Source organism: Salmo salar, chromosome ssa29 (genome assembly GCF_905237065.1).
Source record: "Salmo salar chromosome ssa29, Ssal_v3.1, whole genome shotgun sequence".
NCBI lineage: Eukaryota > Metazoa > Chordata > Actinopteri > Salmoniformes > Salmonidae > Salmo > Salmo salar.
This window is the reverse complement of record NC_059470.1, coordinates 14,018,298-14,162,476: the sequence shown is the minus strand read 5'-3', so window position 1 is coordinate 14,162,476 and position 144,179 is coordinate 14,018,298. Positions and strand designations below refer to the sequence as shown.

General features: G+C 42.2%; 1 protein-coding gene and 2 long non-coding RNA genes across 4 annotated transcripts; 1 reads left to right on the top strand and 2 right to left on the bottom strand.

Moving 5' to 3' along the window:
- Positions 1–49,169: 49,169 nt before the first annotated feature.
- LOC106590079 (uncharacterized) lies at positions 49,170–67,435 on the bottom strand. Its single transcript, XR_001325007.1, has 3 exons — positions 67,239–67,435; positions 61,335–61,402; positions 49,170–49,486 (listed from the first exon to the last, which is right to left on the bottom strand). It is a non-coding gene; the product is annotated as an uncharacterized lncRNA (long non-coding RNA).
- Positions 67,436–79,949: 12,514 nt separating this feature from the next.
- On the bottom strand, positions 79,950–135,959 carry LOC106590193 (protein disulfide-isomerase TMX3). 2 transcript variants are annotated; one of them, XM_014180931.2, is made up of 16 exons: positions 135,865–135,959; positions 135,519–135,570; positions 130,219–130,258; positions 127,235–127,358; positions 124,900–124,945; positions 120,523–120,603; positions 119,768–119,867; positions 119,057–119,134; positions 118,547–118,613; positions 97,893–97,991; positions 97,129–97,186; positions 96,836–96,889; positions 94,293–94,349; positions 88,953–89,082; positions 87,762–87,830; positions 79,950–82,331 (listed from the first exon to the last, which is right to left on the bottom strand). In XM_014180931.2, exons 1-16 carry the CDS (start codon positions 135,896–135,898, stop codon positions 82,059–82,061), a joined length of 1,362 nt encoding a protein of 453 aa, XP_014036406.1. In that variant the 5' UTR covers positions 135,899–135,959; the 3' UTR covers positions 79,950–82,058. The 2 variants fall into 2 exon arrangements, with proteins under 2 accessions (XP_014036406.1, XP_045566983.1); XM_045711027.1 differs by lacking the exon at positions 135,865–135,959 and adding an exon at positions 135,679–135,712.
- Positions 114,936–121,555, top strand: LOC123731560 (uncharacterized). The gene is made up of 2 exons (XR_006762738.1): positions 114,936–116,948; positions 117,452–121,555. It is a non-coding gene; the product is annotated as an uncharacterized lncRNA (long non-coding RNA).
- Positions 135,960–144,179: the final 8,220 nt, after the last annotated feature.

The window sequence follows — 144,179 nt, the reverse complement described above, 5'->3', positions numbered from 1 at the left end:
GAAAGTAAAACAGTACAAATGTATTGCACAATAATCTTGCACTTTTCAGCTCGTCATGCAAACACTGCAATGGCAACTAGTCATTTGAATAACGTATTCAATGTTTATTTTTAATTAATATCATCCATGTTTAACTTCGTAATAAAAAAAGAAGATCCGAAGAGATAAATCGACAATCTTCATTCATTTTTTATCTCACTAAATGTGTTGTGGCAGGAGTTTAGTCAATATGCTTGGAGACCATTATGACCGAGCTAAAGAGAAAGAAAGAGCCTCCCTTTCAAAAGATCAAACAAGAGGCTACTGTCTATGCAACCCTGCCTTTTATTACAGAGGCAAGCCTGCCCTCCATGCAGCGTCTTTATCTTCCTCCTCAGCCCTCCAGTCAATGCAAAGCCTCGCTTGTTACTGATAACGCGGTCATGTAGGTAGGAATAGTGAGTGGGGCGATTCTGTAGCCGGCGCCGCTTCAAAAAGTAATTCCCTGATTCTTAACTTCACCACCACCTATGGATTGGCAAAAAAAAATGCTCTTGACCAATTATATTGAATGACCAAAAACACATGACAGAGGTACTGTAAACAGAGGACAGGCTACTTCGGTAGTTTGTGTCTAAAAGAGACAGTGACAGACAAGTCAGATTTTTTGCCATGGTAGAACTGATTCTGTTACAAAAACGTTTTCATTGATCTGTGTCAGGTCTTGTGGAAACTCCATTAGGTGTGCGCATGTAATTGTTAGTTAAAGTGGGTAAAGTAGCAAACCGATGTCAGGGAAGAGGGGAGGGCTAAACGTGCAGCAGTAGCTCAACGCAAGGTCATAAAAACGACATTCAAATGTGTTTTATAAAATAAAGTATTTCACATGTCATGGTATATCCTTGTAGATAACAATGTCACAAGGATAATCTAATTTCATTTTCAACAAAGCTTTTTCATTGTCAGAACGCCTAAAAAAAGAATTTACTAAATGAATCACTCAAGTAGCCCCATTCGGATATTCGGATAACCGTGCCCATCCCTAACCACAACCACCACCCAACAAGCAATCCTGCATTCGCAACCCATTCAACAGTGCATATTAAATCACATTTCCTATTTCCTCTCAGACCTTTCCTCCTCATCCTATTCCACAATTCATATGTTTCTAATTGAAGAAATATGCTGTCTCAGCGTTCCCTTTCACGTCCAAGTCGCCCCAGATGGCCTTGTCTCTCTCAGGCAGATATGCTGCATTGTTTCCCGTTTCCTGTCTGTTAGGCTGACATGTAATTACTAAAGGTGTTCACAATATTGCCTTTCATTGTCACCCCCATGGGCTGGCTGTGGTCAGAAGGGAGCAGACACTGACTGGTATGAGAGGAAAATGACCTGAGTAGAGCACTATCTCCTGGCTCCAGGTGATAGTGGTTGTGTGTGGTTGTGTGTGTGTTTGTATGTGTGTGTGTGTGTGTGTGTGTGCACGCACGTGCGTTGGTAGAATTTTAGCTGTGCAATGATGGCCACTCCAACCCATTAACCCTCATTAGTGGGCTGGCCCAGGATAGACAGAGTGTGCTGTAATTACTGCTGAGAGATCAGTGATTAATGGCGGGGTAAAGATAGCCAGGGGATGGTCATAATGTGTGGCATCTGTCATCCTTGCAGGCCTATCTGGGAATCAGCAGCAAATACTAATTTGAGCCCTGTTTGGATTCAAACTCCTGTTTGGGCATGGAAGTGACCAGTGAGGCACATGGTGGATGGTTTGACTTGAGCTCCCCTGCTGAGATGGCCAGTCTCATAAATTAATATAAATGAGTATTCTAAACAAAATCAGAATGAGTAATTAATTATGAAACAGTAGTACAATGCTGACTTCGATCTACTTACGTACATAAATTCAACTCGTCCTCCACAGAATGGCTTGCAGGCTAAATATGAAATAAATACGTCTTTCACTCTACCCACCTGTTAGCTATTCATATTAAATTTAACCTCAGCCTGTTACCAACATAGCCAGGCCATACACAAACAAACTTTGTGACACATTGTGGGCAGTACAGCTATTTTTCTACTATGCAATTAAAATGCAACATGGGGTACAGCATGGTGGCCTTGGTTGTTCGGGTGACAGTTATGTATATTCTGATGTATGGCTCCATTAAGAACAAATGCCGTGCACACAGCCAGATGAGGCGCGACAAGAGGCCTCGTCTGAGCTATGGCAGGAGCACACATCTTGTCAGTGTCATCGCTGACCTCTATATCTCTTCGCTCAAGATGGATGCGTTTTCATGGCTGGCTTCAAGCTCTAATAGTCCATTGATTCATTCTCAATCTGACCTAGAGTCAGCGGGGTATGAGTTTATTTATTTTCCCCTCGACAATGCTCACTCTCTCTCTCATCCGTCTTATTACAATGTAATGGCAAACAACACCCTCTCCTCTCATTCTATCTGATGGTGCAGAGAAAAACAATTTTGGGGGATTTCAGATGGTTTATAACCCATGGCACCAAAAAGGAGGAAAAACACACGTAACGGAGGCCTTGGGAGAGTTGGAGTGGGAAATCAATTACTAACACCAGTGCATCTCTCACGTGGATGTTTGGGATGATTACAGACTGAAATGTTCTCCAAACTCCCTTTCAGAGCTGCATCCTTGACCACCTGCTGTCTGTGCCATTCCAGACAAATTTCACAGTTAAGAATGGGTATACCCTGAGGAACAGCTAGTAGGAGGTTTGAACTGTTGGACCTCTCTCGATGTTTCATATTGGCTTTTTTGTGTAAATCGGTACATTGGTTTCATTGGGTTTTGTGTTGAATTTTGTATGTTTAACTTATTGGTCGGAGAGAATGTACAGTACCGGAACTGAAAACAACCTTAAATATAGCTTCCGTTAACATATTTCATACCAATCATTTATTTTTCTTGTTTACAAAACCATTAACAACCTAGATTTATAGATTTGTTTGATTTGCTTATGTTGATAAAAAAATAAAGAATATATAAGCAATTTTTCCAAGCTAACTTCAACATTGGTCAGCTATGCCGCCGAGTTCGTTTCGGCCCAGTTCTGGCCATGAAACAGGAACATGTGGGTTACTTATAGACTTGACTGGTGTGTGATCATTCAGAGCGGGCCCAGACATTCTCTTGCACATAGATGCATATTCCAGGCACTGCTTGTTAGAGCAAGTGAGCAGTGGTGAAGTTTGGTGGCCATGCATTCTAAGGGGGGACAGTTGACCACAGGGTATCGCGGGCACACCCTGGAACTCTGGGTAATGAGAGATGGAGGGATCTGTATCCTTGGTGCCAAGGACAGCCTCTACCCCATGGGGGGTAAACTGTGGAGGGGTAGGGTGGGGGAACGTAATTGAGGCCCTCAATGCAAAGGCTGGGAGAGAAGATGGACAGAGCAGACTTTTGGAGTTAGTTTATATAGGCCCTGGAAGAATTTGTAGGCACAAATGTAAGCTTACTTTTTGGTGGAGAAAAACTAGAATACGGTTCCTTTAAAAGGAAAATAAAGTAAATGTTTTGAATGATTCCGAATGAAAGGAAGTGGATAGATGCGTAAAGTCTGAGGAGTTTCAACAAACAATAATGTCAGTTTAATGCCAGACTGAAATAGGAACATTTTTAAATGGCGGCATCCATTGCAGATAGCTTTTATGTTTGCTCAAATCAAATCCATGAGAACAATCGAGACAGATAAGATGTTGTAGTCTCTCAGAGAAATGATTCAGTTGTCCTCTTATATAGACATGTTCAATATAGTCACACAAGTTCACTGAATGTGCCATGTTAGTGGTTGGTTTCAATAGGTTCTTAATTTGTTACCACCGACAGATTTGTTTGCCTTCTGTGGTTTTTATGGCGGGAGTAGTTCATGGCAGGCATGAAATGAGGGGAACCCTGAGCATGAGCACAGAGATCAACATGAAAATATCATGTTTGTAGAAGCTACAAAGACACCTCTGATGTTTCTGAAATGCAGATGGTTGCTATTGGTAGCGAAATCATGCCAACGGTGGGAAGTTGTTTTACAGATGGCTTGTTGAATCTTTCTAAAAACAGTTTTTGGTGCATTTTTAAAGAGGCCAGGTTGTATAAAAATATGTATTGTATGTGAAAAGAGCATGTTTGCAGGATATCTGTTACCGTCTTGGACTCCATAAAGATAAATTTGAGCCAATGGAAAGTAAAGGAAACAGATTTACTTTCGGCAGAACGTGGATGGTTTACCACTTTCTAAACCATCAAAGACAAATAGTTAGTCTTGCATGTAGCTTTAATGTTGAGGTCATTATTTTCTGTAATTAGCCAGCCTTGGAAGGCATTCCAGTTCTACATTACACCTTCCTGCAGGGAAACTGATGCGAGGCTCCAATCCTGCTGCTGGCAGCATCACTCACTGTGGTGGTCATCTCCTAACCTTTGCAGGCGATCTTGACAGTGTTTTTATTCGGTGATAACCCCTGGCGACCCCACTTAGAGGACAGGGCTCCAGTAATGAGAACATCCAAATAGGCCATGCTTCCTCTTGGTTATTTTGTCCCTGTGTTCGCCACCTGCCAGGGGAAAGGTTAATGGCTGTCCCTGAGACCCAGTCAGAGATGGTTAAGGTACCTAAACACGCCCATGACACCACCGTTTCATCATCCCTGGGAGGATATAGACCGACCAAGAAGAGAAGATAAAAAATATATTTCTTCCCAGGTTGCCCTTACAGGTTAAATAACTCTGATATGTAGTCATCTAAAGGTTGTTGGTCTGCCTGCTTGCATAGTTCCCTTTTTCAGTTTCTCTGCTCCCCCTCTCTGCTCCCCCATTCCTCTCGCTGTTCATATATCTCCCAAGGTCTCTCTTAGTTCGTCAGGATGGCATTTTTCTCCTCCAATCATTTCCCAGAGCGCTCGGGTGGCCAGCGGACCTGGGGGCATAATTCTTCAGCTTTTTGACTGAGTTAGTGTTAGCAAGTGGAGAAAAGGGGGCTGCAACACGGGGGATAATTTATTGTGTACAGTAAAAAGAGAGCAGTAAATTTAAAGGACAATTCCCCTGTCTCTTTATCAAAGGCACACCCGACTGCACCAACACGCACAGCACCATGCTCAGCCGCAGTTTAGCAAAGTATCCTGGAGTGTTTCTCCTGTCTAGGATCCTGTAGAATATTCCATCCTGAAATAATTTAGGCTTGGAGGTCCTGCCGAGGGTTATAATTACTGAAACATTAACTCCATAGGAGGCAAATAGGTGGAAGCAGAAGGTTATGTGTGTTTGCACATGGTCGTGCATCAACTACATTTAGAACGAGACCACCAAACATCCCCTTATTATTCAGTTGTTACAGATTCAGCTGTTTGAACGTGCAAAGCATCCCCAAACCTTCTCCCCCAGCACATTACAGTATTATTTAATTAATATCATATTAATTAAATAAAATACAATTTGTTGTTATGAATCTTTTTGTTGCCTTGCACAAAGGACAATAACGCATCTAAATTGCCATGCAATGGTTGTCGTACTGTTACCCTCAGCCGAGATTAATCACTGCTCAATTCTAAGCACAGAAGTGACAGGAAGGAGATATTCTCAGCTTGACAACAAAATGTGACTGCTGTGCAACCCATCTGAAAAGAGTTGACTCGAGTGACCATTTGGCCCTCAGAGATCTATATTGAGTTCATTTGACACATGGAATTGAAGTCAAGGGACTTGTCAAGTTGTTTAAAAAAAAAAAAAGTCTAAGAATTCAACCAAACGAAAATTCCGCATGTCTATTTCCTCCAAAGGAATGTAGCACATATGACCAGTGAGTCATTACGACAGTCATTTTGACAGTCAACCTTAATTAGCCAGCAAAAACTAATTTAGCAAAGTCTTATAACATTAGGCTGCTGGTCTATCTAACGTTTGAAAGGTTCCAAAAGGGTTATTCGGCTGTCCCCCTCTGTGGAAAGGGTTCTACATGGAACAGAAAAGGGTTTTAACTGGAACCAAAAAGGGTTCTTCAGAGGGTTCTCCTACAGGGACAGCCAAAGTACCCTTTTAGGTTCTAGATAGCACCTTTTTTTCTAAGAGTGTAGACCAGACCCATGGGTAAAGCAATCCCATTTCTCCAAAGGCATCTTACCAACTGCTATTGAGAATACTGTATGCATTACATCAAAACACGATGTGTGATGCAACAACCAGCGAGAGTTACCGTGGATACATAGTTTGTGGCGCCGCACCAGCCTCAACTCAAATAGCCTCCCTGGAGCCCCAGTCAGACTGCAGTCAGAGCTCCCGTCCTACTCTTCTCTTGCTTTGAAGTGGCACAATTGAAGGACCTCCTGTGTTATAGCGCATACTATTTAGGAGACCTAATTGCAAGGACCTGAAGATAAAACTCAGAAGACAGATCTGAAAGACGGATTTAACTGTGGCTGTATGGGAAAGTTGGACATATGCGTGTTAAGAGAAGTCTCTGGACTAATTGTATCATGTTGTAAGCCACAAAATGTACATGTTAGTATCTATAATACTTCTTGCATAAATATGATCAAAAGGAGTGCATGAGGACAATGGTTTCATTGTTCTGATGCAAATGAATCTATGGATCCCATCCTGTAGGCATACATACTGTTACTGATTCTTCTGTGTAATCTATGGTGATTAATCACTCTGAGTAATTTGATATGGACTAATTTGCATATTTTATATTAATACCGCATTTGTTTACAGTAATGAGCCACATACAATTGAAATTAATTTCACCAGAATGGGAAAATGGCTGCTGGGTGAGCAGACACTGGTATAAGCATGAGCTCTTACACCAAATCTGAACATACTGTATGTCTTGCATCAATTTATATCAACATTCAGATCTGGGAAAATTGGTTAAAGAAAAGGTGTGTCACGACTTCCGCTGAAGTCGGCTCCTCTCCTTGTTCGGGCGGCATTCGGCGGTCAATGTCACCGGCTTTCTAGCCATCGCCACTCCATATTTCATGTATCCATTTGTTTGGTCTTGTTCCCTGCACACCTGGTTTTCATTCCCCAATCAATTCATATGTATTTATTCCTCTGTTCCCCATCATGTCTTTGTGTAGGATTGTTTGTGTTATGTGTATTTTGATATCGTGGATATTGTTACGCGCATTACTTTTGTCTATGTTCCGTGTTTTGGGCACATTTTATGTTATTTTTGTGCTGTCATTTTGACCGGAATAAAAAGTGTGCCTGTTCACTACACTCTGCTCTCCTGCACCTGACTTCGCCTCTAATACACACTCCTACCAGAATCCTACACCAACCATGGAGTCAGCAGGAGCAGGTACCCTGGTCAGAAGAGTCGAGGAACGCGTCCAGGAACACGCGGCTATGCTACATCATCTCGGTGCCATGATGGATCGAGTTGTCCAGACCATGGACCGCTGGGAGAGACAGGAAGTCTCTCCAGCGCCTCGGCCAGCTCAACCGGGGTTATCTCTACCCGTCCTGTCCGGATCCAGCTCCAGTGGAATACGTCTCTCCCTTCCCAGGGAGTATGATGGGATGGCCGCACAGTGCCAGGGGTTCCTTTTACAACTGGACCTATACCTGGCCACTGTTCACCCTGCACCCTCAGGAAGGGAGAGAGTATCCATCCTCATCTCATGCCTCTCGGGGAGAGCTCTGGAGTGGGCAAACGCCGTGTGGGGAGAGGAGGACGCGGCGTGGACCACTTCGAGGAGTTTACCCGCCGTTTCCGGGCCATCTTTGACCATCCGCCCGATGGTAGAGCAGCCGGGTGAACGACTCTTCCATTTGAGGCAGGGGACAAGGAGCGCACAGGATTTCGCACTGGAGTTCCGGACCTTGGCCGCCGGAGCAGGATGGAACGACAGGGCCCTCATCGACCACTATCGATGCAGCTTATGTGAGGATGTCCAACGGGAGTTGGCCTGCAGGGATGCCACCACCACCTTTGACCAACTGGTGGATATGTCTATCCGGTTGGATAACCTGCTGGTCATCCGTGGACGTCCTGATGGGGCTCTGTCGGTTTCATCTCCCAGCACTCCTGCTCCGGTGCCCATGGAGTTGAGAGGGGCTGCGCGTAGGGAGGCTGGAGGAGGGGCCTTCACGTGCACCATCTGTGGCCGCAGAGGGCACACTGCCGGTCGGTGCCGGGTTGGTCCCTCTGGGAGTCAAGGCAGCAGGCAGGGCACTCTGACGTCACCTCAGGTGAGTATGCACCACTCTCATCCAGAGTCCTCTGTTGTCCACCTGTTTGTACCTGTTTGTTTCCCTGAGTTCTCCCCGCATTCCCAGCATAAGGCGCTCGTCGATTCAGGCACAGCTGGGAATTTTATTGACAGAGCGTTAGGACTTAGTTTAGGGATCCCCATTATTCCTATGGATAGACCTTTTCCGGTTCATGCTCTGGATAGTCGACCATTAGGGTCCAGGCTAATCAGGGAGGCCACCATTTCCCTGGCCATGGAGACGCAGAGGGTTCACGATGAGAGAATCAGTCTCTTTCTCATTGGCTCTCCTGCATTTCCCGTGGTACTAGGCCTTCCCTAGTTGGCTCGTCATAACCCCACCATTTCCTGGCAACAGAGGGCTATCACAGAGTGGTCGCAAGAGTGCTCGGGGAGGTATGTAGGGGTTTCCGTTGGTGCTACCACGGTGGAAAGTCCAGACCAGGTCTCCACCGTGCGCATTCCCCCAGAATATGCCGAATATGCCGACTCAATTACCACCCCATCGACGGGGGGATTGTGCAATAAATCTCCTGGTAGACGCTGCACTTCCCAGGAGTCACGTGTATCCCCTGTCGCAAGCGGAGACGGTGGCTATGGAGGCATATGTCTCCGAATCCCTGCATCAGGGGTACATTCGGTCCTCCACTTCACCCGCCTCCTCGAGTTTATTTTTTGTGAAGAAGAAGGATGGAGGTCTGCGCCCGTGCATTGATTATAGAGGTCTCAATCAAATCACGGTGAGATACAGTTACCCACTACCTCTTATCGCCACGGTGATTGAGTCAATGCACGGGACGCGCTTCTTCACTAAACTGGATCTCAGGAGTGCGTACAATCTGGTGCGTATCCAAGAGGGAGACGAGTGGAAGACGGCGTTTAGTACCACCTCAGGGCATTATGAGTACCTCGTCATGCCGTACGGGTTGATGAATGCTCCATCAGTCTTCCAATCCTTTGTAGACGAGATTTTCAGGGACCTGCACGGGCAGGGTGTAGTGGTGTATATCAATGACATTCTGATATACTCCGCTACACGCGCCGAGCATGTGTCCTTGGTGCGCAAGGTACTTGGATGACTGTTGGAGATTTATTGCACAATCCCCCCGTCGATGGGGTGGTAATTGAGTCGGCATATTCGGCATATTCTGGGGGAATGCGCACGGTGGAGACCTGGTCTGGACTTTCCACTGTGGTAGCACCAACGGAAACCCCTACACACCTCCCCGAGCACTCTTGCGACCACTCTGTGAGAGCCCTCTGTTGCCAGGAAATGGTGGGGTTACGTCAAGGCTGATGTCATGACGTTGGCCTCTTTTGGTACAGGGAGGACAGTTGACCCCTCCCTTTTGCACACAATCCACCCTGTGTGTAAAGGGTCGTAAAAACTCTAAAATTCCAGGAGAGTCTCTGGCCACATGGCCCATATAGAGACACAGGAAATTCTTCCAACTCATAGAATTGGAGAGCCAAGCGACATTTTGTGTTCTGGAGAAGGTATGGAAGATTGGTGAAGAATCCAGCTACGAACTGATCCGCTTGGTACCATTTTGTGATACTCAGAAGAGACAATATAGCCATATTACCATAAAACTGTTTATATAATAGACTCAGTTTAAGACTGCATCATATGGGTGTATGGAGTGTATTAATAAGGATAAAGCTTTTGTAAGACATTGAGATGCTATGTACTGATGTAATGTGATAGAATTGTATTTCTGTAACCAAATCTAACTCAGTCATAGGCACGCCCCCAGGGACCCATACAGGACCAGGCATCATTTGACAAGCTGTTCTATGGGCACTATAAAACACCCCCGGATTTACATTTCTTCAGACAAGGCCTACACTACGTTGGCTAATAGGTTTTACCTTCCAATTCCTCTACTGAAAGTGAACCATACCACGTGGTTAACTTTTAGACTATCGATACTGACAGAATAAGAACAAGTCTTTGATATTAATTATTAGTCTGCAGCTAAGTAAATTATATCATTGAACGCGAAGACCAACGAAGCAACCATTCGATGACGACATTAATGAATGTCGCTCTGAAAGATCCATTCTAACCGAGAGAGAGAGAGAGAGAGAACGCGGACAAAACTCCCCAACAGAACTACTCTCCAACAAGAATCAGAACGACACACTGAGCGTAAATATATATTGATTGCAATTGTTCCCGAATGAGTGAGCCTTCAATTGTTAATATTAATGAACCCTGTGTAACTTCTCAGCCGACCTTTTATGATCCATTGTTCAACAGGCCGACCTGCCTGTTTAGCCAGTAGGGCACATTCCGATACCAATCCTCTGTGACGATAATTACTGTTTGTATGTTTTTCTGTTAATTACTTAGGGTAGTAAATAAATGATTTTAAGACAATTGATGTATGGATGATTTTAGTAAAGACTGGGTTCGTGCAGATACAACAATTTACGACGTTTTGGAATGAGACTGGACTAGAGGTAAATACACCATTTAAACCACAAGATAATCGGCCTATACTATAATAGAATATAATATTATAGTACAGGAAAGTTATATTAGGAAAATTATAGCTTTGTAATCTGAATATTCTCCTTGGTGCCCCGATCTCCTAGTTAATTACAATTAAACGATTAATCAGTTTAATCGCGTGATAATAATTACAGGGAGCTAATTGATAAACATATCTTCAGTTTAATGGTAACCCCAAAGACACGACACTGAGAAATGCCTGTTCTTTCAACAGTCCGTCTTCCTTGGGTATCGCATTTCCACATCAGGGGTGGAGATGGAGAGTGACCGCATTAAAGCCGTGCGTAATTGGCCGACTGCCACCACGGTAAAGGAGGTGCAGCGATTTTTAGGTTTTGCCAATTACTACCAGAGATTTATCCGGGGTTTTGGCCAGGTGGCTGCTCCCATTACCTCACTGCTGAAGGGGGGTCCTGTACATCTGCAGTGGTCGGTTGAGGCGGACAGGGCTTTTGGGCAGCTGAGAGCTCTGTTTACCTCGGCTCCCGTGCTGGCCCATCCGGATCCCTCTTTGGCATTCATAGTGGAGGTGGACGCGTCAGAAGCTGGGATCGGAGCCATGCTCTCTCAGCGCTCGGGCACGCCACCAAAGCTCCGCCCCTGTGCTTTCTTCTCGAAGAAGCTCAGCCCGGCGGAGCGGAACTATGATGTGGGGGACCGGGAGCTGTTGGCTGTGGTTAAGGCTTTGAAGGCGTGGAGACATTGGCTTGAGGGGGCTAAACACCCTTTCCTCATCTGGACTGATCACCACAACCTGGAGTACATCCGGGCAGCTAGGAGACTGAATCCTCGTCAGGCAAGGTGGGCCATGTTCTTTACCTGTTTTGTGTTTACCCTGTCCTACAGACCAGGTTCCCAGAAGGTTAAGGCAGATGCACTGTCCCGGCTGTATGACACAGAGGAGCGGCCCATGGATCAGACTCCCATTCTCCCGGCCTCTTGCCTGGTAGCGCCGGTCGTGTGGGTGCTGGACGCGGACATTGAGCGGGCGTTGCGTACTGAACCCACTCCACTCCAGTGTCTCGTCGGACTTCAGTACGTTCCGTCTGCTGTCCGTAACCAGTTGATCTATTGGGCCCACACATCACCCTCCTCTGGTCATCCGGGGATCGGTCGGACGGTGCGCTGTCTGTCTGGGAAGTACTGGTGGCCCACCTTGGCTTGGGACGTGAGGGTTTATGTTTCCTCCTGCTCAGTGTGTGCCCAGTGTAAGGCTCCTATACACCTGCCCAGAGGTAAGCTACATCCCTTACCCGTTCCACAACGGCCTTGGTCACACCTGTCGGTTGATTTTCTAATGGATCTTCCTCCCTCACAGGGGAATCATTTCTCTAAGTCCTGTCGTCTCCTCCCTCTGCCCGGTCTCCCTATGGCCCTACAAACTGCAGAGGCCCTGTTTACACACGTCTTCCAGCTCTACGGGCTGCCTGAGGATATAGTGTCTGATCGGTGTCCCTAGTTCACTTCGAGAGTCTGGAGGGTGTTCATGGAACGTTTGGGGCCTCAATCAGCCTTACCTCGACGTCACCGGCTTTCTAGCCATCGCCGCTCCACTTTTCATGTATCCATTTGTTTTGTCTTGTTCCCTGCACACCTGGTTTTCATTCCCCAATCAATTCATATGTATTTACTCCTCTGTTCCTCATCATGTCTTTGTGTAGGATTATTTGTGTTACGTGTATTTTGATATTGTGGATATTGTTACACACATTACTTTTTGTCCGTGTTCCGTGTTTTGGGCACATTTTATGTTATTTTTGTGCTGTCATTTTGACCGGAATAAAAAGTGTGCCTGTTCACTACACTCTGCTCTCCTGCACCTGACTTCACCTCCAATACACACTCCTAACAAGGTGCTACTGATAATTCCCACGATGCTTCACTGTTCCCAAGAGACTATAAATCCAATTTATATCAGGATCAATACAATACCATTTCAAGATCATATCTGACTCTGGTCCAATCAATTAAGATTGTTCATCTCTTGATTTAGTAGGTACAGTGAGGGAAAAAAGTATTTGATCCCCTGCTGATTTTCTATGTTTGCCCACTGACAAATAAATGATCAGTCTATAATTTTAATGGTAGGTTTATTTGAACAATGAGAGACAGAATAACAACAACAAAAAATCCAGAAAAAAGCATGTCAAAAATGTTATAAATTGATTTGCATTTTAATGAGGGAAATAAGTATTTGACCCCCTCTCAATCAGAAAGATTTCTGGCTCACAGGTGTCTTTTATACAGGTAACGAGCTGAGATTAGGAGCACACTCTTAAAGGGAGTGCTCCTAATCTCAGCTTGTTATCTGTATAAAAGACACCTGTCCACAGAAGCAATTAATCAATCAGATTCCAATCTCCACCATGGCCAAGACCAAAGAGCTCTCCAAGGATGTCAGGGACAAGATTGTAGACCTACACAAGGCTGGAATGGGCTACAAGTCCATCACCAAGCAGCTTGGTGAGAAGGTGACAACAGTTGGTGTGATTATTCGCAAATGGAAGAAACGCAAAAGAACTGTCAATCTCCCTCGGCCTGGGGCTCCATGCAAGATCTCACCTCGTGGAGTTGCAATGATCATGAGAACGGTGAGGAATCAGCCCAGAACTACACGGGAGGATCTTGTCAATGATCTCAAGGCAGCTGGGACCATAGTCGCCAAGAAAACAATTGGTAACACACTATGCGGTGAAGGACTGAAATCCTGCAGCACCCGCAAGGTCCCCCTGCTCAAGAAAGCACATATACATGCCCGTCTGAAGTTTGCCAATGAACATCTGAAAGATTCAGAGGACAACTGGGTGAAAGTGTTGTGGTCAGATGAGACCAAAATGGAGCTCTTTGGCATCAACTCAACTCGTCGTGTTTGGAGGAGGAGGAATGCTGCCTATGACCCTAAGAACACCATCCCCACCGTCAAACATGGAGGTGGAAGCATTATGCTTTGGGGGTGTTTTTCTGCTAAGGGGACAGGACAACTTTACCGCATCAAAGGGATGATGGACCGGGCTATGTACTGTCAAATCTTGGGTGAGAACCTCCTTCCTTCAGCCAGGGCATTGAAAATGGGTCGTGGATGGGTATTCCAGCATGACAATGACCCAAAACACACGGCCAAGGCAACAAAGGAGTGGCTCAAGAAGAAGCACATTAAGGTCCTGGAGTGGCCTAGCCAGTCTCCAGACCTTAATCCCATAGAAAATCTGTGGAGGGAGCTGAAGGTTTGAGTTGCCAAACGTCAGCCTCGAAACCGTAATGACTTGGAGAAGATCTACAAAGAAGAGTGGGACAAAATCCATCCTGAGATGTGTGCAAACCTGATGGCCAACTACAAGAAACGTCTGACCTCTGTGATTGCCAACAAGGGTTTTGCCACCAAGTACTAAGTCATGTTTTGCAGAGGGGTCAAATACTTATTTCCCTCATTAAAATGCAAATCAATTTATAAAAATTTTGACATGCGTTTTTCAGGATTTTTTTGTTATTCTGTCTCTCACTGTTCAAATAAACCTACCATTAAAATTATAGACTGATCATTTCTTTGTCGGTGGGCAAATGTACAAAATCAGCAGGGGATCAAATACTTTTTTCCCTCACTGTAGGCCTATCCTCTCTCTTTCTCTCTTTCTCTCTTTCTCTCTAGCTCTCTGTGTGTTGGTACCATGAATATCATTTCTATGTACAATGATGAAACAGATATATCATCCAAACCCCACCCCCTGCGCTGTTCAATCGATGCAGCCACACAGCATCCAACTGTTGTTAGATGAATATCTTTTACCCCACCGTTTCTTTATCATAGGGGGGATGTCGGCAGCACGCCACTATGCAATACAAGTGTTCGTCAAAAGAACAATCTAGATGGCAATATAGAGGGGAGCATCGTGGTACTCCGTCAGAAAGGGGAGACCTGTTGGGGCAACCGAATCAATGTGCCAGCAACTGGCTGTAAATTACATAGAAAAGACATGTACCGTCACATAACTAGAAATCCCTTTCAGTCAGGACCAATGGACCATTCAAGCTACTCTTCACTGATGAGTTCCCTCCTTCAATAGTTATATTTGCTTTGAAACCCTCGTCTTTCCATGTAGAATGCCGTATGAGAAAACTTGGCCGCTCATTTGATATCATATCTCCTGCAGCCCTGCACATGGAGAGAAGCAATCCCCCCCCCCCCCCCCCCATTTTATTGAGAACACAATGGCCTGAACTCCACTCCAGTCGGCAAGAGAGAGCTAAGGCTCAGAGCGCAATACCAACCTGGCAGCTCATGCTCAGAGCCCATGTTGCCATGGCGATAATGATAGAATTCATAGTCTCCTGGTCCCCATGTCGGTAATTCAGTTATTTTAGCCTCAGTGATAGAGCCAGGCCTGGGAGACCACAATGAAACAATAAATTAAAATTCGAATGAAAAATGTGCTCACCCCTCTATATTCAACAGTATTGGAAGATACAGGGGGGCGGTAGAAGGGTAAATGGGCAGGCTTACTACAAGGAGCCAATCTTTAACTCTATAAATTTGATTCAATATCATTTATTTTGGAACGTTGGTTAGAACCACAACTTTCATATTCAAATGCCCTGACAAGCACAGTTATTTCCTGTCTTCTAACACATAGCACAAATGACCATTTATTTATGTGGTCAGCAAACTCATTCTCCATGTGAGAAATATATTGTTGTTTAACATGTTATTTACTCTTCTGTTCCACTGAGTCCAATTGATAAGGAAAAAGGAATAAATATTCATAAAGCACATACTGGTATTTTGTTGTGGTCTGCTTGCTTGATAAGATCCTGTATGTATGACCTTTTTATTTTGATTTATATTTGAACAAATAAGGCCCAAAGAGCGAAAGATAAAGGCATGGAAGTTAGAAGATCCCAATCCAAGAATTGCCCTTATATTTGACTTTCATTTGCAAACCTATTATTCAACTACCAGTATTACTACTTCCTTCAACATTCCATTCAAGGGTGGGTTAACTTCATATCGAAAACCACCAGAAAATCATCTGTCAGCCAAAATTGGGCAGAAATGTTTACTGATTTAATTATAAGTTTGCACATAAACGTAAACACTAACTATCATCTGGATGTCAAGACCGTGTTAACACACTAGCTAAAGCATAGGGCCTAGGCATTACAGCTGTGGGAACTTAATTTGATTACTCTTTTGGTGCTGAGAATGTTCCTGCACTGCAGGAAATGCAAACTTGTAGTGTATTCAAGGTTTAAAAAGGCTTCTAAAGTTTGTAATTTAGACTTTAAAATGTCAGACTTGATTTTCCCTAATAAAAAAGTTCCATTAATTATAATCCACATAATAATTCCCATTTTCTGTTGCTGCAGGATTATTTTCCTGCTGTTACAAACTGGCTCAAATTAAGATCCTACATCTGTAGCTATGGGAGCAAACACAGGTAATCAGGTCTCAGGCAAAGTTACTCATCATGGCAGCAAGGTTTACTGAACTACCTCAGCTACATCTGGTTTTGAAGTTTAATATTTGATCTAGCTTGTCCTAATTTGAGCTTGCAGAGTGAGATAGGCTTTTGTGGTTTTAACCCCCTAGAGTCAGTTTCTGCAGCCCTATGGAAATCTAATTAGCATAATGCAAAAATCCCTATCAGAATCCTTTAGTTTAAACTACAGATATCTGTTTCTTTGCATCAGATGCGTCTCAATCCACTGCATCCGCCAATGTCGCACTTCCGCATCTACTGTGAAAGGTGGCAGAGCCAGAGTGGTGTTTGTCATAACATGAGACATCTTGAAAATCGGTCTTCTCACAAAATCATCTGTAGCATCCTAACGGTTTGGTCTGCAACACTATTATGACCCTATGGAAAGATGAGACTCTCACAAACACCATGGTGTTCTGTTTTACTCTACCGCTCCCACAAGCTCTACCACTCCTACAAGTCAGTACAGCCAATCTGCCAACTTCTGTCTGTAGTGTCCGAACAGTTTGGGCTACACCGTAACCCCTCTGTGGAAAGGTGAATATCTCACGAACACATACATGTTGGTTGTTTTGCTCTATCACACCCACAAGCCTCACAAGACTTGTCTGAAGGTCCCCATACCTGTAAAAATTATATATTTTATTTAACATTTATTTAACTAGGCAAGTCAGTTAAGAACAAATTATTATTTGCAATGATGGCCTATATAAGGGGGTAAATACATGTATAGTTTCTTGATCTTTATTAAATCTCTCAGATATAGGACAAAGACCTCAGAATTGTTTTGTTTTTTTACTATCTGTTTATCCATGTATGAAGATTTTATTCAGCGCGTTTCTATGGGATCCTATAGCCAAATGAAACATTTATTCAAATACATTTTGTATATATTTTTTTAGACCATAAGGAGTGCTATAACTCAAATAGCTAAACGATCCTTAAAACCTGTTAGGGCTAGGGGGCAGTATTGACACGGCTGGATAAAAAACATACCCGATTTAATCTGGTTACCACTCCTACCCAGTAACTAGAATATGCATATACTTATTACATATGGATAGAAAACACCCTAAAGTTTCTAAAACTGTTTGAATGGTGTCTGTGAGTATAACAGAACTCAAATGGCAGGTCAAAACCTGAGAGATTCCTTTACAGGAAGTGGCCTGTCTGACCATTTCTTGAACTTCTTTTCCATCTCTATCTTTTACTAAGGATCTCTGCTCTAACGTGACACTTCCTACGTCGTCCATAGGCGCTCAGAGCCCGGGAAAAACCTGAATGTCGTCATCCCAGCCCCAGGCTGAAACACATTATCGCCTTTCTCAAGTGGCCGATCAAGGGACTCTGGGCTTAGGCGCGTGACCCGACCGCCCCCGCCTTTGTGATTTTTTCCTCTGTTTGCCGAAAAGGAGATTCCCTGTCGGAATATTATCGCTTTTCTACGAGAAAAATGGCGTAAAAATTGATTTTAAACAACGGTTGACATGCTTCGAAGTACGGTAATGGAATATTTAGAATTTTTTGTCACGAATTGCGCCATGCGCACGACCCTTCTTTACCATTTCGGATAGTGTCTGGAACGCATACGAACAAAACGCCGCTATTCGGATATAACGATGGATTATTTTGGACCAAACCAACATTTGTTATTGAAGTAGCAGTCCTGGGAGTGCATTCTGACGAAGACAACAAAAGGTAATCAAACTTTTATAATAGTAAATATGATTATGGTGAGTGCTAAACTTGCCGGGTGTCTAAATAGCTAGCCCGTGATGCCTGGGCTATGTACTTAGAATATTGCAAAATGTGCTTTCACCAAAAAGCTATTTTAAAATCGGACATATCGAGTGCATAGAGGAGGTCTGTATCTATAATTCTTAAAATAATTGTTATGCTTTTTGTGAACGTTTATCGTGAGTAACTTAGTAAAATGTTAGCGAATTCCCCGGAAGTTTGCGGGGGGTATGCTAGTTCTGAACGTCACATGCTAATGTAAAAAGCTGGTTTTTGATATAAATATGAACTTGATTGAACAAAACATGCATGTATTGTATAACATAATGTCCTAGGGTTGTCATCTGATGAAGATCATCAAAGGTGAGTGCTGCATTTAGCTGTCTTTTGGGTTTTTGTGACATTATATGCTAGCTTGAAAAATGGGTGTCTGATTATTTCTGGCTTGGTACTCTGCTGACATAATCTAATGTTTTGCTTTCGTTGTAAAGCCTTTTTGAAATCGGACAGTGTGGTTAGATTAACGAGAGTCTTGTCTTTAAATAGCTGTAAAATAGTCATATGTTTGAGAAATTGAAGTAATAGGATTTTTAAGGTTTGGAAAATCGCGCCACAGGCTTCAAGTGGCTGTTACGTAGGTGGGACGAATTCGTCCCGCCTAGCCCAGAGAGGATAAATCAAATGATCATCTTAATACAATTACATATATTTGCTTAGTAGCTTAGTGAAAGCTATCAGAAATAAACAACACAATGCGTAAGCCTCAATTAACACTTAGCAACGGCTATGGAGGAGAAAGTGGCACCCTCAGAACGCTCAGACAGAAATCGCATTGGCCCAACTCTCTCTGTATATGACTGATTCATATCAATGACATGAACGTGTCACGTCCTGACCAGTAAAGGGGTTATTTGTTATTATAGTTTGGTCAGGACGTGGCAGGGGGTATTTGTTTTATATGGTTTTGAGTGTGTGTTTATGTAGAGGGGCGTTTTATTTATGTTTCCGGGGTTTTTGGTTTAGTTCTATGTTGTACAGTTCTATGTCTGTTTCTAGGGTGTTTATTTATATGTTTAGTATTTGGGATTGGGGCCTTCAATTGGAGGCAGCTGGTTATCGTTGCCTCTGATTGAAGGTCCTATAATTAGGAGTTTGTTTGTTTTGGGGGATTGTGGGAGATTGTTCTTTGTATTGCTGTGTGAGCATACAAGACTGTTTGTCGTCCGGTCATTGTTTTCTTTAATAAAAATGAGCACATACTCGCTGCGCCTTGGTCCATCCATTACGACGACCGTGAAAGAACGACACTATCTCTGCTGATACACGTTATCCGTATCTAAGGCAGTAGAAAGCAGGTGACATCTCGAGAGAGATCGCCGTCCGACAAAATGCTATCAGGTATTTTTTATTTATTAGTAATCTAACTATTTAGTGATAGAAACCTGATACCATCAAAGCAAGCTGTAAAATGACTCCCAACTTAGAACACAGGAACCTTAGTAATGTACAGTAGCTAATTTGCTAGTTAGCTAGCTAGTTACAACTAGTAGATATGTTTCTAGCTAGCAGTAGCAGATACTGTAGCTTTATCCCTAGCTGGCATGTCATTCCAGGACATTCAGCATTTTAGCTTTCAGTTTATTGCAAGTACTACATTTAAGACTACAAAAATCTATAGGACAAGTAGTGTAAATCTAATACAGTCATCAAGGCAGGACCCACTAATTTCATTCATACTGACAAATAATACATACCACATTATCCCTGTCAATAGTTGGAGTAGAATGATTGCAGAGCACCATGCCTCATACTGTCAGAATGTTAATTTCCTAGCTCACTAACTACATTCCTTTGCTGTGATGATTTCCTTTTATTCATTCTTGTCTCTCAATTTTATTTCACCTTATCTATTCAGCTCTTCTGTGTCCTGCTCCCAGAGATCAACCAAGTGCAATTTACCAAGCATGGGCTGATTCACTCACCTGTGAGGAAAATCATCCTACTGCAATTTGAACTAGCCCTGCGGTCACTATTTAGACATTGGGAGCTCATATGCATTTTAATGTTCTATTTTTTTCTTTTCTGGATTGTCTTATACAGTCTAGTGCATTTTAGAGTGGAAGAACACCCACTACAGATACACGTGCTTGCACATCTTTATTCATTATTGTCTCTCACTTTTGTCTCCCATGATCTATTCACCAAGTCCTGCAGTTTGAACTAGCCCTGCCGTCACTATTTAGACTTTGAAGCCACATATGCATTTGCCTGTTGTCTTTTCTTTGTGGGTTTTGTCTTAAAACAGTCTTGTCAGGGCGGCAGGTTAAGAGCGTTGGGCCAGTAACCGAAAGGTTAATGGTTCGAATCTCTGACAAATCTGCCGATGTACCTATGAGCAGGGCACTTAACCCTAGTTCCTTCTGTAAGTCACTCTGGATAAGAGCGTCTACTAAATGATTAAAATGTAGATGTCTCTCTCTCTACATCAGTCAGCTACATTGGTGACCAGGGTGGGATCCTTTTGATACGCCTATGGGGCCTGGGTACATAAGAGAAGCATGTGTTGATGACAGTTGTACAGTCTCCTTCACAGGCCCAGGCTTTTGGCATAAATGGTAAAGCTCTCATTTCTGGACGGCAACATTGTAAGATTGTGCCCTTAAACAATTGATATACATTGATTGGTAGGTTAGACTATTTATATAGATGCATCAAATACTGCCTGAGACACCTTTACTATTTGTCTCCTTACTCAGTAAATGGTGAAACACCATTTGTCATGGTGTTATTTGTTTATATGTATATGCATAAAAGATACATTATGGAAAACGTCTCACTCAGTCATACTGTAGTTAGTAGAATAATGATTGGTTTGGCAAGATTTTGGTACTTGTATATGTTTTTTTGGAAAGTTAACCATTTAAACCACCTAAATATACTCACATAAACTGAATATTTAGTATTTGAAACTCAAACATTAATTTCCCAACTGCCTTTTATATAATCTCTTTATAATGCTCCATACCTTATATTCCAGTGCATCCAACATTATGCATGCCCAACATGGTATTGGGCAGCTGCTAATTGAGAACTCGTCTGGCAAAGAAATCAAACTCTTATCTTATTGCAGAGCACATTATACAGCTGTTTTTAGAGAAGACTTTTGCAAGGTATGCAATATGTGTAGGCTACGCAATATGTATTGGCTAATATGCAGATGCAGCTTTTGTTTTTAATCCTCCATTCTAGCATACATGACACACACAAACATATTTTTATCTACATGCTTTTATTTGGGCTTCTATTCAAAGTATATGATTGAATGTGTCTTTAAGACTGCAGCTAGTTACTTGAAATGCCAAAACATGATTTAACAACTGAACTCATGTATAATGAAACCCAAATTGACATTTACAGTAGTTGGCTAGTCTGTAACATTGGCTAGCTTTCAATAAATTGCCTAAATGGTCAACAGGTTTTTCGCAAGAGGCTGTTTACACTGTAGATAGAAGCAGTCCATTGGCTGCCTTCATCACAAGGGGTGTATACGGGAGTTTTGATTGGTTCCAAGTTTAGTCGTTTGTCAAATTTGACACAGCGGCCGAGTGTTGAAATATACTTTTTATGAGAAATTGTGCAATAATTGAAAATGCTAACAAATGTTAGTCATCATAAGAATGTTTTACTGTGATATACAAAACAATACGCTCCTTCCTTGACGGGGATTGTTTAAGGCAGGCGTCAAACTCATTCCATGGAGGGACGAATGTCTTCGGGTTTTCGCTCCATCCTTGTACTTGATTGTTGAATTAAGGTCAGTAATTAGTATGGAACTCCCCTCCCTTGCTTGTCTAGGTCTTAATTGAAAGACAACCAAAAATCTGCAGACACCCCAACTACCTCTTTTAGAATGTGCCTATGTTCCGTGTTAATAAAGTTATCTAATGAAATTACCCTTTCTCGGCCATTTAGCAGACTCTCTAATCCAGAGCGATTCGAGTTAAATTCCTTGCTCAAGGGCACATCAACAGGTTTTTCACCTAGTCAGCTCAGGGATTCAAACCAACCTTCAAACAACCTACCTGCAGCCCACAATTGCTTACTGTGTGGATTGCAAATGAGATTATTAAGAAAACATGAAATCCAGTTATCGAACATATCATCTCGGTTAATCCAGAACTAAAGTCTTACATAACTGGTCAGATGTTTGATTCAATTCTGGGTCCATACAGTGAGGGAAAAAAGTATTTGGTCCCCTGCTGATTTTGTACGTTTGCCCACTGACAAAGAAATGATCAGTCTATAATTTTAATGGTAGGTTTATTTGAAGAGTGGGAGACAGAATAACAACAAAAAAATCCAGAAAAACGCATGTCAAAAATGTTATAAATTGATTTGCATTTTAATGAGGGAAATAAGTATTTGACTCCCTCTCAATCAGAAAGATTTCTGGCTCCCAGGTGTCTTTTATACAGGTAACGAGCTGAGATTAGGAGCACACTCTTAAAGGGAGTGCTCCTAATCTCAGTTTGTTACCTGTATAAAAGACACCTGTCCACAGAAGCAATCAATCAATCAGATTCCAAACTCTCCACCATGGCCAAGACCAAAGAGCTCTCCAAGGATGTCAGGGACAAGATTGTAGACCTACACAAGGCTGGAATGGGCTACAAGACCATCGCCAAGCAGCTTGGTGAGAAGGTGACAACAGTTGGTGCGATTATTGGCAAATGGAAGAAACACAAAAGAGCTGTCAATCTCCCTCGGCCTGGGGCTCCATGCAAGATCTCACCTCGTGGAGTTGCAATGATCATGAGAACGGTGAGGAATCAGCCCAGAACTACACGGGAGGATCTTGTCAATGATCTCTAGGCAGCTGGGACAATAGTCACCAAGAAAACAATTGGTAACACACTACGCCGTGAAGGACTGAAATCCTGCAGCGCACGCAAGGTCCCCCTGCTCAAGAAAGCACATATACATGCCCGTCTGAAGTTTGCCAATGAACATCTGAATGATTCAGAGGACAACTGGGTGAAAGTGTTGTGGTCAGATGAGACCAAAATGGAGCTATTTGGCATCAACTCAACTCGCCGTGTTTGGAGGAGGAGGAATGCTGCCTATGGCCCCAAGAACACCATCCCCACCGTCAAACATGGAGGTGGAAACATTATGCTTTGGGGATGTTTTTCTGCTAAGGGGACAGGACAACTTCATCGCATCAAAGGGACGATGGACGGGGCCATGTACCGTCAAATCTTGGGTGAGAACCTCCTTCACTCAGACAGGGCATTGAAAATGGGTCGTGTATTGGTATTCCTGCATGACAATGACCCAAAACACACGGCCAAGGCAACAAAGGAGTGGCTCAAGAAGAAGCACATTAAGGTCCTGGAGTGGCCTAGCCAGTCTCCAGACCTTAATCCCATAGAAAATCTGTGGAGGGGGCTAAAGGTTTGAGTTGCCAAACGTCAGCCTCGAAACCTTAATGACTTTGAGAAGATCTACAAAGAAGAGTGGGACAAAATCCCTCCTGAGATGTGTGCAAACCTGGTGGCCAACTACAAGAAACGTCTGACCTCTGTGATTGCCAACACGGGTTTTGCCACCAAGTACTAAGTCATGTTTTGCAGAGGGATCAAGTACTTATTTCCCTCATTAAAATGCAAATCATTTCATAACATTTTTGACATGCATTTTTCTGGAGTATTTTGTTGTTATTCTGTCTCTCACTGTTCAAATAAACGTACCATTCAAATTATAGACTGTTCATTTCTTTGTCAGTGGGCAAACGTACAAAATCAGCAGGGGATCAAATACTTTTTTCCCTCACTGTACATGTTAAGAGAAGCGATAAACCGACGAGCCGAAGCGCTAAATCCTCTGTCTTTGCATTTTACGGGCAACTCTATGGGCCAAATGTCCCCTCCCCTTCCAAAATTCTAAAGATGCTAACACTTGTGAAATAGTGATTGGTCCAATTAACCAGTGATGGAAAAAACCAAGCACTGGAACAAATGCTGGTTGTACTTTGTAACTCTCTTGCGTTGTGTTTTTAAAGAAAGGACTGTCCAGCCAGCGATCCTAGTTGTTTGGTGTTTATTTTGACGATAGACACAAGGAAACACATTAGATGTGCAGGACAACAGTATGTTGACGGCTGTAGATTTGTGATTCGTTGCTTGCATGTCAATATCAGACAGAGAATGTTGTAATGAAATATACAGTGCATTCGGATAGTATTCAGTCCCCTTGACTTTTTCCACGTTTTGTTAAGTTACAGCCTTATTCTGAAATAAAAAATGTTTTAAGGAAAATAAATTGAACTTACTTACATACAGTACCAGTCAAAAGGTTGGACACACCTACTCATTCAAGGGTTATTCTTTATTTTTACTATTTTCTACATTGTAGAATAATAGTGAAGACATCAAAACTATGAAATAACACCTATGGAATCATGTACTAACCAAATAAGTGTTAAACAAATTAAAAAATATATTTTAGATTCTTCGAAATAGCCACCAGCCTTGATGACAGCTTTGTACACTCTTGGCATTCTCTCAACCAGCTTCAAGAGGAATGCTTTTCCAACAGTCTTGAAGGAGTTCCCAAATATGCTGAGCACTTGTTGGCTGCTTTTTCTTCACTCTGCAATCCAAGTCATCCTAAACCATCTCAATTGGGTTGAGGTCGGGTGATTGTGGAGGCCAGGTCATCTGATGCAGCACCATCACTCTCCTTCTTGGTCAAATAGCCCTTACACAGCCTGGAGGTGTGTTTTGGGTCATTGTCCTGTTGAAAAACAAATGATAGTCCCACTAAGCACAAACCAGATGGGAAGGCGTTTCACTGCAGAATGCTGTGGTAGCCATGCTGGTTATGTGTGCCTTGAATTCGAAATAACTCACAGACAGTGTCACCAGCAAAGCACCCCCACACCATCACACCTCCTCCATGCTTCATGGTGGGAACCACACGTGCAGAGTTCACCTACCCTGCGTCTCACAAAAACACAGTGGTTGGAACCAAAAATCGCAAATTTGGACTCATCAGACCAAAGGACAGATTTTCACTGGTCTAATGTCCATTGCTAGTGTTTCTTGGCCCAAGCTTGTCTCTTATTATTATTGGTGTCCTTTAGTAGTGGTTTCTTTGCAGCAATTCAACCATGAAGACCTGATTCACGCAGTCTCCTCTGAACAGTTGATGTTGAGATGTGTCTATTACTTGAACTCTGTGAAACATTTATTTGGGCTGCAATCTGTGGTGCAGTTAACTCTAATGAACTTATCCTCTGCAGCAGAGGTAACTCCTGTTCTTCCTTTCCTGTGGCGGTCCTCATAAGAGCCAGTTTCATCATAGCGCTTGATAGTTTTTGTGACGGCACTTGAAGAAACTTTCAAAGTTGTTGACATTTTCTGGATTGACTGACCTTCATGTCTTAAATTAATGATGGACTGTTGTTTCTCTTTGCTTATTTGAGCTGTTCTTGCCATTATATGGACTTGGTCTTTTACCAAATAGGGCTATCTTCTGTATACCACCCCTACCTTGTCACAACACAACTAATTGGCTCAAATGCATTAAGAAGGAAGAAAACTCCACAAGTTAACTTTTAACAAGGCACACCTGTTAATTGAAATGCAGTCCAGGTGATTACCTCATGAAGCTGGTTGAGAGAATGACAAAAGTGTGAAAAGCTGTCATCAAGGCAAAGGGTGGATATTTGAAGAATCTCAAATATAAAATATATTTTGATTTGTTTAGCACTTTTTTGGTTTCTACATGTGTTAATTCATAGTTTTTATGTCTTTGCTATTATTCTACAATGTAGAAAAAAGTGAAAATAAAGAAAAACCCTTAAATGAGTAGGCGACACAATACTGTCTCGGAGCTCTACGGACAATTCCTTTGACCGCATGGCTTGGTTTTTACTCTGACATGCACTGTCAACTGTGGGACCTTATATAAACAGGTGTGTGTCTTTCCAAATCATGTCCAATCAGTTGAATTTACCACAGGTGGACTCCAATCAAGTTGTAGAAATATCTCAAGGATGATCAATGAAAACAGGATGCACCTGAACTCAATTTCGAGTCTCATAGCAAATGGTCTGAATAGTTATATAAATAACGTGTTTCTGTTTTGTACTTTTTATACATTTGAAAAAATGTCTTAAACTGTTTTTTGCTTTTATTATGGGGTATTATGTGTAGATCAATGAGGAAAAAATATGATTTAATCAATTTTAGAATAAGGCTGTGAAGTAACAAAATTTGGAAAAAGGTAAAGGGTCTGAATACTTTCCGAATGCACTGTATACACTGATTGCACAAACATTAGGAACACTTGCTCTTTCCATGACATGGACTGACCAGGTAAATCCACTTCAATCAGTGTAGATGAAGGGGTGGAGACAGGTTAAATCATTTTTTATGCCTTGAGGAAATTGAGACATGGATTGTGTATGTGTGTCATACAGAGGGTGATTGGGTAAGACAAAAGATTTATGTGCCTTTGCTCAGGATATCGTAGTAGGTACCAATTTGAGTGTGTCAAGAACTACAACACTGCTGGGTTTTTCATGCTCAACAGTTTCCTGCGTGTATCAAGAATGGTCCACCACCCAAATGACATCCAGCTAACTTGACACAACTTTAGGAAGCATTGGAGTCAACATGGGCCAGCATCCCTGTGGAACGCTTTCAACACCTTGTAGAGTTCATGCCCCCACGAATTGAGTGCAAAAGAGGGTGCAACTAAATATTACGAAGGTGTTACTGATGTTTTGTAAGATCAGTTTATAGAGAGAGAGAGAGAATTCTGGCTCAATATCAGGAAATGTACATAGTGAACTTAAATAGAATGTGACCTACCTTGACCTACCGCTTGCATGTCAGTATCAGACTGGGAAGAACTGACGTTCACGATCTCCCCCTGTCTGTGTAGCCAATGACATTTGACATATTGACATCTGACTTGAACCAACCAATAGAAATACATAAATATTGAATACATATTTCTGACATGGCAAGTTGAAACCAACCCTGTTACACACGCATCCTGTTGTATCATGACAGATCTACGGTACCAATTATGTTTACGTTGTCTGTCCATGAGAGATTATCGCGCATCCCATGGCCAATAGGGTCTGAGCCATGGCCTTCGACTAAACCTAGCCAAAAATAAGTAGCCCATTCTCTATGCAGATTACCTTCAGGTTTTGTTAATCGGATATGCTCTAATTGTAGTGTTTTTTTTTTAAGGCATTTTGAAGCATAGAACCAGAAATCTCTCTCTCTTGATTAAATTAAATTATCCTAATAGGTAGAGGAACAGAAAGACATGAGAGAAATGTGTTCATTAAAAAATGGAATAATGAACTCGAATGAGCAACAGCCATTTAGCTACTGTAATATGAGTGGCTATAAACAAGCCTTTTTCAAAGCTCCAGACACTATGTCATACAAGCCATATGGGCAGAAGCAATAGAAGAACAAGGATGACTCCATAAATAAATGGATTAAGCGTGACCTTGCTTGGGTGACAGAGATACTGCATTTCCTCAAAGGCTGGTGGAAAGGCTTGAACATCAAGCGCAGCGCGTCTTTGAAGGCTAGGAAGCATGAGTTTTTACTCACCAAAGAAACAACACAGTGTGGTCAAAGACTTAAGCCTTGTTCACACTGCAGGCATTAATGCTCAAATCAGTTTTGTTTTTGAAATCCGTTTGAAATCCATACTGACTGTCCAAACAGCAAGTTACAAGTGACCAAATAGGATTTGAGTGTGTTCAGACAGCAGTCATTTGCTGACATGACGAAACGAATGATATAGTAACGACGGGTGTGTGCGCAGTGTTGTAGGCTGAATGGTGGTGATGCTCCTGCTTCCTATCACTTAGAAGTCACAGTGCCTTCAGAAAGTATTCATACCCCTAGACTTATTCCACATTTTGTTGTTACAGCTTGAATTCATAATGGATGAAAATGTTTTTTTTCTCATCCATCTACACATAATACCCTGGAAGTGATAACATGTTTTTAGAGATTATACCATATTTATTGGAAATTAAATACCTCATTTACAAAAGTATTCACACCCCTGAGTCAATACATGTTAGAATTACCTTTGACAGCGATTTCAGATGTGAGTCTTTCTGGGTAAGTCTCTAAGAGCTTTGCACACCTGGATTGTACAATATTTGCGCACATTATTCTTTAAAAGATTCTTCAAGCTCTGTCAAGTTGGTTGTTGATCATTGCTAGAAAACCATTTTCAAGTCTTCCCATAGATTTTCAAGCGGATTTAAGTTAAAACTGTAACTAGGCCATTCAGAAACATTCAATGTCGTCTTGGTAAGCAAATCCAGTGTATATTTGCATTTGTGTTTTATGGTTATTGTCCTGCTGAAAGGGGAACTTGTCTCCCAGTGTCTGTTGAAAAGCAGACTGAACCAGGTTTTTCCTTAGGATTTTGCCTGTGCTTAGCTCGATTCCGTTTCTTTTTATCCTAAAAAACTCCCTAGGCCTTGCTGATGACAAGGATATCAATAACATGATGCAGCCACCACCATGCTTGAATATATGAAGTGTTACTCTGTGATGTGTTGTGTTGGCCCCAAACATAACGTTCATAATGTTCATTTATTAGCCATTTTCTTTTGCTGTTTTACTTCAAATCAAAAAAACATTTTAATTGTCACATGCTTCGTAAACAACAGGTGAAATGCTTACTTATGGGCCCTTCCAATGCAATGACAGCTTACCAGTACCCAGTCGATGTGCAGAGGTATGAGGTAATTGAGGTAGATATGTACATATAGGTAAGGGTAAAGTGCCTAGGCAACAGGATAGATAATAGATAGTAGTAGCAGCAGCGTACAGTATGTGATGAGTGTGTACAGTGCATTCGGAAAGTCTTCAGACCCCTTGACTTTGTCCACATTTAGTTACATTACAGCCTTATTCTAAAATTGATGAAGTAGATTTTTTTCCTCATCAATATACATACAATAACCCATAATGACAAAGTGAAAACAGGTCTTAAGAAAAACATTTTTTTTGCAAATGTATAAAAAAAAATACAAAACAAAAATACCTTATTTACATAAATATTCAGACCCTTTGCTATGAGACTCGAAAATTGAGCTCAGGTGCATCCTGTTTCCATTGATCATCCTTGAGATGTTTCTACAACTTGATTGGACTTGATTTACCACACCTGTGGTAAATTCAATTGATTGGACATGATTTGGAAAGGCACACACCTGTCTCCATAAGGCCCCCCTGTTGACAGTTAATATCAGAGCAAAAACCAAGCCATCAGATCGAAGGAATTATCCATAGAGCTCCGAGAAAGGATTGTGTTGAGGCACAGCTCTGGGGAAGGGTACCAACAAAATTCTGCTTAATTGAAGGACCCCAGGAACACGGTGGCCTCCATCATTCTTAAATGGAAGAAGTTTGGAAACACCAAGACTCTTCCTAGAGACTCTTCCTAGAGCTGGCCATCCGGCTAAACTGAGCAATTGGGGGAGAAGGGCCTTCGTCAGGGAGGTGACCAAGAACCCAATGGTCACTTTGACAGAGCTGCAGACTTCTTCTGTGGAGATGGAAGAACCTTCCTGAAGGACAACCATCTCTGCAGCATTCCACCAATCAGGCCTTTATGGTAGAGTGGCCAGACGGAAGCCACTCCTCAGCAAAAGGCACATGACAGTCTGCTTGAAGTTTGCCAAAAGACACATAAAGACTCGGAGACCATGAGAAACAAGATTCTCTGGTCTGATGAAACCAAGATTGAACTCTTTGGCTTAAATGCCACGCGTCATATCTGGAGGAAACCTGGCATCATCCCTACGGTGAAGCATGGAGGTGGCAGCATCATGCTGTGGGGATGTTTTTTAGCAGCTGGTAGACTAGTCAGGATTGAGGGAAAGATGAACAGAGCAAAGTACAGACAGATCCTTGATGAAAACCTGTTCCAGAGCACTCAGGACCTCAGACTGTGGCAAAGGTTCACCTTCCAACAGGACAACAAACATATGCACACAGCCAAGACAATCCAGGAGTGGCTTCAGGACAAGTCTCTGAATGTCCTTGAGTGGCCCAGCCAAAGCCCGGACTTGAACCTGATCGAACATCTCCGGAGACACCTGAAAATAGCTGGGGGGGGTTTATTTTTAATTTGCACAAATTTCTACAAATCAGTTTTTTGTAAATGTTAACCTGTTTAAAAGTCTTACTCACATCGGCCATGGAGAGCATGATCACACAGTTGTCCGGAACAGCTGGTGCTCTCCCACGTGGTTCAGTGTTGCTTGCCTCGAAGTCATCATAGAAGTCATTTAGCTCATCTGGTAGGCTTGCATTGGTTGGCAGCTCGCGGCTGGGTTTCCCTTTGTAATCCGTGATAGTTTGCAAGCCTTGCCACATCCAACAAGCGTCAGAGCCAGTGTAGTAGGATTAGATTCTTAGTCTTGTATTGTTGCTTTGCCTGTTTGATGATTCATTGGAGGTCATAGCAAGATTTCTTATAAGCGTCCGGATTAGTGTCCCTCTCCTTGAAAGCGGCAGCTCTAGTTTATGGTTGGGATATGTACACACTGTCTCTGTGGGGACGACGTTGTCAATGCCCTTATTAATGAAGCTGGTGACTGATGTGGTAAGCTACTCAATGCCATTAGATGAATCCGGGAACATATTCCACTGTGCTAGCAAAACAGCCCTGTAGCTTAGCATCCGCTTCATCTGGACACTGGACACCGTACACTGCTACTTCCTGTTTGAGTTTTTGCTTGTAAACAGGAATCAGGAGGATAGAGTCAGATTTGTAAAATAGAGGTGAGGGAGAGCTTTGTATGTGTTTGTGTGTAGATTAAAGGGGATGTAGAGTTTTCTTCCCTCTAGTTGCACATGAGACTAGTGATGCTGGTCGAAATTAGGTCAAACGGATTTCAGATTTAATGCATTAAAATCACTGGCCACTAGGAGCGCTGCCTCTGGATAATCATTTTCTTGTTTGCTTATGGCCCTATGCAGCTTGTTGAGTGTGGTCTTAGTGCCAGTCTTTGTTGACAAAAAGACACACCCCACCCCCACAGATCTTACCGGATGCTACTGTTCTGTCCTGCTGATGCATGGAAAACCCAGCTAACTTTGTCTTTGTTCAGCCATGACTCCGAAAAGCATTGTATTTTACAGTTCTTAATGTCCTATTGAGAGGATAGTCTCGAATGGAGCTCGTCCACTTTGTTCTCCAGCGATTGCACATTCGCCAATAGAACAGAGGGTAGCGGCGGTTTATTCACTCGTCACCGTACTCTCATTAATGTGCCCGCACAGCGTCCTCTATAGCAAAGTTTTTTCCTCTTCCCAGTGTCAGGGATTAGGGCCTGGTAAGAGGTGAGCAGTATGTCCTGTGCCAAAGACTCAATGAAGTTTTGGTTGTAAAAAGAACGCACATTCTATATAAATTTGACTCCCAGTAATTTATTGGCTAAAACACCAAAGTTTCAGCATCACTGTGCCTTCTTCAGGGTCTTCAGTGTCACCCTGAAGAAGGCACAGTGATGCCGAAAAGTTGGTTTGTGTGCGACTCTCTTTAATTGTTCATAGTTTACAGTTTATTTTCTGTTAGTCAGCACCTCAACACTATATAATTTTATCTGGGTATGCGCCAGCTTATGCTTTTAATCAGAAGTTTTTTGGGGTCATAGGAAACAATGGCGGAAACATTATGTTAAAGAAAGTTAAGATCAGCGCCAAAAAAAATAGCAGAATTGGTCAGGAGCCCGTAAAACGACAGGTATGCATCCCAACGTCATCTTAAGTGCATTATTGCAAACAGGATTCCTTATTGCAAACAGGATGCATGTTTTGGAATATTTTTATTCTGTACAGGCTTCTTTCGTTTCACTCTGTAATTTTGATATTGGTATTTTTTAGCTGTTGCAAAAGCAGCAACTAATCTTCCTGGGGTCCACACAAAACATGAAACATAATACAGAATTACATAATACAGAACATCAATAGACAAGAACAGCTCAAGAACAGAACTACATACCTTTTTAAAAAGGCACACGTAGCCTACATATCAATGCACGCAAACAAACTACCTAGGTCAAATAGGGGAGAGGCGTTGTGCCGTAAGGTGTTGCTTTATCTGTTTTTTTAAAACCAGGTTTGCTGTTTATTTGAGCAAAATGAGATGGAAGGAAGTTCCATACAATAAGGGGTCTATATAATACTGTACGCTTTCTTGAATTTGTTCTAGATTTGGGGACTGTGAAAAGACCCCTGGTGGCATGTCTGGTGGGATAAGTGTGTGTCAAAGCTGTGTGTAAGTTGACTATGCAAACAGTTTGGGATTTTCAACACATTAATGTTTCTTATAAAAAGAAGAAGTGATGCAGTCAGTCTCTCCTCAACTCTTAGCCAAGAGAGACTGGTATGCATAGTATTTATATCAGCCCTCTGATTACAATGAAGAGCAGAATGTGCTGCTCTGTTCTGGGCCAGCTGCAGCCTAACTAGGTCTTTCCTTGCAGCACTGGACCACAACTGGACAATAATCAAGAATAGACAAAACTAGAGCCTGCAGAACTTGCTTTTTGGAGTGTGGTGTCAAAAAAGCAGAGCATCTCTTTATTACGGCCAGATCTCTCCCCATCTTTACAACCATTGAATCTATGTTTTGACCATGACAGTTTAAAATCTCAGGTAACGACAAGTAATTTAGTCTCCTCAACTTGTTCAACAACCACACCATTCATTACCAGATTCAGCTGAGGTCTAGAACTTAAGGAATGATTTGTACCAAATACAATGCTCTTAGTTTTAGAGATGTTCAGGACCAGTTTATTACTGGCTACCCATTCCAAAACAGACTGCAACTCTTTGTTAAGGGTTTTGGTGACTTCATTAGCTGTGATTGCTGATGTGTATATGGTTGAATCATCAGCATACATGGACACACATGCTGTGTTTAATGCCAGTGGCAGGTCATTGGTAAAAATAGAAAAGAGTAGAGGGCCTAGAGAGCTGCCCTGCGGTACACCACACTTTACATGTTTGACATTAGAGAAGCTTCCATTATTAAAACTGTTTGAGTTCTATGAGATAGATAGCTCTGAAACAATGATATGGCAGAGGTTGAAAAGCCATAACACATTCGTTTTTTTAAACAACAGGTTATGTCACTAATATCAAAGCCTGCACTGAAATCTAACAGTACAGCTCCCACAATCTTCTTATTATCAATTTCTTTCAACCAATCATCAGTCATTTGTGTCAGTGCAGTACATGTTGAGTGCCCTTCTCTATAAGCATGCTGAAAGTCTGTTGTTAATTTGTTTACAGAGAAATAGCATTATATTTGGTCAAACACAATTTTTTCCAACAGTTTGCTAAGAGCTGGCAGCAAGCTTATAGGTCTGCTGTTAGAACCAGTAAAGGCCGCTTTACCACTCTTGGGTAGCGGAATTACTTTGGCTTCCTGTCTCCCTGAAGCGCTGTCTTAGGCGTCTCACAGTACGGACATTGCAATTTCTTGCCCTGGCCACACTGCAGTCTTCATGCCTCCTTGCAGCATGCCTAAGGCACATACACGCAGATGAGCAGGGACCCTGGGCATCTTTCTTTTGGTGTTTTTCAGAGTCAGTAGAAAGGCCTCTTTAGTGTCCTAAGTTTTCATAACTGTAACCTTAATTGCCTACCGTCTGTAAGCTGTTAGTGTCTTAATGACCGTTCCACAGGTGCATGTTCATTAATTGTTTATGGTTCATTGAACAAGTATGGGAAACAGTGTTTAAACCCTTTACAATGAAGATCTGTGAAGTTATTTGGATTTTTACTAATTATCTTTGAAAGACAGGGTCCTGAAAAGGGGCATTTCTTTTTTTGCTGAGTTTATAATAGTGAATTATCGGATATCTATTGGTCCACCAGTGTCCTAGTTGCTATACTGTCCAGCATTATGTTTCTTCTGTGAGTCAGTGTTTTTAGAGCTGGACTCAAGGAAAATCGGCTTCCCCATGTGGTTACATTTCAACAATGAGCTTGAATACATTACCACAGCATGTGCTCACTAAGTATCAGCATGTGAACCACGAATGTAATGCCATGCTGATGAGAAATGTATTATGTAGAATTCGGGGCTGGAACAATTGAAGAGTTTCATTCCAAAACGCTAGTTGGTGTTGGTAAATTAGCTTTTATTTTTATGTGTAGCAAGGGTTGATTTACATGTTGTATAATTACACAAAATCTGAATAGTTCCCATGCCTGATATACTGTACATTCCTTTTGTTGTTGTAAGTGTCCTTTTTAATGTTGCACACTTCCTTCTCCTTCTGCATTCCCCCTCATAAACACCCACTGCCCCCCTTACCTTAGTGTATTTAGGGCAGAGCACAATTGGCCCAGCGTCGTCCGTGTTAGGGGAGGGTTTGGCCGGTGGGGGCTTTACAACTAGGCCGTCATTGTAAATAAGAATTCGTCCTTAACTTTTTTGGGATAGGGGGCAGCATTCGGAATTTTGGATGAAAAGCGTGCCCAAAGTAAACTGCCTGCTACTCAGGCCCAGAAGCTAGGCTATGCATGTAATTGGTGGATTTGGATAGAAAACACTCTAATAAAATTCATTAAAATAATGTCTGTGACTATAACAGAACTGAAATGGCAGGCAAAAACCTGAGGAAACTCCATCCAGGAAGTGCTATTATTTTGAAATGGGTGTTTTTCCATTGAAAGCCTATCCACCATTTAAAGGGATAGGACCCAGATTCCATTCCCTATGGCTTCCACTAGCTGTGAACAGTCTTTAGATATTGTTTCAGGCCTTTATTCTGAAAAATGAGGGAGAATGAGCCGTTTCAATGAGAGGCCAGTGGAAAGTCCCCAACCTGTTTGGTGCGCAATCCCGAGAGTGCGCCTTTCGTTGTTTTTCTTTTATATTGACGACACTTTTGTCCGGTTGAAATATTATTGATTATTTAGGCTAAAAACAGCCTGAGGATTGATTGTAAACATCGTTTGACATGTTTCTACGAACTTTACGGATACTATTTGGAATTTTTGTCTGCCTCTAGTGACCGCATTTGAGCCATTGGATTACTGAACAAAACGCGCCAACAAAATGGACGTTTTTGGATATAAAGAGGGACTTTATCGAAAAAACAAACATTTATTGTGTAACCGGGAGTCTTGTGACTGTAACCATACGAAGATCATCAAAGGTAAGTGATTCATTTTATTGCTATTTTTGACTTTTGTGACTAATCTACTTGGCTGCTAACTGTTTGTAATGTTTTGTGTGCTGAGCGCTGTCCTCAGATAATCGCATGGTTTGCTTTTGCCGTAAAGCCTTTTTGAAATCTGACACGGCGGCTGGATTAACAACAAGTTAAGCTTTATTTTGATGTATTGCACTTGTGATTTCATGAAAGTTAAATATTTCTCGTAATTTAATTTGAATTTGGCGCTCTGCAATTTCACCCGAAGTTTAACTTGCCTAGTTAAATAAAGGTTAAATAAAAATAACTCTTTCCTGTCCACCATGTGGAAGAGGTATGTTACTGAGAAATTGTCCCATGAAATCATAATTAATCCTATATGTTAAAACACTAATGAGTTTATATGGCCGCTGACAGGGTTTTTAAATAATGGTGTGCCACCAATATATTCTGTTATTCATGTATTTCAGTCATTTATGAACTCTTAATCTATTGATTTGTGAATGCTGTACATGCTAGCTAGCTAGCTACTGTACTTTCTACTGTAGGCTACATGTTGTCATTGGGCTACAATGGCTTATCGTGTCCCCTTTCTTTGTTAATTTGTACTTTGCAGAGGAGTTTGGCCTATTAGGGCAACACAGTATTTGTTCATGGACGTTTTTCCTGTCATTATCAGGTACAGTTTAAGTCGGAAGTTTACATACACTTAGGTTGGAGTCATTAAAACTAGTTTTTCAACCACTCCACAAATTTCTTGTTTACAAACTATAGTTTGGCAAGTCGGTTAGGACATCTACTTTGTGCATGACACAAGTAATTTTTCCAACAATTGTTTACAGACATATTATTTCACTTATAATTCACTGTACCACAGTTCCAGTGGGTTAGAAGTTTACATACACTAAGTTGACTGTGCCTTTAAACAGCTTGGAAAATTCCAGAAAATTATGTCATGGCTTTAGAAGCTTCTGATGGGCTAATTGACATAATTTGAGTCAATTGGAGGTGTACCTATGGATGTATTTCAAGGCCTACCTTCAAACTCAGTGCCTCTTTGCTTGACATCATGGGGAAATCAAAAGAAATCAGCCAAGACCTCAGAAAAAAAATTGCAAACCTCCACAAGTCTGGTTGATCCTTGGGAGCAATTTCCAAATGCCTGAAGGTACCATGTTCATCTGTACAAACAATAATATGCAAGTATAAACACCATGGGACCATGCAGCCGTCATATTCATCTTCTGCACATCTATCACACCAGTGTTTAAATGCTAAATTGTAATTATTTCGCCACTATGGCCTATTTATTGCCTTACCTCCCTTATCTTACCTCATTTGCACTCACTGTATATAGATTTTTCTATTGTGTTATTGACTGTATGTTTGCTTATTCCATGTGTAACTCTGTGCTGTTGTTTGTGTCGCACTGCTTTGCTTTATCTTGGCCAGGTCGCAGTTGTAAATGAGAACTTGTTCTCAACTGGCCTACCTGGTTAAATAAAGGTGAAATAAAAAAGTACAAAAATAAAAATACTGCTCAGGAAGGAGACGAGTTCTGTCTCCTAAAGATGAACGTACTTTGGTGTGAAAAGTGCAAATCAATCCCAGAACAACAGCAAAGGACCTTGTGAAGATGCTGGAGAAAACAGGTACAAAAGTATCTATATCCACAGTAAAACGAGTCCTATATCGACATAACCTGAAAGGCCGCTCAGCAAGGAAGAAGCCACTGCTCCAAAACTGCCATAAAAAAGCCAGACTACGGTTTGCAACTGCACATGGGGACAAAGATCGTACTTTTTGGAGAAATGTCCTCTGGTCTGATGAAACAGAAATAGAACTGTTTGGCCATCATGACCATCGTTATGTTTGGAGGAAAAAGGGGGAGGCTTGCAAGCCGAAGAACACCATCCCAACCATGAAGCACGGGGGTGGCAGCATCATGTTGTGGGGGTGCTTTGCTGCAGGAGGGACTGGTGCACTTCACAAAATAGATGGCATCATGAGGACGGAAAATTATGTGGATATATTGAAGCAACATATTAAGACATCAGTCAGTAAGTTAAAGCTTGGTCGCAAATGGGTCTTCCAAATGGACAATGACCCCAAACATATTTCCAAAGTTGTGGCAAAATGGCTTAAGGACAACAAAGTCAAGGTATTGGCGTGGCCATCACAAAGCCCTGACCTCAATCCCATAGAAAATTTGTAGGCAGAACTGAAAAAGCGTGTGCGAGCAAGGAGGCCTACAAACCTGACTCGGTTACACCAGCTCTGTCAGCAGGAATGGGCCAAAATTCACCCAACTTATTGTGGGAAGCTTGTTGAAGGCTTCCCAAAACATTTGACCCAAGTTAAACAATTTAAAGGCAATGCTACCAAATACTAATTGAGTGTATGTAAACTTCTGACTCACTGGGAATGCGATGAAAGAAATAAAAGCTGAAATAAATCATTCTCTAATATTATTCTGACATTTCACATTCTTAAAATAAAGTGGTGATCCTAACTGACCTAAGACAGGTAATTATTACTAGGATTAAATGTCAGGAATTGTGGAAAACTGAGTTTAAATGTATGTAAACTTCCGACTTCAACTGTATGTCATGTGTTTCTGTTTGTCAAGTTATGTTGACGTTATCACAGATTAAAAGATCAACACCAACCCTGATCCTTTGGTCATATGTAAGCCGATCAAAACACAACGCAGAAGCAATCTACACCGTTCACATAAAGACATTATAAAAGAGATTTGTGTGTTTTTTCCTCATCTAATCATTGCATGGGGTTGTTCAATGACAGACATGTATTTGTTTAAAATCTATCACTTGATGGTTTCATTTCAGAGAGACAAATAATCGTGTTTTTTTGCAAAATGCTATATATATCTGCCTCACTCTCAAATAAATAAGTAGTACTGCTAGGTTTTACACAGTCAAATGTAACAAATAACTAATACAAACTAATTTCAATACAGTAATGTGAGATCTGTATGTAAAACATTTACATTTGACATTTTAGATATATAGCAGATGTTCTTATCCAGAGCGACTTACTGTTAGTGCATTCATCTTAAGATAGCTAGGTGAGACGACCACGTTGACGTCACAGTCTAAATATATTTAATATACAGGATAAGAACATTCCATTCCAACTATATATAGCATTTTTCAAAAAACAAACAATCATACACATCTGAAATCAATGAATAAAACATCTGAGAACACTAATATTTTACACACACATAAAGGTAGCAATAAGCAATCATTTCTGATGAAAAAACACAAATGTGAAAAATTTGTGGATATAGCGGTTTGAAAATAAACTTTTCAATTGTAACATTGGTAACATCAAATAGTAATAATACCTTGTCTTTCTTAAATGACTGTGGCATAAACACAGTAAATAAAGTTCTTCAACTTGACCTACTAAATCTAGCTGACTTGGTCATTTGGTGAAATCCTGACATTACATATGTGAATGAAAACCCATTTTATCCATATAAAATGATAATGTATAGCATTGGCAGCACTGCCTGCCTTACATTTAAGGCCAGGTGTAACATTGGGATTGTAAGGGAGAAATAAAAACGACGACACAGACACAAATATTCACAATAACACTCATACACACACACACACACACACACACACACACACACACACACACACACACACACACACACACACACACACACACACACACACACACACACACATGCACACACACCCAAACCCAGCTGCCATCCTCCTTAAAGGCATGGGATTAATGAAGAAATAAATAAATAAAGTCAGTGTTTCACTCACGACCTCACCCCTGGGAATGTTATCAGTGTGACAGGCCTAGCTTACAGCGCTCGCTGCTCTCAAATGTCAGGCAGACACAATCGCCAATATGGTGGTCCATTCCTAATGATCCACATGTCTGCCAGCCCAGCTCTTTACCTAGCCACTCCATGGCCTTTCTCTCCTCACAATGGGCTGGGAAACTAACTATTCTAATAGCAGAGGATGACAGGAAGGGAAACTCTTGTCTATAGGCTCTATATTCTCCAATGTCAATGAATGATGGAGAGAGAGGAAGACATTTTCAGAGATATTTTTTATGCAGAAGAAGCATACACTGAGCTGAGGGATGGGTTTAATAGCATGTTTCTGGCTGTAAAACTCGACTGTATCCTTTTACATGATATACTTCCATTCCCTAGCCATTGCGGGTTGAACATATAGACAGTATGATGTAGCTATTGTATTTACTGCTAGTGTGTCCTGGTCTGGGATGACATCGCTCTGCTGCTGGGACAGTAATAATAGCTGGGATGCTTACCAAATGGTACCCTTTCCCTACTTTTGAGCCCTGGTCAGAAGTAGTGCACTATGAAGGGAATAGGGTGCCATTGGGACTGATTCAACGGGACAATAAATCGGGGACAGAAACATGGGGCTTGCATTCAAACACTTTAATTATTATTTTTAGCAATGAATGGGATGCATTTCTTCTTCTGGCTCCACAACATGTCTCTAATTCAGACTAATTGGGAGGAAACGCCGCCGGGTTCTATTTCCTATCGTACCGAGATGGAGAGACTGTACTCGACCACGGTTGAACAAAGCGACTCCAAAAACAGATGGATGAAATTATGTCAGACTGTCATTAAAAAGGGGGCAGTAATTACCAAATTAAAGCCTTAAATATTTAAACTGTTTGGTGGCGTGTTGGTCTCTCCCACACAATGACACAATGATTTACCCAGAGTTCCCAGAGGGTTTGGGAAGTGATGGGCGGCGAAGCTTTAGAAGTCTCTAATGAGACATCCAGACACCCTTGTAAACAGACCATAAAATCTGCACTTAGCAACAATGTGACACAAAAAAAACATAACACAATTATGAAGGTCTTGGTGACCAGACATCCTCAAAACACATTGATGGAGTCAAGTGATGTTTTAAATCATGTCACGTCCCTTAACCAACACTGAATAACACTGAATAAAATGTTACTCTAAGTTAGTTATGGAGAACAATACCTGCTTAAGTTTTCAACAAAAAAGTAAAACTGAGCTATAAATAAGCCACCTATTTTGGGAAGCGTCTCTCAGGTGCCCTCAAACAAGAATTTCCTTTTTGTGTCAAATGTAGCGTTTGGAATGATGCAGTGTGTCATGTTCTACGAACACAACTCTGAAGGAGGTGTCAAACTTGCAAATAAGGGACTGCGCTTGTCTCTGTGGGTCTTATGAGAGGAAAGTAAAGGAACATCAGTGCTCTCTGTTTTCACTGGAAATACACCTGGGCTGTTGCTCAGGAAGCACCATTGTAGATTTTCAGATCAAATATAAGCCCCTCTACCATGCTCACTGTGTAAGGAATACCATTGACACCCTCTGATAACACACACTTGAGAATCCAATAGGAAGCTGATCTAGAGGCATGAGTCTGAAGACTGGGTTCTTATACACTTTTACTTAAAGTATCTCTGACTATCCCCATGGAACAATTTCAACTTTATTATTTGACAAACCAGGTTGCCTGGCCTATGCTAGCTGTCTCCACTTTCTTTGAATGAGAAGCATAATTACTGAGAGAAAGGGCTTGTTGTAATAGTCTCAGGGACAACACTCATCAACAGTTTATGATTGGTTGGTAGCTTGGACAAATAAAGACCATAGGCTGATGTACAATAGCAGTCAAAAGTTTGGAATTGCTGCAAAGAAACCACTATTAAAGGACACCAATAAGAAGAAGAGACTTGCTTGGGCCAAGAAACACGAGGAATGGACATTAGACCAGTGGAAATCTGTCCTTTGGTCTGATGAGTCCAAATTTGAGATTTGTGGTTCCAACCACTATGTCTTTGTGAGACGCAGAGTATGTGAACGGATCTCCGCATGTGTAGTTCCCACTGTGAAGGATGGAGGAGGTGTGATGGTGTGGGGGTGCTTTCCTTCTGACACTGTCAGTGATTTATTTAGAATTCAAGGCACATTTAACCAGCATGGCTACCACAGAATTTTGCAGCCATATGCCATCCCATCTGGTTTGGGCTTAGCTGGACTATAATTTGTTTTTCAACAGGACAATGACCCAACACACCTCCAGGCTGTGTAAGGGCTATTTGACCAAGAAGGAGAGTGATGGAGTGCTGCATCAGATGACCTGGCCTCCACAATCACCCGACCTCAACCCAATTGAGATTGTTTGGGATGAGTTGGACCACAGAATGAAGGAAAAACAGCCAACAAGTGCTCAGCATATGTGAGAACTCCTCCCAGACTGTTGGAAAAGCATTCCAGGTGAAGCTGGTTGAGAGAATGCCAAGAGTGTGCAAAGCTGTCATCACGGCAAAGGGTGGCTACTTTGAAGAATCTCAAATATAACACTTTTTTGGTTTCTACGTGATTCCATATGTGTTATTTCATAGTTTTGATGTCTTCAATATTATTCTATAATGTAGAAAATAGTAAAAATAGAGAAAAACCCTTGAATGACTATGTGTGTCCAACCTCTTGACTGGTACGGTATGATCTTGAGCTCTGCATTATCACTACCAACAGTTGTGCTAAAGCACACATCATGAATAGCATCGCTAGCTGTGTTCAGGTCGATTATTCATAATATCCTTAGTTCCATTAGAGGCCCATTATTAAGTCGCAACAAGAAGTCTATGCAGTAAAATTATATCTCCAACTGTAAAAACACACATATCACGACATAGAGTGCAGTTTAACACACCTTGTTATTCCTCTACAATTCCTGTATACCTACAGACCTGCCTGACTCTGAACTAGAGATAGTGCAGAAGAATGTACCTCTGCTTCACTTTCTTCCCATGTCTTCCAGCTGATCACTGATCATCCGAGATCAAAGGACAAGAGAGACACTTGTTCAAATTACCTGTGAAACCCCAGCGTCGGGAGAGAGAGAGATGTGGGGGAGTGTTCAGATGTGAAAACTCCTCGCATAGAGAAACCTTCATGCTCTGTGGCAGGCTGTCAATCGTACCCACTGCAACAGATAGTGTTTACTCCCAGAAAATATGTAAATGCACACATTTACACAGTACTTACAACTAGAGATCGTATCTTTTTTTTTTTACTCTTGTCACAGTATGTATCCTTGTAAATACATATGGTATATTCGCCAGATGGGAGTATGTAAAGTGTCAGTCATGGATTTGCTTTATAGATTTTCAGCACACTGAACCCAAAAAGGTATTCCGTTTCAAGTTCTAATCAGTATCAATGTGACGGTTGATTGGTGTGTAAACACCTAGAATTAGTTACAACTCATGTAGAGAAAAAATAGTCTGTCAAAATGTTTTTCTCTACCACTATAATTACAATATCAAACGTATTGTCTCTCTCAGCAGCAGTTTCACATGGGTTTCTCAACTGATTTTACAGCTAAGCTAAAGATTCGGTTTGGGTGTTTACACATATTTATACATTTGGATATTAGTAGGTTGCATATGTCTTAGCATCGATGCAACGACTCAAGTCTACCAAGTCAGAAACCTCTTCAAGGACTGGATCCCAGTTTTAAACATCTTAGACCTCCATATGAGGTCTCTTCTCACTTTCTTCTTTCAAACAAGGTTGTGTTTTTCTCTCTCTAATCAAGTCAACCCATCGATTGGGTGTCCCACCTGGGAAAGGGGTTGTTATCATTTCTTCACAGACCTTTGACAGCTAGGGGGCTCCTTTCCAATTGGACGTGGCTTCCTGGCTCAGTGGCGCCCCAGGTACTATAGGTCTGGTAATGACTAAGGAAAGGCCAGTTAGGAAGTATCAATGATCCCTGATCTCTGATCCATCTGGGCACTGACTGCTAGACCTGGGTTCAAATAGTATTTGTTTTGTATCTACTGCTATTGAGTCATGAAGGCCAGATGGGTGGGGTTTGCACATTTGCGACTGTTCCATTGGTTAAATTACACCAGGCAACGTAAATCAAGTGCAGCTAAAGTATTTGAAAGACTACAAATTGAACCCACGTCTGCCGGCTGCACAGGCTGATCAGTAGTCAATGCTGACAGTAGCACTTCTAGAGCTCCCGGGCAATGCACTGTCTATAGGTGTGGAAGTCTCTTTAATCCTCCAATATTGTTCACATATCTCTATGTAGGCCCACTAGAGCTGTTAACATTGTACACAGCATATGTGTTTAAGTCTCTCTGGGACACAATTACCAGCCAACAATAATTGAACAAAGCCCTGTTATACTGGGCAAATTAAAAAGGGCTGCTTTGTATTTGGCCCATTTTCCTTAATGGATTATTTCAAGTGGCTCTATAGGACCACCATAAGTGGCTCTGGATTGTAATTTCACAGAGCAGTAGGTGAGTGATTGAGTAGTTCAAGCGACACATTTGAGTGGGTGGCCGTGTGCCCTTTGAGTGGACTGGAGGGGGTGCGTAAGAGAGTGAAGTGATGGTTAAAACAATGCAGAGAGATTTTCTAGGGTCGCCAGGTCTACTTTGCTAAAAAAAAATTGGGGCACTTTATCTAATCCGTCCCATTTTAGCATATGTTCAGGAAGTAACAAGGTCTGTAAATCTGCAAATTCTGTATTTAGTTTGCAGGGTTGCTTCACTTTAAAGAGAGATGGAGTACCTACTGGTGCAAGGCATATTTAATTAGTATTAAATATGCCTTGCATATTCCTCAAAATATATATTCTTGCCACACCTTTTAATCATCTGCTCCCAATAGAGAGTAATGGAGATAAAACAATGTTACGGTTTTCAGATGTAAAAGATACAGCCATCGTTTACCTTGCCTGTAGGTACTCTATGACAAAATACTGGAAGAAACATATTACATCAGAAAGAACCTTGAACAATACTGAACTCATCTGTGCACCTTCTGGTGCAGCTGTAACAGTATAGCTTCCGTCCCTCTCCTCGCCCCAACCTGGGCTTGAACCAGGGACCCTCTGCACACATCAACAACTGACACCCACGAAGCATCGTTACCCATCGCCACAAAAGCCGCGGCCCTTGCAGAGCAAGGGGAACAACAACTACTTCAGGTCTCAGAGCGAGTGACTTCACCCGATTGAAACGCTATTAGCGCGCACCACCACTAACTAGCCATTTCACATCGGTTACACAGCCTACACTATTTTGCTAAATAGAGCATATATAAATGTGTCTCTATTTTCATCAGCAAAATGTTCAGGGTCATATTTATGAGAGCAGGGCAGCTCCGGCTTGTACTTTCAATAGGATGCATAAACATTTTCATTACTGGGTTTCCAAGGAACAGAATCAACATTATATTTCAATGTGCTCCTGTTGTAATGGTTCAAAGCAATTAATGCTACTCAAGGAAACTTGAGTAGTTGACTATGGAAGCTATGATTAGAGACAGCTGGTTCTGGACTTGTTGTTGTCCTGTATTCGTTGACATCTGTATAAGTAATTTGAAATATCTAGACATGAATATTTATCATGCTATTAGCCGTGATGGGTGTTAGTGTTATGGCATGTTTACGTTGCTGTTACTGCTAAGCTATTAGCTAGCTAGCCGCTATCTGTTTTAGTCAGCTGTGTTTAAGGATGCTTCCCTGCTCTCTGTACCATTTATCTCCAACACAGGCTCGGCTGGCAGAGATGAAAACAGTACAGTAAATGGGGTTGAGACATCAATTCACATGAACTAATACAGGGCTCAATAGTGTCCTCTCCAACCTGCTATGTTACGGTAAACAGCGAAGCTAGCTGACATTTCCCACCCATTGATTCCCATCATTGGTTTCAACATTTGAGTTCCTCTGCTTCTGACCTACACCAGTTCCATGGGGGAAGCGCAATGCCAGCAAGACACAGACAGCAGCCTCCTATCGATCAACAGGGGCCTAAAAATAAAGCCAGGGACCCGGCAATGACAGAGGCAGCAAAAGCACCACATCGGCTAATCAATGGTGACCTAGAAAATTCTTGGCTCCAAATCAATACGCCACACTTTTCTAATGATTGCTGGGATGTGTCCGTCTCTGACACTCTCAAGGGTGGAGACTGAATGAAGGAAAATGCCAGGTGGAAACTAGTTGGTGCCTCTTTTTTCTGGAGTTTTACTGTCTGGGGATGAAATTGCTTCGATTCCAATGTTAGCCGAGCGTCAAATACTTATTTCAGAGCTCTGGAATGGTGTGTCAATGCTGTATGATGGAGGTGTTGCTGTACAGTATATTATCAACTGCAAGGTCAAATAAATCCTGACCTTTTTCAATATCCACCCCCGTTAGACGTAAAAAGAATGTATACAGTGCCGTTCTGCAAACCCCAAAATGTGATCTTTTTTTTGTTGCATATGCTGATATTTTACAGTTTGACCATTCTTTCTCCATGATCTAGCCCCATGTCTCTCTGTCTGTGGCCGCTTGCCCTCTCACTTGCACCCTCTCCCCCACCATTTCCTTCTTGCTCTACAGTATCTCTCTCCCATGGAAAAAAAACACAATTCACAGCAGGCCCACCACTTGCCTAAGGCTGTGTGCTATCTCCCTATTCTCCTTTCTGGTGAATATTTTATCACGTCTTTCAAGTATAATTTTCATATCGAAAAATGTCCCGTATCCCGGAGCGGTCTAAATCCGTAGACTTCAACTAAGTGGAAGATCTCTGTTTTACACCCAATGACATTCTGCCGGCGTGTCTCTACTGCATGACTTTTGATCAGGGGGATGCAAATTACAGTTATGAACTATTGAAAAAAGGGGTTCATTAGCGAGGTGTAGCACCAGATGGCTGTCATCTGGCAGAAGTCGTGACTGACTAACTTTGCCATTGTTCTGCCGGGTCTGGCTAGGTCAAAGCCCTACAGATGTTTGCTTGCGCTTTGTGTTTCTTTACTGTACCTCTAAGCCACACAACAATAGAGAATGGTTTTCTTATTTATCTCACACTTCCCACTGGGAACAGATGTCAGTTCAACATCTAGTTATGATTTACATTTGTTCAGTGGTGTAAAGTACTTAAGTAAAAATATTTGAAAGTACTATTAAAGTAGTTTTTGAGGTATCTGTACTTTACTATTTATATGTTTTGCTACATTTACTTTACTACATTCCTAAAAAGAATTATGATCTTTTTACTCCATACATTTTCCCTGACACCCAAAAGTACTCGTTACATTTTGAATGCTTAGCAGGATAGGAAAATGGTGCATGCACTTATCCCTGGTCATCCTGACTGCCTCTGATCTGGCGGACTCACTAAACAAACATGCTTCATTTATAAATTATGTCTAAGTGTTGGAGTGTGCCCCTGGCTATCCGTATATTTAAAAAAAAAAAAGAAAATGATGCCATCTGGTTTGCTTTATAAAAGGAATTAGAAATTATTTATACTTTTGATACTTAAATACATTTTATAAATTGCATTTACTTTGAAACTTAAGTATATTTAAAACCAAATACTTTTAGACTTTTACTCAAGTAGTATTTTACTGGGTGACTTTCACTTTTACAAATTTTCTGTTAAGGTATCTTCACTTTTACTCAAGTAATACAATTGGATACTTTTTCCACCACTGCATTTGTTTGAGTTGTCAACTAACGTGAATTCAACATGAAATCAACAAACGTCACCCTGTCATTGGGTTTCGGGAAAAAAATAGAACAAATATGAAATCCCCGTACGTTTATGACTTTTTACAAATCCAATCAGTTTTCCACGTTGATTCAACTACATAGCATAGATTTTGGGGGTCGAAATTACGTGGAAAGAACATTGATTCAACCAACCAGTTTTTGCCCAGTGGGTTTCTTCTTGTTCTCTCCCCCTCCCTCTATATGTCTCTGTGTCATTGACCAGAGTGACATTGATGGTAGTTGTCATACATTTCATGGCCCGAAATCCCTGTCTTTGTGACTCACATTTAGGATCAGCCGATTCATCCCACTTGTTTGCATTGGGCCAATTTATGCCTTTAGGCGACCTCTCCCTGATCCATAGTGATAAGAATCAAATTTCAGTGCGATGAAACTGAAAAAGAGAAATAGAAAAATGTGCTGAGGTTCAGCGATTATGGAAAAATGGGCACTATTGAGGGAGAGGACAGGGAATCAGGTGCGAATCTCTCGTACATTCATAGACTTAATGTTTAAATCAATATGTGTGTTTATTCAGAGATGTATTATTCATTGTGCACATGCTCTATGGACGAGGGAATAAGCAATAACTTGAATTTGCAGTGTTCTGCTACCCCATGCATTAATTCAATGCACTGTGCAATTTTGGTAGTTGTGTGTGTGTGTGTGTGTGTGTGTGTGTGTGTGTGTGTGTGTGTGTGTGTGTGTGTGTGTGTGTGTGTGTGTGTGTGTGTGTGTGTGTGTGTGTGTGTGTGTGTGTGTGTGTGTGTGTGTGTGTGTGTGTGTGTGTGCGCGCGCGCGTGCGCGCATGTACATGCACGAATCCACATTAGTCACGTAGAGTTGCACAAAGCTCTTATTTCATTCTTAAATTATGCTGTCCGGAATTATGGAAGGCTTCCTCCGACAGTTCCTATCTGGATACTACAACCATCCATCAAGCATAACAGATCACCCTGATGCCCTAACTTAACCTCTGGGAGCTGGGAGACCTTTACTCCAACTCACACCCTCAAATCATTGAGTTATTCATGAGTCCAAGGGAACTGATCTATCACACAAGACCAGCAGAGCTCCAGCTATACAGTCAGGCTAGGGCTAGTCCACCCAAAGGACAAGCTTTGGCATAAAGCTGGAAGCATTCTGAAACTGCAAGCAGTTGGCACTCAGATTGATACTGCAGAAACTTTATGAAGAGTAGCGGCAGTAAATTAATTATTCATGTTTTGGGAATTGCTTGTCTTTTCATTATTTATTTACAGACAATCTCCTTAGGGATTTTTATCATTATGCTATTGTGATACTATTTTTATGAGACCTCAACCAAGTCTGTTTATTTGATGCATACTGCGGTATACTATAGACAATCACTATCATAGCACTGCCATTCCACAGTATAAGTGGCATTTAGAATGGTTAGTGCCATAACACCAATATTATGTGTAGTGCTGTAGAATCACAGTCTTCAGTCTGTCAAGTGCCCGGACAGGAAAATTGCACTTGATAACACTGAAACCACACTTCAAGTATGTATCCTGTTCATTGGTCCTTACACCAACCCAGTCTCTCAGTATTACTGTGTACACTCCACTCGTCAGCCAGCCCACCCTGGCTGGGGGGGGGGGGCCGGGGCTGACCAGGCCTAACAGATCCACACAGAGATCCCAGGGACCTGTGACAGCCTGTCTCCCCACAGACCTCCCCCGTCCCCAGCCCAGTGACAGCCATCACAACGCCCATGAGGGGAGAGAGGGATGGAGAGAGGGAAGGGGACAAGAGGGAGCAGCAGCAGGGAGAAAAGAGAGAAAAAAAAGAGTGATGTTTTGCAGAGCTGCACCTAGACGCCAGGCAGTGGCTGAGTGACTGGTGCTCTGGGCAGCGGATGAGCAGCCCAATCCCCATCAGACAGGGGGTTTAAAGCCTTAAGGTGAAACAGGCAGAAGGGGTGGACAGAAGCCAGAGTAGAGCGAGGGGAGAGTCACAGTGGTACAGAATGGGATGGCACACTAGCGTTGTAACTTCTGAAGTTCTGAGTTCTGACTGAGATGGATGTCTGGCTCTGAGATGAAAGGTAGTAACTTAGTGGAGGTTTTACTCTGGTCTATCTGCCATATGCTTTGGAAACTATCAGCACTGTTCAATAGATGCAGCTCAGTCCATCACCACTACCCTATTCGAGCGTCTGTGAATAGACCCATGAACAATATTGGTCTTCACAAAAAAGCTATATATTAGTCAATGTTTAGGCATATAATAGATACGTAATATACCATTGATAAGATGGGAAATACAAGGAAATGACACCTCATTACAAATACGTTGACACAATGTGACAGAATTCTAGAGTATTCTTGGGAGAATTTTATTCTTGGTAATGTTGTGCAGAAAACGGCTTATTTGTAAAATCTACTTGTGATACCCACCCCCATTCCAATAATTGCATCTCTTACAGATTCATATTAGTGCACTGGCTCATTATATTGGATTAGTGTTGGTTCCTGCTTACTACAATAATAAGGCCTTGCCACACAACACCATTAATACTATAACAGGAAGTAAATAAGCATGCAGGAAGGAAAGCAAGGGGTCCATGGCGATGCCATCTATGTGTTAATGATCACACAGGAGTCAGGACACACTGCCGCTTTCCACTGTCGGGTCCTTCTAGTCGATGACTGCAATTGCCACTAATTTGCCTGTAGAGGGAGAGAGGGATTACAAATCACACTCACAATGCAAGTCATGGTAGCCTACTTATATTAGCATTTTTCGCACATCATGTCAAAATCCCCTAGAAATAACTTTTTTTGTGCTACATAATCAATTTGAGATTCTTTAGGGCAGTGGTCACGACTGGTCGATCTCCAAGGCATTCCTAGAAGATCACCAAACATTTCTGTAAAAAACCCAATGATAAAGTGTTCCTATTTTTATTTATTTATTTGTGCACTGTTGCGGTAGGTGCACTTGATTCAGCAGCCCTAGTGCCAGGAAGGCAACGTGTTCCCATTTTGAACCATTTCATGTGTCTGAAGGTAGACCTCCGCCTATCTGGCAGGCCCAGAGAGCAAATCAAGTGCACCTACAAGCGTACCGCTGGCCAATCAGATAGCTCGGATCACCGTGTCTGCATAGATTCCTTGAGCCATAGACTGTAAAATGAAGCCTTGAATGCACAGCAAAGTTGATACTGTGAGAGAGCTGCTGTTTTCTGAGTAAATTCTCGTTTAAATTGTTATTCAGCGCTGGCAACACTTTATTCAACACCTTTATAAGCCATAAAATTCACGTTCTCCCTACTTCCACTCACGCTACAACCAGCAATGCAGCTGCAATGAATGAGTATAGAAAAGTGTTTCGCTAAGCTTGTACCTTTTTTTAATATAGAGGAATATTTCACTTTATCTGGTCATAGGAGTAACAACATGAATTGGTGGATGAGGCTGAAGTAATGCAGTGCGACTGTCAATATCGGGTGTATGAGAGAAGGAGTCAGGTGCAGGAGAGAAGCGAAATGTAACCAAGCGCACTTTATTATAGTTCCAAAATACGAGAGCACTACATAAATAAAAATGCGCTCAAAACCACGGAACATAACCAAAGTAAAACGCGTAAATCAAACACCACGAAAAACATTAAACAATTACACACAAAACATGATGGGAAACAGAGGGTTAAATACAAGTAGATTGATTGGGGAAATGATAACCAGGTGTGTATGGAAACAAGACAAGACAAATGGATAATAGAAAAATGGAGCGGCGAAGGCTAGAAAGCCGGTGACGTCGATCGCTGAACGCCGCCCGAACAAGGAGAGGAGCCGACTTCGGCGGAAGAGCGACTGAGTTTTGCCATCAGCTTGAAGACTATGTCCCCTTTTCTCAGCGGAGGGAGAGAGGGAGTGCAGAGGGACGGTGAGTAGGGTGAGAGGCAGCCTCACCACTGCTCCCTCCTTCTCCTCAGATTGACCATCAGATCCAGTAAAAGAAAAAGTATATATATACTACCGGTCAAAGGTTTTAGACAACCTACTCATTCAGGGGGTTTTCTTCATTTTTACTATTTTTACATTGTAGAATAATAGTGAAGACATCAAAACTATGAAATAACCAAAAATGAATTAACACATGAAATCATGTAGTAACCAAAAAAGTGTTAAACAAATCAAAACATATTTTATATTTGAGATTCTTCAAAGTAGCCACCCTTTGCCTTGATGACAGCTTTGCACACTCTTAGCATTCTCTCAACCTGCTTCATGAGGTAGTCACCTGGAATGCATTTCAATTAACAGGTGTGCCTTCTTAAAACTTAATTTGAGGAATTTCTTTCCTTCTTAATGCGTTTGAGTCAATCAGTTGTGTTGTGACAAGGTAGTGGTATACAGAAGATAGCCCTATTTGGTAAAAGACCAAGTCCATATTATGGCAAGAACAGCTCAAAGAAGCAAAGAGAAACGACAGTCCCATCATTACTTTAAGATATGAAGGTCAGTCAATACGGAAAATGTGAAGAACTTTGAAAGTTTCTCCAAGTGCAGTTTCAAAAACCATCAAGCGCTATGATGAAACTGGCTCTCATGAGGACCACCACAGGAAAGGAAGACCCAGAGTTACCTCTGCTGCAGAGGATAAGTTCAGTACAGTTACCAGCCTCAGAAATTGCAGCCCAAATAAATGCTTCACAGAGTTCCAAGTAACAGACACATCTCAATATCAACTGCTCAGAGGAGACTGAGTGAATCAGGCCTTCATGGTCGAATTGCTGCAAAGAAACCACTACTAAAGCACACCAATAATAAGAAGAGACTTGCTTGGGCCAAGAAACACGAGCAATGGACATCAGACCGGTGGAAATTTGTCCTTTGGTCTGATGAGTACAAATTTGAGATTTTTGGTTCCAACCGCCGTGTCTTGATCCGCCAGATGATCTCTGCATGTGTATTTCCCACCGTAAGGCATGGAGGAGGAGGTGTTATGGTGTGGGGGTGCTTTGCTGGTGACACTGTCTGTGATTTATTTAGAATTCAAGGCACACCTAACCAGCATGGCTACCACAGCATTCTACAGCCATACGCCATCCCATCTGGTTTGGGCTTAGTGGGACTATCATTTGTTTTTCAACAGGACAATGACCCAACACACCTCCAGGCTATGTAAGGGCTATTTTACCAAGAAGTAGAGTGATGGAGTGCAGCATCAGATGACCTGGCCTCCACAATCCCCCGCACTCAACCAAATTGAGAGGGTTCCCACATATGCTGAGCCAACAAGTACTCAGCATATGCGGGAACTCCTTCAAGACAGTTGGAAAAGCATTCCAGGTGAAGCTGGTTGAGAGAACACCAAGCGCATACAAAGCTGTCATCAAGGCAAATTTTGGCTATTTGAAGAATATAATCTTGTTTAACACTTTTTTGTTACTACATGATTCCATATGTGTTATTTCATAGTTTTGATGTCTTCACTATTATTCTACAATGTATAAAATAGTAAAAATAAAAAATATCCCTTGAATAACCCTATCCCTGAGGCCCACCTCCCGGCCTACTCAGTTGTTCACCCGGACTCCACCCAAACACGGCTAGAACCCACTACTCCACCGGATCCTCGCCGTAAGCTCTGGACCTTGGCACCGGATCACCGCTGCTACCGAGTGGCTATAGTGGCTAATGCCCCGGCCCCGAAGCTAGCACCTGGTTAGCCGTGAGCCAGGCGCATCTCCCGGCTAGCAAACTAAATTACTACAACTACAATACCTCTTTCGCCATCTGGCTTGGATCCTTTGTCGACACGGCGCCCCGCCGCACCACCACGACTGGTCTGCCGACGAATACTCCATCCGCTGTGCCTTCAGCCTGCCTCCGTCGGATGTCGGAGCAGACGCTTCTACTAGCCCCGGGCTACTAACTTTAAACGGCGTGTCGCACGCGTGCTAACGTAGTAGCGACTACTCCATCTATTGCTGCCCCCTGGACCTTATGATCACTTGGCTACATAGCTGATGCCTGCTGGACTGTCCATTAATCACGGTACTCCATTCTGTTTATTATTTGTTTATCTGTCGGCCCCAGCCGCGAACTCAGGCTCTGTGTGTAGTTAACCGACCCTCTCTGCCGAGTCATCGCCATTTTACCTGTTGTTGTTGTTTTAGCTGATCAGCTGTTGCTGTCTCACCCGTTGTTGTCTAGCTAGCTCTCCCAATCAACACCTGTGATTACTTTATGCCTCGCTGTATGTCTCTCTCAAATGTCAATATTCCTTGTATACTGTTGTTTAGGTTAGTTATCATTGTTTTAGTTTACAATGGAGCCCCTAGTTCCACTCATCATACCTCTGATGCCTCCTTTGTCCCACCTCCCACACATGTGGTGACCTCACCCATTTATAACCAGCATGTCCAGAGATACAACCTATCTTATCATCACTCAGTGCCTGGGCTTACCTCCGCTGTACCCGCACCCCACCATACCCCTGTCTGCACATTATGCCCTGAATCTATTCTACCACGCCTAGAAATCTGCTCCTTTTATTCTTTTTCCCCAACGCTCTAGGCGACCAGTTTTGATAGCCTTTAGCCGTACCCTCATCCTACTCCTCATCTGTTCCTCGGGTGACGTAGAGGTAAACCCAGGCCCTGCGTGTCCCCAGGCACCCTCATTTGTTGACTTCTGTGATCGAAAAAGCCTTGGTTTCATGCATGTCAACATCAGAAGCCGCCTCCCTACAGTGAGGGAAAAAAGTATTTGATCCCCTGCTGATTTTGTATGTTTGCCCACTGACAAAGAAATTATCAGTCTATAATTTTAATGGTAGGTTAATTTGAACAGTGAGAGACAGAATAACAACAAAAAAATCCAGAAAAACGCATGTAAAAAAAGCTAGAAATTGATTTGGAATTTAATGAGGGAAATAAGTATTTGACCCCTCTGCAAAACATGACTTAGTACTTGGTGGCAAAACCCTTGTTGGCAATCACAGAGGTCAGATGTTTCCAGGTCTATACCCAAACAGTTCGAACATCTAATTTTAAAAATTAATCTCTCCAGAAGTAAGTCTCTCACTATTGCCTCCTGCTATCGCCCCCCCTCCGCTCCCAGCTGTGCCCTGGACAACATTTGTGAATTGATCGCCCCCCATCTAGCCTCAGAGTTCGTTCTGTTAGGTGACCTAAACTGTGATATGCTTAACATCCCGGCAGTCCTACAATCTAAGCTAGATGCCCTCAATCTGACACAAATTATCAAGGAATCCACCAGGTACAACCCTAAATCCGTAAACATGGGCACCCTCATAGACATTATCCTGACCAACTTGCCCTCCAAATACACCTTCGCTGTTTTCAGTCAGGATCTCAGCGATCACTGCCTCATTGCCTGTATCCACTATGGGTCTGCGGTCAAACAACCACCCCTCATCACTGTCAAACGCTCCCTAAAACACTTCTACGAGCAGGCCTTTCTAATCGACCTGGCCCGGGTATCCCGGAAGGATATTGACCTCATCCCGTCAGTCGAGGATGCCTGGTCATTCTTTAAAAGTAATTTCCTCACCATCTTAGATAAGCATGCCCTGTTCAAAAAATGCAGAACTAAGAACAGATATAGCCCTTGGTTCACTCCAGACCTGACTGCCCTTGACCAGCACACAAACATCCTGTGGCGGACTGCAATAGCATCGAAAAGTCCCTGCGATATGCAACTGTTCAGGGAAGTCAGGAACCAATACACGCAGTCAGTCAGGAAAGCAAAGGCTAGCTTTTTCAAGCAGAAATTTGCATCCTGTAGCTCTAACTCCAAAAAGTTTTGGGACATTGTAAAGTCCATGGAGAACAAGAGCACCTCCGCCCAGCTGCCCACTGCACTGAGGCTAGGTAACACGGTCACCACCGATAAATCCATGATAATCGAAGATTTCAATAAGCATTTCTCAACGGCTGGCCATGCCTTCCTCCTGCTTACTCCAACCCCGGCCAACAGCTCCGCCCCCCCCTCCCCGCAGCTACTCCCCCAAGCCTCCCCAGCTTCTCCTTCACCCAAATCCAGATAGCAGATGTTCTGAAAGAGCTGCAAAACCTGGACCCGTACAAATCAGCTGGGCTAGACAATCTGGACCCTCTCTTTCTAAAACTATCCGCCGCCATTGTTGAAACCCCTATTACCAGCCTGTTCAACCTCTCTTTCGTATCGTCCGAGATCCCTAAAGATTGGAAAGCTGCCGCGGTCATCCCCTCTTCAAAGGGGGTGACACCCTAGACCCAAACTGTTACAGACCTATTTCCATCCTGCCCTGCCTATCTAAAGTCTTCGAAAGCCAAGTTAATAAACAGATCACTGATCAATTCGAATCCCACCGTACCTTCTACGCTGTGAAATCCGGTTTCCGAGCCGGTCACGGGTGCACCTCAGCCACGCTCAAGGTACTAAACGATGTCATAACCGCCAACGATAAAAGACAGTACTTCATCGACCTGGCCAAGGCTTTCGACTCTGTCAATCACCGTATTCTTATCGGCAGACTCAATAGCCTTGGTTTTTCTAATGACTGCCTCGCCTGGTTCACCAACTACTTTACAGACAGAGTTCAATGTGTCAAATCGGAGGGCATGTTGTTCGGACCTCTGGCAGTCTCTATGGGGGTACCACAGGGTTCAATTCTCGGGCCGACTCTTTTCTCTGTATATATCAATGATGTCGCTCTTGCTGCGGGCGATTCCCTGATCCACCTCTACGCAGACCACACCATTCTCTATACTTCTGGCCCTTCCTTGGACACTGTGCTAACAAACCTCCAAACGAGCTTCAATGCCATACAACACTCCTTCTGTGGCCTCCAACTGCTCTTAAATGCTAGTATAACCAAATGCATGCTTTTCAACCGTTCGCTGCCCGCACCTGCCCGCCCGGCTAGCATCACCACCCTGGACGCTTCTGACCTAGAATATGTGGACAACTATAAATACCTAGGTGTCTGGTTAGACTGTAAACTCTCCTTCCAGACTCATATTAAACATCTCCAATCCAAAATCAAATCTAGAATCTGATTTCTATTTCGCAACAAAGCCTCCTTCACTCACGCCACCAGACTATCCTACCGATCCTCGACTTCGGCGATGTCATCTACAAAATAGCTTCCATTACTCTACTCAGCAAACTGGATGCGGTCTATCACAGTGCCAACCGTTTTGTTACAAAATCACCTTATACCACCCACCACTGCGACCTGTATGCTCTAGTTGCCTGGCCCTCGCTACATATTTGTCGCCAGACCCACTGGCTCTAGGTCATCTAGACCTATCTGCTGCCTTTGATACTGTGAACCATCAGATCCTCCTCTCCACCCTCTCCGAGTTGGGCATCTCCGGCGCGGCTCACTCTTGGATTGCGTCCTTCCTGACAGGTCACTCCTACCAGGTGGCGTGGCGAGAATCCGTCTCCGCACCACGTGCTCTCACCACTGGTGTCCCCCCAGGGCTCAGTTCTAGGCCCTCTCCTATTCTCGCTATACACCAAGTCACTTGGCTCTGTCATATCCTCACATGGTCTATCCTATCATTGCTACACAGACGACACACAATTAATCTTCTCCTTTCCCCCTTCTGATAACCAGGTGGCGAATCGCATCTCTGCATGTCTGGCAGACATATCAGTGTGGATGACGGATCATCACCTCAAGCTGAACCTCGGCAAGACGGAGCTGCTCTTCCTCCCGGGGAAGGACTGCCCGTTCCATGATCTCGCCATCACGGTTGACAACTCCATTGTGTCCTCCTCCCAGAGTGCTAAGAGCCTTGGCGTGACCCTGGACAACACCCTGTCGTTCTCCGCTAACATCAAGGCGGTGACCCGATCCTGTAGGTTCATGCTCCACAACATTCGCAGAGTACGACCCTGCCTCACACAGGAAGCGGCGCAGGTCCTAATCCAGGCACTTGTCATCTCCCGTCTGGATTACTGCAACTTGCTGTTGGCGGGGCTCCCTGCCTGTGCCATTAAACCACTACAACTCATCCAGAACGCCGCAGCCCGTCTGGTGTTCAACGTTCCCAAGTTCTCTCACGTCACCCCGCTCCTCCGCACACTCCACTGGCTTCCAGTTGAAGCTCGCATCTGCTACAAGACCATGGTGCTTGCCTACGGAGCTGTGAGGGGAACGGCACCTCCGTACCTTCAGGCTCTGATCAGTCCCTACACCCAAAGAAGGGCACTGCGTTCATCCACCTCTGGCCTGCTCGCCTCCCTACCTCTGCGGAAGCACAGTTCCCACTCAGCCCAGTCAAAACTGTTCGCTGCTCTGGCACCCCAATGGTGGAACAAGCTCCCTCACGACACCAGGACAGCGGAATGAATCACCACCTTCCGGAGACACCTGAAACCCCACCTCTTTAAGGAATACCTGGGATAGGATTAAGTAATCCTTCTAACCCCCCCCCACCCTCCCCCCCAAAAAAAGATATAGATGTACTATTGTAAAGTGGTTGTTCCACTGGATATCATAAGGTGAATGCACCAATTTGTAAGTCACTCTGGATAAGAGCGTCTGCTAAATGACGTAAATGTAAAATGTATATGTATAAGTCTATGCTAGGTAAAGCTCCGCCTTATCTCAGTTCACTGGTCATGATAACAACACCCACCCGTAGCACACGTTCCAGCAGGTATATCTCACTGATCATCCCCAAAGCCAACACCTCATTTGGCCGCCTTTCCTTCCAGTTCTCTGCTGCCAGTGACTGGAACGAATTGCAAAAATCGCTGAAGTTGGAGACTTTTATTTCCCTCACCAACTTTAAATATCAGCTACCTGAGCTGCTAACCAATTGCTGCAGCTGTACGTAGTCCATCTGTAAATTGCCCACCCACCCAATCTACCTACCTCATTTTTATTTTATTTACTTTTCTGCTCTGCTCTTTTGCACACCAGTATTTCTACTTGCAAATCATCATATGCTCATTTATCCCTCCAGTGTTAATCTGCTAAATTGCAATTATTCGCTCCTATGACCTATTTATTGCCTGCCTCCTCATGCCTTTTGCACACACTGTATATAGACTTTCTTTTTTTCTACTGTGTCATTGACTTGTTTATTGTGTTATTGGCTTGTTTATTGTTTACTCCATGTGTAACTCTGTGTTGTTGTCTGTGTCACACTGCTTTGCTTTATCTTGGCCAGGTCGCAATTGTAACCAGCCTACCTGGTTAAATAAAGGTGAAATAAAACTTTTGACCAGTTGCAACACTCACTGTCCTCGGTTGCAACACTCACTACCGAGTTCCAAACGGTCTCTGGAAGTAACGTCAGCACAAGAATTGTTCGTCGGGAGATTCATGATAGGATTTCCATGGCCAAGCTGCCACATACGCCTTAAATCACCTTACGCAATGCCAAGCATCGGCTGGAGTGGTGTAAACCTCACCGCCATTGGACACTGGAGAAGTGGAAACGCGTTCTCTGGAGTGATGAATCACACTTCACCTTCTGGCAGTCCAACGAACAAATCTGGGTTTGGCGGATGCCAGGAGAACGCTACTTGCTCCAATGCATAGTGCCAACTGTAAAGTTTGGTGTAGGAGGAATAATGGTCTGGTGATGTTTTTCATGGTTCGGGCTAGGCCCCTTAGTTCCAGTGAAAGGAAATCTTAACAATTTTGGAATTAGATGTTCAACCACGTACTTTTGGTCATATCTGTACGGTCCCTCAGTCGAACAGTGAATTTCAAGCACAGATTCAACCACAAAGACCAGGGAGGTTTTCCAATGCCTTGCACCTATTGGTAGATGGATAAAAAATAAAAAAGCAAACACTGAATATCCCTTTGCGCATGGTGAAGTTATCAATTACACTTTGGATGGTGTATCAATACACCCAGTGACTACAAAGTGTCCTTCCTAACTCAGTTGACGCAGAGGAAGGAAACCGCTCAGGGATTTCTCCAATGGTGACTTTAAAACAATTACAGAGTTTAGTGGCTGTAATAGGATAAAAGTGAGGATGGATCAACAACATTGTAGTTACTCCATAATACTAACCTAATTGACAGAGTGAAAAGAAGGAAGCCTGTAGAATATACAAATATTCAAAAACATGCATCCTGTTTGCAACAGGTACTAAAGTAATACCCCCAAAAATGTGGCAAAGCAATTAACTTCATGTCGTGAATACAAAGTGTTATGTTTGGGGAAAATCCAATACAACACATTACTGTTTACCACTCTACATTGTTTCTAGCATAGTGGTGGCTGCATCATGTTATTGGTATGCTTGTAATCGGTAAGGACTATGGAGTTTTTCAGGATAAAAAAAATAAACAGAATGGAGATAAGCACAGGCAAAATCCTAGAGGAAAACCTGGTTCAGTCAATTTGCTTTTTGGTCTTAATTTAAGGTTAGGGTTAGGGATAAGGTGAGCAGTGTGGTTAAGGTTAGGGTTAAGGCTCAGGTTTAACATTTTGTATGACCTTGTCACTGTGCCTATCATGTAGAGCTGGCTCCAGTACTTGAGTCAACCCAATAAATGCCAACCTGCTACCATGACTTGCATTGGATTTGTGCCACAAATGCTAAAACGTTAGCATTTGGAAACAGTGCCAGGGAAATAAAACCAAAGCATGGATTGCTGCCAAAAGTTGTCCATTGACTCCTTGCAGGGTAAGGAAACTAATAAGTAATTTTGCAATTTGGGTGAACTAAGACTGTTTTCAGTGTTCAGGCTTATGGATTGATAGATTATGTGTCTGTGTGCTTGCGCACATTGTGTGTGTGTGTGTGTGTGTGTGTTTGTTTGTTTGTTTGTGTGTTTGTTTGTGTGTGTGTGTGTGTATGTCTGTGTGATGTGTAGGTAAAGACCTCCCATTCATGAGATAATACTGGGTTCATTGTGAAAGGCAGCTTAGTCATGGCTTGAGAGAACATTTACCCAAGAAATCAACAGCTCATTAACTTGGGGCTGGCTAGAAAATCTTGGCTCATGTGGCACTGGGGAAGAGGGCTCATTAGCACCGTGTTGCTTTTACAGAGCTTTTACAGGTGAGAATTCTGATTAGAACTGAAATACCAGTTGATAAATCACCTCAATGTTTTTCTTTAATTTTCCATACAATTCATTCATCATAATTGTACATCAAATTATTTGTCAAGGTTTTACCCTTGAGTAGACAATACACCTCACTGTTTTTTTCCTTCTCCAGCATTCAATGTTTTCTGATGCATTGGAGAATTTCTCAATTGAGATGATTTTAACAGAAAATATGGTATACTCCGGTGTTTTTCATTTGAATGGGACGGTTTGTCATGGATTCCCCCGGTACTGCTGCTCATTCCGTGCACCAGCTCCAGAGGTCTACGTCACCGGCCTCTAGGCGTCACTGAACTGTTTCATTACACACACCTGGTTTCCCATTTCCCCTGATTGGTAATTCTATATATGTGCCCTCTGTTCACCATTGTCTTGTCGGTTATTGTTCCCATGTCCGTTGGTCTGTGAGTACCTGTGCTTTGTTATTTCGGCTTTCGTGCTGCATGTATTGTGCACTTGTTATTGCAGGTCTCGTCCCATGTTGTATTTTGCGTGTCTCGTCTCGTGTATTTATTAGAGGTTTAAACTCGATCTTTTGTTTGGGTTACGTCCCTGTGTTTTTGTATACGTGTTTGTTTTGGGCTTTGTCCCTGTGCCTTTTCATGGCATGTTGTATTTTTGGGTTGAGTATTAAAACCCCTATTATGTATTCCTGCACCTGTCTCCAATCATTTATACAACATGACACAGTTGTTGGTATGCGTTAGCTATTGCTAATAAAGCTTGAGTCCCATGGGATTCTCTATGTAATAAAAGTCAATGACTGTTTACTCGACTGCAGAGCTCAAACTATGATTTGCTACAGTATGTAATAGTTAGACAATAATGCTGGTGAGAAGTTATTACGCACATCTAATCGAACCCACCAGATAATATGTTAACGCAAGCAGTTTAATTTAAATACATTTTTTGCTAAGCAGTTTTTCAAGTTAAAGATGACTCATGGGAGATAAGGTTGTCTGGGCACATTGTGCTGCTGGCATTTGAAAACCTGTCAACTTTTGTGAGTTTGAGTGTATGTGGGGGGCATACCTTATTACGAAGCGTAGGCTTGTGAATCTTCAGGGGGCGAAATTAACAGAAAGACAAAGTTTACGGATTTCTCACACTGATGCTGAGTGGTTGTGTCATTCGGCATAAACCACATAGTCATTCCAGTTGCCTAGGATGGTGTGTCCCTTGGTAAAGGCCCAAAATGGGGCATAATACAATGTTTTCATACCTACAGAGACCATGAAATGGAATTTTTTGTTTGTGTCACATTCATTTTACCAAGTCATAAATCATATTTATTGGTGGAACGTTCACAAAAGATACCCTTCATACGCTGTGGACTCACAAAGGACAGTGTTGCTATCTTACTTCCCACACACCCTTTACCAGCTATATATGCACCACAAGCTGACTTGGACAAGACTCCTAAGTATACAGTAGAACTGAAGAATGTCAAAATAAATGCAAAACTTACCATAAGAGTAAAGAATGTGTTTGTGTTTTCAAGACTGGTTGAGATGATGATGAGTGTTCAGTGGGACTCTAAGGGAAAAGGCAGAGATGCAGATATGAGACTTTATATTGCTTTCAATAATGGGAATTGTACATAAGATGGTCCGTTGCATAGCACAGAACAGTTAGTGTATGGGTTGTTTGAACAGTATTGACAGCAGTTGACCAACCAGTAGCCTAATTTTTGAGTCTTGGTCTTTTTAATCAGGGTTGGGCTTAATTCTAATAGAACAAATGCAGTCAATTTGGGAAATATTGAATTTATTTTGGGCAACAGACATATACAACAAAATGCACTATGTGGACCCAGAGGATATCACTTGACAGTATTAATTAAAATGCATGTTTCCAAAGTGGTCCGATGGTAAAAACAATAACACATATAATATACTGAAATTCTAAATCAATAATTGAACAAATGTCATCTGTTTTCAATTACTTCTCAATTAACTGAAAAGCAGAAGCTTGTTTCAAAAGTTTTTACATTTTTGAATTTTAAATTCAATCACTTCCTGAATTGACTGCCTTCAATTCAAATTGACTCCAACCCTACTTTTAATGTTGGTGAATTAATTGGCTGTTGAATGCTATAATATTAGACCATTTTAAAATGGTCAAAAGAAACAGAAAATGCTTTTTAGTGAACAGCAATTTCTCAAGCAAAAATTTAGCTAGGAGTATCTGGGAGTGGTCTGAATGAGGGGACTAATTGGACAAGGCTAACGGGAAGGAGATTTAACCTGAACTAGCTGTTTTTGGCAAAGAGGTTTGAAACTGTCTTTGTTATTGGTCAGGCAGGCCAAATCTCCATCCCACTAAAACAGGCTGAAATTTCAGGCAGTCTTTTCAAACAGTTCTTACACTAAAAAGGCACTATCATCATTTTCTCAATTTCACACTATTATTCCAACCTCATAGTGTGGAAATACATTTCAGGGAAATCGAGATTTTGAATGCATTGGACCTTTCAAACCGTTTAAAACAGTGTACAGTAATTGTATTTGTTAAATTATTCTGATGTGATTATGAAAGTAGAGGGCTTTATGTTTCTAGAACCATATCGCAATTGAGAATCGATTCATGTTAAGATTGAGTATTTGGCTGTTTTGGCTGCAAGAGCCAGTTTACCTCTGAACATAGTATATAAGGTCCTTAGACATTAATGGAGTAGGCTCACCTACACTCCTTAACAGTGCATTCTTGGGCTATTGTGGCCTTAGCAGGCCAAAGCAGGCTAGCTTGTCACGGCTGTCTAGGACCAGTGGAGATGTGGAATCAGGAGCAGGAGACAGAGGGCCGGAGCAACAGTGTTTTAATAATAAATGCAAAACGCAATAGCCATAGGGCACAGGGCGCGTGACGAAGTCCGCCAGGGGAAAACACATTCCCAAAAATAAACACTCTGGAAAAAGCGCACGGGCGCAGCCCGGCAATACAATGGACAATAACCAGCTAAAAAAAACAGCTACACTCGCAACTGTCTAGAGTAGACAAACAATCCCGCACGAGAAACCCAACTGAAAATACACACCAAATAACCCCCCACTAATGACAGACACAAAACAGGTGCGGCATAGACAGACAAAACCAAAAGACACAGAAACAACGATCGGTGGCAGCAAATAGGCCGGTGACAACGAGCGCCGCCCGACCGAGGAGGAGCACCACCTTCGTTAGATACTGTGACATAGCTACTATTGGCTAGGCTAGGCCTAGTATTTTCTAAGTGGCAAGCAGCAAACAATGTAAGGCTCATAAGCTCATAGGCAAGCAAGCAGCATCAGCAATTAAAGATCATATCTTCATTTCTATAACTTAAATAAATGCACAATCCTTCAGGTGCAAATAATTATTGAGTGTCAGTTACGTTAGGTTGTTATCAATAACGTTATATCTCATTCCACTTCAAACATTCATTACCATGGGTGTATTCAATAGGAACCAAACGAGACGAAACAGGGAGGACCTACCTGAATTTGTCCAATGGAAACAAATTTTCATTGCAAAAACTTTTTCCATTTGGAGTTTACGGTTTCCATTGCAAAACATTTTGGACTAATGATTATACCCCAGCTGGGGGGCAAATGCCAGCTCCACTGCAATATAATGCAGAAACACAGCTGGATTAGCTAGCATTACACCCCTATGTCTCAATATTGGCCAACATTAATTGGATATTTGATTGATATACAATAAAGGCATTCTATACCTTACAAGTATGTGTGGTTTAAGTACATTTTCCATCCAATATGGGCTATGCAAGTAGCAGAAGTATGCATTTGCCCATGTAGCAATAATGTATCTACTGTACCTAGCTAGAAATAATGTTAAGCTAGCTAGCTAAAAACGTAGCTAAAGATTCCTAAACATTGCTGTGAGCTTACTTTTTTCTCCAAATAATGTCAATTATCAAATAATGTTCAACATAAATAAAGTAAATTAATCAAGTGATATAACAGTTGCTGTAGGCCTACTTGCAATTGGACGTTGAACTGATTAGCTAGCTAGCTAGCTAGCATCTTAGCAGGCAATTAGTGGTCGAAATGTTACAAAAATTATCTTCGTGCCTGGTGAGTAGGCTACACGTTGTTGTCGTTTTCAATTAAATTAGAATTCAATAAAATCACTGACCATAACAAAATGCCATGCGGCCGAATATTTGATTTTATTCATTTTGATTTATAACAGATATGAATTCAATTGGTCAACTGAGTCAGTTCTGTTGATTTACATTGTTCCCCTCTTACAGTGAGTAATTCAATTAACGAACCTGGATCAGTAAAGACAACGGTGGACAAATGACCTGATAGAGCTGTCATGTTTCCCAGTGATGGAGCGGTTACCAGAGAAAATAAGTCCAATTCCACAAAGAAAGACAAATGGCTGAAGCGGTGGTGCACGGCTGGAGAGATATATCAATAGCTAATTTAGTTGATTTTCTGTCTTAAAATTTGTTGAATTAAACATTATTTATTTATGACATACACAATATGTATTATTTATTAAATCACATGTAAAGCTCATGCAGTTTAACAACCTCCAACAAAGCACATTTGGTAGAAGAAACAAAACATCTGCAGGGAGTGTAGCTTGTACATGCTGAACAGAAGTACATTGAGTGGCGTCGGCTTAGGGTGTATGATGAATGTCTTAATGTAAATGCCACTAGAATCGATTGCCTACTGTCTTGTTTGTAGTGAACAGGTGTGCAGTTGTGCTGCATCCTTGTTGCAGCCAGAAAATGTAAATCTACCTTTATATTGTATCTCTGTGGTTACAGCACTCTCATTTCTTCTACTGTAATCCATTTTTGTTCAACTCACCATTATTCTATGGTGCAGTAGCCCACAGTATAATTGTGTATAATATGTGTTAGGGATATGGTTTGCAAAGCCTCTTAATGTAGCCCTAATTTGTTTGGGAGTTTATTTTCTGTTTCTACTATACAGTAGGAAGATACTGGTCATTTCATTTCCTGATGAAATATACCCCACACTTCCAATCTTGCACCATAGTGCAGTATGCCTGTTTCGCCTCTCTCTGGCCCATGTTGGCTGTCTGTTGTGTATGATTGATAGAGCGACTATCAATCAGGAAGGACTCTGGGAGACGGGCATGGCGCGGACTTTCCATTCTTAACCCGGTGACAAATGTAACCTCTAAGTGTCTGTGACAGGCCCTGATCCTATTGGACCCTTCGTGTTAGATATTGGAGCGAGATTTTTTTATTGACTCCAGGTGTACGGCCCGTCTCATCCTCTCTGCCGTCACAGGCCCGTCTGAGTCCCCCACCACCCCCACAGACACCCCCACACACACACGCACACACACACACACACACAAGCATGCGCACACAGCACCAGTTTTCCCTTTCCGCTCCGTCAAAACAGTGTCCACCCAGGGAGTCTCATGAGGCCCTCACACAACACCAAACCCACACATATAGCATACACAAAGGCCAAAGAAACAAAGGCCACAGAAACATCCCGCCCCAAGAGAAGACAGAGAGGAGGCCCACTTTTGAGTACCTTCTTGTGAATGTCCTTGGGGGAACTCAAGGCTAGGTTCCCCTTGGGTGGTCACAAGGGAAAGAAGGGATGGGTTGGTGCCACTAGCGGTTCTGGGGGGGGGCAGTGCCCCTGTGACAACAATTTTGGACCCCCTTGTGGCCCCCCTAAATGTAGAGTATGAAATAATTTTTACATAACTAATTTTTTCTATCGTTCTTTTTTTACATCCGTTAGTAGACAGTGGCAACGATGATGATTATGAACATGGTCTTTTGCCTGCTAATGCCTGCAATGCAGTGAAGAAAACGATATGACAACAATAACGTCTAATGTAACTGGCCCCTCTAACAGTACAACTGGCCCCAGCTTGGCCCCCCCAGTTGAAATGGTCTAAAACCGCCACTGGTTGGTGCCCCACTTTATGAGATTCCAGAGTAGTCTACAACTGTACTCATGTCCCCCTAGCTGAGCCTATGTAACTGCTTTGAAATGCAGTGTTTATTTACACTGACTGAGGCATTGTACTGTTAGATTAGAGTTATTGGTGCAGCATACTGTAGCTCTTGAGAGACCATATGTTTCAGAGTGGCAGTTCTGTGAAGTATTGAGTGTGTGGTTGTAAATGTCTGACTGTCTGCCACAGTACAGATACAACCTGTCCCAAAGCCACTCAAAATGAATGGGCATCCAAGTATGTTAATTGGACATGGTGGCAGCACTACAACACCTAAAACTTTTATGTGGGAGAGACCAACTGAACGACTCCCAGGGAGGTTCCATTATAGCTGAGTTCATGGAGTCTGTCACTGTGAGATTTGGTTTGAGCCATTGTGGGTACAATTATCAAGCTATCATTATTTTTTAAATAGGCCTTGAGACACACTTTAGTTTGATTTTAAAAGCCTAAATATATTTCTAATCATTCTCTGCTCAAGGACTCAGGGAACGAAACTAGAAATAACTTCATAAATAGCTCCCGGTCATTCTAAACAGGATAAATGTCTACAATTCTGATTATTTTATGATACCATTAGAGCTACCTCAACACGGTCTCTAGTCTATCTGGGGAGAAAGGTGACAGAGTCACAAAAGCAATTAAAATGAGTGTTGAAAAGAAAATATTTCCAATTAGATGGTGGAGTTTGTACCACAGGCTAGTGCAAGGAATGACTGTACGGGTGAGCTGTATGGTGCTTTTATTATTCTCTGCAGAGGGTTGTATTGTTATTCCTCACAGCAGCAGTCACTAGCAGGGGCAGAGGGAGGTCACGATGACGACTCCACAGCACCTGGTGCTTTACTATTGTACTTCCACAGGGCAACATATCATCAACAGTCACACAGGGTTAATTGAGACTCATTCACAGTGTTCAAAGCTCCGGAGCACCGGAAAGATATTTCAAAGCAGCTACTAAAGAGTAATTCTCTCCTTGCCTGTGGAAGATTAAAGAGGTGAAATACTCTTAGACATGTTCAGAAAGCCAGCTTTCCTCTCATGGTAGTCTCAGTTCTCAGAGCCCCAGACACCATTTATTCCCAGTTATCTCTCCCAGTTCCCCGGGATGGTGGGATACAGCGATTCAGAGACTACTCTCTAAAGCCCATGCTATTACACTCCAGTCTGATTCAACGTGTGTGTGCGTGCGTGTGTGTGTAGGTGCACCCACACCATCATTAAACCCCAGTTGGATGCTGCCCCTGGTGAGGGGGGTCTGGAATTAAGCTACCAACCCAGCAGGCGATTCAGTCCCTGAAAATCTGTGTGGCGTGAGAAGGGGGACTGGGGCTCAGATTAAACCCACACAGGCCATGCTGGCTGTAATACACTGTTGACGGGAAGGAAAAAACACACTCACCCACGTGTTGATGAATCAGCCATCCCTGCTGCTCCTGAGCTGTGAAAGCTGATTTTCGAGCTCTTTAAATAATCAGGTTGGGATCTGGGAATAGCCAACTGGGGCAGCTGTGCCAGTGTGCTGCGTGTGACTACCCCCCTCCCTCCCGGGCGGTGAGGCAGCAGGTAAGTCAACCTGACCACCCAAAGGGGACAGGTGCCCTCAGCGAATGATCACGAACAGGGACAAATCATTAGGGGACTGCTGGGTGGCTGCGTTAGCTGTAGTGCAGGTTATGAGCACAAACAGTCCACTGTTTACAGTGCGCCCGGGGTGACACAGATAAAATGAGCCATGCACTTATCTTCAGCAGAACTCTATATGAGACCTTCTGCTTATTCAAAATAGCTTTTAACAAGGTGATGCCGAAGTAATAAATACATAATCATAGTATATGTTTGAAATAGGGATAAGTCATACGACGCTATAATAATACCATTCTAAATTTGGCTTAACATCAGAAATAAGTGTAAATATGTTAATGACAAAAAGCTGATATGTTCAAGCAAAGTGTCATGTTCATAGGAGCATTTAATGTATACTGAACAAAAATATAAAAGTATCATGTAAAGTGTTGATCCATGTTTCATGAGCTGAAATAAAAGATCCCAGAAATGTTCCATATGCACAAAAAGCTTATTTCTCTCAAATGTTGTTTACATCCCTGTTAGTGAGCATTTCTCCTTTGCCAAGATAATCCATCCACCTGACACGTGTGGCATATCAAGAAGCTGATTAAACAGCATGCTCATTACACAAGTGCACCTTGTGCTGGGGACAATAAAAGGCCATTCTAACACATGCAGTTTTGTCACACAACACAACACCAATGGGATCATCTGAGACCAGCCACCCGGACAGCTGAAACTGTGGGTTTGGACAACCGAAGTATTTCTGCCCAAACTGTCAGAAACCATCTCAGGGAAGTTCATCTAAATGCTCGTCGTCCTCACCAGGGTCTTGACCTGACTGCAGTTTGGCGTAGTAACCAATTTTAGGGGGCAAATACTCAGCTTTGATGGCCACTGGCACGGTGGAGAAGTGTGCTCTTAACGGATGAGTCTGGTTTTCACTGTACCGGGCAAATGGCAGACAGCGTGTATGGTGCCATGTGTTGCGAGCAGTTTGCTGATATCAACATTGTGAACAGAGTTCCCCATGGTGGCGATGGAGTTATGGTATGGGAAGGCATAAGCTATGGACAACAAACACAATTGCATTTTATCAATGGCAATTTGAATGCACAGAGATACCGTGTCCGAAATCCTGAGGCCCATTGTCGTGCCATTCATCCATCGCCATAATCTCATGTTTCAGTTGGATAATACACAGCCCCATGTCGCAAGGATCTGTATACAATTCCTGGAAGCTAAAAATGTCCCAGTTCTTCCAAGGCTTGCATACTCACCAGACTAGTCACCCGCTGAGCATGTTTGGGATGCTCTGGATTGACGTTTTTGTTCAGTGTATAATCATAGGCTAACACTAATGGAAGGAGTTGACAGTACATCAGATGCATAACAATACCTCTAAAAACATTACTATTCGTTCAAATCCATTTCACAAAACCTGCCATGAGGGTTCAATGCATTATCTCAGTGAAAATGTCACTGCATTTAATAAATCAATTACAATGAATGTAAACAAACACTGATGATAGGCGTCATTCACATTTGGAGTGGATTCAGTCCCAGCCAAATGTGTACCCTAGTAGAGTGCTAAGTGATTTTTTTAAGTGATTTGATTTGATGATTTATGTTTGAGTGCTTTGAAAGAGGAGAGGTGAAACATTCATCTGCCTTAAAGTCTGTTTTCAAGTGTGTGATTATTGTTACTGCATGAGCATCTGCAACATCTTTGATAAGACAGCCAACCGCCCCATATTCTCACACATTCACTCTGCCCTAGGAAAGTTTCCCAAAATGTCATCTACAAACTGACAAGACAATATTAAACCTGTTTGAACTTTTGACAATTGGACTGAAAATAGCAGCCGGAAACCTACTCGAAAAGGGCTATGTGAAACTATCTTAGGGGGTGTTCATCTCTTTTGAATGAGTGATAGAGGACGCAACACAATAACAGAGACAGGCAGCCGTTTGTACTGTATTGAGGGACTAGTATTTGGAAAGGCTGAAGTTGTAAAGTGTTTGTGTAATGAGTGAATATAATAGGAAACAGATAGACAGTCTGTAGTGGTAGTAGTCATCCATCAACCATAATGGAGGGAAAAGAAGGAAGTACAGGTACGGGTAACTGCCAAATTAAAGGAAACACGAACGGCTTCAATGCACCTTGGCATAGATTCTACAAGAGTCTGGAACTCTGTTGGAGAGATGCGACACCATTCTTCCACAAGAAATTCCATCATTTGGTGTATTGTTGATGATGGTGAAAAACGTTGTCTCAGGCGCCGCTCCAGAAGCTCCCATAAGCGTTCAAGTTGGTTGAGATCTGGTGACTAAGACGTCCATGGCATGCGGTTTGCATCGTTTTCATGCCATATCAAACCATTCAGTGACCACTTGTGTCCTGTGGAATGGGACATTGTGATCTTATGGGGGCATAGCAATGTTTGCCAAAATAATGTCCTGTTCAGCATTTTTTTAAATGACCCTAAGCATGATGGGATATTAATTGCTTAATTAACTCAGGAACCACACCTGTGTGTAAGCACCTTTCAATATTCACTGAACAAAAATATAAAACGCAACATGCAACAATTTCTAAGATTTTACTGAGTTACAGTTCAGAAAATCATTCAATTGAAATACATTCATTAGGCCCGAATCTATGGATTTCACATGAATGGGAATACAGATATGCATCTGTTGGTCATAGATACCTTAAAAAAAAGATAGGGGCGTGAATCAGAAAATCAGTCAGTATCTGGTGTGACCACCATTTGCATCATGCAGCGCAACACATCTCCTTCACATAGAGTTGATCAGGCTATTGATTGTGGCCTGTAGAATGTTATCCTACTCCTCTTCAATGGCTGTGCATAGTTGTTGAATATTGGAGGGAACTGGATCACGCTGTCATACACATCGATCCAGAGCTTCCCAAACAGGCTCAATGGGTGACATGTCAGGTGAGTAGGCCTCTAAAATGATATTGGAGGTGGCTTATGGTAGAGAAATTAACATTAAATTCTCTAGCAACAGTTCTGGTGGACATTTCTGCAGTCAGCATGCCAATTTCACGCTCCCTCAAAACTTGAGACATCTGTAGCATTGTGTTTTGTGACAAAAATGCATGTTATAAAGTGGCCTTTTATTGTCCCCAGCACAAGGTGCACCTGTGTACTGATCATGCTGTTTAATTAGCTTATTGATATGCCACACCTGTCAGGTGGATGGATTATCTTGGCAAAGGAGAAATGCTCACCAACAGGGATGTAAACACATATGTACAAAACATTTGAGCGAAATAGGGTTTTTGTGTTTATGGAACATTTCTGGGATCTTTTATTTCAGCTCATGAAACATGGGACAGACACTTTACATGTTACGTTTATATTTTTGTTCAGTAGACGTATCCCTCATTTACTCAAGTGTTTCCATTATTTTGGCAGTTACTTGTACATGTAATGACATCTGTCAGTACTCAGTGTACAAGGGTGGGTTGGTTTCCATGGTGAACATTGATTAACCAACCCACCTTATCTCTTTCTTGTCCCTTTCTTTCTTTGAGTGATGAATGCTAAGCTTCAAGTGCCTTGAAAAATAAACCAGTATGTATATGTCTCTATATACTGAGTCTACCAGACTCAGAACAGCCTCAATTCATCAGGGCGTGGACTCTACAAGGTGTCGAAAGGGTTCCACAGGAATGCTGGCCCATGTTGACACCAACGCTTCGCACAGTTGCGTCAAGTTTGCTGGATGTCCTTTGGGTGATGGACCATTCTTGATACACACAGGAAACTGTTGAGCATAAACAAATTAAATCAAATTGTTATTTGTTACATGCGCCGAATACAACAGGTGTAGTAGACCTTACAGTGAAATGCTTACTTACAAGCCCTTAACCAACAATGCAGTTTAAAAAAAAATAGGTGTTAAGTAAAAAATCGATCAATAAAAAATAACAGCAACAAATAATTAAAGAGCAGAATTAAAATAACAATAGTGAGGCTATATACAGAGGGTACCGGTACAGAGTCAATGTGCGGGGGCACCGGTTAGTTGAGGTAATTGAGGTTATATGTACATGGAAGCAGAGTTAAAGTGACTATGCATAGATAATAAACAGTGAGTAGCAGCAGCGTAAAAGGGGGGTGGGAAATGCAAAGAGTCTGGGTAGCCATTTGATTAGCAGTTCAGGAGTCTTATGGTTTGGGGGTAGAAGCTGCTAAGAAGTCTTTTGGACCTAGACTTGGCGCTCCGGTACCGGTTTCCATGCGGTAGCGGAGAGAACACTCTATGACTAGGGTGGATGGAGTCTTTAACAATTTTTTGGGCCTTCCTCTGACACCACCTGGTATAGAGGTCCTGGATGGCAGGAAGCTTGGCCCCAGTGATGTACTGGGCTGTACGCACTACCCTCTGTAGTGCCTTGCGGTCTGAGGCCGAGCAGTTGCCATACCAGGCGGTGATGCAACCAGTCAGGATGCTCTCAATGGTGCAGCTGTATAACTTTCTGAGGATCTGAGGACCCATGCCAAATATTTTCAGTCTCCTGAGGGGGAATAGGCATTGTCGTGCCCTCTTCACAACTGTCTTGGTGTGTTTGGACCATGATAGTTTGTTGGTGATGTGGACACCAAGGAAGTTGAAGCTATCAATCTGCTCCACTACAGCCCCGTCGATGAGAATGGGGGCGTGCTCGGTCATCCTTTTCCTATAATACACAATCATCTCCTTTGTCTTGATCACGTTGAGGGAGAGGTTGTTGTCCTGACACCACACTGCCAGGTCTCTGACCTCCTCCCTATAGGCTGTCTCATCGTTGTCAGTGATCAGGATGCTGAGCTGTAGTCAATGAATAGCATTCTCACATAGGTGTTCCTTTTGTCCAGGTGGGAAAGGGCGGGGTGGAGTGCAATAGAGATTGCATCATCTGTGGATCTGTTGGGGCAGTATGCAAATTGGAGTGGGTCTTGTGTTTCTGGGATAATGGTGATGATGTGAGCCATGGCCAGACTTTTAAAGCACTTCATGGCTACAGATGTGAGTGCTACGGGTCGGTAATCATTTTAGCAGGTTACCTTAGTGTTCTTGGGCACAGGGACTATGGTGCTCTGCTTGAAACATGTTGGTATTACAGACTCAGTCAGGGACAGGTTGAAAATGTCAGTGAAGACACTTGCCAGTTGGTTAGCGCATGCATGGAGTACACGTCCTGGTAATCCGTCTGGCCCTGCGGTCTTGTGAATGTTGACCTGTTTAAAGGTCTTACTCACATCGGCTACTGAGAGCGTGATCACACAGTCGTAAGGAACAGTGGATGCACTCATGTATGTTTCAGTGTTACTTGTCTCGAAGCGAGCATAGAAGTAATCGTCTGAGCCAGTGTCGTACGATTCAATCGTAGTCCTAAATTGACGCTTTGCCTGTTTGATGGTTCGTTGGACAGCATAGCCGGATTTCTTATAAGCCTCCAGGTTAGAGTCCCGCTCCTTGAAAGCAGCAGCTCTACCCTTTACCTCAGTGCGGATGTTGCCTGAAATCCATGGATTCTGGTTGGGGTATGTACGTACGTACAGTCACTGTGGGGACGATGTCATTGATGCACTTATTGATGAAACCAGTGAGGGATATGGTGTACTCCTCAATACCATCGGAAGAATCCCGGAACATATTCCAATTTGTGCTAGCAAAATAGTCCTGTAGCTTAGCAGCTGCTTCATCTGACCACGTTTTTATTGACAGAGTCACTGGTGCTTCCTGCTTTAGTTTTTGCTTGTAAGCAGGAATCAGGAGGAATTATGGTCAGATTTACCAAATGGAGGGTGAGGGAGAGCTTTGTATGTTTCTCTGTGTGTGGAGTAAAGGTGGTCTAGAGTTTTTTTCCCTCTGGTTGCACATTTAACATGCTGAAAGAAATTAGGTAAAATGGATTTAAGTTTTCCTGCATTAAAGTCCCCGGGTACTAGGAGCGCCGCCTCTGGATGAGCGTCTTCCTATTTGCTTATGGCGGTATACAGCTTATTGAGTGCGGTCTTCGTGCCAGCATTTGTTTGTGGTGGTAAATAGATAGCTACGAAGAATATAGATGAAAACTCTCTTGGTAAATAGTGTGGTCTACAGCTTATCATGAGATTCTCTAACTCAGGCGAGCAAAACCTTGAGACTTACTTAGATTTCATGCACCAGCTGTTGTTTACAATTACACATAGACCGCCACCCTTGTCTTACCAGAGGCTGCTGTTCTATCCTGCCGACAGTGTACAGTGGCAAGAAAAAGTATTTGAGCCCTTTGGAAATTCCTGGATTTCCTCATAAATTGGTCCTAAAATTTGATCTGTACTTCATCTAGGTCACAACAATTAACAAACACAGTTTGCTTAAACTAATAACACACAAACAAGTATATGTTTTCATGTCTTTATTGAACACACCGTGTAAACGTTCACAGTGCAGGGTGGGAAAAGTATGTGAACCCTTGGATTTAATAACTGTAAAACCCGCCAGTTGTATGTTATTCATGTCGTCGTTCAGCCACGACTTGGTGAAACATAAGATATTTGTTTTTTATGTCCCGTTAGTAAGTTATATGTGCTTGTAGTTCATCTATTTTATTATCCAGTGATTGTACGTGGCTAATAGGATCGATGGTAAAGGCAGATTACCCACTCGCCGTTGGATCCTTACAAGGCACCCAGACTTACCTCCCCGATATCTATGTCTCTTTCTCCTGCGAATGACGGGGATGAGGGCCTTGTCTGGAGTAAATCCGACTCGAACACAGAAAAAATGTTCTTCTTACAGTACGGGGTGAGTAATCGCTGTCCTGATATCTAGATGTTATTTTCGGTCATAACCGACGGTGGCAGAAACATTATGTACAAAATAAGTTACAAATAACGCGAAAAAACACACACAATAGCACAATTGGTCAGGGGACTGTAAAACAGCAGCCATCTCCTCCGGTGCCATTATGTTCACAGACCCAGCAAAGTTGCAGTTCTTGACACAAACCGGGGTGCCTGGAACCTAGTACCATACACCATTCAAAGGCACTTAACTCTTTTGTTTTGCCCATTTACCCTCTGAATGGCACACATACACAATCCATGTCTCAATTGTCTCAAGGCTTAAAAATCCTTCTTTAACCTGTCCCCTCCCCTTCATCTACACTGATTGAAGTGGATTTAATACTGATTGAAGTGGATTTTCTTAATATTTTGTATGCTCAGTATATATCAACCATCGTTATTAACTGGCAAATATTATGTCAATATATTTGTCACTTTAAACATCATGCTGACCACAAACTGTTAAATGGGTCTGTGAATGAGACTAAAAGTGTTTTTTTTTTTATTTCACCTTTATTTAACCAGGTAGGCTAGTTGAGAACAAGTTCTCATTTGCAACTGCGACCTGACCAAGATAAACGCAAAGCAATTCGACACATACAACAACACAGAGTTACACATGGAATAAACAAAACATACAGTCAATAATACAGTAGAACAAAAGAAAACAAAAAGTCTATATACAGTGAGTGCAAATGAGGTAAGTTAACGCAATAAATAGGCCATGGTGGCGAAGAAATTACAAAATAGCAATTAAACACTGGAATGGTAGATGTGCAGAAGATGAATGTGCAAGTAGAGATACTGGGTTGCAAAGGAGCAAGATGAATAAATAAATACAGTATGGGGATGAGGTAGGTAGATAGATGGGCTGTTTACAGATGGGCTATGTACAGGTGCAGTGATCTGTGAGCTGCTCTGACAGCTGGTGCTTAAAGCTAGTGAGGGAGATATGAGTCTCCAGCTTCAGAGATTTTTGCAGTTCGTTCCCGTCATTGGCAGCAGAGAACTGGAAGGAATGATTGCTACAGAATGTATTCTACTATTAGGCCAGACAAAATTGATTCACTGTTTAATGGATTTTCCCCCCAGAAAAGTGAGGTGAGTGAGCAAAAAAATACAAATAAAAATAATAAGGTGGATAAGGAATAACAACTTTACCACCTTGTTCTAGGCTATATGGACATGAACAATAGGCAAAATATTCAATTTCACACTGATTTTCAGATTATTATTATTAAAACACAAATTAACATTCATGAACATTATTCACACAGGATGTATAATAGAATACAATATTCTATCATCTAAAAAAAATGAAAAAAATTAATGTATACATTATCAGTTCATTAATCTACTAAATTGTATTGTCTAACAAATTCAAGAAGGATTAACAATAAATAATTGTAATCAAATTAAAATGATGCATAATGAGTTTATTACCTGAATGCATCTCTATAGACTAGGCATTAACAAAATATTCATACTAATACGATTAGGCCTCTCATAGACTAGTAGGCCTTGTAGAAAGAGGGTCAATCAAGTTAGGTCTGCCAAATTAATGTAGCAGTGGAAAAAAATACATAAATCCAGCCATAGACTATAACCTTTCATCACAAAAAAGAATGTTTATAACATGCACAATTAGAAGCATCAATCTATATGGAGCATGCTGACTCAATTCGAGCCCAGTGACTTTGCTCACCGCATCCTCGTTCGACTGTCTTGTCTGGCTGCCACGAAAACCCCCCACCTGCTGATCTGCACGAAGTGTGTGCGTGCCACTGGCGATGTACTTTGCTGGACAAGATAGCTGTTCGCGGCGGTGCATCATCACTTCAAACGCATTCCGTCATGGTGTTATCGGTTGGCCTATTACTACTGGTAGTACTTGTAAAATGTAAGTTATGAATCACAAATCTGACACACTTCGAGTTCATCAATCATTTTGACTTCAATTTGGTTGTCCAAAATACTATCAGTTTACACTGCGTCTTTGCTGATGAATGCCCTAATCTCTAGCCAGTCCAGATGTTTGTTTCGCTTGAAATATATCTGAAAATGATGCAATAACCATATATTTTACCGACTGTTGTTTATGAGGGACGTCCCACGTTCAACCTGGGCACGTAAAAAGTAGGAATTTGCGCCGGCTTCAGCCATGACTGCATGAGAGAATTGAAACATCTGTACGTCGCCTGCAGGTGCCAGCGTGTGTTTCACTGTCCAAACTGAGGCTGGAACATGATCTGAGCGCGTGATCTGAGACCGTTTGGTCTCTTGGGCGTCAACTTGGGAAAGCCTCAAGGGAGAGCAGACAGTGCATTATAAACAAAGAGCCGCATGTATTGGCCAAAAAATAACACATCTGATTATTCTTAATTTTTTTTCGGGGTGTGGAGAAAAGTGAGGTGGGGCATCCGTTAAACAGTAATTCAACTTTGTCCGGCCTTATTTGTTTGCTATTTAAACATGCAGCATAAATAAGAAACTGAAGCCGAAACGTAATCACCCTTGTCCAGTGATTTAGATTGTTGGTTTTGTGAAAGTCTTTGCAGGGGTAGTTAGAGACAGTGAGCTCGCCTCCTTCATTTAACACACAATGAAACTCGTTCTCGCTATAGGGCGAGGTAATTGAGCGATGAATTACTTTTTTCATGAGCAACACACAATGGCACTGATTCTGGTGTAGTTATCTCCCATTCTGGGATAATTCATCCCTCTAATGACAACCCAAAGGAAAATGTACAGTCTTCTCCTTTAGGGACGGCAGCGTAGCCTAGTGGTTAGAGCATTGAACTAGTAACCGAAAGGTTGCAAGATCAAATCCCCGAGCTGACAAGGTACAAATCTCTTGTTCTGCCCCTGAACAAGGCATTTAACCCACTGTCATTGAAAATAAGAATTTGTTCTTAACTGACTTGCCTAGTAAAATAAAGGTAAAATAAAAAATCAGACCTGGAAAAACAAACTGCCCTCATCTAAGGGGAAAATGCAATGTATTTGAGTTTCATATTTCCAACCCCTTTTGCATGGGGGCTTTACATGTTTTCCTGTTGAAAGTATGAGTTTGAAGGCCTATGGAGGTGCCTTTTCATTTTATGGAGTCAAGTCTTGGGAGTTTGACTTTCGTACATTGTTGTTCCCTCGGGAAAGGAAATAAATTAGTTTTACATTGAAAGTAATGCAATTAGCCTCTGCCAGACGTAGATCTCCCAAAGTTGATTATATCAGCAATAATTGAGTAGATGTCTCTACCCAGAATTACATTATAATAGCAAAGAGCAGGGAGCAGTGTGGAAGGAGGATATAAAAAATATATAGGGAGATTGAATAAGAGGGAGATAGAGGGAGAGTAGTACATGTGTAGGAGGGCGGGCTCATTGTAATAGCTGGAATAGAATAAATGGAAAGTTATCAAACCTGTTGAGGACAGACGTTCCGCGAGCGGAACGCCTCGCCAAATATCCAATGGTAGAGCGTGGCGCGAAATGCAAAAACCTTAAAAATGCTATAACTTCAATTTCTCAAACATATGACTATTTTACACCATTTTAAAGATAAGACTCTCGTTAATCCAACCACATTGTCCGATTTCAAAAAGGCTTTACAGCGAAAGCAAAACATTAGATTATGTCAGGAGAGTACCCAGCCAAAAATAACCACACAGCCATTTTCAAAGCAAGCATATATGTCACAAAAACCCAAAACACAGCTAAATGCAGCACTAACCTTTGATGATCTTCATCAGATGACACTCCTAGGACATTATGTTATACAATACATGTATGTTTTGTTCAATCAAGTTCATATTTATATAAAAAAAACAGCTTTTTACATTAGCATGTGATGTTCAGAACTAGCATACCCACCGAAAACTTCCGGTGAATTTACTAAATTACTCATCATAACCGTTGACAAAATACATAACAATTATTTTAAGAATTATAGATACAGAACTCCTTTATGCAATCGCTATGTCAGATTTTAAAATAGCTTTCCGGCGAAAGCACATTTTGCAATATTCTGAGTACATAGCTCAGCCATCACAGGCTAGCTATTCAGACACCTGCCAACTTTGGGGCTCACTAAACTCAGAATTACTATTACAAAAATTGGATTACCTTCGCTGTGGTCCTGTGTGGCTCAGTTGGTAGAGCATGGTGTTTGCAACGCCAGGGTTGAGGGTTCGATTCCCACGGGGGACCAGTACGGGGGAAAACATTTATGAAATGTATGCATTCACTACTGTAAGTCGCTCTGGATAAGAGCGTCTGCTAAATGACTAAAATGTAAATGTCTGTTCTTCGTCAGAATGCACTCCCAGGACTTCTACTTCAACAACACATGTTGTTTAGGTTCCAAGTGCGTTCAGGTCACTATCCAAAGTGTAACGCGCGAGCGCATTTCGTGACCAAAATATTCCATTACCGTACTTAGAAGCATGTCAAACGCTGTTTAAAATCAATTTATATGCTATTTTTCTCGTAAAATAGCGATGTAAAATGTCTCTCTTCGCCCCAACCGGACGTTGTATTCATTCAAAGAGGGAAAGAAAAAAATGGCGAGGTCTCGTGAACGCACATCTCCAGTCTCTCTGTCCCCAGGCAGACCACTGACAAACTGTGCTGCTGTTATCTGCCCAGAGACAGGAGACGCGTCAATCCACTTTCTGAAGGCTTTAGAGAGCCAATGGAAGCCTTAGAAAGTGTCACCTAACAGCTGATGTAACAGTGTAGGTTCTGTCCCTCTCTTCACCCCAACCTGGGCTCGAACCAGGGACCCTTGCACACATCAACAACTGACACCCACGAAGCATCGTTACCCATCGCGCCACAAAAGCCGCGGCCCTTGCGACGCAAGGGGAAACCCTACTTCAAGTCTCAGAGCGAGTGACGTCACTGATTAAAATGCTATTAGCACGCACCACCGCTAACTAACTAGCCATTTCACATCGGTTACACTCACCCCCCCTTTGACCTCCTCCTTTTTCCGCAGCAACCAATGATCCGGGTCAACAGCATCAATGTAAGAGTGTAGGTTCTGTCCCTCTCTTCGCCCCAACCTGGGCTCGAACCAGGGACCCTTGCACACATCAACAACTGACACCCCACGAAGCATCGTTACCCATCGCGCCACAAAAGCCGCAGCCCTTGCAACGCAAGGGGAAACCCTACTTCAAGTCTCAGAGCGAGTGACGTCACTGATTGAAATGCTATTAGCGCGCACCACCGCTAACTAACTAGCCATTTCACATCGGTTACACTCAGATGCTGTAATTTCGATAGAGATGCAACAGAAGGACTACAAATTGTCAGACAGGCCACTTCCTGCTTGGAATCTTCTCAGGTTTTTGCCTGCCATATGAGTTCTGTTATACTCACAGACACCATTCAAACCGTTTTAGAAAGTTTAGAGTGTTTTCTATCCAAATCTACTAATTATATGCATATTCTAGTTTCTGGGCAAGAGTAGTAACCAGATTAAATCGGGTACATTTTTTAATCCAGCTGTGAAAATACTGTCCCCTATCCACAACAGGATATTATCAAACATTTGGAAACCACGTTTCATTGTTCCATTTATTCTATTCCAGCCATTACAATGAGCCCGTCCTCCTATAGCTCCCCCACCAGCCTCCTCTGAAGTATACATAATAGTGTTTCAGTGAAGAACAAACAGGCGTCAAGTCAACAAGAAAAAGAGGACAATCTTTATTTCAAACCAGTAATAAAGTGTGACAATCTCAATTCAAACCCAATGAGCGGAGTTTGGCAGAGAATGGTAGGCAACTACAATGACCAGAATGCAAGGCAAGGGCATGTTGGTTTCCATAGTGCAGTTTCACAGTTGTCTTCTGAAAACCAAGATTAGTACTTGGGTTCGGGTGCCTAATTTTGTCAACTAAACGCTAGACACAAGCACAATAGACGGGCTAGCGGACGTCACGAAAACGATGCGCGTTCTTCAAGGGGTCAGAGGGCCGTGTGTTGTGATTCTGGATGGCCAGATAGCTAGCAACAATGACAAGGAGCTGCCATGTGAGGAATCGTAGCTAGCTAGTTTTATCTTGTTCTTGATACCAGGTCTTGTTTTTGAGGTGCTTTGACTGAAGTCATGTCTATGCTAATATGGCTCAAATTTGCTAGCCAACTAACAACTGTAACGGTCTATTTGAGATAAGTGCTCATTGTGCAAATGTATTGTTTTCGATAAACATTGGAGACTAAATATAGAACATTTTGTCATCTAACACAATCTGTTTTGCCCTATAGTTGCGCACGTGTCGGTTTTATTTCTAAACTATCAACACGTCTGTGAAATACGCTAAAGAAAAATGTAACAATTGTTAGGTAATATAGTTTTACTGGGTAACTTAACGAGAGGGCTGGAGATCACGTTTTTCGTAACACTTATATGACCTTGATCTAACATTTCATTAACATCAGTATGCCATGTATACATAAGACAAACCGTTGTAGTGGTTGATCTGGCATTGTTCATCAACCGTAGGTAATATCAAATACATGGTTTATGTCACGTCAATGCTTATGTAGGCCTAAGAATATAAACGCCACATGACCCTTTTATTGCAATGTACTGTCATTAAGTACTGTAAAAACTCCCAACAGGTTTTTGTCAGTGCATTGAGTAAACTCACACCGAATTGTATTGTAATCTCAGTGCATTTGGATGCAATCGGATACCATTTCCTTCCCAGAAACATAGCCTACCAGAACTAGTGATGGACAACAGGTGGTGAAGATCTTTCAGAGGAGAGCAAGAGCGGACCATTTTGGATCTGATCAGCCATTGTCTTCAAGTGTATTAGCATTCCATGTTTACATCCAAAATGGCACCCTATTCCCTATATAGTGCACTACCTTTGACCAGGCTGGTCAAAAGTAGTGCACTATATAGGGAATAGGGTGCCATTTCAGATCAACGAACCCATATTGATGTCATTAAGCATGTCTCCCATTACATTAACCATTGGCCATCTAAAATAGAGAAAAAACAACTTACTGTACAGTGTGACTATTTAAAAACTACAGCAGGGTAAATAAGCCAGACATCCCTTCAACCTTACATTATCCAGATTGTGGGCTATATTTATGTAATTGTTTGCATCATTTCCACTGTTTTACACTGTTCTATGAATAAGTGTCTGGAGTTACAAATGTGAGATTCCATTTGAAATGCATGAGAATTCATTTTATGGCAAATTTTCCTTCATGGGCACTTCCTCTGCAGTCGACTATGGGTAAATGGCAACATTCGGGGGGGGGTTTAATCAAAAGCTTTGATTTGGGAATTCTAAATTCCAACAGAACAAAGTGTATAAATCAATATCAAATATTTCAATGCCCTTGGACACGGGAAAAATGGGTCACCATTTTTTAACACAAATGCTACCTGATTCAAAGTATGGAATGACCCTGTGTAGTGGTTGTTTAAGAGACGATAATAATACATTTAGCTAAAATGTGGCTTATTTCCTTCCTTTCTTCTCTGCAACACTTATCAATGACTAATCTTTGTAATTCCATTTCAAAAAGGCTAATTTAATAAAGGACATGATTTTTTTTAGTGCTTTGCCTAGCGGCTGACCTAACTGACTTATAAGATTCAATAGCAATAAAAAAACAGTCTGCGAAAAGAAAACAGTATGGCAGGGGGGAAAAAGGGATGATAAAGATGAAAAAAAATATATAAAACCACACATTGTTGATATGTGTCTGAGTTTCATGTTGCTGTATGTCAATAGGCCTGTTCCTCCGCCTCCACTACCCTTGGCATTAATCTGCTTTCTTGTCGTCCGGGTTCTTCTCCTCCTGCTCCTCCTCTTCCTCTCCGTCCTCCTCGGGGCCCTCCAGCTCTCCGGAGGCCTGCCGAGGCTCATCCTCCTCTTCGTCCTCCTCCTCCTCGTCGTCCTCCCTCTTCATGAGCTCCATGTCCTCCTGGCCATCGTCCGACTCGGCTGTGCAGATGCCATAGCACATCAGGCTGATCACGCCCAGCGGCAGACCAAACAGGAAACAGCCCAGCACTGGGGAGCTGCGAAACACAGACTGAGAGGAGGGAGGGTGATCGGGGGAAAAGTTGAAGAGGAAGAGATGGAGAGATTGATAGAGAGAGAAAGAGAGAGGAGGTTTGGCAGTGGTGGACAGAAGGTAGGGTGGAACAGTGGAAAGAGTCAAATAGATTTATGCTGTTAGATTCTGGGTTAAACTTGGAACATTGCTATCCTAGAGACATGATACATCAGAAGTAAGACTATGGTATCTGAGGGGTGATAGACTGGTTTTTACATCAGAAGTTAATGGTTATCTGTAGGAGCCAGATGGCTTTGGAATGTGCTGGGTAGCCGGGAGGCAGTCACATGATTGCTATGGGTGGAGATCTTTGGGTTAGGCATCAAGGGGTTTGAGGTCAGGTCAGATCACCTTAAGGGAGAAGGAACGGTTTATTACCCCATCACTTCGTCTTCCTGTCGACCCATAAAAGATGTAAGGATTGGAGAGGAGGAGTGCCTAAATTGGAGTATATATACTTGTGGTGGAAACATGTTTTGTCTAATGCAGCTGTATTGATCCTCTGGGAAGAATTAAACTTGGTTAAGCTTTCATAGTGTTTTTTTTACTCTGATAATTAGATCCTAACAATGCCCTCTAAGCCCAAAACATAAACACATATTCAATGCCAAACATATCATTACCTAACATGCACGTTTTACTCTTGCCTTGCTCAGTTTTCCCTTCTAAAACAAGCTAAACGACCCTCACCTACAGACACACACGGTCACACACACAACCCCAGGAACCTCAAATATGACGCTATAATTTGCCCTCTTTGCTCAGCGTTCCCTTATAAACCAACCTAAATTAGCTTCACCTACGGGCACAGATGAGCTCAGGGCACTACTCCAGTGACGCACAATGTCTTCCTCTAAAATATAGATGAGTGGCAGTGAATCATTGGGCCTTAATAGAGCGGGTTGCAGGGGAGACAATGTGCCGAAAGGCAAGACATTTGGTCAAAGGCTGCTGTCATCCAGGAAGGAAAGGAAGAGAAATCCTGCCGACAACGCCAGGGGAAGAAGAGGGATGGTAATTGCCAGGCGTGTAATGTTAAAGATGGGTGTGCTATGCTAACTCATGCAGCATCATGAGTCATTGGGTCAAATGCAGACCGTCGCTTCCTTGCAGTGATGTGTGTTTGTGTGCACGCCGAGGGCAAGGTGATAGCTGCTTGCTCATCTCGTTCACTTTGAGTGACCAAGACTAGCATGGGCACTACTCAAAAGAAACTGAGTGCTTCACAATAAAAAATTATGACATTCAGACTCAACAAAAATAACGTCATCCTTCTTTCCTATTACAGATTTTAGTGAGGCATGCTTGAACTTCACACAAAGAAACTGTGAAACTTCAATACAACATTTCAAAAAGGTAATTTTAAACAAAAAAAAATAAACTGATTTCCCTTTTCCCCCCATCAGGTGACCATTTTTCCATCAATTTATTTTTCCTGCCAGATTACCATTTTTCTAAATATAATCTATCATTTTCTTTTCCATTTGAGGGTACCTTTAAGGTTTATTCTTGGTTTGGGTATAGTCTACTTTCTGTATAGCATTACGCTACTACATCCCATTTTCATTCATATCACACAGTCAGTCAAATAAACACTAGTCCTCCCTGTTACGAAACCAACTAGCTAGCCTACTGACTTCATACACTCGCTAAGTCTAGGGGTCCTAGGCCTAGCTATAACCTGATTTGATGTGTGCGGACCATGATGTATGCATCTGCCGAGGAGACAGCAACCTTACTTGGGTCCAGGGCTAGCTCAGTCTTGACTCCTTTGTCAGCCAGCTCAAACAAGTTATGGATGTTGAAAGTGGTGACAAAAATATATAAATACAAAAAAGAAAACTACACAAAGACATGCCCCAAAAAATAACGATTCAAACCAAAAGCCCAAATGGCCCTCAAACTGCAGCAGCCTCACGGCTATGCAAGCTGCCACACTGACTGATTACCCACACCTGTGCACAATCAACACTTAACAAAACTTCCTGGCAGAGCACAACACCTGACCCAGTTGGTGCTGTCACCTGGGGATGGAGTGTGAAAGTGGTAGTGTAGTGTCTAATTGTACTATAAGAACAGCTCAAAGAAAGATTTATTTTCTATCCTTACTCATTCCCTTCCCTCTCTTTCTGTCATCTTTTCTCTCTGTCACGGTTGCCACTTCCTTTTTCAATACACCACTCTTCTATTGATGAGTCATCTCCTTGTCATACTGGTAACTATCAGGGGAATAATAGTGGGCCTTATGACACATACTAGGGATGCACGATATATCGGTGAACATATCAGAATCGGCCAATATAAGCTAAAAATGCCAACATTGGTATCGGCCCAAGTCTAGTTTAACTGATGTCGTGCATACCTATATAACATAGGTTCATGACGTAATGACGCCATGTAAAATGTTGCGCTATACGTGCAACACAGCATTCCTAAACTAGCCCACAATGTATGATGTGTGGAGTAACAAAGAGTAACAAAATTTCAGCGAGACAAATCAAAAGCGAAATCCATTAAAGCCAAGATAATGGAATTCATTGCCCTTGACAATCAACCGTTCTCTGTCATGGGTGATGTTGGTTTTCGCCAACTGGTCAAGCCCCGATACACACTACCAAGTGCGCTATTCTTCAGATGTTGCCCTAACGGAGTTACACAGTAATAGCGTCACTGCTATTAACTTCACCACATACATACTATGGAACGTCGTTTGGGTCTTTGCGTGTCAAAAAAGATACAGTAGCACTGTCAAAGCTGTACAAAAAAAGCTAACCTCAGCCACGAACGATGTGTTTACAATACCGCGTTGGTAATAAAGCACAATTTGTTCGACCGCAACTTCTGGGGTAGCTAGCTTTAGCTTGGTACCTAGCTAGCACCAATACAACCAGCTTGAAAACAATGACCAGAAGAACCTGCAGTCATTTTCATTATTCTTAGCAATGATTTAGGAATCCTTGTGAGTAAGTATTAGCTAGGTTGCCACTTATTGTTCGCCTATTGAAATTGAACTTCAGTTCATGAAAATAACTAGCTGGTCAGCAACTTAACCCGTTATGGCTAGGGGGCAGTATTTTCACGGCCGATTAAAAAAACGTACCCGATTTAATCTGATTATTACTCCTGCCCAGAAACTAGAATATGCATATAATTATTACCTTTGGATAGAAAACACTCCAAAGTTTCTAAAACTGTTTGAATGGTGCCTGTGAGTATAACAGAACTCATTTGGCAGGCCAAAACCTGATTAGATTCTGTACAGGAAGTACCCTGTCTGACCATTTCTTGGCCTTGTTGATTATCTCTATCCAATACAGGGGATCTCTGATGTTACGTGACACTTCCTACGGCTCCCATGGGCTCTCAGAAGGCGGCAAAAAGCTGAATCGTGGCTTTGCAGGCTCTGGCTGAAAAACATTAGCGCGTTTGGATAGTGGCCAGTCACAGTACTATGAAACTCAGGCTCGTGCACGAGGGGATCCCATGCTTTTATTTTCTCTCTCTTTGTACGTATACACGCTTTCCCGGTCGGAATATTATCGCTTTTTTTAAGAGAAAAATGGCATAAAAATGTATTTTAAACAGCGGTTGACATGCTTCGAAGTACGGTAATGGAATATTTACAATTTTTTTGTCACGAAATGCGTCGTGCGCGTGACCCTTATTTACACTTCGGATAGTGTCTTGAACGCACGAACAAAACGCCGTTATTTGGATATAACTATGGATTATTTTGAACCAAACCAACATTTGTTATTGAAGTAGCAGTCCTGGGAGTGCATTCTGACGAAGAACACCAAAGGTAAATCAAACTTTTCTAATAGTAAATCGGAGTTTGGTCAGGGCTAAACGTGGTGGGTGTCAAAATAGCTAGCCGTGATGGCTGGGCTATCTACTCAGAATATTGCAAAATGTGCTTTCACCGAAAAGCTATTTTAAAATCGGACACCTCGATTGCACAAAGGAGTTCTGTATCTATAATTCTTAAAATAATTATGTTTTTTGTGAACGTTTATCGTGAGTAATTTAGTAAATTCACCGGAAGTGTTCGGTGGGAATGCTAGTTCTGAACGTCACATGCTAATGTAAAAAGCTGGTTTTTGATATAAATATGAACTTGATTGAACAAAACATGCATGTATTGTATAACATGTCGTCCTAGGCGTGTCATCTGATGAAGATCATCAAAGGTTAGTGCTGCATTTAGCTGTGGTTTTGTTTTTTGTGACATTATATGCTAGCTTGAAAAATGGGTGTCTGATTATTTCTGGCTGGGTACTCTGCTGACATAATCTAATGTTTTGCTTTCGCTGTAAAGCCTTTTTGAAATCGGACAGTGTGGTTAGATAAAGGAGAGTCTTGTCTTTAAAATGCTGTAAAATAGTCATATGTTTGAAAAATTGACGTTTTTGTATTTTTGAGGAATTTGTCATTCGCGCCACGCCTATCATTGGATATTGGAGCAGGTGTTCCGCTAGCGGAACGTCTAGATGTAAGAGGTTAAACCTGTTGCCCAAAGCTAACGTTATAATCTGGCTAGTGAGGCTCGACCACACTGGGTTATGTGTTGTGAAGCTAGCCACAATAAGGATTAGGCACAATAGTGGAATTTGCGGTTTGCCTTCAAAATAAAAACGTCATTGACAGTAATGCAAATGAATACAAATAGTAGAATTATGCCATACTTTTATTTTGAAGGCTAACCGCAAAGTCCACTAATGTGGCTAATCCTTATTGTGGCTAGCTTCACATAGATGGGTCCGCCCACCATTAATCAAATAAGAGACGTCTTAGGAATTAGGGTTATTTTAGATGATGACACCAAGTATATAGTTAGCTAACTATAGCTACTGAAACATATGTCGTGTTATTTGATGTGTATATCTTTTTCGACACGCAAAGACCCAAACGGCGTTCAATAGAAATCCTGGTTGAGAATGATACGACTGAACAAATGAACAACGAAACATCACAGCAAGTAAGTGAAAGAAATAGGTTTTGTGTCCATATGTGTGTAACTATTTAACTGTACTAGAATGCTTAAAAGGCTGCTAAAATTGTAAATATCGGTTATCGGCATCAGGTTTTTTGGCAAGGAAAATATTGGATATCGGTATCGGCCAAAAATCGGTGCATCACTAACATACTGTAGCTAGCTACACAGGATATTGTACAGAGGGCTGTTTCCCTCCATATTCTACTTGTTATTCAGAAAATATCATGAGAAATATTATTCAAATGAAAAACGGCAACCAAATGTTGTTTTTTCTTAAATGTTTTGGAGACATCACGACAGCATACATTAAACTTATGCTGCATACATGGCCAATTTATCCTCCCACAATCATCTTGTTTTCCCATTTCCCCCTGCAATTTGCCTAATGCTGATTGTGCCCAGCCACTCACCATAATGGTGGACTTGGCGTCGAAGGCCACTCGTTTGACCCTCTGGAACATGCCGTCTCCTCCCTGGGCCTGAGGGGAAACACACAGGCAGAGGATGTGGTGTTAGAGTGGAGCACTGGGGAGACTGGAATGTGAGTGAGAGAGAGAGAGAGAGAGAGAGAGAGAGAGAGAGAGAGAGAGAGAGAGAGAGAGAGACATCAGCCTGCCAGCGCTTCCTCATTAGAGTCTTTGACAGCATAGCAGCCATGAGGTGAGCTGGCACAAGCCTGGGGAACAGAACAGGGTTCTCACTCTCCACTGCTGTTTACTTGGTGGGGTTTTGGTTTGTTTTGCCAGGTGAAAAATAACCCTGCTGAACGCTCTGGGAAAGAGAAGGACTTCCGTTGTATTTGGATTACGGTTTTATTCATCTTTGACTTTATAATAAACAAGAGGGGGAAAGGATGTCACTTTTTCCAGCCGCCATGTAGTGGATTCAATGATGTATAGAAACCCCTGATGGCTGATGCTATGTATTGGCCATTGAGAGGCTTTAAAGCCACCGGTCGGTCATATTGGCCCTCCCTAGTAGGAGCAGTCCTCCATAGGAATTAATGGAATCCTACAGTATTTCAATTACATGTATTTAAGTATTTGGTTGTTGGAGTGGGGATAGTTACATAAGTCATCTCTAAATATTATACTTTAAGGAATTTAAAAAAATTAAGGAATTAAAATATATTTTTTTATTTGTATGTTTAGCTCACATAATATCATTTAAAAGTATGCATTAAGGTGTCTCTAATAGAATGAATAGGGGGAAAAAATAATAAAGATGGAGGCATGGTGGCTTCAACACAGCACCCCCTATATGTCATCTAGTGTACATAAGTCATTTAGTGGAATATATTATATGCCAAATACTGACACTGTAAATAAATATTTAGGAGCCAGAGTAATGGCAGAAAGGCTATGTAGAAGAAAAACGATTCAACATGACTGTCAATCTCAATAAAGGATATTGCCAAAGAGTCCATCCAGTCTCATTGGAATTCCTTGGATAAATAAAGACTAAACAAAACATGGACAGCTGCACAAACAATTTGAGCTTTCTGTTGCAGTTAGAATGGTCAAATAAATAGGGGAAGGGAAAAGAAAACCAGCTGGAGCCAAAATGGCGGAGGGGAGTCAGAGAAGAGTGGAGTTGTGGACCTGAGCGGAGCCGTCTAGAACACTGTTGATGAAGTGAACCAGCTGCTCCAGGGTCTCCACGGGCTCGCTGGGCAGGAAGTACTGCTCATTAGACGTGTTGAGGATGATGATGGACGGCACTGACACCTCGCTGTGGGGGAGAGAGAAAGAGGAAGAGGAGATTATCATTCTAAAAAAGGTCACAGAGATATGGCAGATAACCAATTCAGAAGATAAACTATGCAGCAAAATGTCAATCTCAATAAAGGATGATTGCAATCGTTCGACTGCAATCATTTTTGCAGCGGAAGGATTGAGGTACAGGCAGGTGAAAGAAATAGATTGGAGGGTTGGAGCAGGGATTGAACCCCAGTCTATGGTGAGGAGAGCAGTATATGTGTTTAAGCCAGGAGCATTAGCACTAGACCACGGACTCGGCCATGTACACTGCAATCTAAGCTCACATGTCCCAATTTGACCCCTAGGTCTTCAGATTTGACCTCCAGCACCTATTTCGAGACACTGGAATGTAAAAGTTTTCTATTTTTATATACTGCAGAATATCCCTCTACGCATATCATATAGGGCCAGGAGTTTTTCTGACCATGTGAGCTGACCAGAGAAAACTCAGGGCCCCACTTATCAAATCAAATTTTATTTGTCACATGCGCCCGAATACAACAGGTGACTGTGATTACAGGGCTACAGTAGGCAGGAGGCACTGGGCCAGTGGGAGGTCAGGGGTGAGGGCTCTCCATTTCAAGCGCACACACTACCTCTATCAAATCAAATCCCATTTTGTTTCTCACATGCGCCGAGTACAACCTTACCGTGAAATGCTTACTTACAACAATAACCAACAATGCAGTTAAGAAAATAGATTTAAGCAAATATTTACTAGAGTAAAACATTTAATACGAGAAGTAACACAAAATAACTATAATGCGACTATGTACAGGGGGTACCGGTACCAAGTCAATATGCGGGGGTACAGGTTATTGAAGGTAATTTGTACATGTAGGTATGGGTAAAGTGACTATGGATAGACAAACAGCGAGTAGCAACAGTGTAAAAATAAATTGTTCAGCTGTCTTATGGCTTGGTGGTAGAAGCTGTTAAGGAGCCTTTTGGCTCTCCGGTACCGCTTGCCGTGCACTAGCAGAGAGAACAGTATGACTTCAGTGACTGGAGTCTTTGACAATTTTTTGGGCCTTCCTCTGACACCGCCTAGTATATAGGTCCTGGATGGCAGGAAGCTTGGCCCCAGTGATCTATTGGGCTGTACGCACTACCCTCTGTAGCGCCGTACGGTCGGATGCCGAGGAGTTGCCATACGATGCGGTGATGCAACCAGTCAAGATTCTCTTGATGGTGCAGCTGTAGAACTTTTTGAGAATCTGGGGACCCATGCAAAATCTTTTCAGTCTCCTGAGGGGGAAAAAGGCGTTGTTGTGCCCTCTTCACAACTTTCTTGGTGTGTTTGGACCATGATAGTGTGTTGGTGATGTGGACACTAAGGAATTTGAAACTCTCGATCGGCTCCACTACAGCCCCGTCGATCTGAATGGGGCCGTGTTCGGCCCTCCTTTTCCTGTAGTCCACAATCATCTCCTTTGTCTTGCTCGTGTTGAGGGAGAGGTTGTTGTCCTGGCACCACACTGCCAGGTCTCTGACCTCCTCCCTATATGCTGTCTCATTGTTGTCGGTGGTCAGGCCTACCATCGTTATGTCGTCAACAAACTTAATGATGGTGTTGGAGTCGTGCTTGGCCACGCAGTAGTGGGCGAACAGGGAGTACAGGAGGGGACTGAGCACACATCCCTGATGGGCCCCCGTGTTGAGGATCAGTGCGGCAGATGTGTTGTTGCCTATCCTTACCACCTAGGGTCGGCCCGCCAGGAAGTGCAGGATCCAGTTGCAGAGGGAGGTGTTTAGTCCCACGGTCCTTAGCTTAGTGATGAGCTTTGTGGGCACGATGGTGTTGAACGCATATCATCCATGATGCCAATTAAATGGTAGATTATAGTGTAAGAAGCACAAGAAACAAAAATAACAAAGAAGCTTTATAGTCAAGATGGGATACACAGCTCTTTTCTTTTCGATGCGGCTCGACTTTTCTTGAGGGCATTGGTATTTGGTATGGATGAAAGGCAATGCGATGCAGAGTTTTTGGAGTGTCATCTTGATCTTTATGCAAACAGTGTGCGACTCTGGCGGCATCATGGGGCCACAGTTAAAGGAACCTTTACAAATTAGAGCTGACAACTGAATCAGAGGGAGTCCAGCACTGGGTGGCCACACAGCTGAGGTGACATATACAGTGTCACACAGACACACAGTGTAACCCAGAAGATCAGACACAACTGCACAGCTCAACTGAGAGAAGGCACACGTATAGATACAATGTACACGTGCGTGCGCACACACACACACACACACACACACACACACACACACAACACACACAACTACACAGACCAGCTGAGATGAAGCATGTTGTGCATCACTGTGCACACCGCAGCTGAGCTTAGGCACACAAGCTGCGCACACACACTAGCTTTGTAGACAGCCCTCCACTACACCACCATTAGCCTGTCTGGAGTTGTGCATGCACACACACACGCCCCCCATCCACAAACCCTACGTGAGTACTCCATCTGACATTCAGCCGAGAACCAACAGATGGCAGACATTTTGAATCAACATGGATTAGCCCATTCACCTTTCAGAGAGCAGACTGCTGGGGCTTTTCAGCAGCACTTCCACTCTCACTCTGCCTGCTTTGCCCATGCATATTGCAGAATGGCTCTCAGTCATAGCAACGGCCATTACGGAGAGTGCGAGAGTCGCCACGGCTCTGGCTCCTCCAGTTTCCACCCAAACACAATGCAATGAATGCATACCAGATGCCCGGCTGTGATGTTGCAGCAGCATTGCTAAGGCGCTAATCCTATACTCAGACGGGCAGAAACACTAAAACCAGCCTCAGACGTTAAACTACATTGGACTAGGGAGTGTGCGTGCTTGCGCGTGTGTGTGTGTCTGCCAGATATGACTGGGCGCTTCTCGCTGCCAGAGAAGGAGCCCAGTAATCTGTGTGATGAAGGAGGGGAGGATAAAAAGCCATCAGATTTATTTCCCTGGCCTTCCTAAAGGAGCGGGATTAGTGGCCATTGACAGGCCGGGATTTTATTCCTCAAAGGAGGCCAATTAATCCTGGGCAAACTCGGTCCAGGGCCGTCCAAAAGAATCAGACACACACGCGCAAGCACATATATACACAAGCATCCAAACAACTGTGTAATCACTACCCACCCTATTCACATGTTAATATGTATGTCTATTATAATCCCCCATCACAGTATCAGCATTACACATAGATACACACACAGTGTACTTCGATCACAGACATATTCACAGTAACACATTTGCTGTCATCACAAACACACTCTGTAAGCCCCTGGTGTGATTAAAAGAGCATGATTACTGTAATCTCCCTCACATAAACAATAACATTCCGAGGTATTTAAACCCCCCCCCCCCCCTCCCCCCTCTCCACATACACTAGGGTTGTCATGATGCTAATATCGCAATTCATCCGAAATACCGTGTTAAGGAAACAAAAACATGAAGCAGACTTGTTTTTGGAGGAAAACAGTCAATGTTGAAAAAAGATATAGATTTTACAGAAAGTGATTTTTTTCAAGGACCATCTAAATCAGTCTGCTCTGTGTTTACTTTTTTGCCATGGAAAATCTGGTATCACGACAACCCTAACCACACACACACACGCTTTGGTCACGCTCATATTAAAAAAGACTAACCAGGTGAATCCAAAACGAAAGCTATGATCCCTTATTGATGTCACCACGTCAATCAGTGTAGATGAAGGGGAGGAGACAGGTTAAAGAAGGATTTTTAAGCCTTGAGACATGGATTGTGTATATGTGCCATTCAGAGGGTGAATGGCCAAGACAAAAATATGTAAGTGCCTTTGAACAGGGTATGGTAGTAGGTGCCAGGCACACTGTTTTGTGTCAAGAACTGCAACACTGCTGTGTTTTTGACATAGTTTTCTCTGTGTATCAAGAATGGTTCAGCACCCAAAGGACATCCAGCCAACTTGACCCAACTGTGGGAAACATTGGAGTCAACATGGGCCAGCATCCCTGTGGAAGGCTTTTAATACCTTGTATAGTCTATGCCCCAATGAATTGAGGCTGTTCTGAGGGCAAAGGGGGGTGCAACTCAATATTAGGAAGGTGTTCCTAATGTTTGGTATACTCCATGTATGTATGTATGTATGTATGTATGTATGTATGTATGTATGTATGTATGTATGTATGTATGTATGCATGTATGTATGGTTGCATGCATACATACATACATTACACACACACACACACACCCCATGTCCTGTGCCCCCGCTGCGCTCCTGCTGGCCCTGCCAGGCTTGGCGGTCCGGGCTAATTAACAGTGTGGTGGTGTCAGAGCAGCGGCAGCACAGGCCTCTCAGAGCATGACACCACACCACGCAGCAGCGAGCCCTGTCACGCAGCTCCATACTGGGGCTTACTGCATCATTAGCACAGCTCTCCCTCTGACAGCCATTAAAGCACAGGCCCAATAAGACTCTAATCCACCAGTTTCATAGGTAAACCTGGCAGGGAGCTAGCATTAGTGATGGGGAAAAAAATAAAAAGATAGTTACATATCGGGATGTTATTTTTTACAATATATTGTATCGTTTTGACAATGTCGCAATATTTTTGCGCTAGTTGGCTGTACCTGCACCAAAAGCGGCAGTATTTGTCCTTCATAGCTTGTTCTCGATCTTCTTTTTAAATAGGGAGCCATTTTGTTTTTAGCACTTTTATTTCCCTGACTGATCAAAACTCATTCTCATGGCTCTCTCTTGTCCCTCTGCAGCAGACATATGGTAAGCAATATGTTTGGAACGTCGAATCGCACTAAAATCACAGTATCGAATCGCAATACATATAGAATCGTGAGAATCGCAATACATATCGTATCAGCACCTAAGTATCATGGTAATTCTGGCAATTCCCAGCCCACTAAAGTCCCGGGTAATTGACGGATCCAACAGAGTGCATTTTAATAGCGGAGGCCGACTTTAAATTGCGGTTTTATGGAGTCTGACAGTGTGAGGTTACTGCGGTAGCCTAGGAAACCTGAGAAGGGAGTAGGGGGAAGAGAGGAGGCGGCAGTAGAAGGGAGGAGGAAGAGACAGGAAGGTGGTGGTAGAAGAAAGGGGTGGTAGAGGAGAGAAGGAGGAGAGGAAGTACAGAAGAGGAGGTAAAGAAGCAGAGAGATGGAGGAGAAAAAGGAGGAGACGCTCACCCCATAATGAGGCTGTTGATGTAGTCGTTTCCATCCATGTGGCCAAACTGGAAGTCTCTGGGGAGACAGAACAAGACAAGCAACAAAGTGAGACACAACATGCATACAAACGAGCTCATTTATGACAAACAACTCATCATAAGACCAACAAAATTAAAGGAGACCAACTCATATAAGCATTGCTATCCTAACAAGAGTCATAACACAAGACCTAGTTTCCTATGAAGACTGAACCAAGGACTCCCTTCTCTCTCCAACGGCACGTAATAGCGAAATAACACAAAATTCCCATCTTCTTTCCAAAAAAGTATCGGATGATTTACCTAAAAACGGTAAGGCAGAGGAAGGAAGAATTCCATTTGTATCTCATTGTGTTGTTCTGTGTTGGCGCCTGTGTGATGCATTGTGGGAAGAAAGCAGGAGATAGGGATGGAAGGGGACTAACCCAGTAATTTGCACTGAGAGACGGATTATGGCCGCCTCAACATATATATTACATTCATATTGAATCATGGTTCCATCTGGAACACCTGTCCCCTGGGTGCCAAACGATACAGCCGGTGACAATATCAATGACATGTTTATGAAGACACTCAACTATTATTAAACCCGATCTAATCTGGTTAGGCTGAAGCTCAGTCAGATAATATTGGGCTAAAGACTGAGTACTTGAAAGAAGTGAGGCTTGTTGAATTCTTATTCTAAGATACCAAGCAATTGTGAGATATTACTCTTACCCAAGAGGAAGCTAGTTTATGGACTTCAATGAATGAATTCAGTGTGCGTGTGCGTACATGTGAGAGACTTTTGGAAGAATATATTATACACATTTTATGTGGCGAGCGTGTCTATAAATGTCAGTTCATCATAGCAATCACCATAGCTCTCCCCGCTCAACCGCATAAATATTGCTGTCTCCCTCCCGTTCCCCCTGTCTTCACCTCCCTCTACCTCCCTCCCACTCTCTTTTCAACTCCCTGCTGTGCAACAGACCCACAACGCTAACTCACAATCACTCAAATACATATATCCCCAAACCATAGCACACAGACACACACACCTAGCCAGCACCCAAACACACACAGAGAGAATAACACACACCACACACACACGTCTCCTTGGGTAGTCTCCTCTCAGAGATTGCATTTATCGCTCTGTCACACTGTTGCGGATGGAGGGCGAGCTGAATGCCACAGTATTCATTACCGCCCTCACACACCGCCTCACTCATCCAAATGACATCTATCTGCATCAGTCGCCTGCCCTCCGTGTCTGCCTCAGTCTCCGTGTCTGCCTCAGTCTCCGTGTCTGCCTCAGTCTCCGTGTCTGCCTCAGTCTCCGTGTCTGCCTCAGTCTCCGTGTCTGCCTCAGTCTCCGTGTCTGCCTCAGTCTCCGTGTCTGCCTCAGTCTCCGTGTCTGCCTCAGTCTCCGTGTCTGCCCAACAGAAGGGGCACTAACGAGGGAGGTGTGACGTAATTACAACGAGCCATCTAGCATTTAGGTTGTGTCAAAGCACTGGGCTATAATCTAACTGTAAATCAGGGGAGTGTGATGACTTCAAAAACAAGGCGCGATAGCGTGGCAGATAGTCTAACTGATGATAGGGATCTGTGAAATTCAATCAGCTCTAATGTGGCTGCCTGGAGAGGAGAAGAAACACTTTGATCATAGAGATTTTAGATAATACCTCTTCATTTAGCTAGAGGGCCAGCACCAGTGAATTAACTAGTAAAGAGAAAGAGCAATATGGAGTGTGTGCCAAATATGGTGAGATTCTGTACATTGACACTAATATGTATGACTATGTATGGGACGAGGGTCTATACTACAGCGAATGCATTTGATGTGCGTGTTCGTACGCATCAGCCTTATGAAACCCCATTTGGAGTTTGTTGCGAGGTAGATCACTTCTTAATTAAAGCTAAATGAATCCATTGTACGCACCATTCTGTAATGTAGCGTTCCATTCACACTGGTGATAGTTTAATAAGGTATTCTTACAGGAGAACAAAGTCTCGTGAGGTAATAAGTTCCTCCAACTGTGCAGCGACTGACAGCTCCAGAGGAGCGCCTATTTTTGGTAAGCCTGACATTTTGCATAATTACCTCCCCACTGATACTGAATGAAACCAGACATGTCCTCAAAGAAGTATAGCTGGTTAGGCTGTCTCCCCACAGCGATCCCTTGTAATGTGTGTGTGTGTGTATACACTTGTTCTTCTATCCTCGTGGGGACCTGAAATCTCCAAATGTTCCCACAAGGATAGTAAAACAAGGACCATAAAGACAAAGACTATTTTAAGCTTAGGGGTTAAGTTTATAGAGTTAAAATAAGGGGTAGAATTAGGGGGTAGATTTAGGATTAGAGTTAGGGGTTAAGGTTAGGGATTAGAGAAAATAGGATTTTGAATGGAAATACATTTTAGGTCAGCCACAAGGACAGAAAATGAACGTTTGTGTGTGTGTGTGTGTGTGTGTGTGTGTGTGTGTGTGTGTGTGGTTATGAATATATGAATGACTCATCTTCATCCAAACACTCTTACCTGTTAAAATGCTCCCTGTATTCCTTTGCCACTCTCTGAATCAGAGTCTTTAATCTAACAGACAAATCAACAACAAAAAAGAGAGAAAGGTACCACATTAGTTCACATCAGTCCACATCGTGACGCTCTTCCCACATGCATCAATTTGTGGGCAATCCAAACAATAAATGCAGCGCTTATCTTTAGTTGAAAAAGCTGGGCGTTTTTAAATGCCGCCGCAGCGGTTTCCATGGAAGCGTGCGATTGTAATTTGTCTAGCAGCACTAGGCTTTAATTTCAATGTTCTTTTGTACCTGCCGCTTTCCTCTGTCGGGTCTTTCTCGTCGATGACTGCAATCGCCACCAATTTGCCTGTAGAGGGAGAGAGGGATTACAAATCACACTCGCAAACAGACAGAAGAAGAGAAGGCGGGAGGACAATAGCCTGAAGATAAAAGGCTTTGGGGGAGATATCGCACATCACTACAGAAGCAGCTAAAACAAAAGAAAGCACCAACCAAGGTTTCAATTCATTTGTCATTCTGCATTTGGTGACTTCTTGGTGGTTCTAGAACCAGTGTGCGGAGGCTATTCAGGTGCAGTAGAAGGGGAAGAAGCCCATAAGAACAAGAGAAATGGACTCATAAAACAACTGCCATACAACTTAAGATGGGTGTACATGTATTGTTCAGTGTTCAGGCTTGTGGACTGATGCAGGAAGGAAGCACTTGGTTGGAAATGGTAAGAACTGCTCCGCCCTCTGCTGGCGTGTCATGTAGCATTACATGACAAAGCCTTGGTTGAGGTTATTATGTTGAATGTAATGATAGGATGCAATACGGGGGGGGTGGAACAATCCCAAATCGACCCCTTGACTCTGTGCACTTGTGGAGATCTGAGAGACTTTGATTGGTGTAAGCAATAGGGTAAAACGTCCACCTAGAGGGCAAGTTGGAGCTATTACCAAATTGCTTACACCTGTCAAATCCATCTAGATAGCCACAAGTGCACAGGATCATGGAAAAGGACTATACTGTGCTTGTCAGTATGTTGGTAGAGTACAGAATGTATACTGTACCGGTCTCTCCCAGTTCATACAGGGTGAAGCCATCGATCTGCAGGTAGCTCTGAAATCGCTCTTTGTTAACCCAGGAAGACAAGCCACCGTCCACGTACTCTGCAATTACAGAGAATAACAAGACAACAGAGAAATGTCAAGCATTGATGATCAATTGAGAAAACAACAGTTTACAGCGAATGGTTCAATTGAGTATTGACGCGTGGTTGGGAAGTAGAAGGTCAGACTAATTACTTACTTACTTACTACCTGTTGATATTCGCTATGTGAGGAAGACAAGCTCGCACGCACGCACAGTTTCCCACACATCCAGACACTACAAAGAGGGCCACATACAGTGCAGATGTGGCTGGACCATCGACGCCACCTTTACTCAAGCTAGTCCTATACTGAACTGCATCATCATCATCATCATCATCCAGCTGTGGAAGACCATTATCATTTTTTATTTTTAGATTTTGTATGAAAATCGCAATATAAAATAGATATATTATTATTATTATTATTATTATTATTAGGACGTGCTATTGGACCAGTGTTCTGACAGATATCTGTCTAAGGGTGAAGTGGTCTGGTAGGATACATTTCAGAACTGCTGCTTACTATAAACTTTAGTAGTATACTGCAGTATACTATACCGCATACTGTAATAACACTTGATTACGTAATGTTTACTTTGGTATTTTTAGATCGATTGGACTGCTAGATAACTTTTCTGCTAACTGCTAGCGTTGTCGATGCCGTTTTGATTTAAACGTGCTGTCCCTGGGCAGCTCATGCCGTGGATTTCCTCTGAGGTTCCCACTCGATCGTGTAGTGCTTACTATAGAACTTTGTAATATACTGTAGAATACTATACTCCACACTGTAGTCTCTTGATAGATTGATTTGACTATTTAAAAACACAAATACAAGCACAAAAGTGGATACAATGCATTAAAAATACAAAATAAGTTTAAAATGTAGGGATGCACGATATAAATCAGTAAGCATATCGGAATCGGACAATATTAGCTAAAAATGCCAACAATGGCATCGGCTCTTTGTATATATATATAAATAACGTCGATGTGCAAAACCGATGTCAAAGCTGACGTGCATACCTGTATAACGTAGGTAGATGACGTAATGATGCCACAAAAAAAAATACAGCGCAACACAGCATTCCTAACCTAGCCCACAATGTCTGCTGTGTGGATCTATTTTGAAGTTTCAAAGGAAGATAACAAAAAGGCCCGTATGAGGGTGACCGGTAGCGTAGTGGTTAGAGTGTTGGGCCAGTAACCAAAAGGTTGCTAGATAAAATCCCCGAGCTGATAACGTAAAAATCTGTTGTTCTGCCCCTGAACAAGGCAGTTAACCCACTGTTCCTAGGCCGTCATTGTAAATAAGAATGTCTTTACTGACTTGCCTAGTTAAATAAAAAGGTTAAAATAAAAACGTTTGTTCTGCTATTAGTGAAATATTTCAATACCACTACTCATTTGAAAGTGCAACACCCCCAGACGTTCAGCGACTACTTAGAACAAAAGCAGAAAAAAACTAAGAGCACACTTCCAACAACTAAACAAGTTCAAGTCGAGCAGTCATTTGAAAGAGTAAGAACATTTCAGCTAGACAACTCAAAAGGTCGAAATCCATTAACGCCAAGATTATGGAATTCATTGCCCTTGACAATCAACCCTTCTCTGTCGTGGACGATGTTGGCTTTCGCCGACTGGTCGAGCACATTGAGCCCCAGTTCACACTACCACATTCTCAGATGTGCCCTACCGAAGTTAAACAGTATTGTTGAAACGCACATCCATGAGTTACTTGCTATGGGCGTCACTGCTATTAGCTTCACGACTGACATTTGGACCAGCGATGTCAGCCCCATGAGCATGCGGAGTCTGACAGCACAGTGGGTCGACGAGGATTTCGTAATGAGGAAAGCCGTATTGCAAACTCAATGTGCTGGTTCTCATATTGCTGCTGCCATTTCAATGGCATTTGAGAACATGTTTGAAACTTGGAAAATCCCCAAGAACAAAGTACACGCTGTGCTACGTGATAATGGCTTTGGAAGAATGTGGAGTCGCCAGTTTGCCATGCATGGCACACACGCTGCAACTGGATGGGAACATGTTTTGGCCCAACGCAGCATATCTGACACAGTGGCAACAGGTAGGAAGATAGTGGGTCATGTTAAACAATCACAGCTAGCATACAGCCGCCTGCAAGCAATACAGGAGCAGCTTGGACTGAAAACAAAAAGGCTTAAGCAAGACGTTTCCACCAGATGGAACAGTACTTTTTACATGATGGAGAGCCGTTTCCCCATCCTAGCTAAAGCTGTGTGCAAGTATCTTGGTGCTCCCTGTACTAGTGTGGACAGCGAGTGCCTTTTCAGTGCGGCTTCACACATTGTAGACAAAAAAAAATAAACAGACTCTCGTGACAAAGCCGAGAAGGTCCTTTTTGTGAAGAAAAACCACCCCCAAATGTTAAAATTGGAAAAAGCCCAATGGCTTTTCTTTTGTTTATTCGTGGCTGGTATAGGTCAACATTTTCATTTAATTTAAAACAAACCATTTTTGTTATTTTGTTAATTTCCTAAATGAAAGATGAGATGTGTTGGAAATTTGCTCACATTTTACTAGTCAAGTCAGTTGATCACATTTGAAAAGTTTAAGTTGTGCCATTTATAGCAGTTTATGAAATAACCTAGAGAGAGTCATTTTTCAAGCAGTTAAAGCTAAAATGATTAACTGCATTTTAGTTTAAACCAATATTTATTTCAAAGCATTTTTTAGTTTCTCCATACGGTCAAGATTGGATAGTAAGAAGAGCCACCAACAACTTAACCATCTTTGTAATATTTGTGTCATGAATATCTGTTGTGTGATAAAATACATTCAAGGATTTGTCATTTACAAGTTATTAAACAATCTGTTACTAACTGAACTAATGAACATATGAAACTTTGTTACAACTATTTAACTGTACTGGAATGCTTAAAAGGCCGCTATCGGTATCGGCCAAAAATGTCATTGTCACGTGTGCTCCCTCTCCGGCCTCTAAGTCACCAGGCTGCTCATTATGGCGCACACCTGTCACCATCATTACGAACACACATCAGACTCACCTAGACTCCATCACTTCCCTGATATATATATATATATATATATATATATATTATCACTCCCTTTGGTTCCTTCCCCAGGCATTATTGTTTCTGTTTCATGTCTGTGCGTTGTTCGTGTTTCTTGTTTTGTATTATGTTGCGTTTATTTATTCAAAAACTCACTCCCTGAACTTGCTTCCTGACTCTCAGCACACATCGTTAGTCATATTGGTGCATCCCTATTAAAATGTATTTCCATTGTTTTCCTAGTTCACATTTCCACCTAACCCACATGAAAAAAATGCTAAAGCCATTGCAATAATGTCCTTTTGTTTTCAGTGGGTTTGTTGGGAGAGGCTTTGCTGGTTTGAGGTCCAGGCAGTTTACTGGCAGCGCCCTCCAATCAGTTGACTGTCTAAATAAAGTAATATGTATTTATAAAATATCAATTGTTTATGTAAATGCAGTGGTTAACTGTTTATTTTCTACCATCAGAAGTACAGTACTGTTTGTCACCGTTTTTAGTCATCTGAATCTAAAAGCACTGTTGTCTCTCAGAAAGCCATCTAGTGGAAGTAACAGATCTAATAAGTCCCTTTGGTGTACTCTTAATGCATGTTGTGTCAAATAAGCAAACCTAATTCTCTAAGCTTTAAAGTACATTTTCTTGCAATTCTACATTTAGCCATGTCTAATGTGTATTCATATGATATTTGAGGGGGGCCACTGCGCTAAGCCAGCACTTCAACTTAAAATCAGCCCTGTAGTCTATAACCTGGTCAAGTTAATAAACTTTACTTGTTCTTTATATCTGACTCTGAAATGCTTACCTATAAATGGGCCTAGAACCTAAAGTTTAGATGTTACAATTGTAATACAAATGTTACATTTTTGCTGAAGTGTTGTCTGGTCTGTTACATTGCTCAGAACTGTTGAATCAACTCAATAGGTGGCCTGTCACGAACCAGTGTGTCTTATGTTCTGGTTGAGGTGTTCCCCTCAACAAACAGTAACTGGAGTAGTCTGGTAGTTGTGCCATTTTAGCTAAGGTGTTACTACAATATACTACGGTCATGTCCGCAAAAACACTAGAGTAAATACTAGTCACGTAGGCGAAAACACTACAGTAACTAAACAGTATACTACAGTCATGTCTGCAAAAGCAGTACAGTAAATACTATAGTTTATATAATACTACAGTATTTAGACTAGTATACTATATTATTTTTTCATGTGGGTGTGCGGTGTCAAAGCTGGCATGTTGTGGATCAGGGTGGCTAAAAACATCTGGCGGAAATGGTAACGCAAATAGTTTTCCAAACATGAAAACAGTTTTGTTGACGCACAATTCTATGAATGAACAACATCAGACCGAAGATGTAATTTAAGCATTTTAGAAGAGTCTGATTCACAAGATAACGAACACAGGTCTCAAATTCTACTGTGCAACTGTGTAGGCCTGGATTCTTTTCACACTGTGACATCTGGATGAATAATACCCTCCCTCTCCCCCGACCTTATTAGCCTAACAATTTTGTTTCTGTATACAACCACACTGGTGAATGACTCAGAGCAAAAAAATGCCATTCACACTCAGGAAGTAGCTAGTCTGAGCTCTTTTCAATTTTACAGTGCATGCATAACTCCCCCGCTTCATTAAAACCGCAATGACAGATTGTCATATTCAACACTACAATTTCCTGAGTGCAAACCAACCCCATGTTGTTTTTCTTTTTCTGTGACCCCTTTTCATTTTTCTTAATTGGGGGTTACAGGTACAATATACAAGGAAAAGAAACAAAAATAAGTGATCCTCCACCCCTAACCTCCCATCCCATTCACCCAACCCAGCCTCCCATGCGAGCACAGAAAACATTCCACATACCACCCCTTCCCCAGCAATGACAGTAAAATAAAACAAAAATGTAATGCATATATACAAACATATACAGTACCAGTCAAAAGTTTGGACACACCTACTCATAACAGGGTTTTTCCTCTTTCAATTAACAGGTGTGCCTTGTTATAAGTTTAATTTGTGGAATTTCTTTCCTGCTTGAGACAATCAGTTGTTGTGACAAGGTAGGGGTGGTATACAGAAGATAGCCCTATTTGGTAAAAGACCAAGTCCACATTATGGCAAGAACAGCTCAAATATGCAACGAAAAACGACAGTCCATCACTACTTTAAGTCAATGCGGAACATCCCAAGAACATTTTGAAAGTTTCTTGAAAGTTTCTTCAAGTGCAGTCACAAAAACCATCAAACGCTATGATGAAACTGGCTCTCATGAGGACCGCCACAGGAAAGGAAGACCCAGAGTTACCTCTGCTACAGAGGATAAGTTCATTGGAGTTCACTGCACCTCAGATTGCAGCCCAAATAAATGCTTCAGAGTTCAAGTAACAGACATCAACAACAACTGTTCAGAGGAGACAGTGTGAATCAGGCCTTCATGGTCGAATTGCTGCAAAGAAACCATTACTAAAGAACACCAATAAGAAGAAGGAAACTTGCTTGGGACGAGAAACATGAGTAATAGACATTAGACCGGTGGAAATCTGGGTCCAAATTTGAGATTTTTGGGGAGGGAATATATATTTAGACTATTGTATGTACACACATTGGTCCTACCATTGTTGCTTCTGTCTGTAAAAGTATGGGTTTATTCGTCTTCTTTTTTGTGAGACGCAGAGTAGGTGAACGGATAATATCCGCATGTGTGGTTCCCACCGTGAAACATGGAGGGGTGATGGTGTGGAGGTGCTTTGCTGGTGACACTGTCAGTGATTTATTTAGATTTCAAGGCGCACTTAACCAGCATGGCTACCACAGCATTCTGCAGCGATACACCATCCCATCTAGTTTGCGCTTAGTGGGACTATCATTTGTTTTTGAAGAGGACAATGACCCAACACACCTCCAGGCTGTGTAAGGGCTATTTGACCAAGAAGGAGAATGATGGAGTGCTGCGTCAGATGACCTGGCGTCCACAATCACCCAACCTCAACCCAAATGAGGACGAGTTGGACCGCAGAGTGAAGGAAAAGCAGCCAACAAGTGCTCAGCATATGTGGGAACTCCTTCAAGACTGTTGGAAAAGCATTCCAGGTGAAGCTGGTTAAGAGAATGCCAAGAGCGTGCAAAGCAGTCACCAAGGCAAAGGGTGGCTAATTTGAAGAAAGTTTAAATAAACTTGCACTTAGGTTGGGGTCATTAAAACTCATTTTTCAACCACTCCACAAATGTATTGTTAACAAACTATAGTTTTGGCAAGTTGGTTAGGACAACTACTTTGTGCATGACACAAGACATTTTTCCAACAATTGTTAACATAGATATTATTTCACTTATAATTAATTCACTGTATCACAATTCCAGTGTGTCAGAAGTTTACATACACTAAGTTGACTGTGCCTTTAAACAGCTTGGAAAATTCCTGAAAATTATGTCATGGCCTCAGAAGCTTCTGATAGGCACATTTTTTAAATTCATTTTACCTTTATTTAACTAGGCAAGTCAGTTAAGAACATATTCTTATTTTCATTGACGGCCTAGGAACAGTGGGTTAACTGCCTTGTTCAGGGACAGAACGACAGATTTGTACCTTGTCAACTCGGGGATTCGAACTTGCAACCTTTCGGTTACTAGTCCAACGCTCTAACCACTAGGCTACGCTGCCGCCCCGATGTGTGTTTTTGACATCATTTGAGTCAATTGGAGGTGTACCTGTGGATGTATTTCAATGCCTACCTTTAAACTCAGTGCCTCTTTGCTTGACATCATGGGAAAATAAAAATAAAAATCAGCCAAGACCTCAGATTTTTTGTTGTTGTTGTAGACCTCCACAAGTCTGCTCCCAAGGATGGACCAATCTCCAAACACCTGAAGGTACCACATTCATCTGTACAAACAATAGTACGCAAGTATAAACACCATGGGACCACGCAGCCGTCATTCCGCTCAGGAAGGAGACGCGTTCTGTCTCCTAGAGATGAACGTACTTTAGTGCGAAAAGTGCAAATCAATCCAGAACAACTGCAAAAGGACCTTGTGAAGATGCTGGGGGAACAGGTACAAAAGTATCTATATCCACAGTAAAACAAGTACTATATCGACATAACCTGAAAGGCCGCTCAGAAAGGAAGAAGCCACTGCTCCAAAACAGCCATAAAAAAGAGACTACGGTTTGCAACTGCACATGGGGACAAAGATCGTACTTATTGGGGAAATGTCCTCTGGTCTGATAAAACAAAAATAAAACTGTTTGGCCATAATGACCTTTTGTTATGTTTGGAGGAAAAACGGGGGAGGCTTGCAAGCCGAAAAACACAATCCCAACCGTGAAGCACGGGGCTGGCAGCACCATGTTGTGGGGTGCTTTGCTGCAGGAGGGACTGGTGCACTTCACAAAATAGATGGCATCATGAGGACGGAAAATTATGTGGATATATTGAAGCAACATCTCAAGACATCAGTCAGGAAGTTAAAGCTTGGTCGCAAATGGGTCTTCCAAATGGACAATGACTCCAAGCATACTTCCAAAATTGTGGCAAAATGGCTTAAGGACAAAAAAGTCAAGGTATTGGAGTGGCCATCACAAAGCCCTGACCTCAATCCCATAGAACATTTGTGGGCAGAACTGAAAAAGTGTGGTCAAGCAAGGAGGCCTACAAACCTGACTCAGTTACACCAGCTCTGTCAGGAAGAATGGGCCAAAATTCACCCAACGTTTTAGAACACCTCCATTTTTATAAAAGTTCACACAGTTTGTCTTCATGTACTCTGAAATTAAAGCATAGAACAAATAATCAACTGGAGACAGAAAATAAATCAGGGAATCTTTTTGTTTAACAAAATGTTATCGTCAAAGTAGCCACCTTTTGCAGACATAACAGCCGAACACACTCATGGCATTCTTTCTACAATGGAAATCAAATATCGTTCGGAAAGTTCTTCCCAACAGTGTTGCAGAAGTTCCCACAAATGTGTTGCACTTGTAGGTTGCTTTGCTTTCACCCTTCTGCCCAGTTCATCCCAAACCAGCTCGATGGGGTTTAAGTCTGGAGACTTTGCTGTCCATTTGATGTGCTGACCATTCCATGATTTGAAGCCTACAGTCTACTTCTTTTCTTATAAGGTACACTACAGTTCAAAAGTTTGGGGTCACTTAGAAATGCACTTTTTTTTTTTTTTTTAAAGCACCTTTTTTGTCCATTAAAATAACATCAAATTGATCAGAAATACAGTGTAGACATTGTTATTGTAAATTACTATTGTAGCTGGAAACGGCAGATTTTTTATGGAATATCTACATAGGCGTACAGAGGCCCATTATCAGCAACCATCACTCCTGTGTTCCAATGGCACGCTGTGTTAGCTAATCCAAGTTCAAAAGGCTAATTGATCTTTAGAAAACCCTTTTGAAATTATGTTGGCACAGCTGAAAACTGTTGTACTGATTAAAGAAGTAATAAATCTGGCCTTCTTTAGACTAGTTGAGTATCTGGAGCATCAGCATTTGTGGGTTTGATTATAGGCTCAAAATGGCCAGAAACAAAGAACTTTCTTCTGGAACTCATCAGTCTATTCTTGTTCTGAGAAATGAAGGCTATTCCATGCGAGAAATTGCCAAGAAATTGCCAAGAAACTGAAGATCTCGTACAATGCTGTGTACCACTCCCTTCACAGAACAGCACAAACTGGCTCTAACCAGAATAGAAAGAGTGGGAAGCCCTGGTGCACAACTGGGCAAGAGGACAAGTACATTAGAGTGTCTAGTTTGAGAAACAGACGCCTCACAATTCCTCAAATGGTAGCTTCATTAAATAGTACCTGCAAAACACCAGTCTCAATGTCAACTGTGAAGGGGCGACTCCGGGATCCTGGCCTTCTAGGCAAAGAAAAATCTATATCTCAGACTGGCCAATAAAAAGAAAAGATTAAGATGGGCAAAAGAACAGACACTGGACAGAGGAACTCCGCCTAGAAGGCCAACATCCCGGAGTTGCCTCTTCACTGTTGACGTTGAGACTGGTGTTTTGCGCTTACCTTTGTACCATTTCAGGTTATTCACTGGATTTAAACTGCTTAAATTTCAGTGAAAACTGGAAAAATGTGGGTGTTCTAAAACTTTTGACCGGTAGTACATTTGTGCAGGCTGCAATTGTTCCTTGACTAGCACCAATCATTCTCACTGTTGTTAATTCTAATGTTTTAACTTCTAATATTAACTGTTTCCACTGGCGAATTGGGAGAAAGGTGATTGCCATCTAAGAGCCAACATCTTTTTTTGTGGCAGTGCTGCCTGCTAGCAGTGCTACCTTCCAGCAGTAATCTTCTCTGATTGATTGAGAGATTCAAGGAGCCATCATCGTTGAGTAACACAGCAATATTTACATTCATGTACTTCGAAATGTATGTTGTAACTTTGTCCCAGAAGCATTTAATTGAAGGGCACTCCAACATCATATGAAGAAATGTGCCTAGCTGATTTGAAGGGACACAGTGAACAGTTAGAGCCAATTTCATCGTAAAATGTTTCCTTGATGTTAAATACAGTCTGTGAACAAAGGTTAAATGTTTGATGGTTCGGATTACGGGATGCCAAGGTCAAGTTTTTCCATATTCTGTTCCAGTTAAAGTGCTGTTCAGATTCACTTAGATCTGTGGATCATATTTTAATGGCTAGCTCAGAATATGAGCTTTCCAAAAGTAGATTATACATTATAGAGATCAGTCCTTTCGGGAACCCAGATAATTTATTTATAAATCCCATCGTTGGATGGTTCGGTAGTTGGGTTTCCCAAGAGTCCCTAGGCCAACATAGCTGACCTAAGTTGTAAATATAGAAAAAAAGGAGTTGCCTAGTAATGCGTCTTTCAAATCTTTACTGTCCATGATAATTGGTAAGGGTACAGATTACACATTTGGGAGGATGCAAAAGGCCGTCCTCCAGATCACAAGGCATTATTGTGAAATATGATATGTCTAACAACGTTGCAAATTTTTTTTTTTTTACCTTGACATGTGGAACAGGCATTTGAACGGAAAATACCTTATCTAGTTTCACCATCTGCCACTAGCAACAGTGAGCAGCGGGGAAGCAGAGCCAAGCTTGCCTACACTGTTCTCCCAGAGAAAGAAGCAGCACACGGGCACCGGATTAAATGATTGATGTCAAGTACAAGATTCCATTATGAAATGTTAAGTTAACAAGACCTCGTTGGGTAACACCAGCTGGCTAAAGAATAAAAATAATGCTGTAGGTGTGAACACATTTATAATAAGCTATTAGTAGGACTCCCTCCTACAGGAGATATGCGTTGACCACCCAACCATAATACCTGTAATAAACCTATGGACCATCATGGTCATACAATGCTAATACAAGTTCTCCTCATGTAGTCAAAAGCTAAGCTTTGGCTGCATACACTGTATGCAACGGTGAGTCATCTCTTTGCCGTTACATACTGTACAGTAGGTTATATGTAGTCTTAGCAAGACGTTCTTCATAGCACCGAGTCAGACGTGGGCAGACTGGCATTCCAGAAAGTTCTCTCCACAGCTGCTTGGCCTTTATAGACAGCAGGTGGGCAGGCGGCAGCTTGAAAGTTTATTCTCCCTCCCTACAGAAGCAGTGGGGGAGACAGAGAGGGAGAGAGGGTAGGCATCACGCTGAGTCCAGCAGCCTGACTGGGCCTCGTTCACCTTGAAACAAATTAGCTCGCGACTAGCGCTCGTCTCTGCCTGGGTCGAGCCCTGCAATCTCCACATACACCAACACGAGCCTGTCAGCCTGAGTTTCACAAATCAGGAGGGGTCGAGGGAGGGTGATAAGCCAGCGTATATAGTTTGAAAGTGAGATGCAGGTATGACATATGCCTGGTAAAGGAAGGTTAATGGTGGATTGTCCCTCTGAGACAAAGCAGACTGAAAAGGAGAGGAGGCTCGTGTTAAGGGCCTGACTACCAGGGCTATGTCACTAACACGGTAAAGGAGCACAACAAGCCAAAAGATGGGTTGGGATAGCTTTGCAACATCCATAGACCAGATTATAATGATATCTGGCATGAACATCAGCAAAGGAGAGAATGGTTACCGTGTGCTAGCAAATGATATGACAGGCAGGGCACACGACAGAAAATTGTGTGCAGTAGTGTTGTACGGTATACCAGTACCACGGTAATACCACGGTACCAAAACGTCATGATACTTATGATACCAACATTTCAGAATATAAGCATTTCGCTACACCTGCAATAAAATCTGCTAAATATGTGTATGTGACCAATAAAATTTGATTTTCATATGACACTACCAAGTTTTTCAGCCCTACCGATCTAAAGAACCGGTTGGCGCCCATTATAAAATGTTTATACAGTCAATTTTTTTAAATAAATTCAGTTGAATTTAAGCAAGTCACTAGTCTCTTGTATGCACAGATCCAATAATTAGAGGTCGACCGATCATGATTTTTCAACGCTGATACCGATTATTGGAGGCCCAAAAGAAGCCGATACCGATTAAAATCGGCAGATTTATTCATTTGTAATAATGACAATTACAACAATACTGAATGAACACTTATTTTAACTTAATATAATACATCAATAAAATCTATTTAATGAAACATGTTCAATTTGGTTTAAATAATGCAAAAACAAAGTGTTGGAGAAGAAAGTAAAAGTGCAATATGTGCCATGTAAAAAAGCTAACGTTTAAGTTCCTTGCTCAGAACATGAGAACATATGAAAGCTGGTGGTTCCTTTTAACATGAGTCTTCAATATTCCCATGTAAGAAGTTTTAGGTTGTAGGTATTATAGGAATTATAGGACTATTTCTCTCTATACGATTTGTATTTCATATACCTTTGACTATTGGATGTTCTTATAGGCACTTTAGTATTGCCAGTGTAACAGTATAGCTTCCGTCCCTCTCCTCGCTCCTACCTGGGCTCGATCCAGGAACACATCAACAACAGCCACCCTCGAAGCAGCGTTACCCATGTAGAGCAAGGGGAAAAACTCCTCCAAGTCTCAGAGCGAGTGACGTCTGAAACGCTATTAGCGCGCACCCAGCTAACCATTTCACATCGGTTACACCAGCCTAATCTTGGGAGTTGACAGGCTTGAAGTCATAAACAGCGCAATGCATTGCGAAGGGCTGCTGGCAAACGCACGAAAGTGCTGTTTGAATGAACGCGTACGAGCCTGCTGCTGCCTACCATCGCTCAGTCAGACTGCTCTATCAAATCATAGACTTAATTATAACATAATAACACACAGAAATATGAGCCTTAGGTCATTAATATGGTCAAATCCGGAAACTATCATCTCGAAAACAAAACGTTTTTCCTGTCAGTGAAATACGGAACCGTTCCGTATTTTATCTAACGGATGGCATCCAAGTCTAAATATTCCTGTTACATTGCACAACCTTCAATGTCATAATTACGTAAAATTCTGGCAAATTAGTTCGCAACGAGCCGGCCCAAACTGTTGCATATACCCTGACTCTGCGTGCAATGAACGCAAAATGACACAATTTCACCTGGTTAATATTGCCTGCTAACCTGGATTTCTTTTAGCTAAATATGCAGGTTTAAAAATATATACTTCTGTGTATTGATTTTAAGAAAGGCATTGATGTTTATGGTTAGGTACCCTCGTGCAACGATTGTGCTTTTTTTCGCAAATGCGCTTTTGTTAAGTCATCCCCCGTTTGGCAAAGTCGGCTGTCTTTGTTAGGAAGAAATAGTCTTCACAGTTCGCAACGAGCCAGGCGGCCCAAACTGCTGCATATACCCTAACTCTGTTTGCAAGAGAAGTGACACATTTTCCCTAGTTAAAAGAAATTCATGTTAGCAGGCAATATTAACTAAATATGCAGGTTTAAAAATATATACTTGTGTATTGATTTTAAGAAAGGCATTGACATTTATGGTTGGAGCAACATGTACCTAAGCGATTATATGCAACGCAGGACAGGCTAGATAAACTAGTAATATCATCAACCATGTGTAGTTAACTAGTGATTATGATTGATTGATTGTTTTTTATAAAGATAAGTTTAATGCTAGCTAGCAACTTACCTTGGCTTCTTACTGCATTCGCGTAACAGGCAGGCTCCTCATGGAGTGCAATGTAAAGCAGCTGGTTAGAGCTTTGGACTAGTTAACTGTAAGGTTGCAAGATTGAATCCCCGAGCTGACAAGGTAAAAATCTGTCGTTCTGCCCCTGAACAAGGCAGTTAACCCACCGTTCCTAGGCCGTCATTGGAAATAAGAATGTGTTCTTAACTGACTTGCCTAGTTAAAGGTTAAATTAAAAATGTATTTAAATATGCAGAGGCCATATCTCCGTAAATGCTGCACGGCCAATGCATGGAGCGCCTGATCTCACCTGCTTCTCTCCGTCCTCTTCACGCGGGTCTATTCCTCCGTCAGTTTTTTGGGGAAATAATTTAGCCGTGATGGCAAGCGGGGATGCAGACCCAGATCAGTCTTCTGTTGTTAGATTTGTACATTTGTTACATTGGAGCAGTGCGCAAAGCAAACAATGTTAATACATTGTATAATTTAATCGCCTGTTATAACCAAGAGCACAGACCAGTCTGAGTAGACTTTGCAAGTTCACTGTCATGCAGCCTCAGAGTGTCAGTGGGAAAATGGAGCACCACTTGGCGACAGGCATACTTGCAGCTTCAGAGCAAAGAAAAAGTATGTCTCTAGCCTAAATTGTAAAAAACATAATAATACCCATATTACCCCAGATGTCTTTTTATATAATTTCACAAACCATAACGCGGGCCGTTTTAAAGTAATCCAGAGTCGCTAAATATTGGTGTGTTAACAATGTTGTTCAGTAATGTTAACTAGCTAGCTAACAACCTGGTAACTTGACAGTAAGTTTCGGCAAATTTGATTGGCACAGGAAGAAAGGAAAAAAGGGTCTGCTTCAAAAGGTAGGATTCATTTAGGGCTAATGTAAGCCTAAACTATCTAGAAAAATCTATTTCTTTCTGATGCTCCTTAAATTCAGTTTGGTGCCTAACGTTTCAAAAGTTGGAAGCAGTGTGTGTTTGTGGGAGAGAGAATGGTGTGTTTATGAGAGTGAGGGAGACAGAGAGAGGAAGAGTGTGTGTGTCTGTGTTAACTGAAGAGTAAAGAAGGTTTCATGCATTGTTTTCCCCTTACTGACACGCAGGTCCTTATGAATGTATATCACAAGAGGTTGGTTGAACCTTAATTGGGGAGGACGGGCTCGTGGTAATGGCTGGAGCGGAATCAGTGGAACGGTATCAAACACATGGTTTCTATGCCTTTGATGCCTTTCCGTTTGCGCCGTTCCAGTCATTACTATGAGCCATCCTCCCTTCACCAGCCTCACTAAATGAATATTCTGGGAAGACCTTTGCAAATATGAGCAAATCAGCCATTCTATGCAGTATTCCATTATACACTGAACAGTATGAAGTCAAATTCAATGTGTTTTAACGTGAACAAGCGTCCGGGGGCGACCAGGATGCTAGGCCACTGATTTCTTTCCCACCGTGGTATCACAATACTACTCGGTGTCGTGATACTTGGCCTGGTATCGTATCGTTTGTAAAATGTTGGTAGCAGTGTGCAGTGCATGCTTCCTTGCCATAGAGGGAAATAGGAATCATTACCGAAGTTCTGTCGTCCTTAAGAGCAGGTTATCTATCCAACACATTCATATAAACCCATTCATTCATCGCACCTCACTGACATACTCCCACTGAAACATTTGCAAACTAATCTTGCCTTGATGCAGGGCTTCCAGGCTGTAATACCATAAACCGCACCACATAACTGGCTATATAAGCATAAAACTGCTGAAATGTTCCATGTACAGCCAAGCGAGACATTGTTGATATGATCTCATTAACAGTATGCTATATATGAGCCCAGCTTTAACAAGGGGAAAGGAAAAAAAGATGTCAAAAGGCTAGAGACAGAGAGACAAAGAGAAGAACAAACTAGTAACCCTACTGTCTAGCGTCTATTTCGGTCTTCATTATAACCATGTTCAAGTCTAGCATGCAGCCCATTATCTTTCACTGAACACAGACTTTATGTAACTTTAAAAACTCCATATCTAGGAGTCAAAGCACTTCTCCTGTACAGTATATTCAGGCTGTAACATTATCAAAGTCGAGTAGGACTTTGTCAAACTTCCAAATCGGAGCACTTAGGATGTTAAAAATGGATGATTTTTTGTTTTATTTGTTCATATTATGTGCATTGTTTTTAATATATTTTTATTTTTTTTATAGCTAATCAAATATTGAACACATTTATTTTTACCAACAAGGTTAAGTTAGTTATTTTTATCAACTCCTTTAATCAACTAGCTAATGGTTCGGATTCGAAAACCAGCCCAAATCTTCAAATAGCCTCATCTCATTTTCTTTCAGCCTGGAACAAAGACTCAGAAACGGCAGCAACCCTCATTCACTACACAGAAGGGGTTAACCTGTTGAGGAAAGACCCCGTTCCGCCAGTGGAACCCCGTAGAAATGAAAAGGAACTCAGCTCACTCCCATGGCTGTGCGCGTGACTGAGAAGATGGCATTTTGCCAGACACCTGATACAATCAGCTCTCATTCTCACCCCATTCACAGTAGAAGCCTGAAACAACATTCTGAAGACTGTTGATATCTGGTGGAAGCCTTAGGAAGTGCAATATGACCCCACAGACACTGTATATTGGATAGGCAATCACTTGAAAAACTACAAACCTCAGATTTCCCACTTCCTGGATGGATTTTTTCTCAGGTTTCTGCCTGCCATATGAGTTCTGTGATACTCACAGACATCATTCAAACAGTTTTTGAAACTTCAGAGTGTTGTCTATCCAAATCTACTAATAATATGCATATATTTGCCTCTGGGCCTGAGTAGCAGGCAGTTTACTCTGGGCACGCTTTTCATCTGAACGTGAAAATACTGCCCCCTATCCCAATGAAGTTAACCAAGTCCAAGCACGTGTTTCCAGAACTGGAAAAACATCGACCCAGCCAGCTTGTCAGAGGACATCTTGAACCTGTCTCTTCCAGCTTTTTCATCAGTGAATGAAACTGTGGAGTTTTACAACCAATCCCTGAGCAGTGTGCTTGACGTCCATAAAAATATTGGACATCGCATCCGCTCGCTTAGCTCCCTGGTTTACTTCAGAACTGTGAAAAACGAAATCCACTGGTCGCATCATGGAACGGCATCTCAGAAACTCAGACTTCATCGTCCACAAATGGGCCTTTCAAGAGCACCACAGGGCCTTTTCCAAGGCCATGAAAGAGGCGCGGTCAACGTTCTACTCCAACCTCATCAATAACAATCCTGGAAACTCAAAGCACCGGTTGCCCACCATAAACCATCTTTTGAAAACCCAGTCCCAGATGGAGACAACAGAAGAGCAGTGTAACAGCTTCATTTACTTTAAAAACATTTTTTAAACAAAGGTTAGCAACATCAAATCTTTCATCTCCTGCTCTACTACTCCGTCTCCTCCCGCCCTCGACCCTCCACGAATGCCACCTCAACCCTTCTCCTGTTTCCTTGACCCAGGGAGGTATTAATGAAAACCTACTCCTGTACCTTGGATCCTATTCCAAAAGCCCCGCTCAAACCATGCATCCCTGCACTGATAACCCAGATTGTTAACCACTCCCTCCAATCTGGCAATGTCCCACCTGCATTTAAGACCACTGTCATCAGCGGTCTTCTGAAGAAGCCCACCCTAGACCCAGAAGTGCTAACCAATTACAGGCCAATACCCAACCTCCCCTTTCTCTCCAAGGTGTTGGAAAAAGTGGTGTCTGTACAGCTCCAGGAACAGCTCAACCAGAATAACCTGTTTGAGCAGTTCCAGTCAGGTTTCCAGCCAATACCACAGTACTGAAACAGCCCTACTCAGGGTCACCAACAACCTGCTGATGGCAGCTGATGCAGGCACTCTGCGTCTCCGGATCCTCCTGGACTTGAGCGCAGCGTTTGACGCTTTCGACCACCCCATCCTCCTGGAATGCCTCCGGGACACCATCGGAATATCTGGACCACCAGCTCTAAGTTAGTTCCACTCCTACCACTCAGACAGGATTGGCAAGATTCTTGTTTTTAGAATTTACGGATAGCCACGGTCACACTCAAGACATAATTTACAACAAAGAATGTGTTTAGTGAGTTCGCCAGATCAGAGGACGTAGGGATGAACTGGGATGTTCTCTTGATAAGTGCGTGAATGGGAACATTTTCTTATCCTGCTAAGCATTCAAAAGCATTGGGTGTCAGGGAAAATGTATGAAGTAAAAATTACATTCTTTTCTTTAGGAATGTTGTGGAGTAAAAGTAAAAGTTGTCAAAAAATAGTAAAGTACAGATAACAAAAAAGTTATACTTAAAGTTATTTACACCACTGCCCAGCTGTCAGTAAAAACTGCCCCAAGTCCCTATGATGCATGTGCCGCCTGAACACCTGCCTTGAGGAGATAAAGGCATGGATGAAGCAACTGAACAGCAGCAAAACCGAGGCCTTACTCGTTGGCAACCCCTACCAGGTAACTTGTCAATAACACACCTCCAATCTGGGTGTAAAGCTTGATTCCTCACTGACCTTTGACAACCACATCAAACAACTGTGTAAAGCATAATTCTATCACCTCAAGAACATTGCCAAACTCCATCCCACCAACACTCAGTCTGATGCAGAGAAGCTCAACCATGCCTTTATCTCCTCAAGGCTGGACTATTGCAACGCACTCATCGGGATCCCTGGCAGGAGTCTCCAGAAGCTCCAATACATCTAGAACAACACTGCCAGAATCCTGATGAGAGTGCGGAAACACCATCACATCACCTCCATAGTGGCATCTCTGCACTGGCTCCAAGTCTCATTTCAGATTGAAATCAAAACCCTCATGCTGACTGTCCAGTCTAATTATGGCAATGCCCCTCCTTATCTAAAAAAAACTGCTCTCCCCCCAATAACCCCACCCTCGGGTCAAGTGATAGCCTGCTCCTCCAAGCCCTCAGGACTAAGCTCCGCTCCTTTGGGGACCTTTCTATTATAGCTGTGCTTCTTGGTGTCCTTGTAGCGTCTGCTGTGTTCTTTGTGTCAGTTGCCATGTCTAGTGTCAATTATTACTTTTTTTGATCAGATTATTCTGTAAAATGAAAATAATTATTATTACTTGTATTCCGTGTGAGCGTTCATGCTCCAAAATGGACTGCTAGGTTGTTTGTTCTGTGCAGCAAGCCGATCAGAGCTTGATGGCATTATGTCAAATAGTGTTTACACAAAGTAGGACTGCTGTATTTGGACAACACTAAAACTGCGGAGTGGGAATACTGAAGGGGTGTTCTGTGTAGACCATTTCAAATTCTGGCAATGAGTGTACAAACAGGAATTTACACAAAACACTACACGTGTACAAATAGACACTGGAATTATCACAAAAGCAAGCCAATATACGTGTCCAAGCTAAACCCCACAGCTATTCATAACACAACTAGAAGCTACAGTAAATGGTGACGTACTAGTCTCATATTTGAATGAGCTGATTGCATGTAGTTGTAAATGTCACTATGTTCAATGCAAATTCTGACCGTCTGGCGATGATAGTAACTTGCATATGTGGTGGAGGGGAGATATCGCGTGTACGTCCCAAATGGTACCCTATTCCCTATATAGTGCACTAGTTCTGACCAGAGCCCTATGCACTACATAGATAATAGGGTGCCATTTGGGAAGTAGCCCAACACATGCCGTAAAAATGTGTCATAGAGCACCAGAGAGAATGTGAACATAATTTCAGTGGCTGCTATGCTACATTAGAGGAACTCGCCTGTTAGGCACAGAGCACAGCCCAGAGCAGAGCACTAATGGCAGGACTCCCAAACCAGGGACCATGCTGAGGAGGATTCAGGTAAAATATGCATCACACTGACTAAATACAAGGTATTATTGGAAAGGCTTTTAGGTCATTATACCGACTAGAGCATTTCTCTTAGAAGCACTATGAGATGTGTTAACCAATCAAAATTGGATTTTACCATTCCAATTTTACTTTTGGATTGTGTACTACTGTTGTTCTTGAAGTAACAGCCTTCAAAATCCTTTTCATTGTGCAGAGCCTGTGGTCTTGCAGTAACGCACGCTCTCAGTATCAGAGTAACGGTTCCCAACCGGAGACCGGGATACAATTCTACTGTTCTCCCACTTGCCTGTCTACCCCCTCTGTTTCCAAATGTCTAAAGATGAAGTGTAGATGAATGTAAAATATATATATTTTTTAACTTAAGTAATAAAAATATGTTATCTATCCCAGAACCACTTATGTTTTCCAGTAGAGTGAGATAACCAAGCTGCATGTTCAGAAAAAAGCCAATCATCTGTCATATCTTGTTGCTCCGGCTCTGATTTCCCTAGCTTATCTCTGGCAGTAACCATGGCGATGCAAGCCATACAGAACATCCTCGTTATCAGGGTCCTAGAGGACTCGCTGGAGTGTGGTATTTTCGTGGTGACCGTCCGCTGTGAAGACCGCCTCCTGCTGGACTTCTGGTGGCGGAAGCCCCCATTTTGGAACAGCCAGGTGGAACAGACAGACATCCAGTGCCAGGCTGGACCAGAGCCAAACCAGGGGATGGATTTTGTTCTGCGGGCCCTTCACAGAGCACCTAACCTCCCCAACATGCACTACTGGGGCCCCTTTGTTGTCGGCCTGTGCCTGGACGCGCTGCCCTTCCGTTTTCGCCTCCCTCCCGAAGCACTCAGCGGCGGAATACAGGAAGTGATGCAAGAATGTGGCGAGCTGGTGCTCATACGCTGAGGGGGCTCTGAACTGTATTGGTGGCTTTAGCATATCATTCTTTCCGACTGACTTTACTGGGCAGCTCTGAATCAGACATGGCCGAGTCAGACAGTCAGTCAGTTCCAGATGGAAGCCCAGCCCACCCTGGTTCCTCTGGACTGCACTGTGGTCTCCCACCACCCCACGCCCACTCAGTTATATCCACCATCCACCCATTCATCCCTCCCTCCTTCCCTGTTCCTTTGCCTGCTCTGTGTCTGCCCAGAGACAGCCACCACCACGACATCACTGGCCTGACCAGAGACGATAGTGGGAAGAGCCGAACCGCTTTATAACGAAGGAGTCACCACTTCAAAAGGCAGTGTGGTGAAGCCGGATGAAAGATGAAAGAACAGACACTCTGGTTTAAGACTGGGGAAACAAAGCCTGAGCAAACAAGGCTAGTAGAGGGAGAGGAGGAGAGGAGGAGGAGAGGGGGGAACAAAAGAGAAAATGGCACCCTTGCCTTGCCCAAATTAGACTGACCTCCTTTCTAGGGAAAAGCTGGTCCTCAAAGGCCGATATCACACATAGTTACTCCAAGAGAACATTTTATGACAAGCCATAGGCAGTTAAAACAGAAAATGATTTCTATTTGGAAAGCGCAAACAAAATATTACTCAAGCGTTTCACCCACCACCCCAGCCCTGTAGCCCCGACCAGATACTTACCATCATAGGTAAAGTAGGCCCCGTCCTTGAAGACTACAACCGATGGAAGCTCTGGCAAAGTCACCGACTGGATGGTGAAAACACATAAAATACATAATTCAAAGTGAATTCCATAAATCATCCCTTACTTTCTTAATTTATGGGCACCTGAACCATACGAGACAGCAGTCCTATTGGCGGCATGCCATCCTAGCAAACTGTGGACCTCATGCCAAATAAACCGGCAAAAGCAGCATGCTCACAGGCTTCACTGTCCCTATGGCATTTACCATATCATACTGCATGGAAAATGTCACTGTAGCACTGCTGGACTTTCACTTGTGAGTGCTGCCTTATAGCTAGCTATATGACTAAAACAATTATCAAAATCACAATAAGTCCCTAATTAGAAAAGTGATGAGAATGAAACTTTCAAATGCGCCGTTGATAAGTTCTCCTCGCTGAAATGTTATGTGGGAAAACAACCTAACTGAAGAGCCAGGGGACATGCCACATTCTCAAGGCCGTTACCTCTGGTAAGACGTCTTCAGACGCAGAGAAGAAGTATGTATACACAATCAGCTCCGCAGCCATGTCGATATACTTCTCCTGCAAACGAGAAATCAACACAAGTTACAAGCTTCTTCTTCTCTGAGAATTGCCCTCTGTGTTAACTTGGTATGGGACATTTATCAAGGTTGTCTAGCACGTTGTATAAATGGGCCTTTCCTCACTCAGAGCGCTTGGCAGCAGCAGTGTGAGCAGAAGCTTTATGATCCAATCAATAAATTCTAGCTAAATGCCGTGACAGCTTTCAGTGGCATTGATTGGATGATAAGATAACATTTCAGACCCAGAGAAGTGATAAACATATGGGGGGAATGCATATCGAATTACTCAGAAAGAACATAAGTTAAATCAGGATGGTAGCTAACAAATACGTCAATGAAGTATGGATCGTCTTACTATATAATGTGTACTTTGTGAGAGCTCCAACCAAGAATTCCTATTTCTTTTTACACCTCTGAAGGGCAAATAACCTACTTGAACTGACTGGAATAAATGTATCGTTAACAAATTCCCATGACCACACTGCGAGAATATGAATCCTACTATGATTTCATGCACTGAATTACTTAACATAAATGTTTGTTGATTTGTATATTTTTCACTCAAAATGTCTGAAGGTATTGGGTCAAAACAACTTCACACTTATTATATTGCTACTTCCAGAGCCCCTACCTTGAGTGGAGACTCCCCGCCGAAGTACACAAAGAGCACGTCATGTCTCTTCATCATATGGTCAAACATCTGTTTGCTTGGAAGTGCTCGGACTGCTGGCCTGAAGAGGACAGAAGACATGCACACAAACAGAAACACTATTGTTTTGGATTATAAGATAAATGTGTTTTCCATTAGTTAAATTGCCTGAAGTTGAGAAAACGTTTTCAAACAAAGTGAAACAGAGAGGAACTAACCTGAACATGTCACATTAGAACACCAATTTATTTATTGCTACGGACTGCCTACTGAACACGGCCATGTTTTTTTCTAGTTGAACTCTAGTTTAACGTGTATGGTTCTGGTGCCATCTAGTGAACATCGCAGAAGCATGCAGTCAGAGGTGAAAACCCAGCCAGGTCTTTGACCCACCATTCCGACTGATCAGTCATCACGGGTCTAGTTTGGATTTTCCCCTGAGAGGAATCTCCTCAGGCTAAACTATTAACTGGCATTTGAAGAGACTTTGAAGGGCTAGGGTGGAAATTCACTGAATTCTACGGGGGGAGATAAGACATTTGTTTGATAGAGTTCCATGTGTAGCCCATACAGCATAATGTCCTGTTTAGGTGACCACAGTATTCAGGGTATGTATAGCCATTTTTGTCCAATCATATTTATTCATATAGACTTACAAAAGTGATTATGTACTCATTTATATCACCCATAAGAGATGTTGAAGCAACAGCGCATATGGTAAGAGACCTATGACTTACCCTGCTACCCTGTTGGCGAATTCTACGATGTCATCCTTTGTCCTTGGCCCCTTGTAATTATAGGCAAGATCACCCTTTAGCCTGAGAAAGGAGAGTGAGTGTGGCGGGGAGAAAGCGATTGAATAACACCAAGAAAAAGACCATGAATTTCCTTCTTTATGCCAGTCCTTTTGTGAGGAGAAATGGACAGAATGGTACATTTGCATGAGAGAAAAACAAGATAAAAGCCTTTCATTTGGCCCTTTAATTGTTACGCTCGATATCTAGTGCTTGTATGTGTGCATTCTGACAACCCACTCTGGGGTTGCTCTTTGTAGTGCTGTGAAAAGGCACGATAACAATGCCAAAGCTAAAAGAGATTACACTTCTCCAGCTAGTGTGAGTCAAATCCAAAACTACTCAAACCAAAAGGCAGGTCCATGGGTCAAAGCGATCCCTTTACCCAGAGGTCAGGGCTGTATGTATCAAGCGTCTCAGAGTAGGAGTGCTGATTTCAGATCAGTTTTGCCTTTAGATCACAACTAATAACATTACATGGACAGGGGTAAACCTGATCCAAGATCAGCACTCCCACTCAGAGATACTTACACTTTCAGCCCCAGAATATCTCTATTTGATCAGCGTTTTGGATAAGCGTCATCCAATTTCCAATAGCAGTACAAGAGAAAACAAGGGCCCTCTTCTCTTTCATTATAGAGTTACATCAACCACAACACTCCTAGGATCAGACCCCAAAAGACCTGACAAATACATCCAGGAGTGTTTGCTAGGGATACGCCAGTACACAAGGCTATTTGGATCTATTCTAATGAACTCCGGGAGAGATGGCGTCTCAGGTCTGTCTCTATATTTCTCTCCGGGGGATACTACCTAGTGTAGTCCCCTGAGAATATTTCATCACTCGCTTGGTTTAATGTGATGATTGCCCCCACTGTGATCATCTAACAGAGTTATCATGTTTTCTCAAACAGAACCTGAGTGTCCTACAGAAGCCTCAAATAAATGAATAAAAGATTATACTGTGTTGTCTGAAGAGGCCACAGCTTCTACTTCCTCAGGGATTTACAGTGTCTTGCAAAAGTGTTCAGACCCCTTGGATGTCTTCACATTTTGTGTTAAAGTGGGATTAAAATGTATTTAATTGTCAACAATCTAACAAAAAAATACGCTGTGTGAATATGGTCGTTGCGCAAATATTCAGCTCCCTGAGTCAATGTTAGAAACACCTTTGGCATCGATTACAGCTGCTAGTCTTCTTGGGAAGGTCTATAAACTGTGCAATATTTGCCCTTCATTTTTTTCTTCAAGCTCTGGCAAGATGTTGGGGATCATGTCTAGACAGCAATTTTCAAGTCTTACCATATATTTTCAAGCAGGTTTAAGTCAAAACTGTAACTTGACCACTCAGGAAAATTCACAGTCTTCCTGGTAAGCAACTCCAGTGTAGATTTGCCTTTGCGATTTAGGTTTTTGTCCTGCTAAAAGGTAAATTCCTCTACCAGTCTGTGGTGTAAAGCAGACTGAAGCAGGTTTTCCTCTCGGATTTTGCCTGTGCTTAGCTCCATCCAGTTTCTTTTTATCCTAAAAAAACTCAATTTAGGTCATTGTGGAGTCACTACAATGTTATGGTAACACTTTAATTGACACCCAGCATCATAACACGGCAAGACATTTCATAACAGCTGACATAACTTGTCATCATACTGTCATGACACATATTTAGACCTGTTGTGACTTATATTGTGTTATTTTATTGCTGGTTTTGACACCTACATAAGTGTGTCAAACCCCACCCCACAAGGTAAAACATTCCAGATTACACCATAGCCTATGTGTCAACAGTATGTTTGTTACACAAAAGTGACCATATTTGAAATTGACCATATTAAATTGTAATTACACACACAATTGGCACACATGCACCTACTCCAATTCTCTGTTGCTGATGAATGAAGGAGCAGATTTCAGGAGCAGAAAAAAAAGACACCCTCTTTTTGACTGATATAAGGGCATGCACGTGATAATCATATAAACCAGATATAGGCCTATGATGGTCATAATGCTTCTTGACAGTGTCATAAAGTGTATTTTCTACAAGTTATTAAAAATATGATGAACAAAACCTGACTATAAATAATTCATTACAACAACAAAAAAACGTTAAGAAACAAACTTTCAAAATGAAAGGAAACTTCTTGGCAGGGAAAAAACTAATTTGAATAAATGTAGGTGTCATAACCAGCCATACAATAATACAATATGTCACAACCGGTGTAAATATATGGGTCATGACTGTTATAACATTATGATAATGATTATGACCGTGTTATGACACTGGGTGTGAAGTAAAGAGTTACCAATGTTATTGATCCATCCTCAGTTGTTTTCTCCAATCAATCACAGCCATTGAACACTGTAGCCATTTTAAAATCACCAATGGCCTCATGGTAACATCCCTGAGTAGCTTCATTCCTGTCCTGCAGCTCAGTTCAGTTCAGTAGGACAACTGTACCTTTCATGTCTCTTGGTGGTTCAATAATCCATAACCTAATTATTAATTTGACCATGCTTAAAAAATTTTTTAAAAAGACATTCAATGTCTGATTTGTTTTTGTTATCCATCTACCAATCACTGCCCTTCTTTATGAGGCTTTCAAAAAGCTCCCTGGTCTTTGTAGTTCTATCTGTGATTAAAATTCAAAACTTGACTGAGGGACAAAAGTTGTCTCAAACTGAGGGATTTCAGTTTGTGACAAAACAAGCAATTACAGCGTAGAGAACATTGTAATCTAAATCACTGTGAAATATCTTCACAATCAAAAATATTACAACTTTACCTGTTGTGTTTATATTTTTGTTCTATATACACAGTGCATTCGGAATGTATTCCCCTTCCCTTTTTCCACATTTTGTTACGTTAAAAGCCTTATTCTAAAATGTATTAAATATTTTCCTCATCAACCTAAACACAATACCCCATAATAACAAAGCGAAAACAGTTTTGCTCAATTATTACAAATAAAAAACAGAAGCACCTTATTTACATAAGTATTCATACCCTTTGCTATGAAACTCAAAATTAAGCTCAGGTGCATCCTGTTTCCATTGATCATCCTTGAGATGTTTCTACAACTTGGAGTCCAACTGTGATAAATTAAATTGATTGGACATGATTTGGAATTGCCCACCCCTGCTATAGAAGGGCCCACAGTTGACAGTGCATGACAGAGCAAAAACCAAGCCATGGAGGTCGAAAGGAATTATCAGTAGACAGGATTGTGTCAAGGCACAGATCTGGGGAAGGGTACCAAAAAATTTCTTCAGCATTGAAGGTCCCCAAGAACACAGTGAACTCCATAATTCTTAAATGGAAGATGTTTTTAACCACCAAGACTCTTCCTAGAGCTGGCCACCCGGCCAAACTGAGCAATCGGGGGACAAGGGTCTTGATCAGGGTGGAAATGGGAGAACCTCCCAGAAGGACAACCATCTCTCCATCAATCAGGCCTTTATGGTAAAGTTGCCAGGCGGAAGCCACTCCTCAGTAAAAAGGCACATGACAGCCCGCTTGGAGTTTGCAAAAAGGCACCTAAAGGACTCTGACCATCTGATGACCATCTGATGAAACCAAGATTGAGCAAAGTACAGAGAGATCCTTGAGTGGCCCAGCCAGAGCCCGGACTTGAACTCGATCGAACATCTCTGGAGAGTCCTGAAAATAGCTGTGCAGTGACGCTCCCCATCCAACCTGACAGAGCTTGAGAGGATCTGCAGGGAAGAATGGGAGAAACTCCCCAAATACAGGTGTGCCAAGCTTGTAGTGTCATACTCAAGAAGACTCGAGGCTGTAGTCACTGCAACAACAAAAAAATCTAAAAACCTATTTTTGCTGTCATTATGGGGTGTGTAGATTGATGAGAAAAAACAAACAATTGAATCCATTTTAGAATAAGGCTGTAACGTAACAAAATGTGGAAAAAGTCAAAGGTCTGAATACCTTCCAAATGCACTGTACACACACATTCTGCTCCACTGCACTCAGTATATTTGACTGGCACCTTGGATTACCTAAATAGATTATCAAATCATCATATCTTAATGATACAATACCTCATTAGGCCATGTACTGCCCTCAAGGTAGGCGGCAACAACACCTTAAATCCCCCATTGGCTAGCCCAGGGGCCTATGGGGAGCTTTATTCCATAGGTCTCATCATCAGGCCTAATGCTGACAAGTCAAGTCACAATGGACAACTCAGTTCAGTAAAGACATGATCATTGTGAAAGAAAATATTGGGTAAAGCATTGCTCGTTATGTAAAATTCTAACAAACGGCAATGGTCAGTGTATATCGTCTTTATATGTGCTCATACTTACAATTTGATTGTGGGGTATCCTCGTACTCCAAATTCTGAGGACATGCCTGAATGGAAAGTGACAATATTTAAACAAAACTGAAGCATGTGTCAATCCATTTCCTCAACTACTTCTTATAAAAATAAAAAAATAATTAAACCCTAGCTGCATATCCCATATGGAACTACAGAATGGGACAATAAGGAATACAAATTCCATTAGAACTACAGTAACCATAATCCGCAGTTACTTGTCTTGGACTACATTTTAAAGACCATCTCTGTCCTCAGAATGCACTTTCCCTAATACCTGAAAGCTGTCGTCACCTGTCGATTAGATTTTAGTAGCCTCTTAGTTAGCCTAATCTTGGACGGCGAGTAAAGTCAGCGACAGACAGTCATGTAATCTGTCCGTGGAATTTTAATCTGGTTTATGAGTGATTAGCCAGAGTGAGAGGCTAGGGGTCAACAACATGAGAGAAAAAGATTAAGAGATCCTAAGTAATGAAGTCAGACTTAGGTCTTGGCAATAGGAATAGTGCATCTTTAACAGCCAGGTGAAACCGATAGCAGAATGGCAGTTTCAAGGGAGGCACAGTAAGACATAGGGGAAGCTGTTAACTTCTCTTGTGCATCCAAAATTGCACCCTATAGAGAGGACTACTTTTGACCAGAGCCCTAAAGGCCCTAGCAGTGCATTATACACGGAATAGGGTGCCATTTGGGACTCTGTATGCTCAATTAGATGGAAGATATTTACACTACAAGGCCAAAGGTATGTGGACAACTGCTCGTCGAACATCTCATTCCAAAATCATGGACATTAATATGGAGTTGGTCTGCCCTTTGCTGCTATAACAGTCTCTACTCTTCTGGGAAGACTTTCCACTAGATGTTGGAACATTGCTGCGGGAGGGAACTTTCTTCCATTCAGCCACAAGAGCATTATTGAGGTCGGGCACTGATGTTGGGCGATTAGGCCTGGCTCGCAGTCAGCGTTCCATCCCAAAGATCTTCAGTGGCGTTGAGGTCAGGGCTCTGTGCAAGCCAGTCAAGTTCTTCCAAACCAATCACGACAAACCATTCTATATGGACCTCGCTTTGTGCACAGGGGCATTGTCAGGCTGAAACAGGTAAGGGCCTTCCCCAAACTTTTGCCACAAAGTTGGAAGCACAGAATCATCTAGAATGTCACTGTATGTTGTAGCGTTAAGATTTCCCTTCACTGGAACTAAGGGGCCTAGCCCGATCCATGAAAAACAGCCCCGGACCATTATTCCTCCTCCACCAGAATGTACAGTTGGCACTATGCATTCGGGCAGGTAGCGTTCTCCTGGCATCCCAGATTAGTCTGTTGGACAGCCAGATGGTGAAGCGTGATTCACCACTCCAGAGAACGCGTTTCCACTACTCAAATCAAAGTTTGTCACGTGCGCCGAATACAACCTTAGAGTGAAATACTTACAAGCCCTAACCAACAGTGCAATTTTGGTTAGGGCTTCTGTGGCCTACCACAGCGGCTGAACCGTTGTTGCTCCTAGATGTTTCCACTTCACAATAACAGCACTTACAATTGACCGTGGCAGCTCTAGCGGACTTTTTGGAAAGGTGGCATCCTATGACGGTTCCCACGTTGAAAGTCACTGAGCTCTTCACTACGGCCCATTCTACTGCCAATGTTAGCGTATGGAGATTGCATGGCTGTGTGCTCGATCTTATACACCCGTCAGCAACGGGTTTGGCTGAAATAGCAGAACACACTAATTTGAAGGGGTGTCCACATACTTTTGGCCATGTGTATTTGGTATGCAGACAAAACAAATAATAATCACAGCCAGCCCAGACCAAAAAACCCAAGTATTGGCATCAGCTGATGTTGCACAAATTAGATTCATTACTCTACCTTAATATGGCGGCCTATTCAGTCAAACAGGTTCTGCACACACATTCTCTGACGGCTGCCACACGCAAACTATGCACTGGGGTTCTGGTGACATGCTATTGCTGTAACGTGTTACTCATCATGCATGTCTGCTTTCTCACCCCACGCCAGCCTCCACCTGTTATGGCTCTGCTTTTGTTTTGGTCAGGGGGATTTGTACAGCGTACCTTGCGTAATTTTTATCTAATAAATGTTTAAAACGAATACTTGGCGTTTCCTGTCTGAACTACAGATAGCTGTGGTGTCAACCCGATAGACTGCATGTTAAACCATATATGCGTACTGTTATTTTTGTCTAAGACTTAAAGCTGTTCAAATGTACTTACATTGACAAAATAATGTAGGTAGTCAAGACTACAGGCAACCAGGAATATGTAGAGAAGCCATTGACATGGTCACTGCAACAGAGACTCACCAGAGTATGCAGTGCCGTCCATCTTGCCCACTCGCACAGGCGATCCTGAGCTTTTCAACTCGACGCCGACGTCATACCAAACGGGCTCCAGTTTTTTACAGTAGCCACACCACGGTGCATAAAACTGCAAAGGCCCAACAACACTGTCAGTCACTGTAAAAACAATGAAATAGGCCTAGCTCTAAAACTATGAACACAAATACACACACTGTTCAGAAATAACACGCATGACGGCAACACACTCAGGGACATCAACTGGGTATTGCAGTGGCCATATCCTAGCTCAACCACAACAATTTAAAATAGGCTACTAAAATCATTCCAAATCCAATTAAAAGACAAATGCAGTTTAGCGGTATTAGCGGGCTGACTTTAGGACCACGAGGACACCGTCGGAGCAGGCAGATGAACAGTGAGACTTCTCTCAAAACAGTGCAGAGGTGGAAGATGGCTGTAGACAGCTAGGACGCTAGGTAGGCTTAACTGCAGTTTGACTTGATATAAAACAAAAAACTCGTTTTTAATCTCAATGCAGAGCTAGTGAGTAGCAAGTTAAACACATGTCAATACAGCAGTTGAGGTGAATGAAGCTACAGCAGCCAAGGTAGTAAATAAAGTCCCTCCAAGATTTCGCAGGGATTTTGTGTGATATTTGCGGGCAAAAATGATTAATTTTACTTTGCCAATTCTGACATTTTGCATGGCAATAGGCAATGATTTTGTCCAATTTGTCGCAAAAATGAGCTGACAAAGAACCATATGTGGTAAATGTGTGGAGAATGGTTGAAATTGTGAGCCCTCTTTTGGCACTGCCGTGATGGGTCAGTTCTATGCAATAATATTGCAACGATTTGACTGTTTTATCCAGAGATATTGCAGTGATTGGACAAATTTACATAATATGCAGGGAACTTTCGATTTTGCAAAAAAATATTTATATTAGATTGCAGAATCCTGGAGGGACTGACAAAGCCTGGAGTCAATTTTGCTGTTGGCAATTCCACGGTAACAATGTGACGCAGAGACTCCCTTCAAAAAATGTATGCCATAAAAAAAAAAACATTGATGGCTAAGTTGAACAAACCATACACCTACAGTGTATGCAGAAGTCTACTTTTAACAATTCCCACTGACATGTTTACTAAAACACATGTACCTGAGGAACAGAGCAGATGCAAAGTTGAACAGAAGAAAATCTCCCTCAGATTTTCATATGACCACGTAAATAACTACTCCGATTTAAAATTCAAACATGTCTGCAGAAAGAAAGCGGTATCAGCTAGGATGACACCTTCAGTTTGAAAAAATATATATTTTGGTTATTGAACTAGAGTAACACTCAGTAACATAACAGAATGATGGTAACAATGACATCATGGGATCTGTACTATACAGTCATTGTCTTTAAGGTGATGTATCCTGAAAAGGTACACAAAGCTAGAAAAAAAATGATATCACTCATTTGCATATTATTCTACACACTGGCTATTATTCTAATGAGCTCAGCTCCCAAACAAGATCAAATTTGTTTGGTCCAGACCAAATCTGTACCAATCATAAACTTCTATGTTCCACAAGTTTTGACACCACAGTAAAGTTCAGTACAATACAGTTCTGTAAAAAAAAGTAGAGTATAGTTCAGTATATTGCATTATACTGCACTCTTCCCATGTGTTCTCTACTGTACTGAACTCTACTGTACCTGTGGTTTGTGACTACTATGATTTCCCAATTCAATTGCAGTCATTTCATTCGTTTTTGGTCACTGGTACCAATTTGGTAACAGAGTGACGCGTGTTAATCATTTAATAATTCATAAACAAAATAGTTATCAGTAAAAACCCTAACTCATTTGTAAGTCCATCTTTACTTGTTACTTCTTTCATAATCCTCCCTCCTCATCAGGGAGAGAAATCAGAAAATATTTTAAAGATATGTGGGTTTGTGGTAACAGAAACATTAGGTAATATTTTTTAAACTTACAGAAGGCAAATTATTTCTGCAAAATTAAATATACATTTTGATATTAGTTGGCAGGGGCCTTTACTTCAACATTGTGTTTTGATGCATTTCTAATACCTTTTAAGACTTTTCTACATGTTTTTTTAAGACTCCTTTTTCATCTGTGTGACCAGAAATCAAAGCCTCTGCTTATTCCAAATTTTTAGGATGGAAAAATGGTTGAAAAACATATCTATGCCTTAATTCCCCCAAAATATAGACTTAGCTTTCATTTGACACCACATTATATATGCTCCTGTAAACTTAACATGTTGGCACTCATGGGACCTGTTCTCCAAATAGCATTTTAGAGGGTTTTTTTAACTGTGTAGAAATGCAGTAGGCCTTAAAGAGCTTCAACCCCACCCTGTCACTTTGCTATACGCTGGGTTTACTTGAAATGACAACCCTGAGCACACCACCAGCCCAAAAAGTTGAATTACAACATTTCAATAAAAATCTCCCATCTTTGTGTCAATGCTGTACTTGGTATTGGGATTGGCATTTCCACCTAAGCATTTTTTTGCCTGACAGTCAATGCACAGCCCTGTTCTGTGTACCAGTCTACAAGACTGTGTTTCCGGCTGTGTCTGTACCTGCCTATAGTGATCCACATCAGCGTATATAGTACGACTGCTGTCACTCCATTTCTCCTCAAGCGGTCAGACTGGTCTGGACAGGGAGTGCCAGCTTTGGGTGCCAGCTGGATTTGCTCAGGCCCCAGACATGAACCCTGGGCTCTGGCATAAACCCCCTCAGAGCCCCCAAGCCAGGCGCGCCGCCCGCCATGCATGACTTCTCATTGACTAAAACACACACAGTAGACACACCTCCCCCCTTCCCTCCCCCACTGCCACTTCCGTAAGGGATGAGCTGGACACTGGTGTCGGGACGAGGGTCTAAAGCAGTGCTGAATGGGCTCATTCAGCCTCGTCACGTCAGTATGATTGCAGTGTGTGCGATGCAAAGCAAACAAGACTCACGTCCACCAGCCAGACATCATCTACTCTGGTGTCCTTAAATCTGAGGAAGAAAATAAATAAAATAAATCAGAATTCATAACATTTTGGCTTTATATTTTAACCAGTACCAAAGCTATTAAAAGTGACTTATTCGAACCATGAAACTTCACAATAACCGGTATGAAACTTTGAAAATCACGCCATGTCGGAAACTCGGGGCCTCGGAGTTAAAATAAGCAAAAATGATTTGCGTTTAGTTTCCTATTGGTTGATTCTGATATTTCCCAAGTGGGAAACGTATCTTTCTACAACGAGTAAGCAAGTCAGACATGTTAGTTTCCAATATGATGTGAACGAGGCATTATAGACACAACTAAAATGAACAAGACATACACTGCGTGCACAATTATTAGGCAAGTGAGTATTCTGATCTTATCATTGTTTCTATTCACATTTTCGAACTCCAAACCATATAAACTTCAATGCTTATTGGATTTAATCATTTTCAGGTGATATGTATTTGTGTAATGAGGGAGGGTGTGGCGAAAGTGAATAACACCTTATATCAAGGTGTGCATAATTATTAGGCAGCCTCATTACCTCAGGTAAAATGGGCCAAAAAAATCTATTTAACTGACACTGACAAGGCAAAAATGTAAAATGCCTTTCAGACGGATGTGACACTCTTTAAATAGCTAAACTATTGAGGTGTGACCACCGGACATTCAAACGTTTTGTTGCGAATAGTCAACTGGGGGCGCAAAAAACGCATGGGGAAGAAGAGGCGCAAATTAACTGCAAAAGACTTGAGAAGAATTAAACATCAAACTACCAGGAACCCATTATCCTCCAGTGCCACCGTATTCCAGATCTGCAACCTACCTGGAGTGTTCAGAAGTACAAGGTGTCAAGTGCTCAGAGACATGGCCAAGAAGACTGAAACAAGCCCATTCCTGAATAAGATTCACAAGTTGAAGCGTCAAGATTGGGAAAAGAAATACCTGAAGACAGATTTTTCAAAGGTTTTATGGACAGATGAAATGAAAGTGACTCTTGATGGTCCAAATGGATGGGCCCGTAGCTGGATCAGTAATGGACACAGGGAACCACTTTGAGTCAGGTGCCAGCAAGGTGAAGGATGGGTACTGGTATGGGCTGCTATCATTGAGGACGAGGTAGTTGGACCTTTTCGGGTTGAAGATGGACTGAAACTCAACTCCCAAACCTACTGCCAGTTTCTGGAAGATTCTTTCGTCAAACAGTGGTGGTACAGGAAGAAGTCCTCAGCATTCTAGAAGGCCATGATCTTTATGCAGGACAATGCTCCATCACATGCATCCAAGTACTCCACTGCTTGGCTAGCCAGCAAGGGCCTCAAAGATGCCTGAATAATGACCTGGCCCCCTTCCTCACCTGACTTAAATCCTATTGAGAACTTGTGGGCCCTTCTCAAACGTGAGATTTACAGTGATGGAAGACAATACACCTTTTTGAATTTGGGGAATTTGGGAATTTGAGAGGCTGTGGTTGCTGCTTCAGCGAAAATTGATCGTTAACAGATCAAGAAACTGACAGACTCCATGGATGGATGGAAGGCTCATGGCAGTTATTGAAAATAAGGGTGGCTATATTGGTGACTGAATATTTTTGAAAGCCCAAACATTTTATATAATTGTCATTTTGTGTTACTTATCTGTTACATTTACTCTAAAAATTGAGAATAAACAAGTGAGTTGAGAGAAATTATTTTTGTAATTTAGTTGCCTAATAATTCTGCACACTTATATTTCCCTGAGAAAGACAAAAAAAACTCACTTTTCCTTTGTTAAACATTCAGGTTTGAGGTTCAATAACATTTTGGATTGACTGAGAGCATTGTGTTTGTTCAACAATAAAATGAATCCCGAGGAATACAATTTGCCTAATAATTGTGCACGCAGTGTACTGCAACAAGGATGTAATGAGCAGGCCCTTGATTTCCAATTCAACCCCTGCAAGTTATTTTCCCACCGTAGTTACTGGCTTTCTGTGGCTTTACACTACTACTCAATTCCTAATTTTATGATTGGATCCCCCCGCCGCCAAATATGCTTTGGGCTTGTAAGAACAGAGCAAAAGCTCCGCTATTTCACTCGCTCCTCTTAACAAACCCTTCATTTTGTGAGCTGACTTGTAACAAATGAAGACTGTTACATTTAACATGGTAAATTCATAAGCATGAATAAAAATTATATAGAAAAATAAAACATTTTATGTTTAAGTTTCTATTGCAAAGTGACAAGATTTTCTCAAAATGAGTGATAATTGGTAACGGTTGTATTGGGCTCAATTTTGTGAGTTCAAACTACTTTGGTAGTATTATAAACTTGAAATAACTGGTTTCTAGTAGGCTACAGAATTAGAGAAGGTCTGTTTCTCTGAACCTCTGGCAGTAGACAAGCCTGTTTCTCTCCCCAGTCAGAGGCAGCATGCCTGTCTCACATACTATGACCAGCAGCAGCAACCTAGAAAACAATTTTGAAGGCCAAAATTCAGGGAGGAAAGCATTCATCATGTTTATGCAACCTAATAGTCACCCTATGAGTACTTCCAGAAACAACTTTATATTTTTAATAAGGATACATGTGACATTGCACAGCAGTAAGCTGGTTTATTTGTCATTTTCTCTTCTTGATTTCAATATGGAAGGGAAACCAGTTACTGGTGTTTGTATGTACGGTTTCTTGATGACTAAAAAGTATTCTTATAACATAATTTTGTGGGGAGGTTAAGGGGGCATATGACGTTCCCAATGAGGAAACGGGGCCATGACAGAAAACGTTTAAGAAGCACTGATCTAGTCAATAATTAGCACAAAAACAGATGGGCAACCCCATGCTTCAGTCTATTTATTTATTTATAGCCACTATAATGCATCAGTTGGGCTACAGGTGATAATGCTTATTGCTTAATAACACACCATCCTGATGATATCGACCAAAATGTTGTTAGGCTCAATTTTGGATTGTAAAATTATATTTCAGTGGTGTCACCATCATATTACTTTAATTCATTTTGGAGTAGAAAAAAGACAAGGGCTGCATTCAGTACAAAAATAAAAGGCAACGTTGTTCTGAACAACCAGTTAAAAAAAAAAAAAAAAAACGGGCAGGGGTTGTGGGTTCAAAATTCACCACTGGCCTTCAAATATGTCACTCACTGTTTCAAGCCACACCCACCAAACAACACCATCCGTTAAACAATGTAGCAAACGTTCAATCGAACTGAACGCACCCCAGAACTGACTTTCTCACAGTCCTTCTACCAAAAAAAATTGCCAAGCGTGGTTACTTTCTGAACTAATTTGTTATTAAATATTTCACATGTATTTAACCAGGTAGGCTAGTTGAGAACAAGCTCTCATTTACAACTGCGACCTAGCCAAGATAAAGCAAAGCGACACAAAACAACACATGGAATAAACAAACATACAGTCAATAATACAATAGAAAAAAAGTATATATACAGTGTGTGCAAATGAGGTAGGATAAGGGAGGTAAGGCAATAAATAGGCCATAGTGGCAAAATAATTACAATATAGCAATTAAACACTGGAGTGATGGATGTGGAGAAGATGAGTGTGCAAGAAGAGATACTGGGGTGCAAAGGAGCAAAATAAATAACAGTATGGGGATGAGGTAGTTGGATGGGCTATTTACAGATGGGCTATCTACAGGTGCAGTGATCTGTGAGCTGCTCTGACAGCTGGTGCTTAAAGCTAGTGAGGGAGATATGAGTCTCCAGCTTCAGCGATTTTTGCAGTTCGTTCCAATCATTCGCAGCAGAGAACTGGAAGGAAAGGCGGCCAAAGCAGGAATTGGCTTTGGGGGTGACCAGTGAAATATACCTGCTGGAGCGCGTGCTACGGGTGGGTGCTGCTATGGTGACCAGTGAGCTAAGATAAGGCAGGGCTTTACCTAGCAGAGACTGGTAGATGACCTGGAGCCAGTAGGTTTGGTGACGAATATGAAGCGAGGGCCAGCCAACGAGAGAATACAGGTCGCAGTGGTGGGTAGTACATGGGGCTTTGGTTACAAAACAGATGGCACTGTGATAGACTGCATCCAATTTGCTGAGTAGTGTTGGAGGCTATTTTGTAAATGACATCGCCGAAGTCAAGGATCGGTAGGATAGTCAGTTTTACAAGGGTATGTTTGGCAGCATGAGTGAAGGATGCTTTGTTGCGAAATAGGAAGCCAATTCTAGATGTAACTTTGGATTGGAGATGCTTAATGTGAGTCTGGAAGGAGAGTTTACAGTCTAACCAGACACCTAGGTATTTGTAGTTGTCCACATATTCTAAGTCAGAACCGTCCAGACTAGTGATGCTGGATGGGCGGGCAGGTGCAGGCAGCGATCGGTTGAAGAGCATGCATTTAGTTTTACATGCATTTAAGAGCAGTTGGAGGCCACGGAAGGAGAGTTGTATGGCATTGAAGCTCGTCTGGAGGTTAGTTAACAGTGTCCAAAGAAGGGCCAGAAGTATACAGAATGGTGTCGTCTGCGTAGAGGTGGATCAGTGAATCACCAGCAGCAAGAGCGACATCATTGATGTATACAGAGAAAAGAGTCAGCCCGAGGATTGAACCCTGTGGCACCCCCATAGAGACTGCCAGAGGCCCAGACAACAGGCTCTCCGATTTGACACACTGAACTCTGTCTGAGAAGTAGTTGGTGAACCAGGTGAAGCAGTCATTTGAGAAACCAAGGGTGTTGAGTCTGCTGATAAGAATGTGGTGATTGACAGTCGAAAGCCTTGGCCGGGTCGATGAATACGGCTGCACAGTTTTGTCTCTTATCGATGGCGGTTATATCGTTTAGGACCTTGAGCATGGCTGAGGTGCACCCATGACCAGCTCGGAAACCAGATTGCATAATAAAGTTAGACCAACAGTTTAAAGTAATACCAAAATGATTGGTATTTCAGTTGTGGTTGGGATATATTGACCAAATTATCAGAATTTTGGGATGTATTTCCCCCCCAACCACCCCAATATAACAACACAAAAGTTACGCCCTTGGTGATGGGTACACTGAGTCAAACTCAGAAGTCTAGAATTTTGTTTACAAACAATATTAACATACGTTTCTGTGTACAGGGAGAGTGACTGGTTTGAGATTGGAATAGCTTATGTTATCTTACCATAAAATTGTTATTCATTGGGTCTATTACATTAACCAAAATTGTCGTCAGGTGACAACATTCGCATACATACTAGGGATTGACGTTAAACAAAAGACAGGAAGATTCCACAAGCGAAATAGATTAGAGCATCACTTACGTGTCATCGAGTTCTTCGACAATTGCAAGCACCGTTGAACATAGAAAAAGCCCTACAATATAAAAACAAAATGAACAGTTAATGTGAAAATCATCACGTTAACATTTAAGCAACAGTTATACGAATGCTTCTGCAATTTGAGATATGCTGCTATCGTTACCTACGGCTTTCAACCTCATGATGCATCAGCTAGAATAGCTCGCGCCCTTAGCTAGCTACGTTACTGTCCGTGCATTTTGCACCACAATTCCACCCAAGCGGAAAAAAAAATAGACAAGTTATCAAGGTAATGCAACGAATAACGCATTCGTTAACAGAAACAGAAACGGTTAGAAAGTGTAAGTACCTGCACAAACCAAGGTGGCTTTCACTTTTGCCATTGCTCCGAAAGGAAACACCAAGCAGGAAATAAATACAAGCAGTATTTTCAGTCTGTCTGAGCATGCGCTGTGATTACGCTGCATTAAATCGGAAGCATCACAAGGTTGCAGGCATCAGAAATGCATAAATACTATTACTTTTATAATAATAACTTAACCTGTGTAGGCCCATGTAGTCTTTCAGTGTTCATCATAATTAAATTTACAGACAATCTCTTTCTTTGGCATATTTATTTTCCTGCTGTTAAATTAACGTACTGTGGCCTACAATTGATTCCGTTTAACCAATAATTAATAATAATTTATTACATTTGTAAAGTGCTTTTCCTCATAAAGAATAATAAGTGTATGAAATAAAAATAAAAAAATATATAAAAAAATGGACACAACTAGACACTGCAACTGACACAAAGACTACAGCTGACGCTATGGGGCAAGGACACCAAGGAGCACAGCTATCAACACAAAGACTTCCTAAAGAGAAAGGTCTTTAGACCCATTTTAAAGGAGCCCAGAGTTTCCTTCAGGTGGTCTGGGAGGGCATTCCAGAGGCTGGGGCAGGCCAATGCCTTATGGGGCCGATTCCGACCTGAGTTAAGCCCTGTAAATTGAATGTAATTCCCTTCTTATGCACTTTTCTCTCTATGACTATTCTGACCTTCAGTTTAAGAATGAGAATGGAATTCTATTCTCCCGCTATTCGTTGGGGGTGGAGATCTAAGAAATGAAGTTGTGTCTACAGACACACCTTATTTTGACCTTGAATTCACTCATAATTCCATCACCATGAATAAAGTCTAGTGAACCTGCCGGTTCCAAATGGAAGAAGCATCTACTTCAATTTTTTTGGTAGAAATAACAGCATTCTCCATGCACTGTGATTTATAAACTGGTAAGAGCTATTGACAGTGGAAACCCATCATTCAGGGCCTGTTTTGAGCCCCACATAAAAATGAAAATAAAGTTATATATGTATATTTTTTTATTTATTTATTTTTTATATATATATATATATACACTGATCAAAAAAATGAAGGGAACACTAAAATAACACATCCTAGATCTGAATGAATGAAATAATCTTATTACATAGTTGAATGTGCTGACAACAAAATCACACAAAAAATAATCAATAGAAATCCAATTTATCAACCCATGGATGTCTGGATTTGGAGTCACACTCAAAATTAAAGTGGAAAACCACATTACAGGCTGATCCAACTTTGATGTAATGTCCTTAAAACAAGTCAAAATGAGGCTCAGTAGTGTGTGTGGACTCCACGTGCCTGTATGACCTCCCTACAACGCCTGGGCATGCTCCTGATGAGGTGGCGGATGGTCTCCTGAGGGATCTCCTCCCAGAGCTGGACTAAAGCATCCGCCAACTCCTGGACAGTCTGTGGTGCAACGTGGCGTTGGTGGATGGAGCGAGACATGATGTCCCAGATGTGCTCAATTGGATTCAGGTCTGGGGAACGGGCGGGCCAGTCCATAGCATCAATGCCTTCCTCTTGCAGGAACTGCTGACACACTCCAGCCACATGAGGTCTAGCATTGTCTTGCATTAGGAGGAACCCAGGGCCAACCGCACCAGCATATGGTCTCACAAGGGGTCTGAGGATCTCATCTCGATACCTAATGGCAGTCAGGCTACCTCTGGCGAGCACATGGAGGGCTGTGCGGCCCCCCAAAGAAATGCCACCCCACACCATGACTGACCGTCCGCCAAACAGGTCATGCTGGAGGATGTTGCAGGCAGCAGAACGTTCTCCACGGCGTCTCCAGACTCTGTCACGTCTGTCACATGTGCTCAGTGTGAACCTGCTTTCATCTGTGAAGAGCACAGGGCACCAGTGGCGAATTTGCCAATCTTGGTGTTCTCTGGCAAATGCCAAACGTCCTGCACGGTGTTGGGCTGTAAGCACAACCCCCACCTGTGGACGTCGGGCCCTCATACCACCCTCATGGAGTCTGTTTCTGACCGTTTGAGCAGACACATGCACATTTGTGGCCTGCTGGAGGTCATTTTGCAGGGCTCTGGCAGTGCTCCTCCTGCTCCTCCTTGCACAAAGGCGGAGGTAGCGGAACTGCTGCTGGGTTGTTTCCCTCCTACGGCCTCCTCCACGTCTCCTGATGTACTGGCCTGTCTCCTGGTAGCGCCTCCATGCGCTGGACACTACGCTGACAGACACAGCAAACCTTCTTGCCACAGCTCACATTGATGTGCCATCCTGGATGAGCTGCACTACCTGAGCCACTTGTGTGGGTTGTAGACTCCGTCTCATGCTACCACTAGAGTGAAAGCACCGCCAGCATTCAAAAGTGACCAAAACATCAGCCAGGAAGCATAGGAACTGAGAAGTGGTCTGTGGTCTCCACATGCAGAACCACTCCTTTATTGGGGGTGTCTTGCTTATTGCCTATAATTTCCACCTGTTGTCTATTCCATTTGCACAACAGCATGTGAAATTTATTGTCAATCAGTGTTGCTTCCTAAATGGACAGTTTGATTTCACAGAAGTGTGATTGACTTGGAGTTACATTGTGTTGTTTAAGTGTTCCCTTTATTTTTGTTGAGCAGTGTATATATACGCATTAATGCGTGTCAGTTTGCAAACAATGTAAAACATATACAGTTCAAGTTGGAAGTTTACATACACTTAGGTTGGAGTCATTAAAACTCGTTTTTCAACCACTCCACAAATTTCTTGTTACAAACTATAGTTTTGGCAAGTCGGTTAGGACATCTACTTTGTGCATGACACAAGTCATTTTTCCAACAATTGTTTACAGACAGATTATTTCACTTATTTCATTGTATCACAATTCCAGTGGTTCAGAAGTTTACATTAAGTTACACTAAGTTGACTGTGCCTTTAAACAGCTTGGAAAATTCCAGAAAACAATGTCATGGCTTCAAAAGATTCTGATAGACCTCCACAAGTCTGGTTCATCCTTGGGAGCAATTTCCAAACACCTGAAGGTACCACGTTCATCTGTACAAACAATAGTACGCAAGTGTAAACACCATGGGACCACGCAGCCATCATACCGCTCAGGAAGGAGACGCAGTCTGTCTCCTAGAGATGAACATACTTTGGTGCGAAAAGTGCAAATCAATCCCAGAACAACAGCAAAGGACCTTGTGAAGATGCTGGAGGAAACAGGTACAAAAGTATCTATATCCACAGTAAAACAAGTCCTATATCGTCATAACCTGAAAGGCCGCTCAGAAAGGAAGAAGCCACTGCTCCAAAACAGCCATAAGACTACGGTTTGCAACTGCACATGGGGACAAAGATCGTACCTTTTGGAGAAATGTCCTCTGGTCTGATGAAACAAAAATACTGTTTGGCCCAAAAAACTGTTTGGCCATAATGACCATCGTTATGCTTGGAGGAAAAAGGGGGAGGCTTGCAAGCCGAAGAACACAATCCCAACCGTGAAGCACGGGGGTGGCAGCATCATGTTGTGCACTTCACAAAATAGATGGCATCATGAGGACGGAAAATTATGTGGATATATTGAAGCAACATCTCAAGACATCAGTCAGGAAGTTAAAGCTTGGTCGCAAATGGGTCTTCCAAATGGACAATGACCCCAAGCATACTTCCAAAGTTGTGGCAAAATGGCTTAAGGACAACAAAGTCAAGGTATTGGAGTGGCCATCACAAAGCCCTGACCTCAATCCTATAGAAAATTTGTGGGCAGAACTGAAAAAGCGTGTGCGAGCAAGGAGGCCTACAAACATGACTCAGTTACACCAGCTCTGTCAGGAGGAATGGGCCAAAATTCACCCAACTTATTGTGGGAAGCTTGTGGAAGGCTACCCGAAACGTTTGACCCAAGTTAAACAATTTAAAGGCAATGCTACCAAATGCTAATTGAGTGTATGTAAACTTCTGACCGGCTGGCAAAGTGATGAAAGTAAAAAAAGCTGAAATAAATCATTCTCTCTACTATTATTCTGACATTTCACATTCTTAAAGTAAAGTGGTGATCCTAACTGACCTAAGACCGGGAATTTTTACTAGGATTAAATGTCAGGGAATGTGAAAAACTGAGTTTAAATGTATTTGGCTAAGGTGTATGTAAACCTCCGACTTCAACTGTATATATAATTGAGTTAATAAAGCCGCATACAAATCAGTCAATCAATCAAATGTATTTATGTATCCCTTCTTACATCAGCTGATGTCACAAAGTGCTGTACAGAAACCCAGCCTAAAACCCCAAACAACAAGCAATGCAGGTGTAGAAGCACAGTGGCTCGGAAACACTCCCTAGAATTGCCGGAACCTAGGAAGAAACCTAGAGAGGAACCAGGTTATGAGGGGTGGCCAGTCCTCTTCTGGCTGTGCCTGGTGGAGATTATAACAGAACATGGCCAAGATGTTCAAATGTTCATAGATGACCAGCAGGGTCAGATAATAATAATCACAGTGGTTGTAGAGTACGCAACAGGTCAGCACCTCAGAGTAAATGTCAGTTGGCTTTTCATAGCCGATCATTCAGAGTATCTCTACCGCACCTGCTGTCTCTAGAGAGTTGAAAACAGCAGGTCTGGGACAAGGTAGCACGTCCGGTGAACAGGTCAGGGTTCCATAGCCGCAGGCAGAACAGTTGAAACTGGAGCAGCAGCACGACCAGGTGGACTGGGGACAGCAAGGAGTCATCAGGCCAGGCTGACCTGAGGCATGGTCCTAGGGCTCAGGTCTTCTGAGAGAAAGAGGGAGAAAGAGAGAAAAATAGAGCGAGAGAATTAGAAAGAGCATACTTAAATTCACACAGGACACCCGGATACTCCAGATATAACAGACTGACCCTAGCTCCCCAACACAAACTATTGCAGCATAAATACTGGAGGCTGAAACAGGAGGGGTCGGGAGACACTGTGTCCTGAGACAAGTCCGAGTATAGCCTACGAAGATCTCCCCCACGGCATGAACCCAAGGGGGGGCGCCAACCTGGACAGGAATATCACTTCAGTGACTCAACCCACTCAAGTGACGCACCCCTCCTAGGGACGGCATGGAAGAGCACCAGTAAGCCAGTGACTCAGCCCCCGTAATAGGGTTTGAGGCAGAGAATCCCAGTGGAGAGAGGGGAACCGGCCAGGCAGAGACAGCAAGGGAGGTTCGTTGCTCCAGTGCCTTTCCGTTCACCTTCACACTCCTGGGCCAGACTACACTCAATCATATGACCTACTGAAGAGATGAGTCTTCAATAAAGACTTAAAGGCCGAAACAGTGTCTTCCCTGTGGCTCAGTTGGTAGAGCATGGTGTGTGTCACGCCAGGGTTGTGGGTTCAATTCCCACGGGGGGCCAGTACAAAATTAAAAAAATGTATGAAATGTATGAATTCAATGTAAGTTGCTCTGAATAAAAGCGTCTGCTAAATGACTAAAATGTAAAATGAGACCGAGTCTGTGTCTCTCACATAGGCAGACCATAAAAATGGAGCTCTATAGGAGAAAGCCCTGCCTCCAGCTGTTTGCTTAGAAATTCTAGGGACAGTAAGGAGGCCTGTGTCTTGTGACCGTAGCGTATGTGTAGGTATGTACGGCAGGACCAAATCGGAAAGATAGGTAGGAGCAATCCCATGTAATGCTTTGTAGGTTAGCAGTAAAACCTTGAAATCATCCCTAGCCTTAACAGGAAGCCTGTGTAGAGAGGCTAGCACTGGTTCTAGTCAAGATTCTAGCAGCCGTATTTAGCACTAACTGAAGTTTATTTAGTGCTTTATCCATGTAACCGGAAAGTAGAGAATTGCAGTAGTCTAATCGAGAATTGACAAAAGCATGGATACATTTTTCTGCATAATTTTTGGACAGAAATATTCTGATTTTTGCAATGTTACGTAGATGGAAAAAAGCTGTCCTTGAAACAGTCTTGATATGTTCGTCAAAAGAGAGATCAGGGTCCAGAGTAACGCCGAGGTCCTTCACAGTTTTATTTGTGATGAGTGTACAACCATGAAGAATAATTGTCAGATTCAACAGAAGATCTCTTTGTTTCTTGGTACCTAGAACTAGCGTCTCTGTTTTGTCCGAGTTTAAAAGTAGAACATTTGCCGCCATCCACTTCTTTATGTCTGAAACACAGGCTTCCAGGAGGGCAATTTTAGGGCTTCACCATGTTTCATCCAAATGTACAGCTGTGTGTCATCCTCATAGCAGTGAAAGTGAACATGTGAAATGTTTCCGAATAACATCACCAAGAGGTAAAATATATAGTGAAAACAATAGTGGTCCTAAAACGGAGCCTTGGGGGAACACCAACATTTACAGTTGATTTGTTAGAGGACAAACCATCTACAGAGACAAACTGATATCTTTCCAACAGATAAGATTTAAACCAGGCCAGAACTTGTCCGTGTAGACCAATTTGGGTTTCCAATTTCTACAAAAGAATGTGGTGATCGATGGTATCAAAAGCAGCACTAAGGTCTAGGACCACGAGGACAGATACAGAGCTTTGGTCTGACGCCATTAAAAGGTCATTTACCACCTTCACAAGTGCAGTCTCAGTGCTATGATGGGGTCTAAAACCAGACTGAAGTGTTTCGTATACATTGTTTGTCTTCAGGAAGGCTTTATTACTGCCACTTTTAGTGAGTTTGGTACACATCCGGTGGATAGAGAGCCGTTTATTATGTTCAACATAGGAGGGCAATGCACAGGAAGCAGCTCTTTCAGTAGTTTAGTTGGAATAGGGTCCAGTATGCAGCTTGAAGGTTTAAAGGCCATGATTGATTTTCATCAATGTGTCAATAGATATAGTATTACAAAACGTGAGTGTCTCCGTTGATCCTAGGTCCTGGAAGTGTTGTGCAGACTCAGGACAACTGAGCTTTGGAGAAATACACAGATTTAAAGAGGAGTCCATAATTTGCTTTCTAATGATCATGATCTTTTCGTCAAAGAAGTTCATGAATTTATCACTGCTGAAGTGAAAGCCATCCTCTCTTGGGGAATGCTGCTTTTTAGTTAGCTTTGCGACAGTATCAAAAATACATTTTGGATTGTTCACTTAAGTTGGAAAAATAGGATGATCGAGCAGCAGTGAGGTCTCTTCGATACTGCACGGTACTGTCTTTCCAAGCTAGTCGGAAGACTTCCAGTTTGGTGTAGCGCCATTTCCATTCCAATTTTCTGGAAGCAGCTCCAAACATGGTCACTTTTTTGTTTTCTTGAGTAAGGCAGCTCCAAAATGCAGGTGTTTCAGCCTAGGTAAGTGCTTTCTGTGGTGGTGGGGCAAGCCAGCAGAATATACAGAGCGTTGTGCCATGATTGGCTCAGTGTTCTGTCACTCATGGGGACACTAAGTCACCGCCAAGTCTATCAGAAGAGCTACAAAATTGTAGCCCCTTGGGTGCTGCCATAGAGTTACATTAGACGTGCCCATCCAAGAAGGCTCAAGGTCATTGGCCACAGATAAAATGAGTAGTTTGGAAGGAATCAGTGACAGTGACTAACTGCTAGTATTGCAAAGTGGAGTGGCTGTGTGGTCCCAAATCTGGGATTAAGGGGCTCTTTTCCAAGTTAAAAATGATAAACATTCAACATTGGCCACGCTGTCAACGAAGCATGATTTGTGCCGCGCTCAAAACAACTGCTAACTTGGAACTGCGAAAACTTGACTTCAGTGAGTTCAAGACAACTGGGAAGTCGGGAATAAATGAGCTCCGACTGGGAAAATATGTTCTGAATGGTCATCCACCTCGGGAATTGTAAATCCGGCCTCTTTCTAGAGCTACGACCTGAAGATCAATGACACCATCATGATTCGACCTTGTTTTTTTCAGAGTTCCCAGTTGTTTTGAAAGCACCATAAATCAAGAGAATACCAGACTTTGATGACAAAATTTGCCCACGAAGGACTGCCGCGGCACCTTCCTGTTCAAGTGAGCACAGCACAACAAGGTGAGTCCAAAAAATGTATTGTATGCTGCTGCATAAATTATGTAATATGCCTGGGAGATATGTATACTGTAGCTAAGAAAGTAATACTAAGTGTACATTATGTTGTGTAGTAAGATGTTAGTAGCCCATGTGCCTCACCCTAATAATTTGGTCTAGTTACCCTTCTTAATTTTTCCTACTGTCCTGACTTGGTGGTGCACATGTAGCCTATAACCTGTTTTAGAGAAATGTAATCATCAAATATTGTAAGAGCTTTCATTGTCTGCTTATATGCCCCCTTCATTTATCCTACGGTTCTGACTTGGTGTACAGGGAGAACACTGTAAGAACGGCCCATGTTCTGAATTATGTCGCTG

What these genes read in the sequence shown, in the direction of transcription:
- LOC106590193 (XM_014180931.2), bottom strand. Translation starts at nt 135,898, where the DNA reads ATGGCAAAAGTGAAAGCCACCTTGGTTTGTGCAG. An exon ending in GGATACCCCACAATCAAATT is followed by an intron (nt 120,604 to 124,899) that starts GTAAGTATGAGC and finishes CTCCTTTCTCAG; the next exon opens with GCTAAAGGGTGATCTTGCCT. An exon ending in CCGACAGAGGAAAGCGGCAG is followed by an intron (nt 96,890 to 97,128) that starts GTACAAAAGAAC and finishes TTTGTCTGTTAG; the next exon opens with ATTAAAGACTCTGATTCAGA.